Genomic DNA, 123,966 nt, shown 5'->3' on the forward strand with positions numbered 1-123,966 from the left:
CATGAATTTTCCATAATTCGTGGAAAAAACGCAATTTGATTTGTTGTTAGTAAATAGGCCCCTCGGTGTCTCACAACAGTTGCAAAAACTCCAAAGAAAACAAGGAGAGGCACATATAGGTTCAGCTTCAAGTGAATTGAATTTCACCTCAAATACTGTATTTTTGGTTTAGCGATGCAATAAAGAAAGAATGTAAGTTGCAAGCTTTCAGAGAAAGGGAACTAAAGTTATTAAGGTGATAGGAGATGTTTGACTACTTTAAGCAGATATTATTAATGTGTATAAATAAAACTAAGGTTAGTACAAGCATTTTTCAAGGGGACTCTATTCCCAGATTGATATAAGTCATACAAGGTCATCCCTTGTGGAAGAAAGAAATTTTAATCAATGGTAAAGGACAAAAAAAAAAACCTTACAAATCAGGTTAAGTCCATCTCAGCAGCTACACCAAGGGGTCTATTTAGCACACTGTGTAGAAAAATGGTGTAAAAAGTGGTGTAAGATAAATGCCACATGATTTTTGCCGTTAATTTATGCCTATATATAGAAAGTCATTAAAGTCAACAGGAACAATAAGGCACAAAGTAAATTTCAAAAAAATATTGATAAAGTTTGTTAAGGGGTCCTATGCTGTATTTTGTCACTGTTGTTTTTACACAGCATAAAATATACACCAAGTAATCTTGTTTGCACTTACTTTTTCTTATTTTTCACTTTAATACAGGTAACTTGTACAGCATAAACTGCTTTCCCACAACCTACACTTACTTTAGCCCCTGCTCCTAGTGGTGTCCAGCCCTCTCCCTAGATATGGAGCATGTGCAGTCCTTCATTACCTTTGTTGTATACCCATTGCGATCTGAATTTATTGTTTTCTTGATTTTAGTTTGAACATGCCATATTATTCATCCCCTGTGCCATCCAGAACCACATTGGTTTTGCTAAGAACAAACACAAGTTGCAGAGATCAGTCCCCCCTGCCATCTTGGCTACATCACTTGTAGAAATCACTGGCCGAGAAAGTGGCTGTGAAGGACACGGCCTGTGTCTGCATCTTTGGCAATGTCTTTAGATAAATTCCAGAAATTATTAGATGAGTTAAGCTGCTGAGGGTGCCCAAATGTATTAATCTAAGCTGCTAATACAGTGCTATATCGGGAAAAAGAAGAATACTTCTTTCCACTATTGTTGCTTTCTTCTGGGTCTACATTAATTGGGTCTATGGGGCAAATTTACTAAAGGGCAAAGTGACTAACGCTGGTGAAAATTTGCCAGCGTGACATCATTTCGGTACTTCGCTGATTTACTAACGGTCGCTCGCATAACTTCGCTAGCGAAGGACTTCACACCCTTACACCAGGCAAATTTGCACTCTGGCAAATGGACGTAACTACACAAATTCACTAAGATGCAGATTTAACTGAACGTTAATTCTTGCGCCAGACTTGCCTTCGCCACCTCAGACCAGGCGAAGTGCAATAGAGTAGATAGGAGTTCTCAAAAAATAGTTGAAAATATATCTAAGTCCCAAAAAACGCTGGCATCTTTTCCTTTTTCAGGGTGATGGGCTGGAAAAGAGAGTACATTTTTTTTGGGGTAACCGGCTTCCCCCCTACATTTCCTAACATATGGTACCTAAACTATACACTGGGCTCATGTGTAGGGCAATATAACAACTCTTTTTTCTTTTATTAAGGTTCCCTGGGCTTGTGTAGTGTAATGTATTTGCTGCAAATATACGTCCATTGAACCTTAACTTCCTGCTGTATGCGAAATAGCCAATGCTAGTGCAACTTTGCTTCAATTGGCGCAGTAACGTTAGTGAAACTTTGCCAGCGTTTGGCGCCCTGGACGCAACTTCAGATTTTAGTGAATCTGCGCCTGGCGAAGTGTTGTGCTGTGAGCAAAGCCGTCGCTGGCGAATTTTCGGAGGTTAGTGAATTTGTCCCGATGAATGGCTAAGTTTGATGATGCTGTTTTATATTTAGTTATGACTTTATCTTTCTTGGTGTGGACCTTTATTTGATCTTTTATAGATCTTTACTAGACCATTTCTAGACTTTATAGTAAGTTAGTGCTGTCTACAAGGGAATGATGAGGGTTGTATGTGATGTGAAGGCATTTAATGGAACTGTGCTAATATCATGTGTCCAGTTGTTGCCTTAATTAGGTTAGGAATATTATGTATAGATTAAAGTAACCACGTTTCAGTTACAAATGTAAAAGGTACTATTAGCATATTGGCTAGATAATGGTGTAGGTGCAGACACAGCCAAACAACATGTGCACCTTGTACAGGAGCACTATGTCAACTATTTAGTATTTAGTAAAAGTAAAAAATTCCCAGTAGCTTAACTATAGAGGAAGCAGACCCCATGGTCGCGGGGGATGGGGGGTTTGGACCATTCTGCTACCTGCGAGCTGGGATGGAGGACGTTGGTAGCTTGGAGACTGGGTAGATATCGCTGTGCACGAGCCCCTTTGAAGATTTTTTTGTGGGGGGGTGGCCCACACTAGGTACTCCACTGGAAATGGCACTCGATTCTAATACAGTGTAGGGGCAAGGGCTGCAATGAGAGCTGGAGTGCTAGCAAACTATGAGATAGAAGGAATCTGTCTCTGTTCGCTGAGCCGAAAAAATTTGCTTAATAATTTTGAAGCGCATTGAATTTTTAAGAGCGCAACCATTTTTACACTCGTGACTTTTTTGTCCAAATGCAATAAAATCATTGGGCTTACAATTTTTAGTTGCACAACTTTTTTGTTGCAGCATATTTTTTCGTGGCAAATTTTTGCAGCAGTTTCGCGGAAAAATTTGCAGATGGGGAAGTGAGGAAATTCGCCACTAATAGATGCCTGCTGAATAAATTTGCCCATCACTAGAAATATACAGTTGTGACTGCTGCCAGATATATTTAAAGGAATAGAAAAATGCATGGCTGTGTCTTTTCTTTCAAAAAATAGCAGTTCTGTCCTGCATTAGTGACTAAAAAAAACTAGTAAGGCCAAATAAAAAAAAACACTATTAATTTAAAAGTGTAATCTTACAAAAAAAACATCTTTATTAGGTTTAAGAAAAGAAAAAATCCCTTATCAGATTTATTGAGAATTTAACCAGGAATTCAAATAGTTGGGTTAAGAGATATGATATCCCTTTTCATTAGCTATGTCCCTATTAAGTAGAAATACAATTTAAAACAACAGGAACAGGAAGTTCACAAGAGTTTTCATTTTGTATCTTTTTATAATTGCAATCATTGTAGTGTTGAGAGCTGTGTTTATTATCCACACAGTTGGAATATGTATCCAATTAAGTTTAGGAGGACATATGCATGTACAAATGGAATATTGTCTGAAGAACCCTTGTGTATTGATTAACGTAGGTAAAATGAGCAGACAATTGCAAACTCAATTAAGGGAACGTCAATTAAATATTTAATTAGGAAGCTTTAGTACACCCTAGGTCCAATACTGTAAGTAAATGAGCTACATGTGTAAACAGAACAGATGAGCTAGCAGTTCCACAGAAAGAATTAATCAGATGACTATCTATTTCCTTTGCAACATATTTTCTTCATCTGCATAAAATTTGTTGTCATTTTGATTTCATTTGTTTAATATGAAAATCAAATAAAATATTTTAAACAGATGACTATCTATTAAAATGCATGATTTATAGGTGGTTTTAATTATCCGCTAATTCAATCACTTGTGCTCTGTCTTGTGTTCAACTTGCAAAACAACATTTCTATATGACTTTGTAAATATGCATCATGCTATTTTGGGATACACTTGACTCTAACACACAAGGCTGGGGCTTCACTATGTGGAAGGTATGAAGGAAAGGTGTAGTTGAGCTACAACTCACTAAGGCTACTGTGTTAAAATAAAAGAATAAGGACACCAGAAGGTTCTTGCAGCAAACAAACAGAACAACTTTTATTTGCTAAAGACAAATGATCCACAGGGTTAATAAAATTCCCAGAGACAACGTATTGCAGATGGTAAATATACCAGCACAGTTCAAGGAAACACAGCACACTGTGACACTTTGTGGGACAACTAGGAAAAGTTTGAGGTGCACCTCTAGGTGGGAATGCCCTTCATGTTCTGAATCCCATAGAGAGGAAAAGATCGATAAGGGAGAATAAATCTAAGCTCAAGTCCCAGTCCAACTGTGGTCCCTAGACTTTAGGCAAACTTAGAGACTAGGGGAGAGCTACTGCTGACTACAATCCTTGTTGGAGCACAGGCTGCTCGTTCTAATTAAACTCTCTCTCACTTTCGTAGAAAGTGCTATTAAAGAGTTAACCTGCCATTTGCTAAGCCTCATTGGTGGGGTCCCTGTTCCCCGACTTTCACTAGAGGTTGAGGTCCCTCTAGGGCAGAACAGATTTACTGGGCCTTGTTGATCCCAGGTAGGGTCAGACTGGAGGGCTGTACTCACACAGATGCATATAAGCGCGAACGCAGGTTGGGACGCAGCATGTTGCATTTTACCTGCGTTCGGCGATTATGCGCGTCTGTGTGAATACAGCCCCCTTTAAAAGAATTAAGTGTGTCTACTCCTGCGCCCCCCTGCGGCTGAACGGAACTAAACAGAACGAAGGGGAGTGCAGGTAAAAACGCTCATGTGTAAGAGCCCTAAGAGAAAGCTACTCCTGACTACAGTCCTTATAGGAGCACAGGCTGCTTGTTCTAATTACCTATCTCGCACTTTCTTAGAAAGTGCTATAAAAGAATTAACTTGTCATTGGCTTGCTGAGGTGCCTGCTGAGGTGCCTGCTCCCTGACTTTCACTAGAGGTACAGGTCCCTCTAGGGCAGAACTGGACCTTGTTGATCCCAGGCTCAATGGAACAGATCTAGTTGGGTCAGCAACTGACAGCCAAAAGAGAAAGATCTACCCCTAAACAGGCACTATGTTAAAGCATGGCAGGAAGTGGTCATAGGCCTTTAGGCCAATAACAAAAATATATAAAGATACACGGGCATCTGCCCAGCAACTATGGAGATAAGGATTGTAGAGACTTTAAGCCCTAGGAAGTTAGTAAACCTATATGCCCCTACATATGATTCATTTGATATAGTTTTATTCAAGAAGGAAAATGTTGGGGGACTAGTACAACAAACCTGCAGTTACTAACAGGTCCATTGAAGGTGTAAAGCACCAAGCCCACTTCCAGCTGATGGACAAGCACAGTGTGACAACAAGCTAAAAACTAGACCGCATACATTTTGGAAGGCAGTGCTGTAATGTTGCTGCAGTACCTGTTGGAGAAACGATAGCAGGTAGGTTTTATGTTTTTTTTTTTATTTCACATGTGCTTTTTTACTTCATAAAAGAAAATGATTGACATTATTAATTCCAATAATTATGAATAAAACTGCCAAAAAACAGTCTTTTATGCCATGACATGCCACTTTAATATTGAACAACTGAATTACAATGAATAATGTTAAACAGCCAAACCATCTTGAATCACCTGACAACAATATCCCACATTATAATCAGCTATTGACCAAAACGATCTTTCAGGTTTTATACTGAAATATTTGAAGGGGAAGTAAAGTCTAAAATAGAATAAGGCTAGAAATGCTGTATTTTGTATACTAAATATAAACATGAACTTACTGCACCACAAGCCTAATCAAACAAATAATTTATGCTTTCGTCGGCTACATGGGGTCACCATCTTGTAACTTTGTTAAACATCTTTGCAAGACTAAGACTGTGCACATGCTCAGTGTGGTCTGGGCTCCTTAGGGATCGTCATAAACAAAGCTGCTTGAGTTCTGCATGGCTGGGAAGTAAGGCGGGGGCTCCCCCTGCTGTTCATAAGTATGATTGTTTCCCTGCTCAGCAGTTAGGGACCGTCTGACAATTCCTATCCACAGCAGTAAATGAAGGGAGAATTTCACTGCATACAGTCAGGTTTCTTATAAAAACTGTACACATTTTTTAATTAAAGTATACTGGAGATAGGTTTCTTTTTCATTAAAGAATGTAAAAATGGGATTTTATTTTTTTGCCTTTACATGCCCTTTTCCAAAAAGCCTACCTGGGCACACTCAGGGATATCAGTAAAAGTCATTCATATACGGCATTCATGTAACACAGCCGCCTGAAAGATGTTTAGGGGTCAGTTCAGTTCACTGTTTACATTTGTGAGTTGCCAAACCAGTGGCTAAGCAATTTCCCAAGAGTGTCTTTCAATTCAATGACTACAAAAGCTCCAAAGATTGTATAAATCACACAAAAGCATCTTTTTAAAAGAAACATCTGAAAAAAATAAAATAACCTGGTGCCCCATAAAGACACAAACAATGAAAGAGAAGTAGTGGGAGAACTTGTCAGTGCAATTGGTTTTCTTTTCTTATTATGTGTTTATTGAGTTTATTATTATTGTGTTTCGGTTATTTAGCTTTTTGTTCAGCTGCTCTCCAGTTTGGAATTTTAGCAAGTAACTGGTTGCTAGGGTAAAAAAAATGACCCTAGTAACTAAACAGTATTTTGAGTCAGAGACTGGAATATTAATAGGAGAGGGCCTGAAAAGAAAGATGGGTAATACAAATTACAATAACAGTATAACTGTGGCTTCACAGAGCAATAGATTTTCAACTACCGGGGTCAGTGACCCCTGTTTGAAAGCTGGAAAGAGTCAGAAAAAGGCAAATACTACTACTAACATACTAAAAGATTAGCTCTCCCCTGAAGATGGGGTCAAAAGGGTCTCTTTTTCCCATAAAGCTTAGTCTTGATAAAAGGCACTAAAGTCCTCTCCATCAGTGTCTATAAACCACTGTTTATGTTTTCCTTGGCAAGAGTTAGAAGCCAAAACACGTTTACATTAGCCACATCAAAACAATTACATTCCGCGGGAGACCAGCAATTCTGCATATTATTTTGGCTCAAGGTCAAATTTAAAGATGTGACTTTATTATAGGTGTCTTTTATTTCATTACATACACAGTTGGAATTGGAAAGATCATATTCCAAAAAATAAGCTCTTCTTTGAAGTTTCCACAACGTTGTTTGATTGCATCAAACTTGTTTATCGGGAAAGTGTGATTTTTTTTCTGACATTATTTAATACATTCTTTGTGAAATGAATGGTTAGGTAAGAAGAAGTCAGTTTTTATTAGCAGATACCACAGGACCAGAAAGAAGTACAAGAGGCATAAGATGAACACAGGAAAAAGAGAAACAGGTTTGTACACAGACATTAGATATGGATCATTAATATCCTATAAACACCAGTAGAAAATGTGTCAAAACCTGCAGTGTAAGAAATTACCATATGTTAAAAGTTTATGTATTTTAAAATAAATTGATATAAGGTGATATAATGGTATCGGTCATGACCAAATATTTAAAATGCCAGAATGGTGGTACAGTGCACTACTGGGGTTTTGGGATTAATACAATAACTTGTGATGAAATGGTGCAGCATACCACTCTCAGGTCCAGTCACACTAACTAATCTAACTAACAATTAGCTGATCGGATTGGAGACACTAAAAAGGTATGTTGTCTCCCCCCCACCCCGTCAGACCAGTAGACGAGTTCAGGTGGTAATGGGTCAGTTACCCAAAAGTAGAGTTCTGCCACTAAAATATAACTTTTATTCATAAATTACGGGTATGGGACCTGTTATACAGAATGCTTGGGACCTAGGGTTTGCCGGTACAGAATGTTAAATTGATCATATCAGTATCTTTGTTTTTACAGTTAGATGAAGCTTATATTACATTTTTATTTTTGCAATAGAACCCCTTTTAATGTGCTGTGTAGCCATGGGGGCAGCCATTCAAGCACAGGATACACAGTAGATAGATAAGTTCTGAAGAATCATATTGTATATTACAGAGCTTATATGTTATCTGTTGTGTATCCTGTGACTTTTCTCCTTTTTCAGCTTTTGAATGGCTGCCCCCATGGCTACACAGCAGCTTGTTTATATAAACTATTGTAGAGTTTCTGACGCAAACACACCAGTTTTACTAGTGCAACTCTATAATACATTATATTACATTATATACTTTTTTTGGTGTTACTGTTCATTTAAGGAGAATATAGCATAAGCAGTATCATACTGATGGGTCCTGATTTCTTTACTAAGGGCCTGCTATTTCTCCATTACAAACATATACTTGGCAAAGGGGCTAGGATCGCCCCTGGCTACACTGAAAAGCTTAAAGCATGTCTTTCCATTAAAAGCATTAAAGCATTCTTTTGCATTAAAATAGGCAAATATAATTTGTACCATACCATATTGTACATTGCCACTACTGCATGCAGAGTTGTTGTTTGTGGCTTGTTGCTTGGTTCCAGATGTGTGCCTAAACCTTGACAATGACTATGCAAAACAAATAGGAGAGTCATACAACACATCAAGGGTAGAAACACAATATGCAGACTGAGTTTGGTCAGGTAACCCCAGTATCTACAAGCTGCAACTTATATTTGTTAAGAAATAGCCCAATACCCTGGTTAAGCAAAAATCAAACATTATTGGTATTGCCTTTTACAGAAGCAGAAGCTTGTAACAGACAAGCAGTAATGTTGTTGGGTCAGCTTCTAGGAGATTTTGGAAAACCATTATATGAGGACAACAAAGAATGTTTTAAGCTTCCAACAGTGAAAAGATTAGAAGCAAGCACAGTGATGTTAGACAATATTATCAATCTTGGCAACCTTGCAAAACTAGTGGATCGTATACTGTCCTTCATCGGAGATGTAACCTGGGATTACAGTAGAAAAGATTTCCTACTCTCTCAGTGTAAGCTCTCCAACTGTCATGGTGAAGGCAACGTTGCATGATTACACACCAGTGATTTATTTTGATTGATTACCAAGATATTTCCAGGTTCTTGTGTGTGTCATACTCTGCCTGCCCTATGATCCTTGTGAGTGTGCCATACTCAGCCTGCCCTATGCTCTCTGTGTGTGCCATACTCTGCCTGCTCTATGCTCCTTTTCTGTGCCATACACTACCTGCCCTATTCTGCACCCTGTGTGATGGCCTGGTAGAGTTTGTTAGCATTTTGAAATTGCTGTTAGGGGCCCCTAAGGTGTTTAAGCATCTGCTGGGGGGGGGGTTGTGTTATCAATAGGAGAGGAGGCGGCATATGGATTTAAGGGTATGTTTCTGGTATATTTAAGGGTAGGATATTTTTCACATATAAGAGATATCCCTGCAGTGAGCACCAACCATTTGTTTTATTTTTTGTTTTTGTGTGGACATGGTCTTAAAAGTTCGTGAGATCATATGGGTGTGGTTTAAGTGGGTGTGGTTTAAAAGGGGGAGTGGTCAACATTGACCCTCCACCACGTAGGCCAGAAAAATACCGACCCTGGGTATCACAGAAGTTGGACACCACTACCTTATGAAATAGGCCTCCACGTCTCAATGCAGGAGAATGAGAAGATATTGGTATGGCTAGGGAGTGGGATAATATGTCAGAGCTAAAGGCTTTTTCTGCTGCACTCTGTACCTCTGCATGGGTTAGACAACAGAGAAGTAGTGTTAATTATAGAATTTGAAAGTACAAATTATTATTGGGACATCCTTGGACATACAGTTCTTCCCATACGTTCTGTAGGTAACTGTCACTTCATGCATTGCAATCTAATTCCTCATTCCCTTCCTGGTTGGAAAGGTGTAAATTAGGTATAGTGAAGAATAAAAGAACATCTATTTATATTAAGGCAACCATACCTCAAGGACTGAAAAGATGACTCAATTAGCTGCACCACTAGATCATTCTAACATAATGGCATTCAGAATCCAAACTAAATACGAGAAATAATTCATCAACTTTTAAAAGGCTGGACATTGTGTTAATTTACTAAAAATAAATGATCAGAGAATAGGTAAATGAGCATATAATTTTATAAAGTAATAAAGGGAAATTGTCTACAATGTGCCAGAACAAATTAGAATGTGGGGTTTTATCAGCCAGTGTCAGATATCAATTGCATTCTCATACCCCATTCTGTGAATTAATTAAAAGGAGAAGGTTTCCCCTGCGGCAGGATGAGATATAGGGAAAGTACAAGGCTTATCCCTTCAAGTAAGTCTTAAGACTTTCCAAATGGCTGAGCCAAGTAACTACTTAACTAAACAGTTTAAAAAAATTCCGCAGATAATTATCTTTATCATCATCATCATCAAGAATGTATGGCATTAGACCCCATTTTGAAATTCATATTAAAGAATAAAACACTAGAATAGTGAATAGAATAGAACACAAATAGACTTGTAAATCAGATTTAATTTGGTGTTTTTGCAGCAGTAAGGTATTCCTATGTGACCCCCATATTCAGTGTTGAACTGGCCCACCAGGATACCAGGAAAACTCCCGGTGGGCGTAGGTGTCAGTGGGACCTCTTGCTTCTAACCATTTAGCCTTTTTCATGGTCAGAGAATAGTAAGTAAACATAAAAGACTAGGAGAATAAAGAGATTGAATGAGGAGAGGAGGAATAATAGCTTGGAAAGTAGCCCACGGTCTAAGGTTTTCTGGTGGGCTCCTGGCATCCCAGTCCGACACTGCATATATTTTCTGTATAATTAGAGCAAATCATTGAAACTGTTGGCAGCCGTGATAATACAATGTAGAGTAGTGTATCCACTTTATAGAAAGGGCATAAAGATACTATTATACACAGTACACATATGTACACGTATGAAGACTAGAGAACACGTCAGTTTATTCCCCTATATAAATGTCAGTCTGACACATCGATAACACTGAACAGCAAATATTCCCTACAGAGAGATTTACTGTTTCCTGTTGTTGAAAGTGTAATCAATGCAATACTTTGTTCTAAACACTTTCTACAAGAGGTTTATGAATAATTTGACAAGGCTAATCGTGTGAATATGGAGAATGCAATGCATAAATACTATATTGAACTCATTAATTGGAAATCAATTATTTACGGGTACTTCCCAGTACAAATATGCCAACGAGATTTGTAAACATTATTCAGTTCAATCAGCCTTTTCGTTTTGTAAAAAGGTCAGCGTCTTTTGCACAACGAGATTCCTGAAGGCAAATATATATCACGGGATGGGGTAATGCGTCTTTATCCTCCGTTTGCTTCTGAAACATTTAGGGGGCCCATTAACTTAGCTCGAGTGAAGAAATAGAGGGGGAAAAAAAACGAATTTCGATTTTTTTTGGCTACTTCGACCATCGAATGGGCTACTTCGACCTTCGACTAGGACTACGAATCAAACGATTCAAACTAAAAATCATTCGACTATTCGATAGTCGAAGTACTGTCTCTTTAAGAAAAAAATTCAACCCCCTAGTTCGCCACCTAAAAGCTACCGAAGTCAATGTTAGCCTATGGGGGAGGTCCCCATAGGCTTAACAATCTTGGATCGATGGATTAAAATCGATATTTCGTTCGATTGTTCGATCGAACGAATATCGCTAAATCCTTCAACTTCGATATTCAAAGTCGAAGGATTTAACTTGGACAGTCGAATATCGAGGGTTAATTAACCCTCGATATTCGAACTTAAGTAAATTTGCCCCTTACTCTATTTTTTAACTCGTCTTTTTGACTGTTGCTTTACTTTACCCAAACATTGCTGGACAGCTTCTGCCATACACCAGCATTATTAGAATGATAGGAGATTTATACTTTAGGGTTGGTTTTTAAAGGGTTTGTTCACCTTTGATTTAACTTTTAGTATGATGTAGAGTGTGATAATCTGAGACAATTTGCAACTGATGTTCATTTTCTATTATTTATGTTTTTCAGTTATTTAGCTTTTTATTCAGCAGCTCTCTAGTTTGCCACGTTAGCAATCTAGTTTATTCAGCAGCTCTCTAGTTTGTCATATTAGCAGTCTAGTTTATTCAGCAGCTCTCTAGTTTGTTATGTTAGTAGTCTAGTTGCTAGGGTTCAAATTAGCCCATCAATTATGCATTTATTTACTGTAAATAAGAGGCTGTGATATAAATAGGAGAGGGTCTGAATAGAAAGATAAGTAATAAAAGATTTGAGCAGAGCATTTGGTTTTTTAGATGGGGTCAGTGACCCCACTTTTAAAAGCTGGAAGGAGTGAGAATAAATAGGCAAATAGTAAAAAAAACTATAAAAAATAAATGATAAAGACTAGTTGAAAAGTTGCTTAGAATTTGCCATTCTATAACATACTGAAAGTTAACTTAAAGGTGAACATCCCTGATTTTCCAAGCTAGTAGCCTAGTGCCTCTACTGTGCACAACTGACTACCTGGTCATTGCTAGAGGCATTAAGTATATTTCTTTTGGCTTTGCACAACTGAGCTGCATAATATTCACTCTTCTGATATTTGCTTTCAGTATAATATTGTCAAGCAGCAAATCTGACACTAATCTGTTTCATTACAGCATGATGACTGCCATAATTCTCATTAGAAAATCCTCTGTCATATGCAATTATGCTTGAAATCGCTATATTTGAAAGCTAGGGGACACAATGGGAGATTATCAAGAAAGTCTTAGGTGCCAAATTCTGAAAGGGGACTTAAGTAGGGCTCTCCAACACTCATCATCCCTACTAGTATTATGTTAGTCATGTTGTTGTTATTGAGCATGATGAGATTACTATCTGGCCTGATCACATAATATCATTCCCAAGCTCACTAATGCTCTCGTGGCTCAGTGGATTCCTGCCAACAATTTTCCAGTATCTAAAGCCTTCCCAGAAGACTAAAAGGAGCTGTAATAAATTAGTAACTAATCAAGAAAGGATTGCACACTCAATTTACAAAAATTATATAATATATTTATTACATAAGAAAAAAGGGAAAAAAAATAAAAATTTACAAAAAATATCAAAATCAAAAGTGAGCCCAACCCGTTTCGACCATATTGGTCTTTTTCTGTTATTTGTGCGAGGAAGACCAATATGGTCGAAACGCGTTGGGCTCACTTTTGATTTTGATATTTTTGTAAATTTCAATTTTTTCCCTTTTTTTCCTTTTTTTCTTATGTAATAAATATATTGCATAATTTTTGTAAATTGAGTGTGCAATCCTTTCTTGATTAGTTACATGTTAGATTTGGAGACCCACATGGGGAGCCTCCCGATGGATTAGCACCTCGTATTATCATTTTAAGGGTGTGCGCCCTCTTCTCTAACTTTTAGCTGTAATATATTAGGGTAGACCAGTTGAAAATATGACTGTTTTTCTTCTTGCTCTACTGTGCACCTGTTCAAAGAAAGAAGAAGCAGGAAAGGATCCCGGGCCGGTGCAGTTTTCTACTAACAATCACTGGATAGTGCCTAACACTTGATTCCCTCCTGGTGATTTAGACTTTCCTTTTCTAGTTTCCTTTTTCCCCGTCCTTCCAAAGCCATCTTCCAATGAGAATCCCACCTAATTCGTGTGATTTGGGCTCCATGTTCCTTGTTCCTGTAATTAGAGTTGGAAGTATTAAGCACAGTTTCCCTGCACTAAACAGGCTTTTCCTTTATCCCCGTGTCTTACTGCAGTGTAATATAATGAAGATTAGTGATGGGTGAATTTATTCCGAATTCCTGAGATTCGCCGCCTGCAAATAAATTTCCGAAACCGCAGCGGTCAAAAAACAGACGCCAGCGTAAAAAACAAACGGACGCCAGAATCAAAAACGGACGCCCGTGTCAAAAACGAGACGCCGGCGCAGTTTCACAAATTTTCCGCCATTTTGCAAATTTTCTGCCGTTTCTTGAATTTCGCGGGAAATTCGCGAATTTTTCAATGAAGAAAAACGCACCAAATTTGCCCATCATTAATGAAGACATAATAATCTTGTATTTCAGATTGTGGAAGTTATTCAACATTAGGGATGCACCGAATCCAACATTCGGTTCGGGATTCGAACAGGATTCGGCCTTTTTCAGCAGGATTCAGATTCTGCCGAATCCTTCTGCCTGGCCGAACTGAATCCTAATTTGCATGTGCATATTAGGGGCGGAGAAGGAAATCATGTGACTTTTTGTCACAAAACAAGGAAGTGAAAAAAATTCCCATTCCACCCCTAATTTGCATATACAAATTACGATTTGGTTCGGTACTCGGACAAATCTTTCTGAAGGATTCAGGGGTTTGGCCGAATCCAAAATATTGGATTCAGTGCATCCATATTCAGCATACATTGTGTTTGTAGATTGATCAACCTGCATAGAGGGGCAGAACTTAAAGTTCCAGGGCCCCCAGTAAAAAAAAATATATATTATATGTACCCCTACAACTTGTGCAGCTTGATTGAACTTCAATCCCCCCCCCCCAGATAACTTGTATGACTCACAAAGATAGGAGGGAGTATTGTAATAGAAGTACTTTGTAGGTCCCATATATTGTGGGGCTAAAACAAACTGTGTAACAAATAAAGCTAGATATAGAATTGTATGTGCTTTTGGAGTGCTTCTCTCTGCTTTTCTATTTAGCTCCCTCATAGTTACACCATTGACTGTATACAACCCTGCATGATATAGCTTAGATATAATAACAGGTCCAGTCCCTTACACAAAACAAGATATATATATTATACATATTACACGCACATATATATATATTTATTCTGCACTCGGTTCAGCCTCAGACTTCAGTTTTTCATGAATATATTAATGGAAATTCAGCCTGCAATGACAGTACCATTACTGGACACCCACACACTCACGTGTGACTCACCTTTTCAAGAAATATGCTAAGGTTTCTCATTTAAGGCTTTTATACAGGGCAACATCATTTCTACCTGTTGTGTTTTTGTCTTCAGTTTAGTTCCATGGCATTTGTATGAGATGCATTTAGAACACTTGACAAAGGGTTTTCATGAGAAGTTTTTTTGTATGTGTGTGTCTCAAAAACAATATTGGCAAGATCATTTAATAAGTCTGCTATAAGCCTCAAATAATAGACAGTAATTATGCATTCTACTGAGACTTTTGTACAGGACATAGTAATCTATTTATAATCTACTAAAATCTAAAGCACAGACAGTTAATTAGTTCAACTTGCATAGCTACTTACATAGTTAAGTTGGGTTGAAAAAAGGTCAAAGTCCATCAAGTTCAACCCCTCCCAATGAACCCCCAGTATATATATCCACATACTAAAATCTAAACCTAAGATCTAAAACTTTCAACACAGACAGTTAATTTACTGACCAAATTAGGTAACAATAGTAAGGATGATTAAAAGTAAAAGAAGATTAAAGTGTCCACGCTCATAAAGATCCATCTGTTTAGTGACCTCCCCGATTTGGTGACTTGGATACCGATTGGGCAGGCTGTCAGATTATTTTTAGGAGCTGAGCCTGAGACTTATATCAGCCTGTGTATGTCCAGCATCAGACTATTTCAATATATGCTGCTGAGTGGTGCAACAAGTGTCAGCTTTGATCTATTTAGTGCTTGTAACCCATTACGATCTATCCAAGAAAAATTGTTCGTTTCAAAACACATGTGTAGAGCTGAATTGTCAAATATACAGGAAGAAACAATAGAATTCTACCTGTATCTGATGATTCAGCACTAACAATGGCCGATGTTCCAGTGCCTTCAAAGGAGCCAGATCAAAATTTTCTGCTTGTACCGATTGACGAGCCGACCAATATCCAAGTCTTCTGCCGATATCCATCAGCTTGTCTCCCACTATACACACATTGAATATTGTACGAATATTAGTTGTGTACAATAGTACTATGGATACCCTAAGTCTGAGATCAGCACAGACTGCAAGTAAGCAAGGTGTAACGGTCGGCACCCAACACCAGAACAAATGCCAAGCACCCTTGTCTCAGCTTGTGCTTCACCTTTAGTGTGACCGCCTTTGGCCTCGGGAGGAGCCCTCAGCTACTTGGATGCCACCAGGACTCACCTTCCAAACACTTTTTTCAATTTAGTTGTTTTTAGATTGTTCCCTAGAAATAAAGGCTTTTTTCAATTACTTTCCATTATTTATTTTTTAAGTTTTTTCCAAAATCTAAGTTTAAATTTGAATGTTCCTGTCTCTGATGTTTGAGTCTATAGAAGAAATTCCAGTGGCACACTGAATGCTGAAAAAAGTGTTAAGTTTATTCACCCAAATACATACAGACAAGGGCAACGTTTCGGACCACTCGGGCCCTTTGTCAAGCCTGGTGTAACAATCATGTAATCAACCTTTTAAAGTGTGAGGAAGGGGTGTGGATAGAGTCTCCTCCCCTTCCCTTCCCTTCCTAATAAGTGACATCACCACACAGGTGATCATATTAAAACATTTAAAGTGCGATCCAAGTCCATGAAGCTTCAAAGTCCAAAGTTCATTGTGATCATAAAGCAAAGTGAAAGTAACCTTAGTGAATCATAAACCTGTTAATACACATTAAAATCATTTTAAAATCATTGATGTAGAGCATATTGGAAAAAATCTTTTTTTGAAAAAACTATTTTGAAAAATATTGAAAAAATCCTTTGAACAATTTTTGAGAAATGCTTGAAAAAATCTTGTAATATAAAGGTTATAAATATTATTTACCTGAGACGCCAGAGTGACCCATTCCACATACTGTACTCAGCACCTTCCTGAGACACATGTTAGTATGTTGGTAATGATGTCAGCACTCAGTGTGTTTAATACTAGTAACCTTAAAAGAAAAGAAAAGAGAGACAAAAATTAGTATATATATATCTTTACATGATTCTTAATTCCACACCATATCAGACTGTATGTAAAGGACTTAGTCACCTACCGAAACATAAACATAGCAGGTGTGTATTCCCTATTAAGACCCCTGGGCCATATAGTGTCCAACTTGTGGATCCATTGCATTTCAAGCTTTTTGAGCATCATAAGTCTATCTCCACCCCTTCTTGGTTCGTCCACAGAGTCAATGATCTGAAATTTGAGTTGGCTTACAGAGTGCCTAGCTGCATGAAAGTGTGCTGGGACTGGCAGTGCCGTGAGTTCTCTGCGGATAGTGGATTTGTGCTTACAAATACGGTCACGGATTTTTTTGTGTGGTTTCGCCTATATAAAGCAGACCACAAGGGCACTTTAACAAATAAATCACATATGTTGACTCACAGGTGTAATAGTTCCTTATTGGGTATTTTTTACCTGAGTGAGGATGGAAGAATGAGTTGCCCTTTATAACAGAATTACATTGTACACAGTGTAAACACGGGAATGTGCCGAATTTTGGATTTTGTAAGAACCGTTGTTTATGGCCCTTTGCGCTTCCAATGTCTGCCCTGACCAATTGGTCTTTTAAACTTTTACCACGTTTGTATGATAATAGTGGCTTATCTTGGAAAGCTGCAATGTCTGGATGGCATGACTGTAGCAAGTGCCAATGTTTACGAATGATATTGCCAACTTGTCTGCTGGCAGTAGTATAATTACTGACAAAGGCCAATCTTTCATTCTGCCTATTATCCCTTTTGACAGGAGTCAGTAATTCCTCCCTGCTTCTATTTTGTAGTTTGTTCAGGTTAGACTTCAACACCTCTTCTGGATAGTCCCTTTGTTTGAAACGGTCTGTCATCTCAATCTCACCTCTTTTGTAATCATCCTCCTTGCTCACAATCCGTTTCAATCTCATATATTGAGTTAAAGGTAAAGAAGCTTTAAGTGAGTCAGGATGGAAGCTGCTGTAATGTAAGAGGTTATTTCTATCCGTTTCCTTCCTGAACAGATTTGTATCTAACACAGGACCATTTCTGATGATTTGGACATCCAGAAAATTGAGAGACATCTTATCAAAAACACTTGTGAATTCCAATGTTACCTCCATGCCATTTAGAAATGTATGAAATTCACGTAAACTCTCCAATGTGTCATCCCAGATGACCAAAAGGTCATCTATATAGCGTAGGTATAACATACAATGCTGTAGGTACAATGGGTGTTTATATACCTTAGTCTCCTCTAAGTGGGCCATATACAAATTCGCATAAGTAGGAGCGACATTACTGCCCATGGCAGTGCCGCGTTGTTGTATATAAAAGGAATGCTCAAAGAGGAAATAATTCTGGTGAAGCACAATCTCTAGTAAATCTACCAGGAATAGTTTTTGTGGGGCGGTAAACTCAGTAGTGTCCAAATGGTGACGAATAGCATTAACACCAGACTCGTGCGAAATAGATGTATAAAGGCTGGCCACATCAAAACTAACCAAAAATATCTCATGATCTGGGAGGATTATGTCACTGAGTTTGTTAAGTAAATGCGTTGTATCCTTAACAAAAGATTTGGTGTTCTGCACCAGAGGTTGTAACATAGTGTCAAGGTAAATGGCAATGGGGCTCAATACTGAATCAGTTCCAGCAACTATCGGGCGGCCCGGGGGTTTCTCCAAATTCTTATGAATCTTTGGTAAAGTGTACAACACTGGTGTTATTGGATTATCCTTTATCAAGTAATTTTTAAGATCCTCATCAATAATGCCATCATCCAGTGCTTCGTATACTTTGGTCATTATACACTGTTGAATAGAGGAGAGGGGACTTGAATTTACCTTTGTGTACACATCTGTCTGTGACAGTTGGGCAGAGATCTCTTCTCTATAGTATTGTTTATTCATAACTACCAGGGCACCCCCTTTATCTGCTGGTTTTATAATAATGTCCTGATTATTCATCAGCTCTGTAAGACACGCCTTTTCTTGGTGATTCAAATTAGATTTGTGACCTAACATAGGATTACGTATAACTTTGCGTTTTAGTTTTTCAACATCACTGGAGACAAGTTTTACATTTGCTTCTATTACATTATCAGATGTTGGAGGAATAAAGGTACTTTTATTACGTAAGCCAGATGCCTTAAGTGATAACTGCGAATGGCCAAGTCCGGCGTTGCTATGGGTACCTGGTTGTATAGCAACGGGCATTTTTGAAAAATAACTCTTTAACCTTAAATTCCGAAAAAACCTTTGCAGATCAATGTCCAAGTTAAAGGTATCACATGTAAAGGTGGGGCAAAATGAGAGGCCTTTTTGTAAGACAGACATTTGTTGGGTAGACAATATACAGTTATAAATATTATATACTAACGTTGTTTGTGGTGTTTGAGTCTGGCAGCTCAGTAATTCAGGCGCAGACTCTGCACTGTTACAATTTTGCAACATTTAGTTGATACATTTCTCAGCAGCATCTCTGGAGTATTTACAACTATTGTATCAATTCTAACAGCTGCCTGTAATGAAAAGGCCTGTTCAAAATAGTTTTTTTGGCATGGGGGTCCATTAGATTTCGATTTCAATTACCCTAACCCTAGCCTGTATAGACTGCTCTTTGAGTGCCTGCTCTACATCTATATACTGTAATTGGATCCGCTCCCCTCGATGAAGGCTCAGGGCAGTGTATCTGGGCTTTTTTCAGTATCTGGTGAGTTATGTGAACTATTTATTAACCTTCCTTATATCCTTCATTAGTAAAATCTGGTGTATATAATTCATTCTAAACCAATTTTTCAGTCGAAAAGCTAATTTCCAGACATAATCTGGGACCCCCAAGCACCATGTGCTGATACTCACAGTCATAAGAAAGTTTTTGTGCAAAACCAGAGGTGATTTATAAGAACCACTTCTGGATAAAAAAAAGAATTGTTAGAGATCACCAATAGTAATGGATACACCAGTACATTCACAGTCAATCAAAGCCAAAGTCAGTCATCATGGGCCACAAAAATAAAAAAGGTTTTATTGAGTGTGGTGAATAGTTTCCTTGTAGCATCTGTAAAAATATAACCAATCAATAATACTCAGTTCAAAAGCAACTAAACGCTATTATGAAACTCTGGTATCTAACAATATGAGGGGAGGACAAAAAGACCATTTTGCATGTCAAGGTTAAAGAACATGTGAGAAATATAAAGAACCATGGCATAGTTAAATTGGGTTGAAAAAATACAATGTCCATCAAGTTCAACCCCTCCAAATGAAAACCCAGCATCCATACACACACCCCTCCCTACTTTTACATAAATTATATATACCCATATCTATACTAACTATAGAGCTTAGTATCACAATAGCCTTTGATATTATGTCTGTCCAAAAAATCATCCAAGCCCCTCTTAAAGGCATTAACTGAATCAGCATCACAACATCACCCGGCAGTGCATTCCACAACCTCACTGTCCTGACTGTGAAGAACCCTCTACGTTGCTTCAAATGAAAGTTCTTTTCTTCTAGTCTGAAGGGGAGGCCTCTGGTACAGTGATCCACTTTATGGGTAAAAAGGTCCCCTGCTATTTGTCTATAATGTCCTCTAATGTACTTGTAAAGTGTAATCATGTCCCCTCGCCTCTTTTTTAGAGAAAACAACCCCAACCTTGACAGTCTACCCTCATAATGTAAGTCTTCCATCCCTCTAACCAATTTAGTTGCAATTAGTCTCTGCACTCTCTCCAGCTCATTTATATCCCTCTTAAGGACTGGGGTCCATAATTATGTTTTCATCCCTTGAGTTAATGCCCTTTTTTATGCAAGACAGAACTTTATTTGCTTTAGTAGCCACAGAATGACACTGTCCAGAACTAGACAACTTGTTATCTACAAAAACCCCTAGATCCTTCTCATTTAAGGAAACTCCCAACACACAGCCATTTAGTGTATAACTTGCATTTATATTATCTTTACCAAAGTGCATAACCTTGCATTTATCAACATTGAACCTCATTTTCCAGTTTGCTGCCCAGTTTCCCAACTTAGACAAATCACTCTGCAAAGTGTCAGCATCCTGCATGGAACCTATAGTTCTGTACAATTTAGTGTGGAAACATTTCAAAACATTTCAAAAAGAAGCAGAAATGGGATCTGCCGGTACTGCACTTATGGGTAGATCATTTCTTCACAGGGAGAAGAGGGGACAGCAATGCCTGCCTAGGGAATTATTAGTCATTGTCATTAGAATCGTTTTCTAGGGGTTTCAAATTAAAATGTTCTATTAACGTAACTGTTCTGTTTTGTGTCATCAAAAAATTCACAAAACTACAAAAAAATTCACAAAAGGGCGAAAAATTCACAAAATGCATTGGTCAATAGGCAACAAAATGTATTATATGCATTTTTATGCACTTGACTTTTTTTCTCATTCCAAATGCATTAAAGTCAATGGGCTTTTTTTCTTATGGTGACTTTTTTGTCTCTGCGACAATTTTGTCTTTTTGCCGCAGTTTCTCCAAAAAAATTGTAGTTGGTGAAATGCGGAATATCCCTGTGAAAAAATGTGTTCATCACTACTTTCCATTTATTTTATGCAATATGTGCAAATTTAAGGAAACATAAAAAAAGTTACAGAATGACAAATTTTATTGAAGGGTAAGCCAGACAGGAGTAACTGTCTATACTACAACTTAGTAGACCTTGAGAAAGTGGTTGTAAGAACTAAACCCATTGTATTCTAACAACACTTTATCTGTTATCTGCCCTATTTAGTTTGATTGGCTGCCCCCATGGCTATATAGCAGCTTATTTACTGTGTATATCATAAACTATATTCAGGGTCGGACTGGGCCGGCGGGACACCGCGAAAAAATCCGGTGGGCCCTGGTCCTCATGGGCCCCTGTCGGCCCAAACCTGCTGCCCAATCGGACGAAAGTAGAAAAAATAATCTTTGCGGTGCAGTGCAATCATTTCGCACATGCGTGCAACATGCTGGTTTTTGCGCATGCGCACGCCGTGATGTTTTTTCCGCATGAGTGCAGGGCTCCCGAGGTTTGGAACCCAGTGGGCCCCGAATGCACCAGTCTGACCCTGACTATATTAATTTTTCTGAAGCAAACATGCAATTTTATTGGTGCAAGGTAACATTATATAACATAAAAATATATGTTCCTTTACGAATCCAGAAATGATGATACTAAGAAGACGAAAGTGGATCGCTCCGTTGTGCTCACTGGTATAATCCCGGGCATGTGCAGTTTTCTGCTGATAGGAGCACTGGCCTGGGGTTTCAGGCAAGTAAATACAATCACTTGGGGGTGCCTAACATTTGGCACCCCCAAGTGCACGATGCCTTTACTTCTCCTTTAAAGAAATAAACATGTAATGTACTGTTTTGCTGCACTGGTACAACCAGTGTATTTGCTTAAGAAACTCTGCAATAGTTTATATTAACAAGCTGCTGTGTAGCCACGGGGGCAGCCATTCAAGCACAGGATACACAGTAGATAAGCTCTCTAGTATACAATGAGCTTCTTCAGAACATATCTGTTATCTACTGTGTATCCTAAGCTTGAATGGCTGCCCCCATGGCTACACAGCAGCTTATTTATATAAACTATAGTAGTGTTTCTGAAGCAAATACACCAGTTTAACAGTATTACCTGTACAGGGCAACGCTGCATTATATTGTTATTCCTTTAAAACACTTTCATTTTTTGGTGTTAGTGTTCCTTTAAAATAATAGGGTCTAACAGAAGTTTTGCAGTCCATATTCTGTACTATTAAATTATGTGTACAAAACAGTAATCAAATTAATATGCTGCTTATAAAACATCATCAATAAGCTGTTCAGTACATAATGAACGATACGCCTTAATATAGTTAGTATTTTCCAAACACACCTAATCTAATCTAAGATCACTTTCACCTAATTACTAACAAGGTTTCCCAAGCAATATGCCATGGGTGACAGTTTATTAATACGTTCAGCAAATCGGATATTATCCATAACTGCACATGCACTGGTTATAAGGATTCACAGCTACAGATAATCTGTTTGAAGTGTTCCCATAATTCATGTTCATTAATCAATCATGAAGGAATTATGGGCTCATAAATGCTAATTCTAAAGCAAATGAAATATTGCGCAGGTCATAAAATCAGATTCAGCAGCTTATAGAAGATGACATTTTGCAAAGAGAAGTTAATCATATTAATGTACTTAATAATGTGCACATTCTATATTCGGCGTATATTAACTGTGATTTGATGAGACTGGTTTAACTGTTTACCTGACAGTGACGTGTGCTGACACTGTAGAATCTATATTTCTGTATATTACTGTAGCAAAACACCCTATAATATTAAAGGGACAGATATATATTTGTAGCCCCTACGTTTTAGAAAACACAATGTTTTCAAAAAAAAAATTTTTGAGGCTTATTTTGGCCTAGAACCCCACTCTACAAAACTAGGTAAATATGTGGGTAAGATCATAAACCTACATTGGCCAATGTATGCATGAATTCAGATGGCCCCAGAACTAAACTAGGACCACATTGACAGGTAGAGATCCCACCAGTAAAGTCATGGGGCAAATGCAGGGGTGTTACTACAGAAGAAGTAGACCCTGTGGCTGCAGGGGGGCCCAGGAGGTATAGAGGCCCCATGAGGCGATAATGTATACACATTTTGAATAAATATTGGTAAAACCGGTCAACCTCAGGGGGCCTGAGAAATAATTTGCGGTGGGGCCCAGTAATATCTAGCTACACCACTGGGCAAATGGTCAGATCATATTGCAGATGTCCAACTGATAGGCCTGTAAGGTAGTTGAAAGGAAAGAATCACCAGACACACAACAGCAAGTGAAGCGGGGACCCCTGCGTGTTTATTCAAGCCTTGTCTCTTTTCCAGACACCAAGCTAATTGATTGGACAGGCTGGGGACTCAGGAAACCTTGCTGTGAGGTAGTTGGCCAGAGTTAGCTAAGGTAGCCCATATGTGGAAGTGAGAACCCAATAAATGACAGTGAGAACCCAAAGCTCCAACAGACGGCTAGCAGATTTTAACTGAAATTGGTTTGTTGCCTGATACATGTGTGACCTTCAATTTTCAATTTGCTAATAAATTTGTGGTTCCAGCCTGTCATTTATCTGCTGGGGAACAAAAGTGCAAGGAATCCAATCGACACATTTCTGCGAAGCAAAGATTATCTGGAAAGGAAGAAAGTAAAGACAATCATTTTTACCATTCTATTCTGTTTGTGTCGTGTGACATTCCCCCGGGAATATAGTGCGCATTCTATCTTTCAATGCCATGTTTTAAGACTGGATGATTGTTATATTAAATATATTTAATATATTAAGTGAAGAAATGCTATTTACTTAGAGCTGACAATGGATGAGTGCCAAAATTATTTAGGTGGTATGTGTATTAATGCAGATACTGATCTTAGTTATGCAGTGGTATATAATAAATACTCTTATAATATGCAGTTACATGGAACAAAAATGCAGTTTTAATTCAACAGTATAAATGAAAGTGTTCTCACCCAAACAGGTTCTGCTAAAGAATACCACTGGTGGAAATGCAGATCCTCATCTCAGAAACATAAGCAAAATGTTATAAAAACACCAATGGACTATGTTACGGAATCGCTGACACAGATGAATAGCAGCTTGAATGTCTGCTGGCATATCCATAATCAGAAGCAATTAAGAGATGACCTGTTTCAAAGCAAACATCTTATTTTTGGTTTTATGCAGGCACATCAACTTAAATGATGAAATGAATTAAAAGACAATGGGGCTCAGTTATCAACCCTGGGCAGATTTGCCCATGGGCAGTTACCTATAGCAACCAATCAGTGATTAGCTTTTTAAAGCCAGCTGCAAGTCTTTGCGGTATCTTCCTGTGCGCACAATTTATTATAAGCACTGCGACAGCTGATACGCAGTTTCACACGTCGCACCTGTCTGTGTCTACATTAGCGCACAAATTGCACTGTTAAGGTATCGTGCACTACATTATTAAATACTCGCATGCGCTGGGCAAATGTAAGGCCACTGCGCTCTTTTTAGTGCTGCGCTGCGTTAATAAATGAGCCCCAATGGGAGCTGCGCTGATCTTATTGGACTGCTTTTATTCAATTTCGACTTTTAGAGGTTTTTAGATTTTTTTGCTAGTAATTGTCCAAAAAACTAGAGTTTAGTCGTGGTTTCAAAAACCTCAAAAACCACTAAAATCCAACCTCTAATAAATAAGCCTCCACGTCTCACTTATATATAATAATCCAATACTGTATTGAGTAGGTATAAGGTGACCACTGTTAAAGGGGAGGTTCACCTTTACGTTAACTTTTAGTATGTTATAGAATGACCAATTCTAAGTAACTTTTTAATTGGTCTTGATTTTTTTTTATTTATAGTTTTTAAGTTACTTGCCTTCTAATTCAGCTTTCAAGTTGGGTTCCCTGACCCCATCTAAAAACAAAAGCTCTGTACAGCTACAAATGTATTGTTATTGCTACTTTTTATTACTGATTGTTCTATTCAGGCCTCTCCTATTCATATTCCAGTCTCTTATTCAAGTCAATGCATGGTTGCTAGGGGAATTTGTACCTGAAATGAACCTGCTGAAATGAAAGAAAATCTAAAATAACTCACAAATAACAAAAAAATTAAAACCAATCGCAAGTATCTTGGAATATCACTTTCTACTTCCTACTAAAAAGTTAACTCAAAGGTGAACAACCCATTTAATGATGGTTTTGGGTGCTCATGCCCCAGACCTTTAGCAAGGGGAGTTGTACTTGACCATTATGAAAACACACTGGCACTGGTCCGGACAAGATACAGTTAAACACAAGTTTCATCTATTATGTTTAAAGGGAACCTGGCACCCTAAGAAATAATTCTAAATTCTTCTCAATCATTTTAGTTGAGCAAAAAAAACTTTACTTACACTATATTTATTATTTAAATTTTGTTTCCTTCAGTCTTGGAATTACACAATCACAGCAGAGTCAGGTGCCATTTTGTGGCCACTTTTATTAAGACAAATTAAATATCACCCCAAAATCTTGTTTTTGCACCAGAATGGGGGACCTAATGCCCATACGCAGTGCCCTACACAATTATAGAGCGTGAGGAGGGAGGGGGAATGTGTGGAGTGCAGAGACATGTACGAAGTGCTGAATGGAAAGTGAAAGTAACTGACTGCCCCACCTCTATGCCTCAGGCATAGAGATGGGGCAGGTAATTTTTGATTGACAGCTCAAATATAAAAACCCTTTTATAACAGGTATGGATATTTTAATGAAAAAAAAGAATTTAGGTTCCATGTCTGATATGCAAAGGACTTTCATTATACAGCTTTTTCTGTATAGACCACAGGTCTGATTTAAGAGAATTGCAGTATATTTAACATATTTACATAATCACAAAAGTAGCCTATACTGAGTCTGCAGAGGGATGACCAGATACATGGTGGTGTGTAGCACATTATACATTTTTCTGCAGGTTAATACTTTTGAACTTGGCCCAGGGAGAAACATAGTGACTAAATTCATATTGACAACCCAAGGGAGCTCACCTTTCCTAGTTCCTTTAAAGAAATACCCCCTAACTACACTAAGAGAATCTATGTAAACTCTAAGGAATGTAGCATATAAGGGCAAATTCACTAAGCACCGAAGCGGCTAAGGCTAGCGTCAATTCGCTAGCGTTGGGCATTTTCGTTACTTCGCAAATTCACTATACCTGGCGAATTTGCGCAACGGACATAACTACGCAATTTCACTAACACGCGCATTGTTCTGAACGCTACCTTTTACGTTAGACTTCCTTCGCCACCTCAGACCAGGCGAAGCGCAATAGAGTAGATAGGGATTGCTTCAAAAAAAGTTCACATTTTTTCTAAGTCCCATAAAACGCTGACGTTTTTTCTATATTATGGGTAATAGGCTGAAAAAGATCGAAATTTTTTTTGGGGCTCCCCTCCTTCCCCCCTACATTTCCTAACTCATGACAACTTAACTATACAGTGGGCATATGTGTAGGGCAAAATAAAAATTTTATTTGATGTTTTGAAGGTTTCCCAGGCATTTGTAGTGCTGCTACATATTCCTCCATTAAAATTTGAATTTGGCGCCGTATGCAAATTAACCATCGCTAGCGTAACTTCGCTTTGCTTAGCGAATCAACTTCGCAACCTTACGCTACCCCTGAGCGCAACTTCGGATTTTAGTGAATTTGCGGAGCGCTAGCGAAACTACGCCTGGCGAAGTGTTGCGAAGTGCGGCGAAGTTACGCCTGGCGCAACTACGAATCTTAGTGAATTTGCCCCATAGTATGTGAGCCTACACTCAACTTCAGGGACTTGTTAAGGGTAAACTAATTGGAATAGCAGTAGCAGGGTTTGCTAACCACTGATCGTTTCACTATTGTTTCAATATTTAAACTGCCCCTATATAATTATAGTTTTAGAAAAATGTGTTATAGCTATGATTGACAGAGTGGGCAAAATGGATGGCTATTAAAGACATTTGTATTTCTGTATCCTATTCTATTTCTTGCTCCCAACCTGACCCCAGATCTATATACTTGTATTTTTCATTGCCATAGTGACTATTACTCCTAGGGATGGGTGAGTGACTGAAATTGCTCACTCTGTCATTGTGAGCTGTTAATAAACAATGTGCATTATGCTTTCTACATTTATATTGCTTCATTCATGCTGTGTTGCAGTTAGAAAAGATGTGATTAAATTTAGCATAATAAAACACATTCTATGCTCTCATATTTACAGTGTGCAACTGGATCCAGTTTCAGTGAGTGCATTTATCTGCCAAATTTCACTATCTGATAGATAGGGTCTTCTATTAAAATTTACTTTGCAATGGTAAATTACTGATTGGTTACATAGTTAAATCGGGTTGAAAAAATTAAGTTCATTCAGCTCAACCCCTTCAAATGAAACCCAGTGAGAAAAAAAAACTATAATATACCAATATCTATTCTAATGATAGATTATAGAATAACAATAGCCTTGGATATTATGCTTGGCCAAGAAATCATCCAAGCCACTCTTAAAGGAAATAAAGTGGACCTGTCACCCAGACACAAAAATCTGTATAATAAAAGTCATTTTCAAATTAAACATGAAATCCAATTTCTATTTTTTATTAAAGCATTCATAGCTGCTGTAAGCTCATTTAAAAATCTCAGCTGTCAATCAAATATTGTCTGCCCCTCCTCTATGCGCATAGAGGCAGGACAGATAATTACTTTCACTTTCCATTCAGCACTTCCTACATGTCACTGCTCTCCACATATTCCCCCGTTCTCTTTACCATTTAAATGTGTAGACAGGGCAATAACCCTCGATATTCGAACCTCAAAGTAAAATCCTTCGACTTTGAATATCAAAGTCGAAGGATTTACCTCATTTCGTTCGATTCGAAGGATTTTAATCTATCGATCTAACGATTTTCCTTCGATCAAAAAAAGCAAGGAAAGCTTATTGGGACCTTCCCCATAGGCTAACATTGGTGCTCGGTAGGTTTTAGGTGGCAAAGTAGGTAGTCGAAGTTTTTTTTAAAGAGACAGTACTTCGACTATGGAATGGTCGAATAGTCAAACGTTTTTTAGTTCGAAACGTTCAATTCGAAGTCGTAGTCGAAGGTCGAAGTAGCCAATTCGATGGTCGAAGTAGCCAAAAAAAAACTTCGAAATTCGAAGTATATTTTATTGTAATCCTTCACTCGAGCTAAGTAAATGTGCCCCTAGGTGTTGGTCTCTGAATGAACTGAAGCATAAATTTCCAACTGAAGAGCAAAGTACCAAACACCTCATGCTTTGTATATTTAATATATTAGTATGAATTTAACTATGTGAGAAAATCAACATTTTGGTTGGTTCCTTCATTACCTCCACCTTTATTCAGGATATGCATTAATAACAATGATACTAATAACAATGTGTTACATGCCCTAAAAATTGAAGGCTTTTCTTACTCTGCTCTGCAATATTTCTAAATTCAGTCACTGAATATTTAGCTGCAGATAGAATAAGTTCTGCCTCCGACACTGGAATAGAAATAGGAAGTTTGCTAAAAGAGAAGCAAAATTATAATATAAAATACCCACTTCCTTCAACAGATAATGAAAAAGGCAAAGCAGAACTCAAATGATTCGGCACAACAAAATGAAAGTTGAAATTTAAAATGCATAGAACATTTCTATTCTTTGAAGCACATAGGGGAAACTGATGGAAAATAATTGTTCTCTTAAAATGTTATTTTTTATAAAGACAGCTCGAAGAAAACGCCATCAGTATCTCAGTAACCCTCTGCCCCTGCTCCTCTTAAAATATAAAGTCATTTTTAAATGCATTAAATGGAATCTATGGGGAGAGATTGTAACATCAGAGACTATTTATATAACTTTTTCTACCCCTGAATGGATATAATATATTGAAAGTACATATTCTAAAGTGCTTGGGAAGCTAATTATCCCTTAGTATAATATTACTCCAGGAAAATCATCACAGCTGCATATCTCTAGCCATTGTTGTGATTTGGATGTGCCGAGTTTATTGCACAAGTGAATATGGACTTCCAAATATTTAAACAGTAATAACATGTGGGAACTTTAAACTTCGCACGTCCTATTGATAACAATAGTTACAGTAGATATTACCTCCTCAATGTAAAACTTTGCTTAATGGCACCCATGCTGCTACTTTTCTTGGGCAAAATGCTGCTACTATTCTTTGAACGAAAGCAAATCTATGTTTTAAATTAGTTAATAGGGACCTAACTAGAAAAAAGGACTAACACATCTGGTAACATCTGCCCATGGGGATGAATTGCTAGGATTAGTATCTTGAGGACACTTGTAAGGACATTGCAGATGAGAAGAAAATTGTTGACCTTTTACAGATGGTCCAGCTGTTTTAGGCACATGACCTTTTTTTTCCATTTTTATTGGGTTCAGTTTATTCTTAACTCTTTTTTTCTTTAGCCTGCAGCATTGGACAGCTAAAAAGTAGTTATAGCATTTTGGTTTTGGCTGCATGGTAAAAGGTTGCAAAATTAATAGTATAATGGGTAGACCGGTGTATTATTTAAGGTCTGGTTAATAAATAAATGTTATAATGGGTATACCAATAAATTGGATTAATGTCATTATTTCAAGTCTTTCAAAGTATGGCCCTATTTATTTTAAATATTGTTAATTGACTATTGCATAAGGGCTGCATCCTCAAGTGTAGTGAGCAAAGTACGATTTAAAGCATAGCCACATATTTTTTCCCATAATGCAAAGTTTTTCCCCCAGAATTTCCATGTTGTTGTGGTCACAAGGGGGCCTTTGCATTTGGCATGATTTGGGCCAATACTTAAAAATCAAAATGAATGCAATTGGGCCTGCACTTTGTTGCAAATTGAACCCCATTGCACTGTATATTTTTAGGCCAGGTTGATGTCATTTCTGGTGTTTAGTATGTGAGTTATGCAGTGTAACATATTTTTAGGTGGAAGTGCTCTTTGTTCATGTCTTGTTCTGGACTTGATTCAGAACAAGGGGCGGGAGAGACTGAGCAATGGTGAGCACAACTATTTGGACGTGCTATGAGCACTTTTTGGCACAAGGACTTGACAGGAACACAACGGCCCTTGCGTTTTTAAATGAGCCCTATAGTGGTTACTATATAGGATGCTTATAAAAATGGTAGCAAGTAACTACCTCTGTCCATCAGGAGAGGTATTTGGGGCAGTTAGCGCTACCTGGGGAAAGTTTAAGAGCTCTTGGGGGGGAAAGGAAGGTGACTCTCTTTATCCACCCAGAGTGGAGTGTGGGATGGTGCTTCAGAATAGACTATTTCTTGGTTGGACTTACCACATGGGTTCCCCAGGGCAGGGGATTGTTGCTATATTATATGTGATTGCATTTTATATTAAGTTCATCTTTCTTTATTGCAACCGGTGTGTTCAATTATTTGTTCTTACTGGGGCCAGCCGTAGGTGTATGCCCAGAAGTGGAGGCACTGCCATTGAAATAAATTCCCAGTATCCCTTTATTTAGCAAAAGGGTTTCAGGGCCTGTGTATGGTAAGATATTAATGATGTACAGTAGAACCCCCATTTTTCAGGGGACCAGAAAAAATTGTGTAAAATCCAAGAAAATTTAAAATCAGGTAAATGTATTACGTATAATATATATGTGGGACCACAAAACAACAATGTAAAATTAGGTAAAATTTTAAATCAGGGGATGTAAAATTGAGGTTCCACTGTATATCATATAATACGTGTGGTGTGAAAATAGGGTTATACCTCCAAAAGTCCCAATTGATAGGATCGACAACTTTTACTTGGCAAAATTTTGCCTTAGAGGTTTTTGTGGTTTTTACACTTGATAAATCTAGAATTTTTAGAGCATTTTAGAAATACAGGAAAATGACTAATGAAAAAAATCGTAATTCGATTGTAAATGGGCCTCATAGTGTTAGTTTACTGACCTTTATTTTGAAGTCAATATTTGGTTACAGTATATTTGATGATTTTTGCAGCTGTGGCAAATATTTTTAAAGTCTGTCTGGTATAATTTCTAGTGTTCAGCGTGTGAGTGCCGTGTGCATCCTTTTCTTTTGGCACAACTGTGTTGCGCCAATTGACACAGTGGGACATATTTACTAAAGAGCGAAGCTCGATTTTTTTGTAAAAATTCACAAAAATGAAAACTATTGTATCAATTCCTTGCCTTTAATGAGACTCAAGAATTCTGCTCAGCAGGGAAAGGGATAACAAATGTGTCAATGTAATGTAATTTAGAACAGTTTACAGGGTCGGCGACCCCCTCCGAGAGCTTATTTAGAAGGTGAAAAATTAAACTTTACACTTCAATATTAGAAAAATAGTCACAAATAGAAAGTGATTGGGAAAAAGTCTTTATTTCTGGTGAACTAGCTGAAACCAAATGAACTGAAAAAAATGCTTGAAGGTGAACAACTCCTGTAAAGTCAATGGGTGTTCTTTCTTATGGTGCCTTGTTTATCTCTGTGTCAATTTTGTCTTGGTGACTTTTTTATCGCAGCAAAATTTTTTGTGGCAGATTTTTCACAAACATATTTGTAGATGGTAAAGTACAGAATTTCACCACGCATTTATGCCTCCTGAAAAAAATGTGCTTATAACTATTAATTATATTTCCCTAACCCTGCTAATGGTCAGTTTGCTGTGCCCAGTATTTTCAACAGTACAGCAGTACACCTGTGATAGGGTTCTTCTCTGTACCTTATGATCACTGCAGAGAAGAAGTAAAACTGTTCAGACCTTCAAGCTGAGAGCCCACTGCTCTCAAGGAGGACGAGCTCCACAGTTTGGAAAGCAATGCACTATGGGAACCCTGAAATTACCTGCAGGTCCAGATTGACAGTAATGCCAGGTGTATATATAGGTATGTGTAGTTGAACTGCAGACTTTCAGCTTTAATTCAGTGGGTTGAACAAAAAGATTGTTAGTAACTAAAGCCTTTTTTTACAGTCACTTCTTGTGTCTGGAAAGCTGAGACTAACAGACCTGGAAATGGGTCTGCTCTGTTAACAACAGGTTTAGGACAGAGCTCTCCATAATCAGACTGAACAAGAGTCACAAAGATGAAAACAGTTATTGACTATAAAAATATTTTTACAGACATGGGTATTGCACAATTCTTACAAATGTATTCCTTATTTACAGCTTTGATGGCGACCATTGCCTCCGTCTCCACGTGTTTTGCAAGAAATACCTGGGAAACAGAATGCTCCTTTACTCTCAATTAATTCTTTTATAAAAAGATAAATATCACTCAGGCTGGGAAGGTACTTACCTTTCCCAAAGTTCCTTTCCCAAGCTACTGGCATCATTTAACGCCCTTTATAATAGCACAAGGGCTCTTGGGAATTTTGGCTGGCTTGAGAAGTGCTGCAAAATAAAACCAGATTCTATCATCTTTATGCAGTGCATTTGTTCCCTAGAATCGCACGCATTGTAGACACAAATTGTAGACTGTTTTCTAGGGAATATTTCAGGACCTTGTTTGAGCTTTGGCTAAACTAAACCAAACAAAGTTATTTAATGGCTGCAATCAGAAGAGGCTGGCTGAGATTTGTAGTTCAGTAACAGTAAGGGGCAGATTTATCCAGGGTTGAATTTTGAAGTAGAAAATTCGACCATCGAATTGCAATGCTTCGACTTTGAATATCGAAGTCAAAGTTTTTTTACATCGAATTTGGCCACTTGCGGTAGAAGTAAAATCGTTCGATCGAACGATGAAGTCCTTCGAATTGAACAATTCGAAGGATTTCATCCATCGATCGAACGATTTTTCTTCGACTTCAAAAAACGTACAAACATGCTCTAGAAGGTCCCTATAGGCTAACATAGCACTTCGGCAGGTTTAATTTGGCAAAGTATTGAAATCGAAGTTTTTTTAAAGAGACAGTACTTCGATTATCGAATGGACGAATATTCAAACTATTTTACTTCTAATCGAATTCGAAGTCGAAGGCGTAGTATCCTATTCGATGGTCGAAGTATCCAAAAAATTACTTCGAATTACTTCGCTGCAGCACCTCTTTGTTGCAAAAAGTCACAACTTGAATTTATTGGGTCAAACAACCGGGCAATGTTTGGGGCTTACTCTTGCCCTTTCACAGTCCACTGACATAGTCCACTGACTATTGGATATTTACTGCAATACTTATATACATAGTAATAGAACACCAAGGCTTCCATTATAGTGCAAATATACAATACTGGTATAATAATCAAATTATTGAGCTCCAAGCAGTAGGTTTTGCTGGGCAATATAAGTAAAAGTCTGTACCTTGAGGCAGCTTAAGGTATTCCATATGTTTGGCCTTGGATGTTTCTTCTTTATAGATGGATGTTTATGTGCCCTCTCTGCTTCATAAACTTGATGAGGTGTCGCTGCACATAATGCAACATCTCTTTCATGGGGCAGATCTGCTAGAGGATGTTCCATGGGTTTCCACCTTTTTTGGGAAGAGCTGCAAATATTAAATAAATAAATAAAGTCCAATTTGTGGTTTGAGCTTTAACAAATATCAAAGAAGGCACTGAAGATAGTGACATGTGACATTTACAAGAAAGCAGTTGTTCCTTAGATACTGTACCTAGAGTTGTATTTGGTTCTTCATCTATTTTATTTGCTACACCTTGCCTTGAATCTTCCTTTGTTATAGGATAAAGAGTATGTCCATCACATTCTGGTTCATTAAATTGATGCTCAGGCTGTTGGGGTTTGGTATAAACTGATAAAAAAAAATGATATAGATATAAAATGACTAGACATGAAGTATGATCTACATATTATATTGACAATGACTGTGGTCACAGATAAGTGCTTATGAATTCATAGGTATTTTTGCTCATTTAATTCATGTCTCCATAGAGTTAATAGAAATTCATCCAGGTCTGTGCTCCTAAACCCAGTGCAGAAACCTGTTTTTGAGTACCGGCAGGATCATCTTAAGGGGAACTACATGGAAAAATTATTATCTTGTTTAAAATATTAGGCATTGTTATTTATTTGTTTTTTGTGCTATGATCCTACATTTCTTAGAGCTCTGTCTTCTCTCTCAAATCACTGCCAATTCACTATTAAAGATGCTTACAAGCTAACCAATCACAGTTTGCCTCCTTCTAATAAAAAACTACAGCTCTGTTATGACTCTTTTATCCTCTGCTTGTGATTCGCTGCTATCTATTGAGTGGGGCAAGTAAACTGTGTGACCTTACTCTTCCCATGTCATCCTCAATCCAGTTGCACATTAAGTAGAGGTGATTGAGGTGCTTCAGGCACTTATGAGCTGAGTACTGAGATCTAGGGGGCGGATGTGTGACCATTAGGCTCATTTCCTCCCTGAACCCTGGCCCTAGCTTGGATGCATAAGATGGGACCTTCCGGTTCAAGACTGGTGTCCAAAAGCCTTTTGACTGTAAGGCATTAGGATAAAGAAATTCACTTATATTTTGCAGAGTGGGTAGTCTGAAGAACCAGGTGGTCTTCCTAAGGCTTATGGTGAGGGTAATCCCTTGGTAGTAGCTTGGGGGTCAGGGAACGTTTTGCCGAATGGCTGGCTTTAGCTTTTTTTTTTTTAAAAGGAGCTGTTATTCACCTTTTGCACTTTTTGTTTTCACACTTTTGTGCACTGGGTATTTTTATTTGAACCATTCCTCTAACTAGCATCAATACAACAAAAATGAAGCACTTTGTACAGCAGGACTTTGTTATACTGTCAAGCAATGTCTCAAAGCTATGTGGTCACATTTTTCACTTTGTGCTCCTCCTTCCCAACATTGCATGTCAAGAAAGGTAAAGAGCAAAACAATGAACCATGGACGTGCTGTGCAGTCTCCTGTCAGGCTGTAGCCCCCCAATTGGACAGTTCAGTTCATAGCTACAGTATTGGGGTACAGTAAATGCGGCAATTCTGCACTACTGAGGAACTCAAACAATTGCCCCCCCGTGTTAACTTCAGTCTTAGTTCTTCGATTATAAAATACTGTCAAGTAGAAATTTCACTAAATGGTGTTCTTTTTTAACACTTAAAAATGTTTTACGTACTTTAGTAATAAAATGTTCAAGGCCCTAAGCAGTGTTTCCATTCATGCTGTGCCTGCAATTACTGTACAAAAAGGATGCTCACTGCGATCAAGTTCGAGTTTATAAAATGATAAGGCTTTCAAAATGCCATCCTCTTGGCTTCAGATAAGTACATTTATAAAAGCACCATGTGAAAGTTTTTTTTTTTTTGATAACATCAAAGCTCTTCTCTGTCCCTACTAGCACAGACACTTTGTTGTGTTTTTAACCCCGTGAATTTATGCCGCTTCCTTATTATCTGCACAGTAGTCTACAAAATGACTTCAAACTTAAGAAAGTACCTCCATGTAGTGTCATCTCTTTAGCTATATACCGTTATTCCCTTTCAATATACTTTCAACTACAAAACAAATATAATGTGAATGGGGGGATGAGTCTACTCTGCAGCCGTAGTGGTACAAGTTGAATTTAGACTGTTTCAGATTGCAGATACCACAGTGGGAGGGTCTTACTGGAAACGGGTGGGTTTTTTTTGTAAGGCTAGATGTTGCTGGCCTGGTCTGGAATAGATGTTGGGAGGTATATACTTACCACCTACTGTTTGTCCCCAAAGGCATTCTTTGCCCTCTAGCCATTTGCAAGAGTGTAGACAATGATCGGGAGTTAAGGAGGTTCTGGTGCTTACAGGCCTGAAAGATTCCCCTATAAAAAACCCCAAGCATATAAAACCCAGAAGAGCATAGAGCAAGGTGTCTCTGAAAAGCTCAAAGTGTTAGGACTGGAATTCCATAAGTGAATCCCGGCCTTTGTGCCAATGCCCCTTTGCATGCCTGAAAGATATTTTCAAGGTGTGTTTACTAAGAAGTAAAGGTAAGTGAAAAATTTGCTCTGGCATTCTGCAAGTAGGAGCAAACTCCATGCAAATGAAAGAAAGATACCCCTGTAAAACAAGTGAAGGCATGTAGCTGAAACAATTCTACCAGGGCCGGAACTAGGGGTAGGCAGAGTAGGCACGTATCAAATCCAAAAGTGTGGGAGCGCAATTCCAGGGCCACAAATCGGTTGCATTAGTTTTTCAGTAAAATCACTTTTATTTGTACATCGTTAAAAAGAAGAATTACACAGAGTAGGCACGTGCCTAGGGTGCAAAGCTGGGGGGGCGCCAATCACGTACCTGCTCTGTCGCCTACCCCGTGTCCGGTCCCGTCTCTCCCGACTGCCACTGGTATCTTTCATGTAAATGAGCTTCTGCGCATGCGCGCACGCCATTTTGTGCATGCGCACAGGAGCAAATTTTCGTGCATGGGCAATGCAGCAAAGTTTCACACATGCACAGTCAAGTGTGCAATGAGCCGGCGCAGTGGGCCGACAGGTTGCCTAGGGCGCCAGGCCGGGTTGGCCCGGGTCTGAATTCTACCCCCATTTTGTATGAGTATGTAAGTACGTATATAGATCTATTTTACAATGTGCCATTGTGATTGGATTAGTGGAAGAGTTTATATGCCGAGAACTTCCCACACCAGTCAGTTGAACTGAAGAAGCTGCTCGGATGAGTAGTGAAACGTCTTCAATGATTCCTCAGCAAGTGCAGTTGTTTTTAGATTTACCTATACTAGATATACCATGACCTGGATGAATGAAAATCTTCATAGTCATATACCCATAGAAACATTATTAGTCATTTTGGATTAGATAACCTCTTTGTGAAATATGTGGAGTATAAGAAGAAGGATTTTAGCTATTATGGAAAGCTTGTCTCACATTCATTTAGTTCTGCTAAGCTCCCTAAAAGGGCTCCATAGGGTTAAAGTGCCCCTATGGCTTTAATTCCCTACACTTCCTGATCTTCCTGATCTCCATGCATTTGCTGGGCAGATGTCCATGTAGCTAGTTGTAATTTATATATCCCAGTTATTGGCCAGGAGGTGCTGTGACCACTTCCTGTCACATTTTGGTATAGTGAGTGAGAAGGGGTGGATATTCCTGTTTGGTTTCTGGTTGCTAATCCAGCTGGATGTTTCCAGGGACCTTGGGTACAGCAAGGCCCAGTAAAGCCTGTTTGCCTTAGAGGGACCAGTAACTTTAGTATGGAAGTTGGGGAGCAGGGACCCCGTGAATGAGGCAGGAATATAATTGTTATAGGCTCTCTAGGAGAGTAAGGCAGAGAGGTAAGAGAGAAAGATCAGCTGTGTGCTTCATAAAGGAGGTGTAGCAGTGAGTAGCTTCCCAGGCTGTAAGATTTGCCTACAGTGAAGGGACACAGTGGGTAGGGTCTTTAGTTTCTCCTTCCTGACCACTCCACTGGGTGAGATACAGACCACGTGTGAGTTATTTCTGCCTGGAGGTGATGTACTGCCTTGACTACAGCCTCAGGGAATGTACCTGCATCTACTTCTGATATACTGTCTGAGTGTTGTGCCTATATATTCTGCAAATGCCTCTTTATTGATGTAAGTAACCTGTGGATCTTTTGTCTTTGAGAAATAAAGTTATTATGTTCTGTTTGATTTGCAAAAACCTCCTGGCACCCATTTCTTTATTGATTAAAGGGCAGTAGACTGTGGGAGTTGTAGTTGCACAACACCGCACCTTCATTTCTGTGTGTGTGTGTAAATGACACATCCTTAAAGGGATACTGTCATGGGAAAACGTTTTTTTCAAAACGCATCAGTTAATAGTGTTGCTCCAGCAGACTTCTGCAGCAGAGCAAACTCATTTTTTTATATTCAATTTTGAAATCTGACATGGGGCTAGATATTTTGTCAGTTTCCCAGCTGCCCCAAGGCATGTGACTTGTGCCTGCACTTTAGGATGGAACTTTTTTCTGCCAGGTTCTTATTTCTAGCCCCATGTCAGATTTCAAAATGGAGTATAAAAAAATCTGTTTGCTCTTTTTAAAAATGGATTTCAGTGCAGAAGTCTGCTGGAGCAGCACTATTAACTGATGCGTTTTGAAAAAAAACATGTTTTCCCATGGCAGTATCCCTTTAATATAAAGCAAACTGAGTCACACATGGGGCCAACACAAAGTAACACTAATCAAGCTTCCCTAATGATCAGAGCTCATCAGTTTAATATGACAACCCATATTGTGTAGTACAGTATGTATAAAAACCAACTGCTTAACCTTAGTCCAAATATTTTTAAAAATATGAGCAAGTATAGGTTAACTTTATGACCAAGTCCTTCTGCAATCGACAATATGCATAACTGTAGTAATTCTGAGAGAGGCTGTACTGTGCTCAAGATGGTGAAGACCTGGACAGATAGACAGTTTCCAGGACAAATGGATGGATACACGTGAATGGCCACTTTTTTTATTTCACACCCCAAAAATTCTCAACCAGATAAAGTAAAGAAAAGCTGCATTTTTTCACTTTCTCATATGCCAACATGGTGATTATTTTTTTGGATAGGACAGATCATCTGGGATGTGGTGGAAGTGTAGGATGATCTATTGAAACCAATCGCAAACTGGCATACATCCACAGATGGTCACGTAGTATAGTCAAAATCAGTAAAACTGCCTGAACAATCGGGGTATTTATGGCCATCTTTAGGGTGGAAACTGGTAAGGGAATTGAAAAAAAAAATTATAAAATGTACACATTCCAGGTCTCTGATTTCTAAAGCAAACAGAAAAATGCACACGCAGATCAAATAGTTTTTGAAAAGGAAAGATAGTCCATATTGATGGGGCCTACAGAATAAATAAATATTTTGAACACAATTTCAGGAATTTTAATTGTTGGCAGGAAAACCAACAGTCTTGTCCTGATTCTTTAAATTTACACAAACTTTGGAAGTCTGTTTAAACAAACCAGAATTTATTAGTATACAAGTGATACAATCTGGGGACTTTCTTACTTCAAGTTAGAATGTCAAGATGTGAAGAACACTTAAGAGATTGTTTACACAATCCTACTCTGATATTTTGTTAAAATGCAGGACATTCACCAGCAAACTTTTTTGAGAAAATGTATATAGATACATAAATAAGTTCCAGTACATAACTGCCTACTTGCCTAGATTAAAAGAACAGTAACACACACAACAAAATGAAAGTGCTTTAAAGGAATGACAATGTAATGTACGGTTGTGCTGCACTGGTAAAACAGGTGTGTTTGCTTCAGAAACACTACTATAGTTTATATATATACAAGCTGCTGTGTAGCCATGGCGGCAGCCATTCCAGCACAGGGTACACCGTAGATAACAGATAAGATGTATAGGATACAATGGGATTCTACAGAACTTATCTATCTGTTATTGACGGTTTATCCTGTGCTTGAATGACTGTCCGCATGGCTACACAGCAGCTTGTTCATATAAACTCTAGTTGTGTTTCGGAAGCAAATACACCAGTTTTACCAGTGCAGGGAAACAGTGCATTATATTGTCATTCCTTTAATACACTTTAATTTTTTGGTGTTAGCGTGTATTGATTAATCGGCAAATATATGTGTGCAAAGCAAATGATCTTCTTCACATTTAGACATTTTGGTTCAAGCATCTAGTCAGGCCCCTTAGCTGATAACAAGGTTTCAGATAAATGAAAACAACTGTAACAATCACGTTATCAGGAACCTTGCACAGTGATAAGTACCTTCAGATGCACAGGTGGACCCTGTGCAGGGCTGGTCCTATCAAATGTGGGGCCCAATTGGGACCATGTTGGCGGGGCCCCTAGACAAAGTGTTGCTGGCTACTGACACACCAAGTATTTAGGAAAATAAGGGCATACAGGCACAAAATAGAAAGGAAAGGGGCAGACAAGGTAACATAATAGGGGCACACAGGGTAAGAGAGAGAGGGAGGAAATAGGAGAGTGGACTGGGCCAATAAGTTTGGGGCTGGGCCGATTCAGCTTGGGAGCAGGCTTGGTTAGATTGGGGGCAGGCAGGGCCTATCAAGGTTGGAGGGAAGCTGGGCCTATGAGAGTTGGGGGCAGGCTAGACCTATGGATTTGGGGATGGGCTGGACTCTCAAAGTTGGGGGCAGGTCAGGCAGCATCATGTGCTGAGGGAAATATTATCTGTGCTGCCCTGTGGTGCGGGGCCCCCCAGAGGTGCGGGGCCCAATTGGGCCCAATTGGTCCAATTGGCCTAAGGCCGGCCCTGACCCTGTGGATTCCGGTGTTCACCGACACCCTTTTGGCGCCCCGGGCTTTCTGCTGCGGAAGCTAACAAGGAAGTGCGTAACAAATAAGTAACATAAGCGAGGTACCAGCAAGGATTTAGAGAAGACGTAATAAGAGTCAGACGAAGAGTTCAAGGCAGGCGGCAAGAATCGCAGTCAAGGGTCGGGCAGGAGTCAAAACCAGGATATCAGAAGATAAAATAAACGCTTGAGCAGGAACAGATAAACTGAAGCCAGCTTGGGCATTCTCAAAATGGTGGACTGGCCTTTTAAGGATGATTCAGTGCCAAAAATCAAATCTGGCGCCCCTCTGTGACGTCATGACACTCAGCGTCATGATAAAGGCGTCAAGACGCTCAGCGTCAAACGCCAGCATCACAGGAGCCAGGAACCCGGAAGTGTGCGCCTCGCAACCAACGTTCTTGGAGAGACGCACCGGTAGGTAAGAGACTGCCACAATCTCCCGACACGTCTTACAATACCTCCCCTTCAGGAGTACCCTCTGGGAACTCCCAAAATTTGTCTGGAAACTTCTTGTGAAAGGTCCAGATCAGACGAGGAACATGAGTGTCAGCAGCTCTTACCCAAGATCTCTCTTCAGGTCCAAAACCCCTCCAATGGACCAAATATTGGATCTTGCCTCTCACCTTCCTGGAATCCAGAATCTCCTGAACCTCGACTTTTGGTGATCATGAAGAATGATGGGAGCAGAAGGAGGTTGATCAACCGAAAAAAATTGTTTCTGACAAAAGGCTTGAGCAAGTAAACATGAAAAGAATTGGAGATATTCATTGTAGAAGTAAGTTCTAAACGAAAAGACACAGAATTAACCTCCTTAATCATGAAGGGTCCCACATAACGAGGTCCAAACTTGGGAGAGGGTAGACGAAGTTAAATCACGAACAATAGCATCTGCTGCAGGAATCTCCATCTTGAAAACCTCAGGTGGAAGGGCAGAAGGATTGTAGCTGAACACAGTGAAGAATGGAGAAGATCCCAATGAGTCATGTTATAAGTTATTGTGGCAAACTCAGCCCAGGGAAGAAAATCAACCCAATCAACCTGGTTTCGAGAGATAAAGCATCGTAAAAACTGCTCCAAGATTTGATTGATCCTTTGAGTCTGACCATTGCTTTCAGGATGATAAGCCGAGGAAAATTTTAATTTGATTCCCAAATGTTTAGAAAAAGCAAGCCAAAATCTGGATACAATCTGTACCCCCCCCCCCGATGCGACACACTGGACTGTGGGACAACATGCAAACGTAAAATCTCCTTAACGAAAACTTAAGCCAAGCCAACAGCAGAGGGAAATTTCTTCAGAGTGATAAAATGAGCCATCTTAGAGAATCTGTCAACGACGACAAGAATAGTAGTCATATCCGAAGACTTTGGCAAATCCACGATAAAGTCCATGGCAACATCGAGCCAGGGTTGAGTGGGTAAGGGTTGGAGAAGGCCACACAGTAAGGATCGAGGACACGTCTGTTGTGCAGGCAGAGACAAAGAGTCTAACATCTTTGGCCAATGAAGGCCACCAACAATACCTAGAAATAAAGTCGTGAGTCTTCTTGATGCCAGGATGTCCGGAAATTTTAGAAGAATGGGCCCATTCAAGGACTTTAGTAACTCTTTGCTGGAGTACAAAAATCTTGCCGGGAGGGCACTCAGGAGGACGTTCCACATTAGACAGATCTGACCATGAAAGAGAAGAAGGTGCCACCACTAAATCACTGGAAATTATGGGTGCGGGTGGGATTGGATTCACCTCAATTGAAATTCAGCACGTTGAGACAGACAGCCCCAAATCCCACCTCAGAGGCATCGACCTCCAGAAAAAATGGGCACCCACAAAAGTAAAAAAAAAAAACATTGGTGGTCAGCCCCCCCCCCCTGATAAAATTAGGGGGGAAAGGTGGTCAGGGCCTCCGATAAAAAGTTTAAAAAATTGGATAGATACCCGTATAAGTCATCACTAGTGGAACTGGTAGTAGAATGCACTTGGAGGTTGCCCAGTTTTACCTATTGTTGTCTTATAATAAACATTATATATATAATATATTATGTAAACAATATATATTGTTGTCTTGTAATAAACATAAAAAATTGTCATCCAATCATTTTCCAAGACATAGAAAGCCCCTAGTTCCCCTGAATATTTCAAGGTCAGCGCATACATTCCTGTGCAATATCGCAGGCTATTTTAGTGAAGACTCAGGTGCTGCAGCCGCTTTGTGTTAAAATTAACATCTGGACTGTTTAACCTGCGCACTAAGATGTATGACATGAAGGATAAATATTCATTAAAAAAATAACAAGCAGTGCAGGGCCATAAACAGATGAAAAACAGAATATGCAGAAAATGAGATTATACCTTGCATATCTATAAAAAGAAACAGACATCTGGCACATTTTCAGAGTGAATGAACTGAAGGTGGGATTGAACTATTACTGAAACAGTAGAGCTTATTATCTGAAGAACAATTCATTTCATTACTGTTACATATAATACAACCTATTCATTAGCACTTACAAGGCAAGGACCATAGTGATAAGTGCTGTGCAAAGGGCAATACCTTCAGATGGGCAATAACGAATCTGAATATTTGTGGGCAAACAATTAGAGCTATGCAGGTTGACAAGGACCACTTACAACATACAGACAGGTCTGGATTTGTAGAGAGGCCACCAAGGCCCAGGCCTAGGGCAGCAGGATTTTAGGGGACGGCATGCTGCCCAACCACACCCACATTGATTTAGAAACACTGGGGATGCACAGGAGATATGATAATTTTTGAAATTTCCTGTATGCCAATCCCCATTGCTCCCGTCCCGATGATGAAAATTTGAGCGAATAAAAGGGATGAAACGGGGCAACGAACAACAGAGAGCCTAGGGGCTCCAGATATGTAAATTCGGCCCTGCATACAGATGTGATTCCCTCCCCGACAACCAAATCAAACCCGTCCCATTAAAGGAACAGTAACATCAATTTATTTTTCCATTTGTTAGTATAGAATGAAAAAAAAAAAGAGCAATTTTAAACTGTTAAAACGCTAAGTCTTTATTAAGAAGTAGAGATGTCGCGAACTGTTCGCCGGCGAACTTGTTCGCGCGAACATCGGGTGTTCGCGCTCGCCGGAAGTTCGCGAACGTCGCGCGACGTTCGCCATTTTGGGTTCGCCATTGTTGGCGCTTTTTTTTGCCCTCTCACCCCAGACCAGCAGGTACATGGCAGCCAATCAGGAAGCTCTCCCCTGGACCACTCCCCTTCCCTATAAAAACCGAAGCCCTGCAGCGTTTTTTCACTCTGCCTGTGTGTGCTGAAGAGATAGTGTAGGGAGAGAGCTGCTGCCTGTTAGTGATTTCAGGGACAGTTGAAAGTTTGCTGGCTAGTAATCGTTTTGATACTGCTCTGTTATTGGAGGGACAGAAGTCTGCAGGGGTTTGAGGGACATTTAAGCTTAGGTAGCTTTGCTGGCTAGTAATCTACCTTCTACTGCAGTGCTCTGTATGTAGCTGCAGTGGGCAGCTGTCCTGCTTCTGATCTCATCTGCTGACTGCTGCAATAACAGTAGTCCTTGTAAGGACTGCTTTTATTTATTTTTTTGTTGTTTTACTACTACTACTACTACTACTACTATAAGAGCCCAGTGCTATTAGTCTAGCAGTGTTGGGGAGTGGGACTGGTGTGCTAATCTGCTGCTCCTAGTAGTTCAGCAGCACCAACTTTAATTTTTTTTTTTTAATATTCATTTTTTTTTTATTTTACTTTTTTTATTTTACTACCGCTGTAGTAGTGTATAAGTTGACCTTTTAGGCATTATTTGCCCTGTAGGCATTATTTGCACACTGTTTTCTTCAACCCGCCATCGAGCTGTGTGACCTTGTTCCCATTCTGTCTAAATATCCATAATATTACCGTCTCCAGAAAAAACACCGGAGTCACTTTTTTCAAGCAGCATTCATATATTTTACGTAATCCGTATCCACCGCTGTAGTAGTGTATACGTTGGCCTTGTAGGCATTATTTGCACACTGTTTTCTTCAACCCGCCATCGAGCTGTGTGACCTTGTTCCCATTCTGTCTAAATATCCATAATATTACCGTCTCCAGAAAAAACACCGGAGTCACTTTTTTCAAGCAGCATTCATATATTTTACGTAATCCGTATCCACCGCTGTAGTAGTGTATACGTTGGCCTTGTAGGCATTATTTGCACAGTGTTTTCTTCAACCCGCCATCGAGCTGTGTGAGCTTGTTCACATTTTGTCTAAATATTGATAATATTATCGTCTCTAGAAAAACCACTTGAGTTACTTTTTTTCAAGCAGCATTCATATATTTTACGTAATCCGTATCCACCGCTGTAGTAGTGTATACGTTGACCTTGTAGGCATTATTTGCACACTGTTTTCTTCTAACACTATCTCTTCCAAGCACACACAGGCAGATTTTTCAGATACATTTTTGCCCTTGATCCCCCTCTGGCATGCCACTGTCCAGGTCGTTGCACCCTTTAAACAACTTTAAAATCATTTTTCTGGCCAGAAATGTCTTTTCTAGATGTTAAAGTTCGCCTTCCCATTGAAGTCTATGGGGTTCGCGAACCGTTCGCGAACCGCTCGCATTTTTGCGCAAGTTCGCGAATATGTTCGCGAACTTTTTTTCCGACGTTCGCTACATCCCTATTAAGAAGTAACTTACCGAAACTCTGCTTGCGCTCCTCTTCAGAAAAGGCGTCAGGGTGACGATCCATCATGTGGTGCTCGATTTCTCCTCCCTGGATATCTCCTATAAGGAAGGCTGGGAGGAGAAATCGAGCACCGCACGATGGATCGCCCGATCGCTTTCTGAAGAAGAGCGCAAACGGAGTTTCGGTAAGTTATTTCTTAATGAAGACTTAGCGATTTAAAAGTTTAATTTGTCTTTGTGTTTTTTTTGTTCGTTCTACACTAACGAATTAAAAAAAAAAATTGATGTTACTGGTCCTTTAATATCTGCCCAATTTGCAGTCAGGGCTATCGGCTGGCCTAATACATGGTCTTCTGTATGACCACCTAAAAGCCTGCAGAAATCATGACAAATCACATGTAGAAAACTATATTACCAATAACAACCGATCTTCCATTTGCATTCCGTATTTAAAAGCTGTTCACATACCGATCCAGTTTTGACTAAATGGTGAGCCCCCAGCATCTGTTGCTTAGGGGTATAGTTTTCCTTTAAATCTAAAATCCATTTATCTGTTCCTGTACCTGAGAATTCCTGCATGGAATGAAAGCAGAAAAACTGAGCAATGGCTGAAAAGCAAATGAAATAAAAAATTTTGAAATGAAATTAAAAAAATATCTGTTGCATAAAATAGAGAATAATGTGTTATTGCTGGAAGGCACTTAATGCTGTACATGGTGTGGGCTTAACTAACTGCCAATTCCCGAGGCTCTGGACTCCTCCTACTCCCCAGGTTGCCCATCAGTTTCACTAAATCGAGGCACTCTATATGCAAACCAGGGCCGCCATCAGGGGGGGGCAGGGGGGACAAGTGTCCCGGGCCTGAAGGGGGGCCCTGCAGTGCTGCATTTTTGAAAGAGCCGGGCCCCCCTTACGAGCGCCCGAGCCATGCGGCCATTTCGCAGGTTACCGAATGCAGAAGTGCAGAGAAACCGAAGTCCCGAAGTGGCGAAAAGCCCCGAAGTCACAAAAACAGCCGAACTCCCGAAGCGGCAAAAAGACCCGAAGTCACGAAAACAGCCGAACTCCCGAAGCAGCAAAAAGACCCGAAGTTACGAAAACAGCCAAAATTGAAGTCCTGAAGTGGTGAAAAGACGGAAGTCGCGAAAACAGCCGAAGTCCCGAAGTGGCGAAAAGTCTCAAAGTCACGAAAACAGCCGAAATTGAGGTCCTGAAGCGGCGAAAAGACCCAAAGTCACGAAAGGAGGTGAAGTTGAAGTCCTGAAGTTTGTTTTTTTCTTTTTTTATCCCCTGGCCCCCAATGTATTATTTTAATATTCTATAGGCCCCTGCCACCAACGTTTTGGGCGCCCAATTTTTTTTGTAACTTGTAAGGGGGGCCCTGACACCAATTTTTTTTTAAAAAATTTTTTGGGGCCACTATTGTTTTGCTTTTTTTTTTAAAAAAAGTTTACATTTTTTTGGGGCCCCAATTTTTTTTTAACTTGTTAGGGGCCCTTGCCACCAATGTTTCTTTAAAAAAAATGTAAAATTTTTTTTTTGGGGTCCCAATTTTTTTTTAACAATCAATAGCTTTTTGAAACTTGTGTGTGTGTGGGGGGCTACTTTTTTAGCGCTGATGTCTGTGTGGTCTTTTAACTGTGATGTGGAGTGGTTGAGATATGAGGTGGGGCTTTGGCGTGAGTGTGGGCGGGGCCCAGGGGGCCCCAAAAATTTTGTTGTACGGGGCCCTGTGATTTCTAATGGCGGCCCTGATGCAACCAAGGAACATATTTATTTACTACATATATATTCTTTTTTTTTTTATATTTAATCATTTTACACCGTCTGTCTGGAAAATTATTTTGCAGTTAGGGTAATCCTGTGAATGTTTTTTCCCAGCACATTACTGTTAACCCGTCACTTATCACAGGTCCCGATAGTCACAACTCCCTGCAACTCCCATTAGAACGCAGGATTACTTATCACAGATGGGCCCTGGGGGTAAAAGTTGCCCTGATGACATGGGAACAGAAAGCTCATCAATGGAATGGTGAACGCTCTCAAAACCCATTAATGGGGGGTGGAGTAAAACGAAAAAAAATCACCACCCCCCTCTATTGATGATAGTTTGAGTATTGCATGTGCAGATGCATCCTTGTCCAGTGTTAATGAGCCCACACTAGAGATAAGATATGCACCTAGGCATTACATGGGATATTTTCTAAAGAAGAGCAGTTTTGGATGGGTAAGGTTTTAAAAAATAATTTTTCCTGTACTTGCATGGGGAATGTTATCAGATTAAGTCTCCAGACACAACCTGGCAGTCAGGAAGGTGCTAACAAAACTGATACCTGCCAATGTCTAAGGGGCAGATTTATCAAGGGGTCAAATTGAAAAATCTAATTTTTCAAATTTGAATTTCAAGTTAATTTTAGTGGACTTCGACTAGGCAAAGAATATCGAAATTCATCATGTACTGTCTCTTTACAAAAATCCACTTAAGACTATTGACCATCTAAAACCTGCCGAATTGCTGTCTTAGCCTATGGGGCACCTCCTACCTAGAACCTATCTGGAGTCATTCGGTGGACTTTGAAAAATCAACGTTTTCTTCTGAAAATACTTTGAATCGAATTCGATCAAATACAGCCTATTCACTCGAAGTTAAAAAATGTGATCATTTAAATAAATTTTCGGTTGGTCTTATTTTATTCGAATTTCGAGTTAATGGGAGTTTAAAAAAAAACTCCGACAGGCCTACCTGCTTGATATATTGAAAATTGGCCAAAATATTGGTTGGGCAGGTTAAGCTTGTGGATGCAGTCTTCTCCCTGAAGGCCAGTATCATCGCTTACAATATCCACAACAACACTCATCTCAAGGTGGAGATATGGAGGAAAGATCCACTGTATGAGCAGATCTTTTAATGAATGGCCACCTTTAGGGAAGAGAACTCTGCAGTTTATGGATATACAGTACTACAACTTTCCTGTTCTGTCAGTATAAGTAGTGATGGGCGAATTTGCGAAACGGCGTTTTTGACGCCGACGTTCATTTTCGCAGCCGCTTCGTGAATTTATTCGGTGGCGGCGAATTGCGCAAATTCTCCACGAATTCGCGCCTGCCGAATAAATTCACCCATCAGTAAGTATAAGTGCTTTGAATTACAAATTAGCGACCCTATAAAATGTTCTAAGTTGATACATTTGTTGTGTTTGTCCCTGCTGAGCAGAATCTCAGCCTTACTACGGAGTTCCAAACAGTCTCCAGCAGCAATAAGCACAAGAACTACTTACAGGGATGAGGAGTTGGTGATGAGAAGCAAACAAACCTCCATCACCATGTGCAATGCCTAAGGTCAACTGGGTTTGGTGTACAGTGTTAATTAAGGCCAGAACATCTTCTGAATTATTTTTCCTAATTTAAAACTAATGTCTGAATGGTTCGTTTTAGATGGTTGCCCTGGAATGAACTATTGATATCGGAGCGTTCATCGTAGGACTAAAGGTGGCCATAGACGTTATAATTACAATCTTTCTTGAAAAGATCTTTCCAAGAAAAATTCTTTGTTTCAATACACACGTGTAGCACTAACAATGGCCGATGTTCGTATGCCTTCAAAGGCGCCCTATCAAAATTTTCCGGCCAGCCTGATCAACGTGCCGACCGATATCCAAGTCGTCTGCCAATATCCGTCGGCTCATCTCCCACCATGCGTGCACCGTATATCGAATTAAAATTTGTTTCATACAATATTATCAGTGCGTCTATGGCCATCATAATATCTGTGCGTCTATGGCCAGCTTTAGGCCTTTACCACTTTGTACTTGCTGAGGCCATTGGAGTATCCAGTTGAGTCCACACAGGCAAACCTAACTTTTTCAGTGTAAGAAATCATTAGAATCAATAACCGAGGCTAATGTTCCTTCTGGTTCTCAGACTAAGAATTGGATTGGTGGTGTTTCCTATTATTAGAAATAGATTGGCACTAAAAAAGGAACAGTAACAACAAAAAATGCAGGTGTTTCAGTATAATGCTTCAGAAAGACTACTATAGTTTATATAAACAAACTGCTGTGTAGCCATGGGGGCAGCCATTCAAGCACAGGATACACAGTAGATAACAGATAAGTACTGAAGAATCGTATTGTATACTACAGAGCTTATTTGTTATCTGCTGTGTATCCTGTGACTTTTCTCCTTTTTCAGCTTTGAATGTCTGCCCCCATGGCTACACAGCAGCTTGTTTATATAAACTATAGTAGATTTTCTGACGCAAACACACCAGTTTTACTAGTACAGGGAAACACTATATTAGATTGTCATTCTTTTAAAACACTTTCATTTTTTGATGTTATTGTTCCTTTAACAACTTACTCTGATGATGAGGACGTTTTGGTGCCAATGTGTACAGAGGAGTATTAAAAAGGAATGGAAGAGCGACCTGTGTGAATATTGTCATAAGCTACACACATCCTGAGAACCAGATGAAGGACAAGTGCACTGTGCTATATTTTCATGCTTGAATCAGTATTCTTTAAAAAATTGTTCACTGTCCCCTTAAAGCTATGTGACAAAGACCTTCAACTAGAGTCCTGCATGGAACCAATTTCTAAGACCCAGACCCGACCCCGCAGCCCGAACCGCAACCTGCATAATTACCCACTTTGATCCGCTACCCGACCCGGACCCGCAACTGCCTTATCCACAACCTGACCTGCAACCTGCCAATGATGCTGCAAACCAGAAGTGACGTCATTAAAAGTGGACAGGGACAGAAACAAGTTTTGTAAAACTTTAAAACGAGTAAAATACAGACAATATTAGATAAGATAAGAAATTTAGGAGACCCGCGGGTATACCCGCACCTGAAAATCCTCCCCTCACTCCGCCGCCCGCTTTTTTTGCAGGTAACCCGCGGGTATCCGACCCGCTTCAACTAGAACTCAAAACTCACCCCTGAGAACTACTTTGTACTCTACTCAACCAAGTCTACAGTATAAGGGCTGACTGATACATGTTTAGCTTTTTCCCAATTAAAAAAAAATACATACATAAAATACATGGACTCGCAGGTCTTATAAGATTCATTATTTAGGATTTGCTTTCCCAGAATGTGGTTAAACAGCAATGCACATAAAGGTTTCCTTGGAGGTTCTAATAGACACTTCACACAATAAAATGGTAAAAGTGGTTGATTTATTATTGAATCGTGTCCTTACGGGCACAATTTGATACATGTTGTTGGCTTGAAACATAATATTTAGGAAATAAAATGCCAGTGGTTAACAACTGCCAACAACTTTCCAAAGGGAACACAAACAGAATATGTACAATAGTGTTTGCAAACGGCAACTTGTGGCATATATTTACACCAGGGGATTCATTTTTTTTCTGATTCAAAGCATGTGCTTTTATAACACTGAATTCAAACCTGAAAGTCAATGTAGTACCGTATACTGTACAGAAGCCGGGCAAGACGACAACCCTTTGCAAGGAATCCATAATGAACTAACGGCAGCATTGGGGTGCAAATTGTTATTATAGAAGCTGTGAAAATAGATTTGCCAACTGTTCAGGATGTTCTTGTAAAGTGATACACACCCAGTGTTCTATCAACGATGAACATTATACTTCTAAGGGCAGAGACACACGCTGCAATTCAGGTAGATTAGTCGCCCGGCAACAAATCTCCTCTTCTTCAGGGCGACTAATCTCCCCAAACTGCCTGCCCTGTGGCTAAAGTGTAAATCGCCGGGGAGATGGCATGCTGAGCACTTCGTTTTCCGAAGTTGCCTGAAATTTCCACGTGAAAATTGCCGGCGGGATGGCACTCGGAGCACTTCGTTTTCCAAAGTCACCCAAGGTAAGGCGACTTCGGAAAACAAAGCTCTCCAAGTGCCGTCCCTCCATCGATTTTCATTCTAGCCGGCGGGAAGGCAGTTTGGGAAGATTAGTCACCCCGAAGAAGAGGACATTTGTGGTTGGTCGACTAATCTCCCCGAATAGCAGTGTGTCTCTGCCAGTTATGCAAGAGACCTATCATAGGAAATAGTCATTCCAAGCTATTTTAAAATAATAGGGATGCACCGAATCCAGGATTCAGCCTTTTTCAGCAGGATTCGTAGTCGGCCGAATCCTTCTGCCTGGCTGAACCTAATTTGCATATGCAAATTAGGGGTGGAAGGGAAATTGCAAGACTGACAAAACAAGGAAGTAAAAAATATTTCCCCCTTCCCACCCCTAATTTGCATATGCAAATTAGGGGGAAACATTTTTCACTTCCTTGAATAGTGGATTCGGCGCATCCCTACAAATTAACCCCAGTTTATTTGTTGACCAATATTCAGGGACTGCTTGGAAAACACAAAGGGCAAATGAACTTGTCTATGGGCTTTGGCAGCACAAAACAGAGATAAGATGCTGCATGGAATCTCACACTGCCAGCAATCATTTTTTCTCTACACTCAAGTCTTGGTATTTAAAAGCAGAAGTCTTTTTTACTTATCCTGAGTAAAACAGTTGCTAATAATGGCACATTAAAGAAGCAGTATACCCCCTCAAACTGTAGTAAAATGAATGATGGGCTTTTGTTGAATATACTTTTTGCAATTGTTCCATTAAAAAAAGATTTATGGTAAGCCTTATTTTTTTTTCCCACAAAACAGGGCAAAATCTGAAGTTGAACTTAATAACCAAGCAGCTCACTAATGAGCTTCTGTTAATCTAAAGGCCTAACTAAAGCAGGGGGGACGGGTGGGGTTTGTTTATACAGAGGGCTTCTCTGTGGGCTGCTGATTTGTTTTGTGGGGTATACTGTGCCTCCTATCTGACACTAGCTATATAAGAATCCAGGGCTCATTTTATCATGCCAACTATAAACTACCTGCAGAAAGGACATAACCACACTCTCTCTTTCAGGGAACACCATGGTATTCACTACCAGAATTGGTGTCCCATCTACTTAAATAAGAGGAAAGTAGGCCATATCATTGCAGTTTTTCCGTAGATTTCTTCTGCACATTACATTGAAAAGGACATTATGCAGGTGGAAAGGGCCATTTTGGACGATGAATAAACTCAATTTAAATTACAGTGATAAGGATAATTATAAAATGTTCTCAGGCAGCTTTAACAGGAATATAAAATCAGCAGCAATATTACAAATTATGTACATGGTATAAAAACGAAGGAATAATAACAGTATTTATTTAGCGGTCCTGGTTCTTAGGCGCCTTTTCATTATAAGATGATCACTCTCCTTCTCTTTTGTATCCAGAACAATCTAAAAAAAAAGAAAAATACAGAGAGCATAAGTAAGTTTTTCTAGGAGCTAAATATCATCTCTGACAAATGCTGGCAGACGGATCATTTCAGCAAGCCATTGTTTTTAGATTAATCCTTATTCATTTAGGGAAAGATGCAGAACACCGGTACTATGTGGGAGATACACTTTCATGGAACATTTAGTTCATGTAGACAATCATATCCACTGTCAAACCTCACGTTTTATTTCCTGCAGTTTTTTTTTTTTAGATGATTAATTTCACGGTTGCAGTTACTTTGGTTAACCCCTAAATGCAAGGAAGAACCAGTGTGCCAGTGAAGAAGGTTCTAGCATTCCAGATTTCAGTTGGAACTATGTTGTATTGTCGAACAGAGAGATCAACGGCACGGATATGGTTACAGCTGTAATTCCTGGCACAGCACACAGATTGTACTGATCTAACCGGAAAGTGTATCTTACACTAAATGCCCCCCAACTGCCATATTTGAGATGCTCTATTTCTTATTCACAAAACTGTGGCCATCTCTATCCTTCATCCCTATGCAGTCGCCATACTGTATTATAATCTTCATGCTGGGGCTTTGTCAGGGACCAATAAGATGCAAGAGACAGAAGGCTGGGGATTTTGCTTGCTCTGCATGCACTAAGCCAAACACTTGATGCAGTGGCGTAACTAGATGCTACGGGGGCCCACAGCAAATTCAATTTAGGGTCCCAAAATATTGGCCTAGCCTACCAAGATATATTAAAATTGCTCATTAATTAGGGCCTCACTGGGGCCCCTACACTCCCGGGCTCCCCTGCACTGCAACTGCAGGGTCTGCTTCCTCTGTAGTTACGCCCCTGGCTTGAAGGTAGTAGTAGAAGGATGGCTACTTCCTGCACTGAGGAGTGGAAGAATATTTTAGAAATATTCATGATTAATAGCAACATTTTAAATAAAATTCCAGCCCTTCATTTGCTCGAGTTCTCCATTAGTAAGAAATGGATCATATATAATATATGTATAAGTCAATAGCTTGTATGTGTACAGTATAAACATGAATGCAAGTCACTAGTTTGCCAGGTGTTATGTACTAAAAAGGTAAGTCATTTTCCTTGTAAGCAGTGCATTTATTTAATAAGACTTTAGTATTCTACTTATTCTATTTTCTGTATTCTCCAGATTACCTCTCTTGTTATTACATGACCGTTCTTTAGCATAGTTCTTTATGTATATGAGCTTTATAATAGAGCAATGCTAGGTTTCTTATGAGGCACTCAGCACTTCACATGTAGCACTTTAGAACTGTAAACCTATGCAAAGCTTGAAATCGGCAGCATGGAAGCATTTGCTAATAGGGCATGTAATGAACAAAAAAAATACATCGACTAGTTCCAATGCCTCATTAGGATTGTGTCAGTATACTTTAAAAGAGAACTAAACCCAAAAATGCAAAAGGCATTTCCCATCTTGGATTCTGTTAAGAGTGTCTGTGACACTCACATGCTCAGTGGGCTCTGAGCAGCTGTTGAGAAGCTAAGCTTAGGGCTCGTCACTTATTATCCAGCAGAAAATGAGGTTGGTCTGTAATATAAGTTAATGTTACAGGGCTGATTATTACATTCTGATGCTAATTGGGCCGGTTTTTGGGCTTCTTTTTTCTTTTTTGATGCTTGATAAAGGGGCCTGACCCCGAAACGTTGCATTTTCTGCTAATAAACGCAAGGGATTGTCCCTGCTTGCACCTGCCCTTTGAGTGTCAGTGATTTCTTACCTACCTGTTTTTGAGCTGCCGTATACCTAATTAGGTAATTTACGAATTAGCCTTATACTGTGACATTTCTATTCTATGTGTACTGTATATTTTGAGTGGGTTCCTAAGCTCAGTAAGTGACAGCAGCACAGAGCATGTGCAGTGAATCAGCAGAAAAGAAGATGAAGAGCTACTGGGGCATCTTTGGAGACACATATCTTCCCGGCTGTGGTTGCCATGGGCTGGTACAGAAGCTCAAAACATAATGTACAACATTCTGCCCTACGTCTTTGTTAAGGTTTAGTTCTCCTATAAAAGACCCATACACATATAATTTTCAAAAAACTGACAGAACTTTTTAGCTCAGACTGAAAAATTCAGCTATGTTCCCTTTAATTAGAATGAATTAAAAAAGCATAGAAGACCACTTGCTTAAATGGGTTGTTAACCTTCCAAACACTTTTTTTCAGTAGAATGGTTTTCAGATTGTTCCACAGACTTTTTTCAGTTACCTTCCATTTTTTTTTTACAGTTTTTCCGGAATCTAAGTTTAGTAGAAGTAAACCTTTAAAATAAGTGAATGTAAAATGGATGAAGGTGTTATTCTAAGCACTTTTGTCATTTACATTCATTCATTATTTATTTGAATTCCAAGATTAAAGGATTCGTGCACTGTTACTATGAATTAATTGTTACAGCAGCGCCACCTTGTGGTCATTTTCCAACCGGTCTGACCACCAAGTAGTCCAGGAAGTTGTCAGGAGAAAGAGAGAGATTTCACTGATGTTCTTCTGATTTGAAAAAATATAAACCTTTCTCACATCTTTCCTAAGCAGAAGAGCAGCTTGCTTCTTTCTTTCTTTCCCCTTAATATCTTGGAAAAAAAACAAAATAAATAATGAATGGAAATGACAAAAGTGCTTATAATAGCAACCTTGTCAATTTTACATTCACATATTTTAAAGGTTTGCTTATCCTTTAATGTCTCTGGTGTTTGAGTCTGGCAGCTCAGTAATTCAGGTGCAGACTCTGAACTGTTACAATTGAGTTGATACATTGCTTAGCAGCATCTGAGTATTAGCAACTATTGTATCAATTCTAACAGCTGCCTGTAATGAACCCCAGAGATTCTGCTCAGCAGGGACAAACACAACAAATGTATCAACTTAGAACAGTTTACAGGGTCGGCAACTCCACCTCCCAGAGTTGCTTTAGAAGGTGGAAATATAAACTTTACACTTCAATAATAGAATAACTGTCAAAGATAGAAAAGAGAAAGTAATTGGAAAAAGTCTTAATTTCTGGTCTTAAAGAAAAGAACGGAAAAAAAAGGGTTGGAAGGAGAACAATCCCTTTAAGTAGCTCAATTTAAAATAATACAATAAAAAAAAAAAACTATAAATTATATATATATATATATATATATCATAAAAGGTGGCCCACACCTAGTCCTATAAATTATTTTTTTGTTACTATCCTCAATAATAATAATAATAATAATAATAATACTGCATTCATATCAGTCCCTTCCCCAGTGGAGTCTATGGTACCTACCATAATCAAGTAAACTTTGGAGAAGCCGCACACCACACACTCCCAAAGGTTCTTATCCTGGTGCCCAGTGATAGAGGAATCGGCCACCTCACAACAAGGGTAAGAAGAATTTCACCGGCACACAGAAGTTGCAGTAGCAGGGCAAGCCCTTGCAATTTTATTATGCAGTAGTGCAACGTTTCGGGGTCACGTCCCTTTGTCAAGCTTGACAAAGGGGCGTGACCCCGAAACGTTGCACTACTGCATAATAAAATTGCAAGGGCTTGCCCTGCTACTGCAACTCCTGTGTGCCGGTGAAATTCTTCTTACCTACCATAATCACACACATCTCACCCCCCACGCACGCACCTCCCCCCCACACACACACACAGGCACCTCTCCCCACCACACAGGCACCTCCCCCCCCACACACCTCTTCCCCCCACACACACACTCCCCCACGCACACACCTCTCCCCCCCCACACACACATGCTGAACTGTGTAACACAAAGCAGTAATATTTTAGAATTACTTATATTAGATACACTTCACACACAGGCACCTCTCCCCTACACATGCACCTCCCCCCCCACACACACACACCTCTCCCCCCACACACACACCTCTCCCCCCCACACGCACACACCTCTCCCCCCCACACACACACACCTCTCCCCCACACACACACACACCTCTCCCCCACACACACACATGCTGAACTGTGTAACACAAAGCAGTAATATTTTAGAATTACTTGTATTAGATACACTTCCTACTCACAGAATTGGCAGGGATGTCCAGCGGCACAGAAATGTCAGTAGTGTATAACTTTCTCCTGCTTTTCTTTGGCTTGTTCTCAGTCTCTGTTCTACTGATGCCGACATCCAGAGCTTTCGGGGCAGCAATTGTCTCAAGAAATTTCTTTGCTATTAATTAAAACAAAAAAAGGACAGTTTTACATGTGGCTTGGGAATTGGGGAAACATTTTTCACAACTGATGAATAAAATTCATCACAAACCAGGAGTACCTTTGGTTTGGAAAATTGAAGGTGAGCTTTGCAAAAAGTCGCCAAGTTTTTGCAGGGTTCCATCTTTTTTCCTGGAAGAAATTGTACTCGCTGTACTCGAAACGGATGGCTGCTTTCTCACGGTGCTTCTCTGGATTTTCTATAAATATGTTACATAAAAGTTTTTTTTTTTTAAATTCTTTAATTTATTTTGCAATATACCGTAAACTTAAATCATGAGCAGAAAAAGAGAAGAATTTCCAAATCAAATATGGAAAAGAGAAAAAGACTAATAAATGAAAGGACAGAGATGATAAATAATATTTCCAAAGGATAATAAGTACTTTGTTTTTTTAATACAAACACAGTCTGTATATACTTAATTAGTAAGGTGCCATAAGAACGGATGAACCATAAATGCAAAATGAATTCTGCCAGGACTGCACACTCCCTGGATATCTTGGGGACCTAATAGATAAGTGGAGGCAAGTTGTACACAAAGTTCTAGGGGAGATCAGTATAATTTTGATCCCTACAGGCATAATAAAACAAAAAAATCAGCAGTCTACCGAGTAGCTCTCTGTATAATGAGCTTTATTTTATCTTGCATGCTGCAGCTAGAGAAGGGAGGGGCTAGTTATACAGAGGCTTATAATTGGACTGCTCAATAGCTTTGATTGTGCTTGTGGGAGTCAGCAAGTAGAATGTCCAATTTCACAAGCCCTATTCATTGAACTCCTGTTAAAAAGGGGGATGTGTACTTACCCTTTAAGTCCGTAGACACAAAAAGTGATTACTGCACTAAAATAGTGACCCAGTGCTGTGCCATTATTGAAAAATTCCAGAATATATAAGGCTATACCTAAGCAAGGCAAACCACTACCAACTCTACATTTGATCTACCCCAGCTTGATCCATTTTTCAGTCCTGTCCCCTTTTTCATCTGTGAATTGGGACTTCCAGCACTGCCCCCCATGTCTAATATCCCACGGTCATCAGATAACTGGTATGTTTGAAAGCAAGCATGCTATGGATTTCTACCTGGGGTGGGGGGGTATGGTTTTTTCCCCCATAGGTTGATTTCTCCTTTAACATACACTTTTTACTATTGGAAAGCAAACATTATGTCCATTCCTTCAGTACATTTTCAGTACAACCACATCCAGTTAAGAACAGCTAGCAGGGGTCAGACTCCAATCCCAGGCATGTATGGGTATTCAGGAGCAACAATCATGTATAATGGTAAGAAGCAGGACAAATCCAGGGCAGTAACTATGACTGCAAAGTGCTTTTTATTGGGGAAAATTGTGATAGTGTCATTTTGGGGTGTGGACACAGGACACCCCTGCAGGAGAATCCACCTACAATCAATAAGGGTGAACTACAGTATATTTCTATTTGCTTGTTTGGGTATTCAGGAGCAATACAAGATCAGCTTAGTTCCTAAATACATGATGTTCTGTATAGAGAACTAAATACAAACCTTAGTTTCACTCTTATCAGTGGCAATGCTAGACTGGGAGGATGGAGTCTTTACACCTGTCCTTGCTGTGGTGTTTTTTTTATTTTCACTTTTTACAGCTTCCTACAAAACAGAGAAACAATATACAGGTATATTTGAAAGATCAGGTAACAGCTGTAGTTCACAAAGCTGTAGTGAAACTTCACCAACAAGAAAGCAGCGATTAGACATGCTTCCAAGAAGGTGCTGGGAGTTGCAGTTATTGAGGCCAAACATTTGTCTCATTTAAGCACCCAGGACCCTGCTGTAAAATCACAAAAATATAATGTTGCACAGGTGCTCATACATATAACTGTTCTTAAAGTCTTCATATTTCCCCCAGAGAAAAAGTTAGAACCTAGACAACATGGTAACCGCATATTGGGACTGAGCTTGCACAAGATTGGCTTTTATTGCCATTTTTAGCAGTAAGGTTCTAAGACGGGGATATCAACTTATACATTGTTCCTAACCTGGATGGAAGGGCTAAAAGAGGGCAACTATGATCAAAATGCGGGGATCCACCAACGATCTTTGTGGGTATCCGAAATAGGGCTAAATTTTATCACAGCGAATGGACAGCACTGAGATTTTGGCGCCTTTCCACATTTTTAAAAAGCACTATGTTGTATAGTTTTCACAGCCTCATTGCACTCCCGCTTAATGGTTTAAAAATTGGTGAGCACAACTTACCCTTGTTATAGTCTATATGGGAGCAGTGGCCAGCTCCATGTTGTAGCGCCCACTCTTTATATATAATATATATTTTATTTTTAACAATTAATTTACTAATCTCGTTAGGTAATTAAAATAAGGAATAAAAACTGGCTAATCTCTGAGTGCAAGACAGGATGAGGCGTAGTGGATACACTAGATATGTAACTAACATGCCAGAGAATAGAAAGAGAACACTGGGCTAGTCTTTTATTGCCATTTTTGGAGATACAATTAGGCAGTGATCCCCAACCAGTGGTTCTTGAACAACTTGTTGCTCTTCATGTCCTCAAAACAGGTCCTTATTTTTTAATTTCTGTCTTGGAGTGTTGGTTACGTAAAAAACAAGCGTCCACAAAAAGGCCATGAAATAGCCAATCACAGTCATTATTGGGCTCTATATGTATATTATACTTGTATACTTATATTCATTTTACACATATTAATTCTTCCTAGAGTAGTTATGTTGATTCCCTTAGTAAAAATGGAAGACATAAGGCACTATTTCCTGGCTATTTTGAGCACAATCACCATGATTTTTTCCCCTATAGTGCAGCATTTCCCTTAAGAATGTCAGTGGGCACAAGGGGTGTAGCTCCTAACAAAAATTAACCCAATTCTGTGCAAAAAGTTTTCCAAGTCTGCTTGGTGTTGAAGCCCGTGTTTGGCATTAGAGTAAGGCATGCATCTGATTCTTTGGATGCAATTGTGCTATGCCTAGTGATGCCGGACATGAAGGGGACCCTGTAGCTCAGGGGTGTCCAAACTGCGGCCCGAGGGCCAAATGCGGCCCAGGATGCATATGAATGCGGCCCAAATTGGTTCCCGAGGAAACATCATGTCGCAAAGGATATAGGAGGAGGGGGGACTCTGCCCATTGCCCAGTTAGCAATAATAATATAATAATAAGTCTATTTAATATCCAGGTGTCCCATATTCCAGTGTATAGCTCCATCTGGTTATCCAACTGGCATTGTAGTTATTTTCTGTGTATTTCCTTTACTTTTACAAATCAAACGTGTTTGTGTATTTCCTATGTGGCCCCAGACAATTTTTCTTTTTCCAATGTGGCCCTGCGAGCCAAAAGTTTGGACACCCCTGCTGTAGCTACAGAATGTTCAATGGTGGCCATAGCTCTGCATTTCCCCTGCATCAATAGGAAGCAGTGCTTGATTTGGAGTGGGATGTAGGAAGCGGAGTGAAATTATAAGCAAAGAGTACATTTTATTTCCCGTACCGTTAATCAACACACAACTGACTGCAATGAGATCTGGTCAACTGTTCTTGTGGTCGCCAATGACCCCTATGGTCTCACATATGGAGGCATGACATGATCTGCAAACTCTATATTGTTTGATAATTTCATTTAGCAAAGTGGGGTAGTCACTTTAGGTTAATGTCACAAAATATATTTTTAGGCTTCTTCCTCGGGGAAAGTGGCAGCGGCAGACGTAACTGATGCGGATCGTTTCTGATTCAGGAGATTTGAGGCAATTCCCCAAGATTTGCATTTTACATTTACCCTTAACCGTAAATGACAGACTCCATTAATAATGACAGACTCCATCAATAGACAAGATTCAGAGTTGTGTTAGTGTTTCATCATCTAAAGTTAGTAATATGAAATGTTACGATCACAAGGAGGCAAAACAAATAATGATCAACTAATACAAATGGTAGGGGCTACAGAACAGTGAGATTTTCTATTTTGTCCTGAAATGTTAAGGCAAAATTACTGACATTACTGTCCTTTAAACAAAAGTGCTTTGCAATATGTATATGGATGAAACTTTCTCAGTTAAAATAAAAGGTTTAATTTATTATGTATAGGGGCAGGATGCAAAATGCAAAAAACAATTTACCATGTTTTTTGCATTTTGAGCCCTACTCTGCATCTTAAAAATTGTTGCCGGTGCTTGCACTCCAAAAGGGAATTCAAAAACTTTCTCCATGATTACAGAACTGTCGCGTTTGACAGCACTGTATTTGAGGGCCGGAAAGAGGAATGTAAACATCCACCATCCCTAACTTGCACATCAGGCGTGTAAATGACAGCATTTCAGACTTACCTTTTGCCCTATGGTAGGCAGTATGCATTGTGCCTTTGTGCATTTCAAAATCTGTTCTGTATAAAGGGAACAGGCCTATTGGTATAAAACAGTGCAGAATATCTTTCCCTCTGTCACTGCATATTACAAGCACACTTTACACAGGTAGTGAATGACTTACCCATGGGTTATAATTTAAAAAAATTGAATATTTAAATTGCAGGACAATAGAGAAAGTGACTCACTATAATTCAATACTGTATAGTGTTCTCTTCTTTTAGCTGTACCGAGGCTTGTGTTATCTTTTCTATAAACATCATTATCCACATTTAAACATAATTCTTTGAATAGGATTAAATGTGGATGTCTCCTTTTTGCCACAATAAAGCACTAATAGATTTTTTTAACTGAACTTACACTCATATAAACAAGATAAAAAGCCAATTAAGAGCTCTGTGTAAACAAACCCCTCCCTTCCTTATAGGGGTAGTTCACCTCTGAGTTAACTTTTAGTATGATGTAGAAAGTTGTATTCTGAGACAATTTGCAATTGGTTTTCATTTTTTATTATTTGTGGTTTTTGAGTAATTAAGCGCTTTAATCAGCAACTTTCCAGTTTGCAATTTTAGCTGGTTAAAGGGTCCAGATTACCCTAGCAACAATGCACTGGTTTGAATAAAAGAATGGAATATGAATAGGAGAGGGCCTGAATAGAAAGATGAGCAAGGAATGTAGCCTTACAAAGCCTTTGAAAGCTCAAAAGAGTCAGAGGAAAAAGGCAAATAATTAAAAAAATAATGAAGACCAATTGAAAAGTTATTTTGAATTGGCCACTCTATAACATACTAAATGTTAATTGAAAGGTAAACCTAAAATGCAGCCTTTGAAAGAGCAGCTTATTGTACAGAGGGCTTATCTGCGGAATTGTAAAATGATCTGCTTTTCCTCTGCTCGGCAGAACAGAAGTGTCAGAAGTGCTGAAATTAAACTGGTTTTATTATTTCTGGTTTAGGGCAAGAAATAAAAAACAGATGTTTCTTGATTAAAAGTATAGGAAAAAGTATATTCAGCACAGGCCTATTCATTGACCTCATGTTGGAAAATGGTGTACACTGCCCATTTAAGCTTTAAAAACTGCTTCATTACAGTTTCCAAACACTTAACATACTTCACATAAAGTGAATTTTAATGCAGTATTTAAAATGAGGACCCTTGGCTTGGAACAAGAGACTAAATAAAATGTGCATGAGGCTTAGGTTTAAAGGTACAAGAACTTCTAGAACTTTAAAATTTCCCAAAAGTGTTCCGATTAATTAACTTTCACTAAAATCTACTATACACAAGGCCCAGCAATCCCTTTAATTAACTGTTGTACTTGGTCCTGGGGTTTTCTGGATAATGGATTTTTCTGTAATTTGGATCTTCATATCTTAAGTCCAATAGAAAATTAAATAAACATTAAATTAACCCAATAGGCTGGGTTTGCTTCCAATAAGGATTAATTATATCTTAGTTTGGATTAAGTACAAGGCACTGTGTTATTATTACAGAGAAAAATGGAATAATGTTTTAAATTTGGATTGTTTAGATAAAATGGAGTCTACGGGAGACAGGCTTCCCGGATAACGGGTTTCCAGATAATGGATCCCATACCTGTATGATGTCATTTATAGTCACCGTGAACCTTATAATTTCGACGGGTAAAAGGCAAAGAAGAAAATGCTCATAATAAAACAAGTGCTCAGCTAAAGAGAAACACTATACAGTTATTTATGAAAAGGATCTATGAGATGAAAGATGATTTATGGGTAACAAATTCACCTACGCCCAGCAATAAAGTCAAATACCTGACAAATGCCCCCAGATTCCGCTCTGTCTTTACATTTAATTTTCCAGCAGCTTGAGCGCATTATATTCTTGAAGGAAATTAATTAGAGACATCATTATTTCATTTGTAACATTTGCCATTGACCGCAAGATAAAATACTGTAAATTATTGCTCAAAACACCCTTATTAGATCTAATAATAAATGCAATAAAATAACGGCACAACAATTCGTACACGAAAATTGGCAAATATACAGTACAAATGTTTTCTATTAGATAAATGTTCTGAGCGATTGATTAAACATTTAATACAAGACTGCAGAGATGTAAACACAGATCAGTCTGCAGGGGCTGACAAGTTATAAATCTGCTGTCAGTTCTATAGCTTTTTTTTTTTTGGAGGCAACGTTACCGTTTGTATCTGTAGAACTTAAATGGCAATACATAACATGCCACATTAGACAAATTGCTGTTGTCAAGAGGAATCTGAAACTGTAGTTCATCAAAATGTCAGTGATATACCGAACTCAATTTATACAACAAACTGGTTTAAAAAAAACCAAAAAAAAAAAAAAACCCAGCGCAGAATGTATGAGAGTCAGCCTTGTATATAATAGGAGTCAGATATTTACATATATTAACATAAACTGTTTCTAGAACCAAAGGCAAATCACCTGTTCCGTCTCTTCACTCTTCCTTTTCCGTGCTGTCCGAGAGATTTTTACTGTTCTTGGTGAATTTTCTCCACGGTGTTTCACTTCCATTTTGTTGGGTCGCATTGGGCTGAAATTAATTTCCATCTCTGGCCTTGGGAATCTGCTGACCCTGCCAAATTCTGTAGATATTGCAGAAGAATCTAACACAGTGTCTGATCCGCCTTGTGACTGTAAAATAAAGGAATTGTAAAATATTTTTACCCCCATCAGAAAAATATTCCCATACATAAAAACATGGCACATGAACACTATCCATAATGCAATATATCTGGGGCTGGAAGTACCGGTATATCCCATAGAGTTAGACTAAGAATTCAATGACACTAAATAACAGGGTTGTGCACTCTTTACATTCTTCTTCCAGTTCTATAAAACATCACTCATAGATTCTACCCAACCTGCTTCCATTGTCTTGTTGTTAGCGAACATAATTGTGCTACTCCCCATGTTTCCCTGTTATGAATCTTAAGACTTGCACTATGCAAACTGCTGGGGTTGTGAATCGTTTTGTGATATGTTCAATATAGACTACCAGAGTTAAAAGAAAAAAAAAATAAATCAATGCAGACGGCTGATGGATGTTTCCAGTGGAAAGCCATCCCAGAATAGATGGGGCTGCTATAGATGTAAAGGTAGGACAGACTTGATTTTAAGAAGGTTTCAGAAAGACGTTGGACAGGCAGGTGTCAGATATATTTAGTATAAGGTGTATGATATGAAAGATAACAAAATAATGACAGTCATTCATGACAATCATTGCTGCAAGTGCTGACCTGACAGTCATCTGCAGAGGAGGTACTGTCCACAGAGATTTTTGTATTGTTCAGCTGTTGGTTAACCTGCTCGGGTTTATCAATACTCTCCTTCTGTTCTTCTGTTCCCTGGAGAAACAGATTCATATACAGTGAGTAGAAGCTTCCTGCTGTTAAATCTTGCCACTGACATTCCACATGTATGTTAGCTTGACGGTTGATACTTTTTTTTTCCATGAATATATTTTTGAACATTTCTCTTATAGTCTCTTATATATGAGTAGCTTTGTCTCTGCTCAACCTAACTTTCCGTTCTGTACAGTAGTACATTGCAAATTGCTGCTGAAAGCATGGGGACAGTCGGTGGAAAAAATGCTGACTTGAGAAGGATACAGATAATTAGTTATTGGGACAACAAAAAGAAAAAAATATTGACAGATTAAAACAATACAGTTTACATCTTAATGGGTTTTTTCATTCAGCATAGACAGTTCCCCTTTAAACGGACAATAAACCCAACTATAAAGCTGTCCCTTCTTTCTCTGGAAACCAATTCACCAATAAGAATTCAACTGACCAAAAATGGAAATACAGATGCAAAAGAATCACCAATTAGAATTATGATTCCCAGCACTATGCCGTCCATCTTGCTCATATCCGACATGCAGAAATGATTGTGCCATTTGTATTTTGTTATTATGTTATACTGGACATGGGAAGGAAAGACAGACTTGTTCAGTGCTGTGAAACTGTGCTTAATGTTTCCAACTCCAAATACAAGAACACGGAACCAGAATTACATAGATGCTGGGATTATCATTGGAGGATTATTTTGCACTTTAATGCTGCCGCGGGAAAAGTTCTAGTGAGCAATATTGCTGTAAAGGAGAAAGAAAGCTACCAAAGCAGTTTATTGCCAATAGATTAGCCACAATAGTGCAAGCTATAAGACTATTTATTCTGCAGAATGCTTTACCATACCTGAGTAAACAGCTCTAATAGATCTGTTTGTTTAGGATAGCAGCTGCCATATTAGCTTGGTGTGACATCACTTCCTGCCTGAGTCTCTCCCTGCTCGTTCAAAGCTCTGGGCTCAGATTACAGCAGGAAGGGGAGGAGGGAGAGAGGAGCAAACTGAGCATGCTCAATCCCTAGCGGTTTATGCTTAAAACAGGAAGTCTGATACAGAAGCCCATGTGTACACAATAGAAGGAAAGAAATTTTGTGTTTCTTTTGACAAAGGACTCAGAGCAGCATTACCTTGAGTGTTTGCTGATAAAGCTTACTTAATTGTAGCCTTTCCTTTAAGAAAACACCCTGATGTTGCAGGACTACAGCTCCCAGAATGCCTTAACCTTGATATGTTAAAGTATGCTGGGATTTGGACTCCAGCAGCAACCAAGTAAAGTGTGGTTATGCAGTTTTTAGTGTCCCTTTAAAGGTGGCCATACACGGGCCGATAAAAGCTGCCGACAGACTGTGTCGGCAGCTTATTGGCCCGTGTATGGGGGCCCCCGACGGGGGTTAAAAATCCCGTTGGATCGCAGCCGCATCTGTTCGTTGATGCGGTACCGCGATCCGACCGCCCGTTTGCGAGAGCTAGGATCCGATCGTTGGGCCCTAGGGCCCACGATCGGATCAGCCCGATATTGCCCACCTCAAGGTGGGCATATCGGAGGGAGATCCGCTCGTTTGGCGACATCGCCAAACGAGCGGATCTATCCGTGTATGGCCACCTTAAGTCAGTTTTTGTTCTTTGTCAAGTTATTCCAGCATTGTAGTACAGACTGGCACAAATTTATCAGCCGCCACTCATTACTGTATATGCATGACTGACTGCACATTTATTAGCACCCCCATCCTAGTCACAGCAAGTACTAATCTTTATAAGACGAATCGGAATAAGCATGCTATGAAACAAATGCCACATCAAGCAAATTGACAGCAGGCAGGGTTTCTCAGCTTCATCAGAGGGCTACACATCAATTATTAAAACAATAAAAGTAATTACATTTATAATAAATATATTTGCAGTACTTGTAGAGCTTGCTAATAAGCACTTCTGGCACAGTGGTATTTGGAAATTAAATGCTGATTTCAAAAGCCTAGGAAGTAGGGGCAAACAAATCTTTCAGGTTTATGTTCTTCACCATTTCAGCCACCAGAAATAATGTACTCGCTAATATAAGCATTGATAATATAGTGAATAAAGAACCCCCTCTTGTAAAATATAAGGATATTATAAGTTACCGAGGAGTTTCATGACAAGTCGCGACAGAAATGACATCAGAACTCACCGTTTATAACTGATGACATCAGAACTCACCGTTTATATGGATATAATTTACAAGATATTCATAGCTTTTGTGTTTTTATAAGGATATAATCTACAGTTTGGTCATGTCCCTATGGGACCAAACTGTAAAATACATTCTTATAAACGGCGTGTTCTGACGTCAGAACGCGCCGTTTATAGCTAAAAAGCCAGCAATTGTCATTGCCGCACTTTCACCGGAGCTCTTGCTCCAGTCTGTCGCCCTTGTGTCGAACTTCCCCCTACTTCCTTATTTCAAATGGTGAGCTCACTCGCTCCTCCTTCCCCAATCTCGCGCCCTCATACCCTCTCAATTGTTGGATTTTCCCAAACCCTGTGTCACTCTCTGGCCGTGTTCAGTCTTCCACTCCCACCCTCCATCCGTCTCGCTCCCTCTGTGCCTCTCTGATCTCACGTCAGCATCAGCCACCATCAATCAATCTCCTTCTGCCCCTCCCACCCTTGTTCTCTCTTCGTTCTTACTTAGTCTGTTGCTCCAATACGGAAACACCGAATGCAGCCGCCTCTCCTGGTATGTTGTTCACCCGTCCAAACAGGCTCTATTTAATACTCCATCCTAGCCATATACCTAGCTCAGATCTACCCGTCACATTACTTAGCCTTTACGTCTCAGCTTTTTACTTTAAAGATCTCCCCCCTCCCCTGTCAGCCCTCTACCCTCATCCTTAACCCCTCGCCTGCCTCTTGTACAATAGTTTCTGTACCCCCAGCACAAAATTTCAAGTGAAAAAAAGTGAAACTACAGGGGAACATACAGAATTTTGTCATTGTGCATATTAAAATAGAGCAAGGCAGATAGCTCCTTGAAGACACTGCATGCACACTGTAGATTATAATGAATAATGCACCCCCTACTGTAATTTATACAGATATTGGAAGTCACCTCAGAGTTATGTGACCTCTATAAAAGCACTTGGCCTGCGGCCTCGTGCTTTTATATGGTCACGTAACTCTTCGGTAACTTATAATATCTGTATAAATTACAGTAGGGGGTGCATTATCCACTATATATTTTACAGGTTTATGTATTATAATAACACCCATGAGCATGACTGCCCAAGTATCTGTAATGTAAGGAGATTCCGTATCAATATCAGTGCCTATGGAAACAGTCATGTGGTTACTTCTAACAAGCAAGTTTCTAGCAAGTTTGATAGGGCTTAATCTAAAATTCTGAAGTTAGTACTTTGTTGTTGACAGAGAAAGTGACATAATGCAATTTACATCACTCCAAGAAACAAGCTGCAGCACTCTGAATCCTGTGAAAGTGGTTTATTGTGCCAACAAACTTGTAAAAGTTTCAGGCCAACTCCCTTTCGTTGGCTCGAAACGTTGCCTAGTTTGTTGGCACAATAAACCACTTTAACAGGATTCCGAGTGCTGCGTGTATTTTTTGGAGTGGGTCCCTGGCAGGGGGACCAGCAGCTTGCACCTGAGGCTACAAGCGGTGATTTATAGTTGAGCATCGCCCGCATTTGGTTGTACTGCAGTTTACATAGTACCTACATTTCCAGCTTTAAGGTTAGTCTACAAGAAAAATGCAGCAAAGGAGGATGAAATGAAAGTTAAATATGTTGCGGATGAGCTCTGTGCAACTTCATAGGTATGAATGGCTATACACAGAGGAGGGACTGAAGAAGTTAATGAAACGATATCACTGAAACTACACCTGTTTTTTGTTTTTTTTTGACAACACACCCAGCTACTCAGACAAGAGCAATACAGCCACAAAGTTACATACATGTAGCCTACATTTTTTATTTTAGGGCTCACTTATAAAATTAATTAAAGTATGTTAGTATAAAGTATGTTATAAAATGACATATTCTTAGCTAAATAATAATAAAAAAAAACCCACAAAATTAAAAAAAAAGTAAATAAATAAATCCTGTTACAGACTGTTTCAGAACGCCACTCTCTACACCATATTAAAAGTAAAAACCTTAAGGTGAACCCTTGCAGAGAAAAGTTGTGCGTTTTTTGTTTTTTTTAATATCCCATACCTGGTTTGTTACAGTTTCATTAGCTGGCAAAGTCTTGGAGCGCTCTAAATTAGCAAGATTCTGCTGTAATTCCTTAATGGCATCTTCTCGTAAAGCAAGTAGTCGCTTTAGTTCTGCCACATCTGATGCTTCCTACAGAAAATACATTATGCCAATTAGAGAACTATCAACACTTGACAAAATGACAGCTATTTAGTTAGGAGAGGGGCAGGGTATCCACTGTGGCGTCACCACTGTCTCTGGTGAAGTTAAAGAGAGCAAATGGTCACTAAATTGATTTACCAAGTATAGGAGGTGGTTCAGGTGAACTTCCCGAACCTTCAGCTAAGGGAGCGGATCCAAACTGTAATGCAATCAGGCAGGCACTCAAAGGACCAATCCTCCAGACGTGTCAAAGAATTATGTAGTTTATTTGGTGCTTATAGCATAACTGCACAGACACTAATCTTTACACCTGTGTGGAGGATTAGTCCTTTGAGTGCCTACCTGATTGCATTACGGTCTGGTGAAGCTAACATTCAGCTTTCATTCACAGTTGTTGCCTCATAAAAAAATGCACTATATATATATATATATATATATATATATATATATATATATATATATATATATATATATATATATATATATATTTAAGACAGCGACATTTGTGCATACTTCTACTAAAAGTGCCTTACCCTTTAAACAAAACAGGGATTGTTTGTCCATATATTACAATATATTTAAGCTGTCCAACTACGTCAAAGTCGTCAGTCATCTCATATCTGGCCAGTCCTACATTCAACTTACATCTGATTCATTAATAATTCAATTGCTTCATTATACATTTTACAAAGGGACTAAGTTTTACCTGCAACTTACTTGCTGCTTTCAAAGGAAAACTCCCAAACTTGGCTGCCCTTTTATTAGACACCAGTGGGATCACCTGACTATAGCTGGGAGGGGTGGGAGCTACAACATGGAGCTGGTCACTGCTCCTGTATAAAACTATAACAAACAAGAGAAAGTTGTGCTCACCACTAATTTTTAAAACCATTAGGTGGGGGTGCAATGAGGCTGAGAACGGCTTAAGTCACAAGCCGAAACGTCGAAATAAACAACAATCTTTTTTTCACTGCAAACAAGTCCTGTGAGTGCATTGGTTTTTGAGGTGTTTTGATATATCTATCTATCTATCTATTTATATCTATATCTATATCCACACACACACATATATATATATATATATATATATATATATATATATATATATATATAAATAACTCTGCAAGTGACATTAGTAACTGCCCAAATTATACTGTACATACTAGTTTTGAAGAAAATTTTTTAGACACGTTTCAGTCATCTCTAACGACATTTTTAAACAAACAAGATTTTTTGGAGTTTTTATTTTGCCTGTATTTGCATACAGATCCATCTAGGTATGGAATCCGTTATCTGGAAACCCATTATGATTTCCTTTTTCTCTTTACTAATAAAACAATGCCTTGTATTTGATCCAAACTAAAATATAATGGATCCTTATTGGAGGCAAAAACCAGCAGAGTGTGTTTATTTGAATTTAGCATGATTTTCTTGTACACTTAAAGTATGAAGATATCCGGAAAGCCCCAAGTACTGAACATTCTGGATGACAGGTCCCATACCTGTATTAAGCAAGTGAAAGAAGTGTAGCATTTCAAGTGATTGCCAGTGGCATAGAGGGTATAAAGGTAAAATGTTAAGTTTATAGAACATATGTAAAAAAAAAAAAAAAAAACCCTTTTGGGTTTTATGTTTAATTGGAAAGGTGCTTTCATTATGTGTTTTTTTCCCTGTTTCTGGGGGACAGCAAGCTCCACTTTTAACTTTTTTCCTGCCAGCAATCTGTTTTGTTTGCAGTATGTCACTTCCTCTGCAACATCCTATGGTGTTGATGGGGAAAGGGTTAATACAAAAACGCTTCAATCCATGTACAGAATCTCTTCGTATAAGCTCATTTTCATTGTCAAGAAAGGACACTCAATTCGTATATTCAATATTCTTAGAACTCTGAATTGGAAGTATTAAATGCTGCGGTACTCTGAAACACTGGAAATAATATTTTATGTCTTACCTCCTGCGTTCTTGAGGTACTACTGTTTTTTAGGTTTTCAATTTCTTTATCTTTTTCCATGTTGCTGGAAAGCAGATTCTTGAGTTGAATTTCCAGTGCCGAAAGAAGTTGATCTCGTTCTTCCCTCCACTTCTGTAAGGTATTATCTTTTTCTGCCAATTGCTCCACTAAGTGTTCCTAACAACAAAAAAAAAAAAAGTTTATATAATCCATAAATGAAAATAATTCTAATTTCTGTTACATATTAGCTGTATACTGGTTAGAGTCTTGCTTAATAGGGCACTGCAGGTCTAATAGAAAAGCAATGTCTCAGGATCCTAAATGACTAGATTTCAATCGCAGCTTGGTGATTGGTCAAGAAAATGACAATTTAGGTTCAGATAAGGTCAGTAGTAATCCCATTTAAATGCTGTATGTGTCCTGACCATAATAAAGGAAGAAGGTATTTATAATACATCCAGGGGTACACTTTGCCTTGTTATGGGCTACCGTGACAAGTGTCGGCTACCTGTTCTCATTTTTAAAAAATATACCAAGAGCTGAAAGAAATATGAATGTTATAGGTACCATCTCTGCTTGGTGTTTGGCATAGCGTTCTCGATCCTCAGCAAATTTTCTCATCTCTTTATTCCTGTGGGTCTCAGATTCTTTAGCCTGAGCAAGAAGATTCATTTTTTCCTCTAGCCATTTCTTTCTCTCAGTGTTATACTTTTCTTCGAATTCCTGTTCAATAAATGAAGAAGACAATAAGCTATGGATTGCACATATAATATACGGTTTTGTCTCCAATGCACATGAATAGGAAATCTTAACACTCACTGCAGAAATGCAAAACCTGGTGATGTTAACAAGTGCCATAAGGGCGATCAGACTAAACACAAATAAAATAATGCTAGAGGTAAATACACATTAGACTAAGATGCTGGCAATTAATTCATTGTTTTCTACGGATTAGAAATGTGTTTTGGTACAACTGGGACTGCAACAATATATACAAATTGCATATGACCAAAAAGAATTGGCCAGAGCTGGGCAGACATATTAATATTTTTGGAAACTTTTGCTGATTTTGTCTTCTACATTCTATGCCAAATTGGGCTGATCTGAGAAGTTTCCCTCAGCCAACGACTGGATCACAATTGGCGGCTACACACATCTACCAAGCGAGAAACAAATCGAGACACTAATGTGATGCCCATCCAATGGGATTTTCAACCTGCCAGATGGATATTTGCTGGATTTGCAGCCAGATATCTATAGGGACTTCTTATTCAGTTGGCAGATAAGTAGCTAGCACAGTCTAAAGGGGCCTAAACTGCTTGTGTGTGGCCATCTTAAAGGACCAGTAATTAAAAAAAAAAAAAAAAATATATATATATATTTGTTCTAGTCTTTCGATAGGTGGCATTATTTCTAGGGATGCACCGAACCCACGATGTGTGGATTCGGCCTAACCCACAAATCCTTTGTGAACGATTCGGCGTATGCAAATTAGGGGTGGGAAGGGAAAAACTTTTTTTCTTCCTTATTTGTGACAAAAAGTCACAATTTCCCTCCGCTAATTTGCATATGCAAATTTAGGATTCGGTTCGGCCGAATCTGAATCCTGCTGAAAAAGCCCGAATCCTGGATTTGGTGCATCTCTAGTTATTTCAGAGAGCTGCTAGTTTTTGCCACCCTTTTAAGATATAATCTGCTATAAATCTTGCAGATTTGCAAATTGAACGGTGAATTGACATCACACCCAGTCTAAAATTTGTGGCTTCATTTCACACCATGTCATTCTCTAGTGGTGGTGGTGAGAGAATTTGGCAAATATTTTGGCAACAATTATAATGCAGATGTATACAGAGACATGGCATGAAAATCACTAGCGTATTTTGGAGTCTTAAGATGGCCATAGATTTTGAGATTTTTAAAAGATCCGATCATCATCGTGAGACTACGATTATCTCGGAATGATATTACGATCTTACGAATTGTCCATCAACTAAAAAGACCAATTTGCCAGGAAAACAAAGGGGAGCTGCCTGCTTGGCCCTGCAAACATAGAGAGATTGCACTGGGACCGACAAAGATTTTTTGACCTGGCCGATCAATTTCCTGACAGATGTCGGCCGAAAAATCGTAAGATGTTCGATCGTTCGAATCCCAATAACCACACGATAATTTCGAAGGATTGGTCGGACTTCACTAAATTGGTCGTTCGGCAAGAGAAATCTTTGCGTCTATGGGGACCTTTACTTTAGTTGCCCATTAGAACTAAAACTTGTTTTTAGCATTTTCCATATGCTGCAGAGTTCTTACCACACTTAGGAATGCTATATATTTCCTATAATATTCAACATACCTGCTAATTCCCATGGAGACAATACTACCATTACAGCATTTCTTTTTTTTAAAGTAAAGGATACATTTATAACCCGATACCATTAAATAGAGGATTAAGAGTTATTATATTGAAATGTAAATACAACAATAAATTCTGAAACAGAAAAACAATGGCAAGGTTAGCGATCAACTTTTTTTTTTTTCAACTGTACTTTCTTTCATCTTCACTCGGATGCAGTGTTACTCTGAATGAAAACTTGATCACTACTATAAACCGTAGGAGTCTTTCAGATGAAATTAAACCTCAGCTATGACAGCGTCTAAGCAACAGTGATCTCAAATGATATGATAAGACATATAAAGCTTGAAAAGTGGTCAGAAAGGGCACAAACTGCACTGCTGAACTAACATTTGGGGTTTGGTTAAAAAAAATATAGACCAATGACTTTTTCATTTGGAACCCTCATCAGAGGCCTGACCTTAATTCAGGGTCTTCCTTAGTTTATAACAATAGTACGAAACAGGAAAACATTTATCACTTAGCAGTGGTTCCAAGAATATCTAGTCCAGCAAATAGTTTTTCATCCTAAAACTCATCCTAATTAACCCTCAAATCTGGGCTTTCAGCTGTATCTATTACAACAGGGGTGTCCAAAAGGTAGATTGGGGATCTACCAGTAGACCTTAAGCTGGTGATCAGTAGATCTCAAGACACTTTCAGCTTGTCTATATTACCCTCATGTTTCATGCTTTTCATTCAGATATTTAAGGTTACATAAATAGTTTATTTAAATATAGCTCTATAAATTCTCTCAAATAAATTTAATATTTAAGTAATATTTTCCATGAAACACAATGCTAACAATGCTATTATGCATGTAGATCATAATGGGACAACATCACTAGAAGCAGACCTCGTATTAGTAAAGTATGAGCAGTCCTGTAGTAGAACAAACAGACTCTCACTGGTCAATGGACTTTATGGTGAGTTCCCCTTCCACCGCTCCAACCAACACAAGAGGCCCAGCCACACAGTTGGAAGTGCTTGAAGCTGCCGTAATCTTTTGGAGCAAACATAACGACTTTTTCAGTAAGAAGTTTTATTACATTTACTGCGCATTGGCGCAAACTATAAAATTAGTGGTCATTAACTATTTTCGTGTTTGCTATATTAAATTCTATTTTCGTGTTTGCTATATTAAATTCGCGCAAAGCAAAATTTGTTCACGCAAAGGCATAACTTTTCGCATAGCTGGATAGTTTTTCCGTTACCAACTTTTATTACATTTCCCCGTTAGTGTTTAGAAGGAATCAGTTTACTTCTTGCTAAGCATATCTCCCTAAAGGGAATCCAATGGATATGGCCATAATTTGATCATTATCACATTATGACCACGATCCTAATCTTTTAAGGGTTAGTCATAACATGCCAATAATATTTTAAGGGTAAAAAACAGAATAAATCAAAAAGAAAAACTACAGTGTATAGATGTTGTTTGTATCTAATATCTCCAAATAATTCATGAAGCATCTCCTTGGATCTAATGGTGCACACAAAACCTTGAAACACCCTTTTGCCTGAATGAGTAAAATAATCTGCCCTTCTTTGAGAAGATGGATGCATTTCAACAGAACTCCCAAAACACTTTTACATGTTACAATTTAGCAACATTTAGTTGATACATTTCTCAGCAGCCATTAGGGACTAGAGAACATCAAGGCATAGACATTACCCTACTTAGCAGAACAGAGGACTCCTAAAGAAGAAGGGAAATCTAACTCCAAGGGGCATATTTATTAACAAGTAAGATGGGGCAACATAACCGGTAGTGTTTATCTCCAATGTTGATAAATATGCCCGAGTGATAGGCATGCATGAGAGGCACAGCAGCGCACATGAACAAATCAAATATGTTGATTTAATTATTGTAGACGTAAAGAACACAAATCCCCAGTGAAATGAGCAGAATACTGTTTTTACAAAAATAAAACAAGAAAATGAGCACGATTGTACAGGCTAGCCCTAACCTTTATGGTAAATGGCACAAAATATACAGAAAAGAGATGTTCAATTTACGTGTACCTTTAACTGATCCTTTAACTTGGATAAATGACCCTTGTTTCTTTCTGCATTATTCATTTCATCAGCTATGACTTGTCCTTTGCAGAGATTATTCTCAAGTTCCTTACATTTACGTTTCCATTCCTCAAGATCTGCAGATAAAACAAATGCCACCGTCAGAATAAAAGTTCTGTAACAAACATCCCTGATTTTCATATACGATGACAAGGCTAGTTGCCAAGCTATCTATCCAGTACAGTTCTACTTGATTTAACAGAAAAAAGCAGAAACAACTGTATAAAATTGGATGATTCTGCATCTGTTTGCAGGCAAAAAGAGAGGCACATCACACACCTTGAGATAATTTTTCTGATTCTTTTTCTTTGGCTTCAAGTACTTGATCTTGTTCTACTTGAGTCTGTTCTTGCTCAATAAGTGTTGCTCTCATGTCTTCAATTATCTTCTCTTTTTCTTGAGCCTCTACAAACAAAAGTACAGAACGTCAAAGTCATTGCATCAAGCATCTCGCAATACTCTTTAGGCTTTAGTAACATAAAAAGTATTAGGTTAAAACGACACATGTCCATCAAAAGGCAACCTTTGAGTCACTACTATACACATTTTCACTTACCATCATTTTTAAATTTGACATATTAAACCCTAGCTGTTAGAAAGCACGAGGACACATGGTTATTATAAGCTTTTAGTAAAAGCCATAAAATGTTAATGAATATTAAAGGGGTTGTTCGCCTTCTAACACTTTTTACAGTTCAATTGGTTTAAAAGATTAACCTAAAATAAGTGAATGTAAAATTGAACAGCGTGCTATTCTAAGTACTTTTGTAATTTATGTTTTTTTTTTAATTCCAAGATATTAAGGGATACATGTGCTGTTAATATGAATTAATTTTGTTAAAAATAGCGTAACCTGCTGGTCAGTTTTCAACCTCTCTCCTAAGCAGAAAAACATCAGATCTGCCCTCTCTTTCTCCTGATAAATTCCTTGACTATTTGCTGGTTAGAATGGTTGGAAACTGACGGTGCTGTTTTAACAAAATTCATTCGTATTAACAGCACATGTTGAAATGGTTAGAAACTAACCAGCAGGTGGCGCTGTTGTTTCAAAACTCATTTACAGAACATATATCCCTTAATATCTTGGAATTAAAAAAAAAAAAGTGAATGTAAAATTGATCAGGGTGCTATTCTAAGCACTTTTGTAATTTACATTCATTATTTTAAAGGTTTACTTACCCTTTAAGATAGTTCACCAGATATGAACTTTTCTATTTTCGATTTGTAATAATGAAGCGTAAACTTTCATTTTTTCATCTAAAGCAGCTTGGAAAGGAGGGGCTGCAGACTTTGTAAACTATTCTAAATTATACATGCGTTGATTTAATTTTTATTTAAATTTTATCCATTAAATCCATGAGTTTCATTAAAGGCAGTAGTTAAAATTGATACAAAGCAGATAAAGGTATGAATCAATGTAGCAAATTGTAACAGAACAGGATCTACACCTGGATCACTGAGCTACCAGACAAACACCAGAGACAGGGACATTAAACTTTCAACTTCAATTTTAGAAAAATGGTAAAAATAAAAACATTGAAAGAGTATTTCTGGTGATCAATCTGAAAATTAAATTGAAAAAAAGTGTTTGGAAGGTGAACAACCCCTTGCATCTAGCTAAACTCCTCACTGACTTCTAATCTCATCAGTTATTTTGGATTCCATGTTTGAAGGATACAGACCAGAAACGCAATACATTAAATGGTCATAAGTATCAGTACATCCCTCTTAAAAATGTATGTCCTCAGTTAGACAGCATGCGTGCAAGGTGAGAGTTCTGAAGGAAGGTGACATGATATTTTAAGATGCCACATTCCCATTAAAGAAATGTGTTTAAAACCAACATACAAAACAAATTACCTTGACATGCTTTCTGATACAAGCTCATTACATCACCATTTTTCTCATTATCAGCAGGCTCCTGAAACAGATGCATTTTACATGATTATTTGTATGTATGTATATCTTTATATAGTTTTACCGTGTAAGCAACACTGCACACTTATTATACAGTAATATAGAACAAAGGGAACAAAGATTGCAATATAGAAAAATAATATTCCCCAGTGATCGAAAATATACACAATAATTACAAATATGGAAGGAGATGCCAGCCCAGTTAAATCTTTTCCAATATCTTTATTCTTCTATTCTATCCATTGACGTGTGCAAAGTGTATCTATACACAGCTGTAAGGGCTTACAGATACAATCTTTTAACTGCTACTAATGCATTTTACTGCAGAAATGTTAAACCCATATTTATTCAAAATGCACCAATGAATAAAGCTGGGGATTAATTTTCAACTTATATATTCAGTCCTATGAAGAGGGTAGAAGAGGAGTACTTTCAAAGTGTAGCTGAGTAAGTAGAATCATTTTGTAATTCATTGGAGCTCATTTCTCAAGTTAAACACTTGGGCAGTAACTAATCAAATGTTTAATTTCATTAAACTAAGGAACAAATTAGGGGTCGTTTATGACCACAACCACAGTTTACCCTGCAGTCAATTGCACATTAAGCTCCATTCTTTAAAAGTACTACAGTTCTTTGCACCTCTGAACGGAGTCTTTCCTGCCTGCCATTCCAAAACAAGAGCTGATGCATCTACTGATACTGGGGAACCCTGAGCTACAAGTTTAAAAATCAAAAAATACATCACACCTTTTTCAGTTGTTGAATTGTGCGTTGTTTCATTTCCAATTCACGAGACATTTGGTTCTTTAATTTTTCATATTCACTAACTTTGTTGGTTAGCAGGCGCTTTTCCTCACGCATCCCTGAGACCTGATAAGAAAAACAACATTAGGGGGCAGATTTATCAAGGGTCGAATTTCAAAGTGGAAAATACTTCGAAATTCGACCATCGAATAGAATCCTCCGACATTTGAAGTCGGAGGATTTTATTCATCTTTCGATCGTATTCCGATCGTACTTCGAATTGTACGATTCTAACGATTTTATCGTACGATTTTCCTTCGATACCCAAAAACTTGTCCCCATAGGCTAACATAGCACTTCGGCTGGTTGAAGTTTTTTTTAAAGAGACAGTACTTCGACTATTGAACGGTTGAATATTCGAACTACTTTTACTTCGAACTGAAGTCGAAGTAAATTCGAGGTCGAAGTAAATTCGAAGTCGTATCCTATTCGATGGTCGAAGTATCCAAAAAATTACTTCGCATTTCGAACTTATTGTACTTCAAAAATTCACTCGAACCTTAGTAAATCTGCCCCTAAATATAAAGCCACTCACCACCCATCTTTTCACTATGCATTTCTGAATGATTACATTTGTCTAACTAAAACATGTAAGAAAAACATGTTAAAAGATCAAGTAACTCCCTTAAAATATCTGATATCTAAGATGATTTCAGTTGGAAAAAAATATTGTAATATGGAAGTGAAAAAAAAAACCTGTAAATTAAAAGGCTTTAAATGTTATTGCTTGTTTACAAATGGACCATGGCATATTACCTACCTCTTTTTCCACCTGCTGTATTTGTTTTTTGGAATCCATTAGTTTATCTTTCAACTCCGTGCAGTCCTCTTCCTTTCTCTGGAGATCCAGCTTGAGAACTTTAAGCTCACTAGCTCGCTGTGAAAGGTCTTTTTTTAACCTTAAAACAAAAGAATAGCTGGGAATAAGAACACGTTGATTATATCCAGGATGATGCAAACAGAAGTTATTTCAAGCTCTAGAGAAGTAAATCATATCACACTATAACTATATTCATAATTCCATAAACTGTACCAACGAAAGTCCACAGATAAAAAGGAAAATCTAAAGCAAATAAGTCCAAAATAAACTGGAGATACTTTGGAATAGAGACAGGTAACTTCTGAACACCTGACGGAAGCAGCTGATAGCATGATGAACGAGACTGGCAATTACAACTTTAAAGTGGCAACACCTCTCTGTTACACATAATCTGGCTCTATTGAGTTGTACCGATCCCAAGGAAAAAAAACAAACTCGTCCTTCTGTACTTTGCTCTACATGGTGGTTGTTTGTAATGAAAAATACCAAAATAGCAAATTTTAGAATAAAAATATGTCGAGGCAGGGAATGCAAAGGAAGAGCAATTGTTCTGCCAACAAGACTTCTTATATATCCTCCATATCGTGTTACAGATTCTAGATTTACCCAATTCCCGATCTTCCAATTCTTTTGAGTTTAAAATAGCAAAATAGAAATAGTAATATTTCTTCTGATAAATTAGGCCATAACAGAGCAGATCAGACAATTAACCAAGGATAATACAAAACCTAAATTAGAACATCTGTAAAAATGTCAATATCATTAACACCTACTTGTTTCTTTTAGATCCTTTATTAAACCACGACATAGATAGTGGGGATCCACATCCAAAAAATACCCGGTACAAGTCTGACTGGAGATCTTAGCTACATTGTAAAACTACATAGCACAGTTAGCACTCACTAACAGCACACTGCAGCACATACTTACATTTCTACTTCTTTTTCTGACTGTCCTACTTGTTCCTCTTTGTCTCCATTTGCCTTTTCAGCAGCATTAAGTTTTTCTTGCAGTTCTGTGGTATTTTTTTCTAGCTGCTTCTTCTCCTCGTGCAACGTTGTTATATCCTTTTCATAAGCCTTGTATTTTGCTTGTGCCTCTTCTAAGTGCTGTTCCAGTTGAAGAGTGTCAGAGGCCTTTGCTTTGTTCTGTTCTTCTAAACATTTCAGCCTTTCACATTTTTCTTTATAAGAATCTAAAAGGCATTGCAACTCTTTAATCTGCTGCTTATTGCCATTCACTTGAGTTTTTAGCTCTTGGATCGCTTTCTCAGACTCCGCTTCTTGATTTTTTTGGTTCTCTAACAGATCAGCCCTTTCCGACAACAGGCTACGGAGATGGGCAATAAGGTCTTCCTTTTCATTCAGGTTACTGATTTGGGCATTTAATTTAGTCTGCAAATCTTCCCTTTCATTCTTAATTGTATTTATATCATTGTTTAAAGTCTCCAGTTTTTGCTCAAGTTCTTGGATCAATTGGGTTTTTTTGGTGGACTCCTGAAGAACTTCCTGGCACTTTTTCCACAATCCATCAATGGCACTGTAAAAAGTACTTTCCCTGTTAGAGCCGACTTTTGCAGGATTGGATTCATTCTGAATATTCCTCTGGTTGCAGTCCTCATCTAGATCATGTAAATCAGAAATATCTGCATTGCCTTGATTGTTCGCCCTCTTGCCAATCTCATCCAGTTTATTTTGGAGAGTTCTGATTTGTGCCACTTTGTTGGCAGAATTTAGTTTATTCTCATCAACTTCTTGCATTAGCACTTTAACTGTCCCCTCTAGGCTAATGGTATGATCTTTGCTTGCCTGCAGTTCAGAGATCAGACTGTGATTTTTGGACTTCATCTCAGTGACCTGTTCATCACTTCTAGCAAGTTTCTCTTCCAATAAAGAAACAGCATGGTTAAAATTATGGATTTGTGTTTTGTAATTTTCCATTTCTGCTCTCAGACCTTCCACTTCTTGATGAATGGCTGGCTCCTTGCTACCGTTATTGACATGTGTTTGTTTAACGGCTGTTGGATTGTGTGTGTCAATAACTTCAGCAAATTCTATGAACAGGAAAAAGGTGAACAGTTTTGTTAAAGGAGTGTACATGATTTGGAGACATGATAAAAAGGGAACCTGTGATAATCCCTGGGGATGCAGTACAATTCAGGCTGTAGGGCTATTGGGTAATACAGCGAAACATAATACAGTGAAAAACAGCACCACGCAGAATGATAGGCTAACTTGAGGAGTAGTCATATAGTAAAACATAGATAAATATATATAAATTCAAAGGATATCAGGAAAAATTGCAATATGATTATACAATTCCTTAATTTTAAAGGGGTATGATGGTCCTCTTCAGAAACGGTCGGAGATCCATCGTGCGGCGCTCGATTTCTCCTCCCTGTCTTTCTTTCTCTTATAGAAGGCAGGGAGGAGAAATCAAGTGCCGCACAATGGATCGTAGCCCTGTCGCCGTTTCTGAAGAGGAGCGCAAGCAAAGAATCGGTAAGTAATTTCTTGATAAAGACGTTGCGAATTAAAGTTAAAACTGCCTTGGTGTTTATCTTTCGTTAAGTAGAAACAAATTTTTTTTGTTGTTGCTGGTCTAACAATTTGCAACTGGTATTCCATTTTTGTTTTTGTATTATGTGGATTGATGTTTAGCAGCTCCCTAGTTTCAGCAGCAAAGTGGTTGAAAGGGTGCAAACTACCCTTAAGTTAAGGTCACACCAGACGTTTCGGGGAGATTAAGTCGCCTGCGGCGACCAATCTCCCCGAACGCCTTCCCTCACTCTTGTGCTGGCTAAAATGAAAAATCGCCAGCGCTAAGCACACGTGTTGATTAATTTTCCGAAGTCACCTGGAGTTCGGAAAACTAATCACCACGTGTGCTCATTTTAGCCAGCGCAAGAGTGAGGGAAGGCGTTTAGGGAGATTGGTCGCCGCAAAGACGAGGCGATTAGTCGACAGGCAACTAAATCTCCCTGAAACGCCCAGTGTGACCTTACCCTTAGCAGACAGGCAGTGATGTGAATGCAAGACAGGAAGATGAAAAGGAGACAACCTGAATAGAAAGATAAATAAATAGTAATAGCAATTACATTGTACTCTCACAGGAGTACATACATCCTCGCCTGCAAGCTTTAGTTACTGTAGCATTGCTATTTCTGTCTTTGGCCTTGTAATCTGCCCATTTAAGTAAAAACAGTTTACGGTCATATACTTAATCTCTCCTACGATATTTTTGGATTAAGAGTCAACTAGAACTATATTTTTCCACAAATTCAAAGCAAGCAGATTGTTTACCGTCACACTGCTCCATTTTGGGCAAAGGTTCACAAAGAGACATCACATAGCAGACCCTGACAAAGTTCAGCGACTACCACAGGCCAATGGAGGAGCAATAAAAAGAGATGGCTGCCCACCTCCGAGCTGGGAATTTGCAGGTGTCAAAATTATAATATATATATTCTTTCATAACGGTGCAAAAAGAAAAAAGTTTATTCAACGTTTTGCCCCGTTTGCAGGGCTTCTTCTAGAAGGCCCGAAAACAGGGGCTGAAACGTTGAATTTCCTTTTTGCACCATTATTTGGTTACGTTGCTCTTTATAAATACATTAAATTTATCTCTCTCTCTATCTATCTACACACACATACGAATATCGGTGAACCAGCACACCCATGTAAGGATCAAGGATTGAAAAAGGTCTTAATGAGGACTGAAACACTGTATTATGATAGGATATAAATAGATGAACAATTTTTACATGGGTGTGCTGGTTCACCGATATTCGTGGATAGATAGAGATAGATAGATAGATAGATAGATAGATAGATAGATAGATAGATAGATAGATAGATAGATATATACATATACATATATACACATATACATATATATATACACACACACACACATTTCAACCGTGCACCCCGTTTATACATTTTTGCCCTAGAGTGCGGATACTCATTGGACTGATATATATATATATACACACAAACACACCCAGGCACCTTTGAACCTAGTGACGTAAGTGCCGGCTCTCCTATAGACGGAGATATATATATATATATATATATATAAATAATATATATGGTGCCGTGGCAAACAAAGGCACAATCATATTTTTCAAAATGCAATATTAGTTCAAATATAGGCTTAAACGAAAACATACTTAAGCAGCACTGGTACTTGTCTGATAGAAATCCAACCCTTTTGGAAATAAAATGATTTTATATTATTCTTTGATTTTCCCCAACATTCTCACTTTCACCATGATATAATAACTATAGCCAATATGAAATGGCTTACACGGGAAAGACAAGAACAGCCTTCTACATACAGGTTGTTCAACGCTTGTTTTACAGATAAGAATATTTTTGCCATAATTAAACTGTAATTTAAGTGTTTGCCAAGTTGGTGTAAGTAACACAGAAAATGCAGTGCAAAATGAGCCAATATTTAAAGTAATAACTTATTGGAGTGTCATGTTTGGGGTACAGTTAACAGATTCTCAGGAACAGACTCAAAACAGAAATTCATGCAGTGTGCTATAATCTCCCCAGAGAAGTACATTGCAATTGTAAATTCATCTTGCTATACATTTGTGAAACCCACAACTGGGCTTAGCGGCAACAGATCAAAAGCACACAACTGCCTCATAGATTGGTGGTAGGTTATGAGACAGGGGAAATGGTATCTGAATGAATGTAGCCAAGAGCATGATTACATGATGTTAAAATAGCAGGTATATAGAGAAAGACAGGTTACATTTCTAATTTAAGGTTAGTCTATGTAAATGTCTACGGTTAGTCCATGCAAAAGCCAACAAGCAGACAAGTGCAGTTAAACAATGTTATAGTTGTTAATATACAAAAGGCTCATTTGTTTAATATGTTATAGGTCGCTGCGGGAGGCAATCAGAGCCACTTTTCAGCCACATGAAAAGTGATGCGTGTTCCATCAGCCATAAGACCGCTGTATAATGTACCCCTCCTTAATTTAAAGCCATGTAGCAGGAGGTAGGGATAGGGTGGTTTATAATTAGAAAAATAAGCAGACCTGTAACACAAAGATGTACTGTATATAGACATGTATATATATTTTCAATCGATAAATCCCTTAACTGCCTTGGTTGGTTCACTTTTACAGAAAAGGAGCACAAGCCTTGTCTAAAAACAAATTGGCAGCCACCCACTCCACACTGATTTTACATTTTCAAGTCATATCTACCTAACAGAAAAGCAACTGCTTTTTTTAATGGGGCACTAGATCTGATAAGACTATTTATACTTATTTAAAAGCGAGATGTGAAGAATAAAGCCCCAATAAACCTAAAATGACAGAGGTGCCAATATAAAGTGTTTTCTAACATTCATAAACTTATTCTGCCAAACCTTAGCTGGTTTGAGGTTATATTTTTCTTATATCAAATTTGCTGCAAGCTAGTTTATTTTCAGTTAGTTTAGTGTACATTAGAAAAAAAAAAAAAAAAATATATATATATATATATATATATATATATATATATATATATATATATATATATATATATATATATATATCTCTCTATATCTACTAGATAGTTCATAGCAATTAATCAGTATTAGGTTAGCGTTCCTTTATGGAGAAAGATGTTTAGTATGAACATGGAGCAGTTAATGAACACAGAAGCAGTAGAGGCAGAAGCAGAATATAGAAAATGAAATATTTTATTATGAGGAAAATGCATTAATAGTCAAATAGCTGAAACAAACTATTCCGGTGCATAAGCTATCTCCATTTTACATCATTTGATGTGGCAGACTTTCTTCTTTTAAGACGATAAAGTTTTCGATTGGCTGCATTCTGTCTCTGCATTGATACATAGGAAAATGGGTTTTTCATGCTTTGCTGCTCTGAGCAGATACCTTTCTTTGAAGGGGGCTGTTCCACAGGGTCCTGGTGGTCCTCAGGTGGACGCTTCCTGCCAGCTGCACTGTTATTCACCTTGATCATCTCTCCTTTGATGCCATTCACAGTTTTCTCCTGTATGACAAGACAAGTTATATGAGAGGAGCTCAGGACTGGAACTAAGCTTAAAGCAGAAAAGCTTTCCCCAAACCAGCTTTCTGCTCCATCGAAATGGATAAATAAAATCGAATTTTCTCAGCTCAGACACATTTAATGGACTGGAAAACTCGACTGTAATTAGATTCGAATTAAAACTCAAATCGAGTTTGGATAATTCTCAATTCGAATTTAAGAGTTTTGAGCAAAATTAAATAAATAAATCTGCCCCTTAAATCTTTTTAATCCCATTTTCCAAAAGCCTGACAGACTGTGGCTCTTGGGGTCACATAACACCCAATCATATAAGGCATTTGGCCCCCACTGCCAGAATAGTCAGGACATGCCTTAATTTACTGTATAATGTGACCACTATACATTGTCAAATATGTCTGGGGCTTCAAATACAAAAGAAAAGGTATTTAAAAAGGTGTTAAAATCCATATCTACACAAAGGTTTTACTTTGAATATAGACAAAGTCGAGTGGAAACTTTTGGCAGCTAGTCAGAAGGTGGGAGTTTACAGAGGGATCATTGGGGAAAAATAATGAGTATTTAAGAAAACAAAACAGCAAAGTATTAATAGTGGTTGGACACAATGTGCACTTACATAATCTTCACATTTAGCTTCCCAGTGCGAGACAAGATCTTTTAACCTGTCAATGGCAGATTCCTTTTGTTCGATCATACTCACAAGCTGATCAATTTGCTGCTTGTGCGAAGAGAGTTTCTTTAAGAGAAGTAAGATCAATGAAAAATATATGGCTTATTAAAAAAAATGATTAAATGTAGATCAGGACACAGTTAAATGATTGCACTGTTCTGAGAAGATAAATAAATCATCAAATCATTTGCATGGTGTTAAAATCCAAATGGAACAGATGCAACAAAATAGGCACAGGTATTGGACACGTTACCCACAATGCTTGGGACCTGCAGTTTTCTGGATAAGGGATATTTCTGTAATTTTCATCTCCATACCTTAAGTGTGCTAAAACATCATTTAAACATTAAACCCAATAAGATTGTTTTGCCTCGCATAAGGATTAATGATATCTTAGGCTCAAGTACAATGCACTGTTTTATTATTACAGAGAAAAGGGAAATCATTTAAACAAATTTGAGGAGATGGCCTTCCCATAATTTGTAGCTTTCTGGATAAAGGGCTTCTGGATAATGGATCCCATATGCATCTGTTTACCGATGACCTAACTGCTCTCTGAAATAGCTGTGCACTGGATTTATGGTTAGCCTGTCCATTTAGAGAGGGCTACATTGGCATTTATATTCTATTAGGTCTTGCTAGCAAATGGTCAAAATTACTGGATGGCTGGGGAACCCAAAAGTCTTGCCCAGTAACTGCAAACACCTTGTTGATAGAATTATCTATAAAGAAAGGACTTACTCTGTCGGCTTCCTCTAACTGAACGGTTGCTCTGCTGCATTTCTCATTCTGAAATTCCAGTTCTATAAATAAAATCAGAAGAGGGAATAAGCCAGATTTCAGCGACTAGTATTTTTTTCTATCACAGCTTTATGTAACACGACAAAACCCAACCACCACTTACAGGTTGAAATCAGAGCCTTGCCGATCTCAGTAGGAAAAGGCCATCTCAGTATTACGCATAAATAACATTGGGTTGATGCTAGGATGCAGTAGAGGCTTTGTTGTTAACTGCCTTTCTCGGTCGTCTCAGGGGGACAGAGGGAACACATGGATGTAAGTTCCACCCTACAGGAGGCTCATTGACAGAATAACTTTTTTAAGCAGGTGCTTGTTTTTCAGTATCTGGCTTGGAGGCAAGTTTTGGTTGCAGAAAAACCAGACGTACTGCCAAACAGAGCCTCCTGTAGTCCGACAGTTCATATGAGGCTACCAAGTGGCCAATCACAGCCCTTATGTTGCACGATCCAGGAACATTTTTTCATTATTGCATTGCTCCCATGATTACATTTGAATGTTGCTCATGGGTAAAAAAAGGTTGGGGACCCCCGGGTTAGAGGCTCACTCACCATGTGCTGAATGGAAGTGAACTAGAACAGCTGCCCTTTAAAGATATTTTATTCACTTGCAGGCTGGCACAGAAACTGGACTTCACTCCAAAAGTGATGCAAATAAAAATTGTTTTATTACGCAAAAAGGAACATCTCAGAGCCTTACGTATGTATGACGTTACCTCCCAAAGCTGAAGGTCTGTGGCTTGAGAACATGGACCCCCTGTTAGTATTGGTAAGTGCAACCTACTGCTCACAAGTCTACAATACTGGATATATTTTCCCTGTATCCCCATTCCCCTTGTTAGCCTTCCACTTATATGCCCTTGAGACTTTTACTCCCACTGTCAACACTGAACAACCTCATATTAACCTATTATAAATATTTAACTTCTTTCAGTGTCATATATTTTATCTTGCACGTAGACAAGTGCAAATAAGAGGACCTGCTTTCTGAAGAAGCTTGGCTTAGACTGGCCAGTTGAATTGCAGGGAAGACAGTCATTAAATGGTTTGATAGTCCTGTAAGTCAGGATAATTGGAAGAGCAATCTAAGTGTCAGAGCTAAGAGTACAGAAACCATCATCCATCAAACAGCAGCAGCAATAAACAGAAATTTTCTGCAAACTCCAGCCACAAGAAAGTACTTAGGAATCAATAAAAGAAAATGGTATGCTTGGCTTTTTATGCCATCTCAGCTCATCAAAATCACTCTTCAAATGCGAAATATTTTATATTTGCAGTGCTTATCCCTATTGCAACTGCCATAATTACACGTCTTATCCCATCTCATTATACATCCCTGCAGAAAGATTTGCAGAACTTACGTGAGGATTTCTTTTTTAGTTCTTCTTGGGTTTTTGAAAGGTCACAAGAAATTTGTTTCAGCTTTTGCTCCATCTTTGAAATGATGTCTGGAACATCAGGAATTGAAATAATTTGAACCTGGGCATCCATTGCCTGCTTCTTTATTGCCGTCAGGTCATTTTGCATGGAAATATAGAGCCCATCAATCGGTGCGTCTGTCTGTTCCACCTAAGCGTGTAGAAACAATTTGAAAATAAATACATCAGACTGAATACCATGGATGTGGACCATAAAAAAAAATAGCCCAGAAAACGAAAGCCAAGTAGCACTTGTTACACATGTAGCGATTTAGTCTGATTTAGTATTGTAATGGTTAAGGCACGTAATTTTGGTCACTTCTGGCCTAAACCACAAATGTTCATGTGATAAGGTAAAAGCTGAAAATTAGAAAGTAATTAATACTGCAAAAAATGGCATATATAGCAATATATGGCAATGAATGCAACATTTCCTTGACATTAGCATCACAATCCAAAAACAAGGTTAACATTTTCTAGTTCATACTCACTACAAATGAGCACATTAACAGCTCTCCCACCTGTGTAGCAAACATTGATGCACAACTCAGCAAAACAGATGCACACAATGAGAGCTAATACAGTAGAACCCTCATTTTATGTTTTTCATGGGACGAGGGGGGAAAAATGGTGTAAAATGTATTATACATTTAAGGGATACAGTCATGTTTTTTTTTCAGAACGCATCAATTAATAGACTTCTGCACTGAAATCCATTTTTTTCAAAGAGCAAACAGATTTTTTTTATATTGAATTTGGAAATCTGACATGGGGCTAGACATATTGTCAGTTTTCCAGCTGCCCCCCAGTCATATGACTTGTGCTCTGATAAATTTTAAGCTCCCCATAGACGCAAAGATTTCTCTTGCCGAACGACTGTTTTTTGGCGAAGTCCGGCCAATCTGTTAAGTTATCGTGCAGTTAGTGGGATTCGAACGATCGTAAATCTTACAATTTTTCGTAAGACATCTATCCGGAAATTGATCGGTCAGGTTAAAAAATCTTTATCGGCCCCAGTGCAATCTATCTATGTTTGCAGGGACAAGCAGGCAGCTACCCTTTGTTTTCCTGGTAAATGGTCTTTTTAGTTGATGGACAATTCGTACGATCGTTTCGAGATAATCGTGGTCTCACGATGACGATCGTATCTTTTAAAAATCTTTACATCTATGGCCAGCTTTAGTCACTCTTTACTGCCCCTGGTCACATGACCAGGGGCAGCTGGGAAATTGACAAAATGTCTATCCCCATGTCAGATTTCAAAACTGAATATAAAAAAAATCTGTTTGCTCTTTTGAGAAATGGATTTCAGTGCGGAAGTCTGCTGGAGTAGCTCTATTACCTGATCCGTTTTGAAAAAAACATGTTTTCTGATGACAGGATCCCTTTAAAAAGCATCCTTGTCACTTTTACATTCAATTATTTTTATGGTTACTTGTCCTTTAATAAACCCAAATGAGCCCTGACTGCAGTTTCTTAAAGGGGCTGTTCACCTTTAAATTAACTTTTAATATGATGTATAGAGTAATATTCTGAAACCATTTTCAATTCGTTTTCATTTTTTATTATTTGCGTTTTTTTTTTTTTTAGTTTCTTAGCTTTTTATTCAGCAGCTCTCCAGTTTGCATTTTCGGCAAGCCGGTCACTAGGGTCCAAATTACCCTAGCAACTAAGCACTGATTTGAATAAGAGACTAGAATATAAATAGGAGAGGGCATGAATAGAAAGAGGAGTAATAAAAAGTAGCAATAACAATAGAGCATTTGTTTTTAAGATGGGGTAAGTGCCCCCCATTTGAAAGCCGGAAAGGGTCAGAAGAAAAAAAGCAAATAACTCAAAAAGTATAACATAAATAATGAAGACCAATTGCAAAGTTGATAGGAATTGGAAATATAAAAAGTTACCTCAAAGGTGAACCACCCCTTTAAACACATAAATGTACTCATCCTCTCCAAAAACCCTGGACAGTCTTCGTTACAAGATAATAATCAAAATAAACCAGGCCAGGCACCCCTATTACTTTCTCTCCCATGCGAAGTGGTAGAATGTAACACAATCTAGTCTACATATAAAGGCAGGCAGAGCCTTCAATCCATCAAGAACAGATTATTAGAGTTTGTGTCCCCTAAAAGAAAACGTAGCATCAGAAAGTTGGATGCATGATGGAGGCACAAATACACAGCAAAAGGTTTTACAGCAAGCAGTTTCCCCATGCACAATATATAAAGCACTCCCACAAAACCAAAGCAGATACGAGTACTTTTAATCATACGAGGACCTCTCAGATCCAATTAATATTTCACAAACTGGCAGCTAAGGTTAATATATGTCAAGGGAAGATTTTTTTTCTTCTTTACTCCGTAGCATTAAAAGTAAAATCTGTGAAAGGATTTGATAAGGCTTCCATTATGTCCCACGCTACCTCCAATAATAATTATGAGCATATATGAAAAATCTCTCAGCGGAACACATCAGACAAATGACATCTTAATGTGCTTTAGGTTACTGCTGTCGTATAACAATAGCGCATCAAAAGGACAAAATAATTGATTCGACCCGACACACAAAAAATTTAAGTGCAGAATGACAAAGGAAGCATGATAAAAAATAAATTATTTTCTGAGGGGTGCGATTATCCTTAGAAGAGAAGCTATAGGTCATATTCACCTTGTTACAAAATGTTACATCTTGTTACAAATCCACATTAGTTACAATAAGATGTTTCACTAAGGTGTGAGTGCCTTTTAAAACAACTTCTTTCTGCCATGTGTCACCAATCTTAAAGGACAAGGAAAGGCAAAAAAAAAAAAAGGAAATCCCATTTTTACTTTCTTTAATGAAAAAGAAACCTTTCTCCAATATACTTTAATTATAAAATGTGTACCGTTTGTATAAGAAACCTGACTGTATGCAGTGAAATTCTCCCTTCATTTACTGCTGTGGATAGCAATTGTCAGATGGTCCCTAACTGCTGAGCAGGGAAACAATCATACTTATGAACAGCAGGGAGACCTTACTTACCAAGCATGCAGAATTCAAGCAGCTTTGTTTATCCCTAAGCAGCCCAGACCACACTGAGCATGTGCAGGGTCAGGCAAAGACGTTTAACAAGGTAACAAGATGACAGCCCCCTGTGGCCAACTTTGAAAGCAGAAATCTTTTTATGTTTATGTTTAGTATACAAAATACAGCATTTCTAGCCTTATTCTATTTTAGTTTCCTTGTCCTTTAAAGTGGGAACGGCTAAAATTATCTCCCATAAACTACAAAGAAAAAGGAAAGAATATACCAAGTACTTTGTCTATAGAAAAGAAATTGACTTAAAGGGGTGGTTTACATTAGTATTATGTAGAGCATGATATTCTGAGACAATTTGCAATTGGTTTTAATTGTATTTTTAAATTTAAATGTTTATTTAGCATCTTTCCCATTTGCAATTTCAGCCACCTGGTAGCTAGAGTCCAAATGACCCTAGCAACCATGCAATGATTTGAATAAGAGACTGGAATATGAATAAGAGAGGGTCTGAATAGAAAGAGGAGTAATAAAGTAGCAGTAACTATACATTTGTAGCCTTACAGAGCATTTGTTTTTTTACATGGACTCAGTGTTTTGAGAGCTGGAAAGAGTTAGAAGAGGAAAGCAAATCATTAAAAAGCTATAAAAAAAACAATTGAAAAATTACTTAGAACTGGCCATTTTATAGCATACTAAAAATTAACTTTAAGGGGCAGATTTATCAAAGGACGAAGTGAATTTTCGAATTAAAAACCTTCGAATTTTGAAGTAATTTTGGGTACTTTGACCATCGAATAGGCCAAATTAGAAAATTCGACCACTCGAAAATCCAATTAAAAAAATTGACTCCGACACTTCGCCACCTTAAACCTTGCCGAATTGCTGTTTAGCCTATGGGGTACCTCCTGGAACCTGAGGCTTTTGGGCGAATTTTGAGAAGTCAATTTTTTTTTTTTTAAATCCTTCAATCGTACGATTTTACTACAATCATCCTTCGATCAAATACTGCAGTTTTCGATGGAAAAAATACTTTTGACTATCGAAGTACTCAAATTCGATGGTCGAATTTCAAAGTTTTTTTTTTAACTTCGAAATTCTGATCCTTGATAAATATGCCTCTAAAGGTGAACAACCCCTTTAAGCCTGTAAATCGCAAGTGCTAGCAACCAGTTTTTATTTATTCTGCAGGTTTAATAGAACTTACAGGGTCAATTTCTCTGCAAACTGCCCTTCCTACCTTTTGCTGCTTATTTCAGGCAGCTTGTGATATCAGGCCATGATTCCACAGGAATGCTCACTAGCAACTTTTATTATATGAAGCACATGGGAAGAAGTTGTATTTTAAATATCACAATTCTCCCAGAGAGGACCTGAATAGTAAAACCGTGCCATATAGAATGACCTACACTGTGGGGCCGACTCACTAAGGGTGGAATATCGAGGGTTAATTAACCCTCGATATTCGACTAGGAATTAAAATCCTTCGACTTCGAATATCGAAGTCGAAGGATTTAGTGCGGATAGTTTGATCGAACGATCGAAGGATAATTCCTTCGATCGAACGATAAAATCCTTCGATTCGATGGATTTTAATCCAACTATTGAAGGAATATCCTTCGATCAAAAAAAGTTAGGCAAGCCTATGGGGACCTTCCCCATAGGCTAACATTGACTTCGGTAGCTTTTAGATGGCGAACTAGGGGATCGAAGTTTTTTTTAAAAAGACAGTACTTCGACTATCGAATGGTCGAATGATTTTTACTACGAATCCTTCGATTCAAAGTCGTAGGTCGAAGTAGCCCAAAAAAAACGTCGAAAGTCAAAGTTTTTTACCTTCGAATCCTTCACTCGAAGTTAGTGAATCGGCCCCTATGTGAAAAGTCTTAACGGTAGAGAAATGAAAGAACATTACCGTAATATTTCTGCACTACATAGAAATGATGAATGAAGAGACAGTTCAGATAACCATTTCAGCACATGGAAGAACTGCACTGGGGTATTAATACAGTCCTACCCTTACAGGTATGCACAGCCCCCTAATTTCAAAACATTGGTTTGAAGAACATACATCTGATCGGTCTGGATGCACATGCAAGTCTGCACATATCTTTTACATGATAAGAGCAAAAGGAAAGACAAGGGAGCAGTCACAGACCTTGTGAATCTTCTTCCTGCTGTGCTAACACGTGAGAAAACGCTCCCGACACGTACAGCCTTCAAGTAGATATATTGAACAAGGAGCACCAGCAGTCATTAAAAACCATATTTTATTGATTCTTCATTAAAAAGACAAGCAGGACATGTCAAGGCAAGCATGCCTTGGGATACATGTCCTGCTTGTCTTTTTAATGAAGAATCAATAAAATATGGATTTTAATGACTGCTGGTGCTCCGTGTTCAATATATCTACATATCTTTTACATGCAATGGCCATCTTAACATCCTCATCAACAATGCCTCGTGTATATGCGCTTTGATCCAGTAGAAGTATATTGAATCAACATAGACTGGATCATACAGCAAGTATTTGAATAAATGATTTAACTAAGGCTATTAACCAGGTTGAAACAAACTGCAGCTTTTGGTCAGATCATACAAGTCCAGTCGCACATTTGAGAACGGAATGTATTACAGGATTCTAACAGATTTCTATTCTAGGCAATCTAGAACAGAAATATAAGGGAGAATGATGCATGTAGTCTGAAGTCCTAGTGAGAATAGTTACAATAAATTATACTTAAATAAATTAAAATTTTGAGGGGAATAAAATGTACCTGGTCTGTTGTACGGTCTCTATTTTCAGCTTCTTCTCCTTCATCCGGATCCTTAGAACATTTTCTCACCAAATCTTGGAAAATTTCTATTCTTTCATCACATCGATCCTCCATCAACTCCTTTTCTTTTTCCAAGCGTTCACTAAAGCACAAACAGAAATGCAAAATGTAAGATTGATACTTCATTTAATTTATAATACTCGGTGCTTCTCTCCATATGATTCAAGCCAGGTATACCCGTGTAATTGTGTTTAATACAAGGAATCCACTTGCTATTCTTTTGTCTAGGAAATAAAAGTGTTGCTCAGTACCCACCTTTACCATTATCAAAAGCCATGCGTGTCTTAGCCTTAAAGGAGAAATCAATCTGAGGGGAAAAAACCCCATACCACCCACTGTCCCTGTGTACCCCAAGCTGACTAGGAGAAAAGAAGATGCACACAATTGCAGTACAAAAATCAATATCCAGCTATGCTACTTGAGGGCTGAACATGATGACAAAAGAAACCTCCCCATTGATCTGCATGCATTCCTGCCTGTGCCACCAGTTGTCAGGTGACTAGTTACATATTTCCATAATCAACAATTAATGCCTGTAAAGCAGCGGTCATGATTACCTTAATAAGGAAAACACAGTTGGCAATCATAGTTTTATAAGTTTATGAAATTCTTACTTAAAATCCTTCTCTCGCTGCATGAAATGGTCAGTAAATTCTTTCGCTACTTCTTCACGGATCTTTAATTCCATAAGTAGCTTGTCTTTTTTCTCATTCACCAGCTTGGTTTTTAAATCTTCTATGAGGTCCAGCAGTTTCTAAAATCAAAAAGAACAAACAACATGCTTTACAAATCCATTAACTAGGCGTTATATAACTATTTATTTTACTATTTTCCACAAATAATTAGGTATCGAAGTGCCACACACCTGGTATGCATCTTTCTTAATCACAAGTTCATCTTCTTGAACACCATCATCCTCCTCCTCCTCCTCATCATCTTGATAGGTACAGTCAAGGCACTCCTCTTCCTCAGAATCCTCCTCATCATTTCCATCTTCTGGCACATCTTCAAGACGTGAATCCCACTGCACTGTTGCCCGCTTTCTTGAGTTCCAATGCTTGCTGTCTGCATTGTTGATTATAAATGAAACCTCTCTAGCGCTTTTTTTCTGAACACAAGGCACAGCCTCTGAATTCTGACAAGACTCCAGGATAAGAACCTGTTTAAACAATGGGGAAGTGAAAAAACAGCAGTTTCTATTTAAGTTTAATAATTGTTAAAGGGAATTGTTCAGTGTAAAAATAAAAACTGGGTAAATGGATAGGCTGTGCAAAATAAAAAAATGTTTCTGATATGTAGTTAGTTAGCCAAAAATGCAATGTATAAAGGCTGGAGTGATTTAAAATGAGGACGCCTGGAGGCCAGGGTCTTCCGTCGCCCCTCCCTCCCAAAGGATTGCATGCGCATGCATTCTTCTAACAGAGCACTAGAGTCTAGTGCTACAGAATTAAACAAATCAATCGTGCAGCTAGTCGGCATGCCGCCCTAGGCCTGGCCCTTTGCGGCCTTGCCGCAAATCCGGGCCTGGATAAATTACATTTTTGGCTAACTATATTAGAAACAAACATGTTTTATTTTGCGCAGCCTTTCACCTAGTTTTTGTTTTCACTTGAACTTTTCCTTTAAAAAATATATATGCATTCACGGAGCAGGAGACGCTATGTCTTTTAGACTGCACATAAAGTAATATTTTTGCCATACTATAAAAGGGCACACATAACTATATAACTTTGGGGGGGTATGTTTACCCTTTAATTTTAATACAGTAGGTAAAATGAATGCCATTCTGTGTAATTTAAAAAGAGCTACTTTTGCCCGCTCAATTTATTTTTCAACATTCCTTTAAAGGGGTTGTTTACCCAATAAACAATTTTTGCTCACCAGAAATTAAAATACTTTTTTCCCCATTACTTTAAATATTTTTATTTTTTACTGTTATTTGAAGTTTAACGGTTCGTGTTTCTGTTTCTTTTTCTCTTGCCTAATTGGGGGACACAGGCACCATGGGGATGAAGATCCTGCAGCTGGAGATGGACACTATGTTGCAAAATAAGACTCCTCCTCCTGCTCTGGGCTTCATCCCCTGCCTCCTCCTACAATCCTCAGTTTCTTTTAGTGTCCTCAGAAGGAGACGACACGCTTTTTCACCGTCTAGTGGCTGGAGCACTGATCAGGGCCTCAGGTCTAAGATCACGCCACACCAAGGGGCCACTGATTCACTCAAGCGCCTCTCCAGCTGCCAAGAATTGCCCTTTAGCCTTCCCGCTCTCCGGAGGTCTGCAGGCTGGCTCCTCACCCCCTGCGCTGCTTTCCCGCTCTACGGAGGTCTGCATCAGCGATATACACCCACCCGGGTGTATAACAGCATAATAGCTCACATATACATATATATTTCACACCTGTGCATATATATATTTATATGTGTGTCTCTTATTCACAGGGGGCATCTTTTACTGGGCACAACTCAGCTGGCTGATTCCTAGTTGGTGAGTAATTCATTTAATACATTATTCAACTCTGTCACCCTCTCTGTACAAGCGACGTTTTTTCCTTATGCGCCCCTTTCTTTTTCTAGTTTTCCCCTCCGTTTCCATGGTGGAACGCATGCGTTCCACCATCCCTCCCGCCCTGCCCCGCCCTCCCAGCCTTCTCTTCTTGCAGGACGCGCGCCTTTTTTCTATGGTGGAACGCACTGCGTTCCATCACCCTCCACTTCCGCTTCCGCTCCCTTCCCGCCAGACGCGACCGGCCTTCTCTCTGCACAGTCTGCTCCGGATTCCTCTGCGACCAGGTAGCGCACAATTTTCTAAGCTCACGGCGAGCGGTTCTATGCTTATTCTCCGCTCCTCCATTACTCTCCTCACACGCTGCCTCCCTTATGGCGGCGCGCTTCTTCCTACAGGGTTTGTCTTGTGCTGGGATACTATTATATACCCATTTTAGCCCCTGATCTTTCACATGTCCTCTTTCCCCTAATACACTGCCGTCCCTGGTGTGTTGGAATCTAGCCTTGTGTCTACGGCAAGGCACAAAAATGTACTTCCCTGGCTATTATATCATTATTCTTATTATTTATATATATGTATATATATTGTACAGACAGACAGGGAATGTAATACATGTATCTTATACCCCTTCTATGCCTTCCGATTATGGCTACGTGTATGTGGATGACTATGCTTACATATGGGCTGCTTACTAAGGGCTACTACATTACAGGGTAAATGGACCCCCTGGGCTACCATTCATACTTCTGTTGTTTTCTCCACAGACCACACCTGCCTGGAGAAGTGCCCACAGCCATACTCTGCTTCGGCTAGGAGGTCGATTCCCCTGCCTCATATTATAAAAAAAAAAAAAAAAAAAAAAAAAAAAAAAAAAAAAAAAAAAAAAAGGGTTTTTACACCGTTTATATTGGATCTTTGCCTATTACTTCTACAGTTTCCAAGAAGGAGCAATATGGCTAACAAGACAGATGAGCCCAGGACCTCCAAGTCCTCAGCTCTAACCCACTCGCAGGTCTCATTTTTAGCCTGCTCAAATTGTAAAACAAAATTTTCTTCAGCCTCGCCTGAATCATTGTGTGGGGCCTGCAGAATTTCCGAAATACCTACTCTACCTCAGGCTAGTACTTCGGACCCAGATCTCCTTAGGGCTATTTCCCTCTCACTTGCAGGCATTCAACATTTGGCCCGCATCCCCGAGACCCTGGACAAAGTGCTGGAGCACTTATCCCAACCTTCTCAACACCGCCCAGGGAAATCAAAACGCCCAGCCCCTTCACCTCCGGACTCCCCCGGAGAACTTCTTTCTCCATCCGACGAGGAAGGTCAGGTTCCGTCAGACGAGGACTCCGATCAGGAGCTCCCTGATCCTGACATTGACACTCCCAGAACTCAAGGGGAAGTGGAAGGCCTTATTCAAGCAGTTCTCAACACGCTAAACATTGAGGAAGATTCTCCCTCCATCGAGCCAGCAAAGAACATCTTTAAGCGTCACAAGAAAAGCTCTTGCCTTTTCCCCGCATACGAACAGCTTGACGAAATCATCAAGTCCCAATGGAAAAACCCTGATCACAGAGTGCAAATTTCCAAGCGATTCACCCAGACATATCCCTTTCCGAAGGAATGCATTGATCTCTGGTCTTCACCTCCTGCGGTGGATCCCCCAGTCTCCAGATTATCCAGGAATACCACCATCCCTGTTGCCGACGCGGCCGCTTTCAAAGACCCCATTGACAAGCGCCTCGAGGGTTTCTGCAAGTCCTCATTCACCGCATCGGGCTCGGCCTTCCGGCCCATCTTTGCTATCGCCTGGGTGGCTAAGGCCATGGAGGTCTGGGTGGAACAGGCGGCACAGCTCATAGGATCCGAAGATCCAACTACCGACAACATCCTTTCCAAGATAGCTGACGCCACTACCTACATCGGGGACGCAGCACTCGACGCGGCAAGGATGGTGGCTCAAGCTTCAGCCCACTCTGTAGCCGCTCGCAGATATTTGTGGCTAAAGTCATGGTCCGCTGACCTAACCTCCAAACGCTCTCTAGTCAGCATTCCTTTTCAAGGTAAACTCCTCTTCGGGGCCGAACTGGATAAAATCATTTCTCAAGCGACTGGGGGAAAGAGCACGCTACTTCCCCAAACCAGACCCAAGAGACCCCCCTTCAAAAGGAGACCCTTTTTTCGGCCCTTCAGACAAGGACAAAGGTCGAAGACGCAATCAGATAAGCCCACCTCCAACTTTCGCTCCCGATTTCCAGGAAAACAGAGACAACCCTGGTCTTCCTCTAAGCCCACCTCCAAGCCTTCCCAAGATAAACCCCACACCGCATGAAGGTGTGCCCCCTCCCGAAGGGATTCCCTTAGGAGGTCGACTCAAGTCCTTTCGAGAGGTTTGGCACAACAAAATTCGGGACCAGTGGGTCCTTCGGGTGGTTTCCCAAGGACTTTTGATAGACTTTTTACACACGCCCCCTCACAGATTTTTCGTATCCAGGATGCCGGCCAAGGTCCCCGACAGAACCAAATTCCTTGCCGTCATACAAAACCTGGCCATGGAGGGCACCATTCAACCCGTCCCATCACACTCCAAGGGAAGGGGCTACTATTCCAACATCTTCATGGTCCCCAAAAAAGACGGCTCGCTCAGACCTGTCCTAGACCTGAAGGATCTCAACCCATTCGTCAAAAGGTGCCATTTCAAAATGGAGTCAATACAGTCAGTTCTTGCCTCCATGGAAGAGAACGAGTTCATGACAGTCATAGACATCAAGGAGGCATATCTCCATATTCCCATTCATCCAGCTCACCACAGCTTCCTCAGATTTTTGTGGACGGAAATCATTGGCAGTTCGTGGCGCTGCCATTCGGCCTTTCGTCGGCCCCACGCACCTTCACCAAGGTCATGGCGGCGGCATTGGAAGACCTCCGACTCAGAGGCATCACCGTTATTCCCTATTTAGACGATCTCCTCGTCAAGGGTCAGTCCGCCTCTCTGGCTCATCTGCACACATCTCAAGTTCTCCAGACCCTGACATCTCTGGGCTGGACGGTCAACTTCAACAAGTCGAACCTCCACCCGACTCAAGCCATACAGTATCTCGGCCTGATACTGGACTCCAGACAGGGGAGAGCATTTCTGCCGCAGGACAAGGTCCGGACCCTCCGGACTCGGATCAGATCTCTCATGGGATCCAACAAGGTTACCCTTCGATCGGCGATGCAAACGCTGGGCACGATGGTGGCGTCCTTTCCGGCCATCCCGTATGCTCAATCTCACACCAGACCACTTCAACGCACCATCCTGCTACACCAGCGCAGGGACCGAGTCAACCTCGATCGCAAGATTCCCATCCCACGTCGTGTGCTTCTCTCTCTCCAATGGTGGCTTCAACCGATTCGGACGACGGGGGGAAAACCCTTCCCCCCCCATCACTGGAAGATTCTCACCACAGATGCCAGTCTTCGCGGGTGGGGAGGTGTCATAGACCAAACCACTGTACAGGGTCTCTGGACTCCAGCGGAACGGCAGCTACCCATCAACCTTCTGGAGCTCAGAGCGATACGCTACTCCCTGGAACACACGGCGACAGTACTTCAGGGCCACCCCGTGCGAATCCAGTCCGACAACGTGACGGCCGTGGCCTACATAAACCATCAAGGCGGCACCAGAAGTCTGGCGGCCCTCAAGGAAGCTCAGGAGATTCTAACTTGGGCGGAGAACAACGTCCCCGCCATATCGGCGGTCCACATACCCGGGGTGGACAATTGGTTGGCAGACTACCTGAGCAGGGAAACGATCGATCACGGGGAGTGGAGCCTCCACCACGAGGTGTTTCATCTCATTGTGGCAAGGTGGGGCTTGCCAGACGTCGACCTCATGGCGTCCAGGTCCAACCGGCAGGTCCCGTGCTTTGTATCCAGGAGCCTCGACCCCTTGGCTCACGCAGTAGACGCCCTAGTGATTCCGTGGAGCTTCTCCAGAGTTTACATCTTCCCCCCTCTGGCACTCCTACCAAAGGTAATCAAAAAGATCAAAAGAGAGGGAACTCTGACCATCTTGGTGGCGCCCTTCTGGCCCCGCAGGGCCTGGTTCGCAGATCTCATCGCCATGGCCGCGGACAGTCCCTTCCCTCTTCCTCAACGGTCAGACCTCCTCACTCAGGGTCCGGTTGCCCACCCGAATTCTCGTCTATGGGATTTAACGGCGTGGCTCTTGAGGCCTTGATTCTACGGGATTCCGGAGCACCCCCTGATGCGATTCCCACCATGCTGCGAGCACGACGGCCTGTTTCTGCCAGGATATACCACCGTGTTTGGAAGACCTTCATTTCATGGTGTGAACACGGAGCCATAAATCCTCAGAAGGCACGTGTCAAGGAGGTCCTCTCCTTCTTGCAGGACGGTCTTTCGAAGGGCTTAGCCCTCAGCTCCCTCAAGGTGCAGGTTTCGGCCCTGTCTATTCTCCTGCAATGCAAGCTGGCCCTTAAACCTAAAATCCAGACTTTTCTACAAGGTGCGACTCGTATTATCCCTCCGTATCGCTGCCCTGTGCCCCCGTGGGACCTCAATTTGGTGCTATCGGCCTTACAAGAGGACCCCTTCGAACCACTTGATCAGCTTCCTCTGCCTACGCTCACTGAGAAGGTGTTGTTCCTGTTGGCGATCACGTCCGCTAGGAGAGTTTCAGAACTCGCGGCTCTCTCCTGCAAATCGCCTTTCACAGTCGTTCATATGGACAAAGTGGTGCTTCGCCCTACTCCTGACTTTTTGCCTAAGGTGGTATCTGCATTCCACTTGAACCAGGACATTGTTGTCCCTTCCCTGTGTCCAAATCCCAAAGGTCCGATTGAGCACAAGCTCCACACTCTGGATGTTGTCCGAGCTGTTTCATTCTATTTGAAAGCCACAGAGCCGGTTCGTAGGACTGATGCGCTCTTCATTCTCCCTGATGGCCCCAAAAGGGGCACCAAGGCCGCCAAGACGACTTTAGCCAAGTGGATCCGGTCTGTCATCTCCAGAGCATACGCTGTCAAGGGCAAGGATCCTCCGATCAGGGTTAGAGCTCACTCCACTCGCTCCCTCAGCACTTCGTGGGCTTTCCGTCACCAAGCTTCTGCGGAACAGATCTGTAAAGCGGCCACATGGGCATCCCTTCATACATTCACTCGCTTCTACAGGCTTCACACACATGCTTCAGCCGATGCTGCCTTTGGGAGGAAGGTGCTCAGCGCTGTAGTTCGCTAGACACCTGACATGCAGTGTCCCACCCTTTTTGGGAGCTTTGGGACGTCCCCATGGTGCCTGTGTCCCCCAATTAGGCAAGAGAAAGAGAGATTTTTGTACTCACCGTTAAATCTTTTTCTCTTGTCCTATATTGGGGGACACAGGCTTTCCCTCCCTATTCTGACACTGTTTTTTCACGGTATTCGTGACGTTTTTTCCATTTTGTTAGTTGTTACATTTTTCAAATGTTTAGTTCTGAGGGTGTTATTGTTGATTCCTCTTCTGTTTTGGGCTGCTTTGCTCCTTCTTCGGTAGAAACTGAGGATTGTAGGAGGAGGCAGGGGATGAAGCCCAGAGCAGGAGGAGGAGTCTTATTTTGCAACATAGTGTCCATCTCCAGCTGCAGGATCTTCATCCCCATGGTGCCTGTGTCCCCCAATATAGGACAAGAGAAAAAGATTTAACGGTGAGTACAAAAATCTCTCTTTCTTAGCCTGGCAGCTCAGTGATCCAAGTGCAGATTGCGACCTGTTACAATTTGGTCCATTAGTTGATATTTTGTTTTCACCTTCTTATAGCTTTCTAAAGCAGCTTTGGGTATGGGGTCATAAACTCTGTAAACTATTCAAAATCCCATTAAAGGCAGCAATTATAGTTGATAAAATTGTTGCTAATATTCCACAGAAGCTTCTGAGAAATATTTCAACTTCAATATTAGAAAAAAATGGGCACAAATAGAAGTTACCCGAATAAAGTCTTCATTACTGGTGGATTATCTAAAAACAACTGTACTGAAAAAAAACATTTTAAGGCCTTCGGGTCGGACGTGTTCAGGGCAACTTCTGCAACTGTACAATTATGTAACCAGTATATAATAAGTTTAAATGCGTTGTTTGAGCTTACCGCTGTATACGGTGGGCCCAGGTGCACACAACCCCAGACCTTCAGCAAGGGGAGAAAACACCAGAAAACATCAAAAGAGGTTGGCACAAGCCTCCTCAAGAAGTAGTAAAGCCGGAGTCAGATTGTAAATACAATCTGACTCCGGCTTTATTACTTCGTGGGGAGGGCTGGCACAGGTCTATATATAGTAAAGTGCACTGGGTTATGGTCAGGTGCTGAATTTTTGTCGTGAAAGTGAACAACCCCTTGACGATGTAAAAAAAAAAAAACAAAAGAAAATTCTTCTAAGTCTCATAACTGATTCTTATGACCATCATCATGCAGCTTTCATTTTCCACATACCGCAGCAAAAATAAGTTGCACAGTGCAGTTTTTTTATTTATGTTTACAATATAGACAACCTCCATGCCCTCTGTGCAACATGCTAGACTCAGCATTACCTCATATTCGGCTGTCGGACTGAATAAAAAGCATTGGGCGTACTTCTGACCTGCAGGACTCCAGTTGGACTGCCCTGTTCTAAATTATCTTTGTGACTGAGTTAGATATAACGCCCATCCATTAATATCCACAAGATGCTGTTGAAAACTGTGGCGGAGAACTACACATGTGCATCTGGCAAGATAGTAACACATACCTTCTGAGCAACAGCAGAGAATTTCAGAACGTTAAGTGTCTCATCATAAGAAGAGGCAGACTGACAGATGTTAACGATCATGCACACTTTGCCTTTGCCACTGAAAAAGCTCTGTAGGTAGTGTGTAAGCTTGCTTTCCCTAAATGGAACGTGCTGTTGAGCCCTACAGAAAACGAAGGAAGGGAAGTGAATATTAAGAGTATGCACTGGCAAATGCTATTTCACTTACACCACAATATCACTTTATAAAAGAAAAAAATGCTATTTTACTCATTCCTCTATGTAAAGTAATAACCAGAAAAACAGCTCAACACCTACTTTGATTGCTGACTTGTCTTCAATGCATTGATACATTTGCCCAGAATAAGCAACGATGTGTTTATATTGCCACTTTCCTTTAGTCTCTCTCCTTCATTTTGAGTCTTTGTGCATCTTTCAGAACCAGCCAAATCACACAGTGCCAATCTAAGAAAAAAAAATATTTTATGTATTTGAAGCAGAGCCATAAAGTATGGTGATTTCTTAATAATAATAGTGCATTGTACTTCTATCATTAGTCATTTAAGAGTCAACATTCAGCTGTCCCAGTTAGAATTTTTTTATGAAAGAAAATACATGCAACCAAAATATTAAAGCGACACTGGCAAATTCCATGTATTCAAGTTACTATCACTAGCAATGAAGGATGGCACTATTACATTTATCCCTCAAAATGAAGCAATGCCGACACTTTGACAGGTGTGAGTAGAGAAGCACTGGTCAATCACACTGGACTAGGGCCACAATCCTTCAGTAAGCTGGAGTAATGTTTATTCTCCACACCATAAAAGCATTTCCCTCTACCAGCCTATCAAGAATAGCTAACTATTTTCCAGCTAAGAACCAACGATGTCCTGCACTGCAAGTACAGCTTAGTTGGGAGGTCTGTATTTTAATTAATGAATAACAGTCCTGAATAAGTACGGATTAATAATTTTTAAGAGACACACATTCTTTTCATTAATATGAATATGTTAGTATAACTTTAAAGACTGTGTGAGCCTATCTAAAAATCATTGAATTATTAATATAATCTTTAGGCCATAGGAGACTTTTACCAATAAACAAGTAAAAATCACCCTGCAGCTATGACATACTGTATAAAAGAGCAATATTTTGAATCCATACAATAAATATCCCTTGGTTCTAGACTGTGAATTTAACGGTCTAAGAATATGGAATTTAATGTAAAGGTCAACGTCCCCTTAATAAAAGGCAACAAGTCTGACTAGATTTTACCAGGTCCTTACAGATTTGTGTTTGTCTTTTCCTTCTAACACCCTCCAGTAACTCTTAAGGTGGCCATAGACTCAAAGATCCGCTCGTTTGGCGACATCGCCAAACGAGCGGATCTTTCCCCGATATGCCACTAAACAGCATGGCTATATCGGGGGTAATTCGAACGTTCGGCCGTATGGCCGAATGATCGAATTACGATGCGCCAAGGGGCTCCGACAGGTCGGTCGGTTAAAAATCCAACCTTCCCGATCAATATCGTGGCCAGATATCGATCGGGAAGACCCGTCGGAAGCCCCCATACACAGGCAGATAAGCTGTCAAATCGGTCCAAACGACCGATATCGGCAGCTTTATCTGCCCGTGTATGGCCACCTTTAGGCTAGTAAATTTCCCACAGGTTACCACAGCCAGATGAGAGAGAGATAATGGAGACACTTGATGGATAATGCTGCAGTCAGTGTTTGATCATCACTGAGGAAACAAGCACCGGCTTCTATTACTGACCTGGTCAGTGTACCCGTCTCCTTTGCTGCATGCATTAATAGTACAGGCTGTATTATTATTTAACATACAGGATCTCTAAATAGGAATGAATATATATATATATATATATATATATATATATATATATATATATATATATATATATATATATATATATATATATATATATATATATATATATATACACACACACACACACAAATGTAATATAAAGCAAATAATTCACTTACTCGCTGACTTTTAACACTCGGGGTATATCAGAATCTTCAATTTTCAATAGTCGAACCGTAAAGATGCTGTGACTAAAATAGTGCAGAAAATTCTCATTAATATAGAAATGATCTTGTATGCACAACAGGCAACAATTGATAGCCAACTGCATATTTGGGGGGGGGGAAATTATGTTTTAGATTTTTCCCAAGACTCGCTCCCTGGAAAGAAAAATGCACTTGTTTCTTAAAAATCAGATGGCAGCAAGCCAAAGTAATTGATTACAGAAAATGTGATTAGTGTTGCACTGGAGCACATTACTATCTTCTTCCGCATCTTCAGTTTTCTCTTTGGCCCGGGCATAGCAGATTCAAATGCTGACTTTTCTGAGTGATAATTGCCTTTAGGCTTAATTGTATGTCTTAAAGGTAAAAATCTCACTTCTTCTGATTAAGCTAATAGGCAGAGGTTGTTAGGATTCATCAGATCAGAACTCACCTCCTGCTAGATGAACTGTTCAGTTTTGTATATGCAATACTTTGGAATTTTTTCCCTAAAGCTAGGATTTTGCATGCCTCTGTTGAATCAGACACTTCTATCCACTGAAGATCTAAAAAGATAAAAATGAAAAGACTTTATTTAGCTTTAGAGAGGAACAGTCAAAAATGTAATTTCTAAAAGACATATGATCCTACAGATAAACATGTGACTGTGTCGAATACAGCTGAAAATGTTCTGTCCCTTTTCTACGGAAATTGCTCTTGGTTCATGTAGTGGATCCTAAAAATTTAACTTTTTAGGAATTTAGTACTTTATGGATTTTGTTATTATTTGATAGAAGAAATTCACACACATACCTTTAACAAAAGAATATCCTTTAAGATCCAGAGCAAGTCGCAGTGTTTTTCTTTTATAGAACTTATCACCCGATATTGGGTCTAGGAGATCATAAATACATTCATTGTAGATTTCACAAAAAGACACCCAGACGGAGAATTTTGCTGAACCGTCCAAAGCCAATTTGGACTCTTCTGAATGCCTTAAATGATCGTCCATATCAGATAAAATACTTGAGGAGTTTGTCAAACCTACAAGAGAAGAAAATCAAACCTGGCCTTGCTAAGCACACAAATACAAAATAAACCTTGATTCCATTGATACTGCTTTTACCTAAACCCCACCAGCACAGATGTCGCCAAAGGTTACATAAAAATTGCAAATTTCAAATACGATCATTAATAGAGAGATAAAAGTAAGCAAAATCCTCTCTGTATTATCACAATCTTTTAGTCTTGTGGAAAGGCCTAATTTTTTTTTTTTTACTCTGTAACAAACAAGTTATACATTCTTGTAAGAACCTTGTTTGTTCTAAATGTTCTAATGTATAGTGTGGCGGAACTTCCTGGTGCTATGTAAATAAATTATAGTTAAAGGACAAGGAAGGGATAATCCCTGGGAGGTGCCAAATGTTAGTCCCCTGTGTGTAGTGACAGGAATTCATTGGATGCACGTGTCACTGTGCACATGGTGCAGATTTCAGCTAGAAACCATTTGTGTTTGCACTTTCTGGCCTAGTGGATTACATTTAAAGGAAAAATCAACCTGTGGGGAAAAAAACCCCGTACCCCCCCCACCACAGGCAGCCCTCCCTCCCTCCTCCCCGCAGGCCAACTACCCCCCCGGGGAGATGCCCCATACTTCCACGTGTCCATCTTCTGGCTCCTCTGTAAGCCGACTGAGAAATCGGTATTTCTGCGCATGCGCAGCTTGCGACAACTGCGCATGCACAGAATTACACTGAAATTGCCAGAAGATGGACGCGTGGAACTTCGCTGGAAGAATCTGCGCAGAGGGGTAAGTATGGAGTATGAGGCATACAGGGTTTTTTCCCCACAGGTTGATTTCTCCTTTAATCCTGTCACTTCACACACATGATGGGTTAGTGCAGTAAAAGCTTCTATTCTGTTTACACAGGCGGTTTAAATGGCATGTGTGTTACATGCCTAAGGCATATTTTTTGCACCCATTACAGCAGTGGTCCCCAACCAGTAGCTCGTGAGCAACATGTTGCTCTCCAGCCCCTTGGATGTTGCTCCCAGTGGCCTCAAAGCAGGTACTAATTTTTGAGTTCCTAGCTTGGAGGCAAGTTTTGGTTGTATAAAAACCAGATGTACTGCCAAACAGAACCTCAATGTAGGGTGACAATCCACATAGGGGCTACTAAATGGCCAATCACACCACTTATTTGGCACCCCAAGAACATTTTTCATGCTAGTGTTGCTCCCCAACTCCTTTTACTTCTGAATGTTGCTCACGGGTTCAAAAGGTTGGGGATCCCTGCATTACAGTGTACAAAGGGCAGATTTCTGAAAGAAAGTGCTGAAATCCAGTCAGCGCAAGATTCCCCTCCTGCGAATGTACACAAGTATCAGGCGGAAAGGGGGCCAAATCTTAATTTTCTGCAGAGAAAATGTAATATGTGCCATTAACCTTAGGTAATTTTGAAGCAATAATCAACTGGCCCACAACTCCACTGTCAGGTCAGCGCAATAAACCCATTTTTGCAGGAATATCAGGAAGGGCATCACCAGAGCCCATTTTAAAGTAAAACTACACCCCCGGACCATGTAGGTTTCTAACAAATATACTGCATAAAACAGCTAATATGTAAAACCCTACTTTGTGTAAATAAACCATTTTCATTATAATATACTTGTTTAGTAGTATGTGCCATTGGGTAATCATAAATAGAAAATTGCCATTTTAAAAAAATAAGGACCTCCCCTTGGGATCGTCTGATTCATCGTGCACACAAACAAACCAAATATGTTAGGTCACATGAGCCAATTAACAGACAGAGTTCTGTCTTTTGCTTCCACACTTCCTTCTGTTACATTTAAAGCTGCAGTATTTCTGGTAAGGTGATCTCTGAGGCAGCACAGAGACCATCACAAAATTCAAGGCAAGAGATGTAAAAGGGCAATATTTACTTAAATATACAATTCTTTAATATGCCACTTAATTTGATATAAACAGTTGCCCAAGTATTATTTCGGGGGTATAGTTTTCCTTTAAGTAAATAATTCTAATTATCAAAAATGATTTTTCTCTGTAATAAGACAGTAACTTGTTAACTAAGCTGCATGAATTCATATTGGTGGCAAAGCAATCCTATCGGCTTAATTTAAGGTTTAAATTATTTTTACAAAAAGTTCAAAAATATTACTCTTTATCATAAATATTAAAAAGTAGGCATACAGACCAATTGATGCTCCGCCTAGGCGGAGCATCAATTGAACTTTTTGATCTGAGTGCCCTTTGGAGTTGGGGGCTATATTCCAGCACCTTGGCCCTTTTTTGACAGGCCTGTATAGACTGCAGCAGTTGAGTAGAAAATTTTTTGGATTTTAAATTATTTTTTAGCAGATTTAAGTAACGACCCTATGATATTCCTCTAATCAGAGAGTGTTTAATATGTTTTAATACATTAGGCTTATTTTTCCACGGAATCCCATCTGCAAACTATAGAGTTTCCAAGCTCAGTTCTCATACAATACCTTCATCATTAATGAAGTCTGTGGTATCTTGACAGTTCCTGCTATTGTTACTTCGTATACTGCAATCCACCTTTAGAAAAAAATAAATAAATGATATAAATATATTTCTGAAACCACACATACAAAACAGAGGCCAAATAAAACTTCTTGATTTAGCAAAACCCTAGCTATTGTATGCAAACTTTAATTTCTAAATAATTAAAAGAACCTTACGCAAAAAAGTACAGCGGTCACTCCCCAAAAAAGTTTTTGAAAAATCATTGATTGTTTCTTCTTGAACTATCTCAAAACTACCTATTATTCTGAATAAAGCAACTGGGTTACTCTCTCCAAGTTTACTAACTTTCTTCTGGCACACTACAGTTTAGCAATTTTTCATTTTTTCACAAGACTGCTAAAAGAGACTCGCCTCTTTAATTTGACGAAGTACAGAATTCTTAAGAGCAACTTCCGCTTTAACCTGCTCTTTGGTCAGTCGTACGTAATCTTTACATCTGTGCGGCTTCACATCCATTTTATTATACACTCTTCCTTGAATGGAATTAAAAAGCATATCCATTGACCGAGGCAAAATACCCTCATTGTCTTTTGTACCTACAACAAAGAACAAAGGGAAAAAGAAACGCAAGATTAACATGAGCCATCTTATCTTCGCTACTGCATACATGTACATAAAAAAATCATCTGATCACTTCGACTGGATTTAGGGGAACATACTGCACAATTTAACCAACTAATGTTTAGCGTTTTTTTTTTTTCTGCAAATGAAAACTATGCCTATTAGCAATGCACAGTCAACAAGTTTGTGACCCAAGCATAACCTGCTCTCCCACCCCAGACCCGACCAGCTCCAAGTATGCTGGCATGATTTAGAAATCAAGAAGAACTTCTGATAATCACCAGACGAGGTTGTACCAGGGGAAGGTTTAGGCTCGCTGGAGGAGGAATTTTTCAGCCCAAACCTACCCAGTCAGTTTTAGATCAGCCCATGTGATATTACTGCCCATGAGAGATGCTTTGATTAAAGGTTACTGGTTGGTAAAGCCAATCAAAAATTCCTACTTTGATCACTGCATGAAAGGCAAGTGCTTGGGCTACCTTCTATTGAAAAAGTAAACCTGTGAAAATGATAGTGGCAATGGCTTACATTTTGGCTTCACCATCATTTGTTCAGTAAACATGTGTCAAATGTTATATGCTCAAAAATATGATTGTGCAGAATAACCACATCTAAATCACATCTAAATCTTGTGAGACCTGGTACACACGCCTAAGCACAGTCTATAGGAGATTATACCAAACCAAACCTGAACAGTAATTTTACTAAAGCTGCAATGGTGGGTTCGGAAACAAATAAACTTGTCATTCGTATTAGCTGACATGTATACACAGCTTTACAGGCCATTTGGGATTGAAATCAAGCTTAAGCTCCCCATAGACGCAACGATTCTTCTTGCAGAACGACTGATTTTAGGGAAGTCCGACCAATCCTTCTAAATTATCGTGCGGTTAGTGGGATTCGAACGTTCGTACATCTTACGATTTTTCGCCCAACATCTGTCAGGAAATTGATCGGCCAGGTCAAAAAATCTTTGTCGGTCCCAGTGCAATCTCTCTATGTTTGCAGGGCCAAGCAGGCAGCTCCCCTTTGTTTTCCTGGCAAATTGGTCTTTTTAGTTGATGGTCAATTCGAGAATATCGTAGTCTCACGATGAGGATCTGATCTTTTAAAAATCTCAACATCTATGGCCAGCTTTAGTCAGCAAGTAAGTATCGGGGATACTGGGTTATTAATACCTGAAGGTCCACAGGCTTCTCTCATTGAATGCTTACAGGTGTAGCCCCATGCTAATCACAGGCTCCATTTCACACTCATGAAGAGCGACAGTATTTTGAGGAATGACTGCACATTTAAGCGAGGAGCTTGCAAATATAATGTACAGTTACACATCACTGGTACAAAATGTGTGTTTGCTTCTGAAGCTTGAATACAGTTTCTAAAGTGGATATGTAGGCAGCTATTCAAGCAGAAATAAGGCAATGTTGCATGTGTTTAGTTAGCAAATAACAGATAAGCTCAGTAAATACAATGGTTTCAGTACTTAACTAGAGAGAAACAGGGGTCAAATGCCATTCATGTTTCTCTACAGAATTATAGAATGGAAAACCTTTTCCATATAAAATACAAGATATTATATGCCATCTATTATTCAGAATGCTCGGAACCTATTGAAAAGGAAAATTCGCCTGCCCTAAAGCACACGCGGCAATTGGTTTTCCGCAGTGCAACTTCTAAAAAACAAATGCTCTGTAAGACTACACATGTATTGTTATTGCCACTTTTTATTACTCATCCTTTCTAATAAAGTCCTTCTATTCATATTCCAGTCTCTTATTCAAATCAATGCATGGTTGCTAGGGTCATTTGGTCCCTAGCTACCAGTTTTTTAATGCAAATTAAAGAGCTGCTGAATGAAAGCTAAATAACCTTAAATAATAAAAACCATAGTCTCAGAATATCACTCTGTACATCATACTAAAATTTAACAACCTCTTTAATGTTTGCTTATGAAAGCTGACCTGGCCAGTAGAGATGGGCTACAGAAGACAACAATGAAAACGGGTGTCTTAGGTTAGGTTAGCAACTGTATTATGACAAAAATATAGGATTATTTTACTTTATATAGAAATAATAAAGAAAGGAGTGCCTGTGACTCCCAATACCTTTTGAGCACCTCCTTCTTGCCAGCAAACTTCTTAATAGAATCAGGCCTGCTACCTCTTTTGGCCAGTGTAAAGATGGCCATAGATGCAAAGATACAGTCTTGGTCACCCCAACATTTTTATTATGGCAATCGGCCTTTGGTTGATCAGATCTGCTTTAGAGCTGTTAATCACTCAATCTTTAAAGGGGTTGTTCACCTTAAAAATTAACTTATAGGCGCAAATTTACTAAGCGGTGAAAATTCGCCAGCGACGGCTTTGCAAGCCATTGCAACACTTCGCCAGGCGTAAATTCGGTAGGACAACGCAAATTTACAAAAATGCAAAGTTGCGTCAAGGGCGCCGAACGCTGGCGAATTTTGGCTAGCGTTACTTCGGCAAGCAAAGAGAAGTTGCGCTAGCATTGGGTAATTTGCATACGGCGGGAAGTGAAAGTACATAGCATATGTTGCAGCAAATACATTACACAAGTCCAGGGAACATTAATAAAATAAAATAGAGTTGTTATATTGCCCTACACATGAGCCCAGTGTATAGTTTATGTGCCATATGTTAGGAAATGTAGGGGGGAAGCTGGGTACCCAACAAACATTTTACGGACTCTTGCAGGAAGTCCTATACATTCCATTGCACTTCACCTGGTCTGAGGTGGCGAAGGCAAGTCTGGCGCACGAGGTAACGTTCAGTAAAATGCACATCTTAATGAATTAGCGGACTTATGTCCATTCGCCAGAGGGAAAATTCGCCTGGCGATAAAGTGCGAATGAGCGTTAGTGCATGTCTCTTTTGCTAGCGAATTTTCGTCTGCGCCCGTTAGTAAATCAGCGAAGTTCCGAAATGACGTCACCCCTTTAATGTTTACATAGTAGCTTATGAATATGACCTCTAGATGGCAGTATAGTACAGGGAAAAGAAAATTATAGCTCAGTGGTTCCAAAACTGAAGGTTTTTTTTTTTTTGTTTAATTGGATTTTCCAAAGTATAAAAGATTTACATTTCAACAGAGCATGTTAAGTATGATAAAATTACATAAATGGATATGTCATGCAGTTTACAATATATTACAGTTTATTATAATATGGTAACAATTAATTCATTGCATGTTGTGCTGCCAGCACCTATGTCTTTTAGTAAAAGAATGAACAATGTAACCCAGTACAGGTATGGGATCTATTATTCAGAATGCTTGGGACCTGGGGCTTTCCGGATAAGGTATTGTTCCGTAATTTGGATCTACCTTAAGTCTACTAAATAATCATTTAAACATTAATTAAACCCAATGGCATTGCTTTGCATCCTATAAGGATTAACTACAGTGGGGGTCATTTATAAACTTCACGCAAGGCAGATTGGTTCGTAAAATGAATACATTTGCCCTGCGCATGGTTATATTTATAAAGCTGAATAAGTGTGGTGCAAACAGAATTGCAAATATTTTTTTCACAATGTGAATGTCTATAAGAGCTTTTAAATATTTAAAAAATCGCAAATTGTGAATATTTATGCACACACTTTGCGACTGAATTACGCCACAACTTTGGTGGCGGAGAAAATATTCGCAAAACAGTTTTGCAAAGCGCAAAATAAAGTTACTGTCAACGTTATTTTCATGCACAAGAGCCTCGCACGTTTGGGTGCGCTCGCGCAAACTCCCGTCTCATTTGCGCACCATTTGCGATTTATTCAGAATGTGAATTCGCAAAAACTGGAAAGGCTGGCCGAGCTGTGCAACATATTGGCGTTCAGGAAAAAACATGGGCAATACAACCGTTTGCGAAAAAATATGCGCTGCGCAAACATTATAAATGACCCCCAGTATGTCTTAGTTGGGTATAAGGAACTTCCAACAAAGAAAAAGGAAAATTATTTTTAAAATTTTTAATTATTTGAACATAATGGAGTCTAAGGGGAGACCACCTTTCTGTTGTTTGGATCTTTCTGGATAATGGATCCTATACCTGTATTGTACATTCAATTCCCCCAATTCAGATATTTACTGGTTACACAATCTCCTGCCTATGTGTTCAGAGCAACCACCAACTAAGACATCACTCTTTGGTACTAAATAAATCATAAATATTTAAACATGCATATACAATAATGAGCTTGTAACTAGCAAGCTAGAACATTGCTTAAATATTTTACATGACTGATTTATCAACACACCTACATCAAGAGAAGCAGCTGCGCTTTGGGATCGGTGTATTTGGGGGGAACTAAAAAAAGGTAAACATGAGGAAATATTTGATGGACTAACATTATTCACAGTAGCAGCTCAAATTTCTGTGGAAAGACTGACATCTTGAGGATGCAACTGGAATTTTCTTTATAAGCTGATCATATTTGTAATGTAAGAAGAAGCTGATGTAAGAAGCCCAAACAACACAGGGAAAAAAAAAAAGTAAAAGCCATAATTACCTTGGAAGGTGAAAGTCTTGCCTGCATTAGTCACACCATATGTAAATATCAGACGGTTTTGACCCTTTATAAAATCAATCACATGTTGTTTTATTGTGCCATCAAAAAACTGTGCTTGTGTTGTATCTGGACCAAAGACCTACACAAAAGGAAAATCAGATATAAAAGATGGGGGGGGGGGAAATCAATATTAAAGGAAAACTAAACCCTAAAAATTAATAGGGCTAAAAATGCCATATTTTATATACTGAACTTATTGCACCAGCCTAAAGTTTCAGCTTGTCAATAGCAGCAATGATTCAGGACTTCAAACTTGTCACAGGGGGTCACCATCTTGGAAAGTGTCTGTGACACTCAAATGCTCTGGGCAGCTGTTGAGAAGCTAAGCTTAGGGGTTGTCGCTAATTATCCAGCAGAAAATGAGGTTGGTCTGTAATATAAGCCGATGCTACAGGGCTGATTATTAAATTATGATGCTAATTGCACTGGTTTCTGTGCTGCCATGTAGTAAATATCTATAGTAATTACTAATCAGCCTTATATTGTGACATTTATATTATATCTGTACTGTATATTGTGTGTTGGTCCCTAAGCTCAGTAAGTGACAGCAGCACAGAGCATGTGGAGTGTATCAGCAGTAAAAGAAGATGGGGAGCTACTGGGGCATCTTTGGAGACACATATTTACTGCTAAAGGGTTGTGGTTGCCTTGGGCTGGTACAGAAGCACAAAACAATGTACAAAATTTCTAGCTACTTCTTTAGTTAAGCTTTCCTTGTCCTTTAAGAGACAAGGCAAGCTCTGTCACAGGCAGGAATATGTGGCACTGAAGCAGAATTATCCATCAGAAAATGAGGTTGGTCTGTAATATAAGCGGATTCTACAGAGCAGATTATTAAATTCTGATGCTAGTTGCACTGATTTCTGTGCTGCCATGTAGTAATTATCTGTATTAATTACTAATCAGCCTTATATTGCAACATTTATATTCAATGTGTACTGTATATTGTGAGTCGGTCCCTAAGTGACAGCAGCACAGAGCATGTGCAGTGAATCAGCAGAAAAAGAAGATGGGGAGCTACTGGAGAATCTTTGGGGGCACAGATCTTCCCTGCGAAAAGGCCGTGGTTGCCTTGGGCTGGTAGAGAAACCCAAAACATAATGTACAACATTTCTAGCCTACTTCTTTAGTTAGGCTTTAGTTCTCCTTTAAGGCCAATGTTAGCTGAAAGTGTTCTCAATACACAGTTTGTGCACAAAATGTAAACAACACAGTAAACTATGGCTGCCCACCTGGAGGCACACAGACTACATGTGGCCCTTTACTAGACAATTATGGCACCCAGTCATCGAAAGTGTCCCACAAATTTGTCAAATAACAGACCCATGAGGTGCAATAAGTCGCACATCACTGATGCAAACACAACTATACTTGGGGAAGTACTTTGACAATTGCATTTATACACTAGAAGTAAACAGGTCCACGTTTTATTATAATAGGTGCAGTTCAATTTTCTTACATGAGTAAAGGTGAATTTCTGAGCCACAGATCCATTGGCTTTTTCGCTCAGTCGACAAGCCTGTGAATTGTGTGGGGGCTTTACCAAGACACTGGAGGAATCAGGAATGCTGATGCAGTCCTGACGAAAAAGGGAGAGAATGGTTATTTGATGTTTTATCCAACACTAGATAGCTAGAATCATACACATGGCACCGCCACTCACCTGGGCTTCTTTTTGTTCAGTTTCCCCAGCAGTAAAAGGGCGAACACGAAGGTAAACTTGCATATGATCCTGGGACCCCAAAGAATCTTTCTAGAATAAAAATGAAGTTTAAATAAATACATTAATACAACTTATCATAATTACACAAATTCTCTCCACAGGGGCTCAGCCTACTTTGGAAGCTGTTGATGCAGGTGCAAGGTGGCTTCATAGAAACTGGGAGAAAGGAAAAATAATGTATCCATGTTTCGATTAGACAAATAAAAATTGGGGGGGGAGGTGTAACACTCAGGTAGACTTTTGTGAATCCTTGTTTTGTGCAGAACATATTTCTTAATTAAAAAGTGATATCTATGATTTCTGTAATTTCTTTCTAAACTAAACAGGGAAAAAATGGAATTTGAAGCATGTCCCAATCCAACTTCCTGGTTCGTAAAAGCTGGCTAAAACAAATAAGTCCACTAAGCAGTCCTTTGTATGAGCTACTTCTTATCACTAAAAAAAAAAAAAAGGATGTTTAGGAAAGAAAAAAATATTCATAGATATTAATTAAAACAATTGGCAAAAAGTTAGCCCAGCATATGGGGTAATACTGCCCCTTTAAAGTTCCATGTGGTATCAGTTCATACAGTAAAATGTGATCTACCCAAACTACAGCATATATGGAAGTACCTGAGTGGATTCGGATTCTGAGCGTCCAAGTGATAAAAATTTGTCAGCCAAATTAGTCCTGAGATCATCGATGGGCTGTGGTTCATCCCTTTCTGGATAAGTTATTGCTACACCAAGATAAGAGGGCCTAGGAGGCGGATACTTCACTTCAGCAGGCTTCATGGCTCCTAAAACATGAAAACCATTTGTAACAAGACAGACAAGTAAAGTACATGCAAGGGATATTAAAGGGAAACTACACACAAACAATTTTGAAAAGTAAACATAATATCAAGAAACTTTACAATATACATCAATTAAAAAATATGCAGACTTTTCATGATTTTTAATGGTTTGGAACAGTTCCCTAAGCCTAGCCCCCTGCTCTGCTGCTGATCTGTCGGACTACTTTATGGAGCTGTCTGACTACTGTTACTTTGTATCAACAGCCATCTGTCCTTGGCATATATCCTCCAAACCCCACAATTTCCCACACATGTGATTTCAATAAGGAACAAAATATCACAGTGCAATGCATTTTGGGTTATGTACCAATACAGTAAAACCCTACCACAGAGGCGTCCAACCTTTTGGCTTCTCTGGGCCACATAGGAAAAAGAAAAATTGTCTGGGGCCACAAATGAAATACACAAACACTTTTGATTTGTAAAATTAAGGAAAATACACAGAAAAGAACTACAATACCAGTTGGATAACCAGATGGAGCTATACATTGGAATAAGGGACACCTGGATATTAAACAGATTTATTATATTATAATACACAAAAGCCATGAATATCTTGTAAATTATATCCTTATAAACGGTGAGTTCTGATGTCATCAGTTATAAACGGTGAGTTCTGATGTCATTTCTGTCACATGACTCACTGAAATTTGTGTATTATAATAAATAAAGTACCAGGATATTAGAAGTTACCTCGGAGTTCCATGACCTGTATAAAAACACTCGACCTTAGGCCTCGTGTTTTTATATGGTCATGAAACTCTTCAGTAACTTCTAATATCCTTATATTTTACAAGAGGGGGTACTTTATTCACTATATAATACACATGAGCCATGAATATCCTGTAAATTATATCCTTATAAACGGTGAGTTCTGATGTCATCAGTTATAAACGGTGAGTTCTGATGTCATTTCTGTCACATGACTCACTGAAACTTGTGTATTAAAATAAAGTACCCCCAGTTGCAAAATATGAGGATATTAGAAGTTACCTTATAATATCCTTATATTTTACAAGAGGGGGTACTTTATTCACTATATTATTACTAACTGGGCAATGGGCAGAGTCCGCCATCCTCCCTACTCCATAGGTCACCACATTGTTACAACCTGGCATAGTAAGACTGTTCCTAACAAGACGACAGACTGAGGTGGTTAATGTGTCTGGACAAAGTGTTATTTCACTCTCGTTTTCTCTGTATTTCCATACATTTATTTCTTATTTTTCCCTTTTCTCTCTCCTTCAAGCTGGGCCGCATTCATATCCATCCTGGGTTGCGTGCGGCCCTCGGGCAACAGGTTGGACACCCCTGCCCTACCGTTTAAATGTCCATCTGGCTACACTGTTCATGGGTTACTCGAACAAGTTGAATTCTCCTTTAAGTTATACAGAGAAAAGTCACACAAAGCAACAGCAGTCACACCGGCAAGTCAGTACGGGACCCATTATCAAGAATCGGAGGGCTGTAGACATTTACTTGAGACCTGTGCACTTATACCTCCAGCAGCCAACAAAGAAATGCCAAGGTGGCAAGTTTACACTATGCACAAAGACTGCTCCTATCTGCTGCCTTCTGAATGCATGTAAGTGCACAGGCATGGGATCAGTCTGTCAGCGCGCACACAGCAGATTTCGGTGCTTGAAATGATGCTCTGGGTACACTGACCAATTATTTTAACGTTATTTGTAAATATAAATGCCATTAAAAGCAGAATCTGCCCATTCTCTTTCATATTCTCTTCATTCTGAGCTCTGACTACTGAAACAATGTAGCAGAAGCGAGATCTGGAGGAGTAGAGACTTCTGTTGTGCTGTTTAAAGAGCTGGAACCAGACAATAAAAAGGGATAAACAAACACTGCTTTCAACTGCAACTCTATTTACAAATAACTTTAAACCACTCAGAAAAGATGCTTAGAATATTTTCTTTCATTGTGCAAAAAAAAAAAAAACAGGTTTTGGGTGGTTCACCTTTTTTTAATATGGTATAGAATTGCCAGTTGCAAACTGGAGAGCTGATGAATAAAAAGCTAAATAACTCACAAATGATACAAAAACAAAACCAACTGCAATTGTCTCAGAATATCACTCACTACATCATAATGAAAGTTAACTGAAAGGTAAACAACCGCCATAAATCAATCACCAACATGGAGAAAACAGCGGTCACACAGGCCATAAATGCGTCAGATTTTTATGTATCTGTAAAGCTCCTGTGATCAGTATCGTAACATTCTGTACTAATATTGTCTCACTAGAGGTGGACACACACGTAACAATGACAAGCTTTTCCACGACCATTTCATTAGAAACGTTTAGCGCTGATTCGTCAACTATACAGGAAGAAACAAAATAATTCTACCTCTCACGATTGAGCTGTAAACGATTGAGGTGCCCGATCAAAATCTTCTGTCTTGCCCAATTAACGAGACTCTGTTGCCTCGTCTCCAGTCAGATGTGTGTGTGTGTGTGTATGGACACCTTAAAGGAGAACTAAAGCTTAACTAAAGAAGTAGCTAGAAATGTTGTACATTATGTTTTGGGCTTCTGTACCAGCCCTAGGCAACCGCAGCTCTTTAGCAGGGAAGATCTGTGTCTCCAAAGATGCCCCAGTAGCTCCCCATCTTCTTTTCTGCTGATTCACTGCACATGCTCTGTGCTGCTGTCACTTACTGAGCATAAATACTAGGAATATAAATGTCACAAAATAAAGCGATTAGTACTTAATGCAGATAATTATTACATGGCAGCTCATTAACCAGTGCAATCAGCATGAGAATTTAAAGCAGAAGGAAACCCTTTCGGCTCAAATGCCCCTAATTTGTTACTTACCCCTCGGCGCAGGTCTTCTCCCGTGGAGTTCGCAGGCACCATCTTCTCCCGTGCGGTCTTCTTCCTGGATTCCCCGGCGTTTGGCGGCGCATGTGCAGTAGGAGCATTTGTCGGTTCAGCTCTACTGCACATGCACCGAAAGTCACAAAGTTTTCCAATTTCTTTTTTCGCCAACTTCATGATTTTCGGCACATGCGCAGTAGATTCCATCCGGCAAATGCTCCTACTGCGCATGCGCCACCAAACGCCGGGGAATCCAGGAAGAAGACCGCACGGGAGAAGATGGTGCCGGCGAACTCCACGGGAGAGGACCTGCGCCGAGGGGTAAGTAGCAACTATGGGGCATTTGCCAGGGGTGGGGGGGCCTATGGTGGGAGGGGTTTTGCGCCGAAAGGGTTTCCTTCTCCTTTAATAAACAGTCTTTGTAGCATCAGCTTATATTACAGGGCACTCAAATTTTCTGCTTTATAATTAGTGACAACCCCTAAGCTTAGCTTCTCAACAGCTGCTCAAAGCCCACTGAGCATGTGAGCGTCGCAGACACTTTCCAAGATGGTGACCCCCTGTGACAAGTTTCCTGGATCATTGCTGCTATTGACAAGCTGAAACTTTAGGCTGGTGCAAAAGTTCAGTATATAAAATATGGCATTTTTAGCTATATTCATTTTTAGGGTTTAGTTCTCCTTTAAGGGAAATGGGATGCCATCCAGGCACAATATACAGGTCTCCTGTTCATTATACACAAACAGAATATCACACAAAACCTCAGATCTGGCAGCTTTAGCCTGTGTAAAAGCTGTAGGGCAGAGGGGCACCTGCCAACATCATTATGTTCCTTGTAAACTCGCTGGTAGTCGGGTTATACACAGGCTCATCCAGCTGCAGTAGGACTAGACTAGAGAGCCCTTGCCATTGGTTGGGGCAGTACAATTGCCTGTAGTCTAGTGCCCAGTACACAAGATGAGCGGACAAAGGACATGGCAGCGGGTCCCCAGGGAAACAAAGTGTCTCATTAGAGTGAGTGACTAATATCAATATCACACACACACACATGGAGAAGACATGTATAAAAGGCAAGGGCGCGCCTCAGCATTCTACAGACAGAGCGGACCATAAGTCTGTGCGGGGCGACAGCCCGAGCTGTGATACAAAGCGCGCACCTTACCTCACAATCACCGGCCCTAACGTCAGATTTTTTTTTCACACCGTGACCATGCCAGGACACACCGAGCAGCAGGCACAGCGACACTAACGCTCCCTCCGTTCCTACCGCCGTCGCTATTCAAATTTGACCAATCCGCTGTCAATAGCGCTGGGCATGATGGGAAGAGGCGGTGCCGGCGGTAGGCGGGGCTGTATCACTCGGTTCCTTTCACAGAGACAGTAACACAGAAACGAGGGCGATGGGAAGAGGCGGTGCCGGCGGTAGGCGGGGCTGTATCACTCGGTTCCTTTCACAGAGACAGTAACACAGAAACGAGGGCGTTTACGCTGTTGTGACGCTAAAAGCAAACATTGTCATTGTTGCGCTTGCTTCTATTGTAGGTGGTCATACACTGTGCAGCTTCTGCTCTTTTCTGCCGGTGGCGGGATTCACAGCAGGGTTGGCAGGTTGGCTGTTTTCCTGCCAAATTGAGCTACTAATTTTAAGGCCAGGCAGGTTTTGAAAGTACAAACTAACCAAGGTACAGATTTGGGCTACTTATTGGCCTTTGGCTGGTTTCTAGTTTGGAAACCAGCCACAGTTTTTTTTCTGGCAATTATGTGCCAAACCAGTGTCTTTCAAATTCAATTCATGTTGGGTAACGTAGTTTTTGTTAACGATTTGCCGACTGCCAAGTTTAAAGTAAGACTACAATACCCAGCATGCAATGGGACTGACTTGTGTAGAACTTACCAGATCTCCCATCACTCTTAATATGGCCACCACCAAACGAGCGGATCTTTCCCCGATATGCCATTAACGAGCATGGCTATATCGGGGGTAATCTGAACGTATGGCCGATCGATCAGATTACGATGCGCAATGGGCTCCGGCGGGATCGGTCGGGTCAGAATCAAACCTGACCAAACGACGATCTCCACCGGACGAAAGACGTCGGCACTCTCCACACATGATCCGAAAATCATACGAATCCTCGATTCGTACGATAGGATCTGTGCGTCTATGGGCAGCTTTAAGCTTTCTTGCCCTATACCTCCTAGGCTGTACCTGGTGACGGACAAATCTGTCCTATTATGCGTCACGGAAAAATATGTGCAATTTGAAAAAGGCGTATTTTCACATATATTCATTTATTATTTAAGACTTTTTTTCACTGCACATATTGAGCTATTTTTGGGCTACTTTTGAAGTGCCCCTTGGATAGTTTTGGGCTGGTTTTGTAGTCGACTTTGGCTGGTTTTGAAAATCAGACCTGGAAATCCTGATTCACAGTGGCACTAGGGGCTGGTGGGGTTGGGAGGGTCATACTGTGCTAATGGCGTGGGGGGATTTGCTGTGCCGCTTTTTTTGGGGGGGGCAGTTGCAATTTGGGGGATACATTGTGCCAATTCATGTTGTTGGGGTAGGAGTATACACTCAGGGATTAACGCTGTGCCATTGGATGTATGTTGCTGGCGGGGTGGGAGAGTCACTGTAGTATTATGATGGGTGGGGGAGGGGATGTACTGTGCCACTTGGGGGTATACTGATGCACTCGGTGCTGGTGGGAGGATTGACTGCAACTGGATGCTGCTGGCAGGATGGGGATCCACTGTACCACTTAGTGGGGATACATTGCGCCCCTTGCTGGTGGGGGGGTTAGTGATGTTCGTGATTTCCCCGACCCTAACCCGCAGACCCGGACTGGCAATCTGTGGGTTCTGGTAAATGCCAGAGGGGCTGTTATAAGGTGCCATCGAAAGTCAGTATTTAGTGGGCTGTATGGGCCTCTGTGTACCTGAAATGCCGGGGCCTATTACAATTCTCAGTCCGGACCTGCTAACCCGCACTACCTTAGCCCACTCCCGCCAACACATCTGACTTCCGGGTTGCTTTTATAGACCCGCGCCAACCCGCTCCCCTGATAGGGTTGCCATCCGGATGGTATTACAAATTACCGGTAATGTAGCTGCCGGTAAATTTGTATTACCGGCAATGTAGCTGCCGGTAAATTTGTAATTCCCTTAAAAAGACACCTCGGCCCGCCCCAAATCCCCTGGAAACGTAACTTTAGTTCTCTGTCTTCAAATCTCTGCAGCCCGCTCCCTTTTATGTCATGCCCCCCTTTGACATCACACTCTGCCCCTTTTTGTTCCAGCCCCCCACCAGCTGGTAAAAAATTTAGGAAAAGGTGGCAACCCTACCCCCTGATGACGCCACAAAAGGCCGGGCGAGCAGGTGTAGCGTCTATAAAAGACAAAGTCAGAAGCCTGTGGTGGGCGGGAAGAGCAGGAGTAGAGCTCAACCCACCCGTATATTTACGGTATATTTATTAAAAAGTGAAGTTAGAGATCACCACAGTCCGCTAGAGTGAAATTCCGCCACTCTCCATTAATTTCGATGGGATTTTTATAGAAGTATTTATCAGTATTTATAAAGTAAAAGTTCATCCTTTGATAAATACGCCATTCGAAATACCATAGAAATGAATGTCGAGTGGCGGAATTTCACTCTAGAGGACTGTGGCGATCTCTAACTTCACTCTTTGATAAATATACACCATTGTGTTACTTGCTGGGGGGCATTCACTGTGCCACTTCTGGACGGGGATACACTGTCTCGTGCTGGGTGGGACAGAGGATACACTGTGCCATTTGTTGGGGTGGGTGATCCTCTGTGCCACTTGGGGCTGTAAGGATGTGGGGGATTCACTGTGACATTTGTTCATGGTAGGGGGTGATACACTGCCATTTGTTGTTTTGGGGGGGGGGGTTTGGGGGTAGTGTGGATTCACTGTGCCACTGGATGTGTCTGCAAGTATGGGGGCATTCACTGAGACACTTGCTAGGGGCGGTAATACACTGAAGAAAATTTACAGAATAGTAGTAAAGATAAAAGTGATGATCAAACAAAATTGTGATGCAAACACAACACTAAACTAGCCTGGATGCAGTACAGTTACATAGTGCCCCTCTATTAATTCTCATGTAAAAAAGACATTTTAATAAGTATAAATTAGTCTGCCAATATGTTTGGTTAAAGTTTTAGCTGATCTTATGATAGGTTTGCACAACTTTGTACTATTGAATAGAGGCCTCAAGTGGTTTGAAAATAATGATTTTGCAGTATGACTATGAAGATTTTCATCCATCCAGGACAGGTCATGGTATATCTATTATAGGTAAATCGAAAAACAACTGGACATGCTGAGTAATCAATGAACCACTGCTCCAGGGATTCAGAAGGTAATCCCTGGAGCAGTGGTTCATTGATTACTCAGCAAGTCCAGTTGTTTTTAGATTTACCTATACTAGATGATGATTTTGCAGCAAATCCTAGATTATCCACTGGGTGGCATTAATCCTAAAGCATTTATATGTGTCTGACAAATTTTTAGTATAACATAAACCCATATGGACACACTGGTGGATGGACCTTTTAACTGGAATCAGTTTGATTGCTCTTTTCAATGTGAAAATACAATTAAAATGGTTGATTGTGTCGTTTCAAAATACATTCCACTTAGGTATTAAAAGTTTTTTAAGATCTAAATTAACCCAAGGAATCGTTTAAATAGGTTAGAAATGTGTTTAGTATTATGTTTACCTTGATTGCATTCATCATTATTTTTTCCAGTATCACTGTATCTGTGCTAAACATTATGTGACTGTCAGTATTATTTCACATGGTACTCTAGTTCAGGTATGGGACCTTTTATTCAGAAGGCTTGGGACATGGGGTTTTCCGGATAACGAATCTTTCTGTAATTTAGATACTCATACCTTAAAGGTGGCTATACACAAATGGAGATCCGCTCGTTTGGAGATGTCGCCAAACGTGCGGATCTCTCCCCGATATGCCCACATTGAAGTGGGCAATATCGGGCTGATCCGACCGTGGGCCCTAGTGCCCAACGATCGGATCAGAATGGAGGCCATACAGGTGGTCGGATCGTGGGACTGAATCAACGAAAAGATGTGGCTGTGATCCGACTGCAGT

The 123,966-nt window shown here is 39.5% G+C and overlaps 2 protein-coding genes across 5 annotated transcripts; one reads left to right on the top strand and one right to left on the bottom strand.

Moving 5' to 3' along the window:
* Positions 1 to 51,611: 51,611 nt before the first annotated feature.
* Positions 51,612 to 120,324, bottom strand: kif20b.S (kinesin family member 20B S homeolog). Of its 4 annotated transcripts, XM_018226898.2 has the most exons (35): positions 119,989 to 120,189; positions 115,767 to 115,933; positions 115,095 to 115,184; positions 114,891 to 115,010; positions 113,372 to 113,510; positions 108,639 to 108,823; positions 108,230 to 108,299; positions 105,530 to 105,760; positions 105,171 to 105,282; positions 104,693 to 104,764; positions 102,999 to 103,145; positions 102,681 to 102,843; positions 94,279 to 94,572; positions 94,028 to 94,167; positions 93,354 to 93,495; positions 87,505 to 87,712; positions 86,088 to 86,149; positions 85,293 to 85,412; positions 84,544 to 84,661; positions 79,568 to 80,690; positions 78,578 to 78,716; positions 77,761 to 77,883; positions 76,957 to 77,017; positions 75,376 to 75,501; positions 75,043 to 75,173; positions 71,196 to 71,351; positions 70,629 to 70,805; positions 68,534 to 68,665; positions 64,217 to 64,324; positions 63,402 to 63,611; positions 62,748 to 62,816; positions 58,121 to 58,222; positions 56,659 to 56,797; positions 56,411 to 56,556; positions 51,612 to 52,357 (listed from the first exon to the last, which is right to left on the bottom strand). In XM_018226898.2, the coding sequence occupies exons 2-35, from the start codon at positions 115,926 to 115,928 to the stop codon at positions 52,280 to 52,282; spliced, it is 5,595 nt and encodes a 1,864-aa protein (XP_018082387.1). In that variant the 5' UTR covers positions 115,929 to 115,933; positions 119,989 to 120,189; the 3' UTR covers positions 51,612 to 52,279.
* Positions 95,466 to 98,737, top strand: LOC121396240. Its single transcript, XM_041571019.1, has 2 exons — positions 95,466 to 95,899; positions 96,685 to 98,737. Exon 2 carries the CDS (start codon positions 96,873 to 96,875, stop codon positions 98,247 to 98,249), a length of 1,377 nt encoding a protein of 458 aa, XP_041426953.1. The 5' UTR covers positions 95,466 to 95,899; positions 96,685 to 96,872; the 3' UTR covers positions 98,250 to 98,737.
* Positions 120,325 to 123,966: the final 3,642 nt, after the last annotated feature.

The sequence above is a fragment of the Xenopus laevis genome, chromosome 7S (genome assembly GCF_017654675.1).
Source record: "Xenopus laevis strain J_2021 chromosome 7S, Xenopus_laevis_v10.1, whole genome shotgun sequence".
NCBI classification, from domain to species: domain Eukaryota; kingdom Metazoa; phylum Chordata; class Amphibia; order Anura; family Pipidae; genus Xenopus; species Xenopus laevis.

Bases quoted from the DNA above. Each gene is read 5' to 3' on its own strand.
- LOC121396240 (XM_041571019.1), top strand. From the start codon at position 96,873: ATGGCTAACAAGACAGATGAGCCCAGGACCTCCAAGTCCTCAGCTCTA.
- kif20b.S (XM_018226898.2), bottom strand. From the start codon at position 115,928: ATGAAGCCTGCTGAAGTGAAGTATCCGCCTCCTAGGCCCTCTTATCTT. The intron at 113,511-114,890 runs GTAAGAAAATTG...CCTTTTGTGTAG, and splicing joins AGAAATTCACCTTTACTCAT to GTCTTTGGTCCAGATACAAC. The intron at 102,844-102,998 runs GTAGGTGTTGAG...CGTTTTCTGTAG, and splicing joins AAGACAAGTCAGCAATCAAA to GGCTCAACAGCACGTTCCAT.